Source organism: Pipistrellus kuhlii, unplaced genomic scaffold, assembly GCF_014108245.1.
Source record: "Pipistrellus kuhlii isolate mPipKuh1 unplaced genomic scaffold, mPipKuh1.p scaffold_m20_p_5, whole genome shotgun sequence".
NCBI lineage: Eukaryota > Metazoa > Chordata > Mammalia > Chiroptera > Vespertilionidae > Pipistrellus > Pipistrellus kuhlii.
The window spans coordinates 10607850-10733149 of NW_023425551.1; the positions used below are offsets into that span (position 1 = coordinate 10607850).

The window sequence follows — 125300 nt, forward strand, 5'->3', positions numbered from 1 at the left end:
TTGCCTGGTGTGCCGTAGGTGCAGACAAGACAAGAATTTTATAATTTTTCACTATTTTGTTTACTTAATATTTCATAATAAAGTAATTATAAAATACTTTCTTTGTGTTTATTTGATTCCTATTCAAGAGAATTACTTTATATATAGTCAATATAGGCACAGAGTTAAATTTTTTAACATTTTCTAATGGTGGTGTGCCTCGTGATTTTTTTCATGAAACAAGTGTGCCTTTGCCCAAAAAAGGTTGAAAAACACTGGTCTAGAGTTTAAAAGATTTCTTTTAGGAACTCCAGGTAAGAGAATAGGAAGTGGAAAAGTTTACAATTATAATAAGGACTTTGTGTTTAAGAAACCCTATAGAAAGTCCCAAACCAAAGAAGGCCAAGTGAAAGTACGAAAGCTACTCCTAGAGGAAGGACCACAGACAGAGAATGATATAGGCTGAGCCTGGGTATGAAAGACATGGATTTTTATTATAATTACACTAGGAATTCAAATAATGTCATTTCGTTACATGAAATTTTGTTTTAATATTGATGGGATGTCATAGGACATTAACTCTTAGTTATATCAATAAGCCAATGGTAAAATTGGTTTTGTTATACATTGTTTCACGCAAAGTGACAGAACCTATCAACAATGTTAAGTCAGGATATATTATATTCCACTTGTAGAACTGTGTTATCTTAGGCAATTTACTTGGTTCCTCTGATCATCTCTGTAAAATGATATAAACCATACTAGCCATCTGGAATTATTCTGAGGGTTAAATGTGATTGTTTAAAAGAAAAGTAGCATACATTTTCCCCATGATCAGAAGCCTCATATGTCTACTTATTTGTCTTATTTTCAAATCCCCAAGCTCCATTCTTCCCCATCCTCCAGCTGACATAATGAGCTTACTGCTCCTCTATTCAATTGTTTTAGCTGCTCTGTGCAATATGTGAGGAGTTATAAGAGATTTAGTTGTATGTATAAGACCCTGCATATGACAATCCTGTATTAAAAATTATATAGAGTTTCACATATACTGATTAATATCATTAATGCAATTACCTTATTACCTTTTATAGGTACAAAGTAAAAACAAAAAATCATAAAAATTAATGGTTTATTATACATAGAGGGGAAATTTTGTGGTAAAAGATGATAATGATAATAACAGTGACTAATGATTGAATGTCTAACTGTGATAGAAAATGTGCCTCCCCTCCCCCTACATCCTATATAATAAAAGCTTAATATACTAAGTATCTGGACATCTGGTTGTCCGTTCACCCAATAAAAGTGTAATATGCTAATGATATGCTAAGGCCACTTAACTGCTTGCCATGACATGGTCGACCAATTTCTATGACATGCACTGACCACCAGGAGGCAGACGCTCCAACCGGTAGGTTAGCTTGCTGCTGGGGTCTGGCTGATTGAAACTGCAATCCCCCCCTGGCTGGCCAAACTTTTGTCCCCCTCCCTGGCTCCTTGTGCACTGGTGGGGTCCCTTGGCCTGGCCTGTGCCCTCTTGCAATCCAGGACTCCTCAGGGGTTATTGGAGAGCCAGTTTTGGCCCAATCCTGTAGGAAGATCAATTTCATTAAAAAATCTCTGACATATATGAGTTTATTTTACCACAAAACAAAGAAAAATATTATATTGGCTGAAAGTTCAATAAAATTTATTGTGTCATACAGTTAATGGAATAAGGACTGGGCCAAATTTCTATTTTATTGTTTTATGCCTTTTGCTTCCCAGGATATATCTCACTGAAGAGCTAAGGTGATAAAGTTTGGGGTTTAATAGAATTGTAAATAAAGCATTACTAGCTCCAGCAAAGCATTGTCCTTAGATGCATGCTATGGTAAGAAATTATCTTATAATAAGTTTCTTATAATGCTCCTTTATCCTCTGAACAAATCTTGCCAACATACTCTTTATGGCCCCATGCAGGGCTTATGATTTTATTGCACAGCCTTGCCTTACTCATATTTCATCTGTCTCTAACTTTTCAGCCTTTATGATCTTACAACTCACTTTTGTACTCCAGTAAATAATGCTTCCTAGTAATACCTACCACAGGGAACATCCTCATTTGCCCCAGGTTTGACATCTCTGGCCATGACAATACACTACACATCTATAGAAGCTATTTAACCACAATGCAAGGCCATGGAGTCTTCAATCTGCTCTTAAGGTAGCTTTTTATCAACCCAGCACCTTGAAAAAATAAGCTTGAAATCTCTGGGTGTGAAAACAGATTGAGACTTAACAACCATTTAAGTTCCGTCCTCTATGATTTACAGCTGAATAAATGAAGGTTCAAGGATTCAATTAATTTTTTTCAGGATTATACAACCAGTTAGTGTCACTGCTGGGATTCTAAGCTGGGTTCTTAGTCTTTTCTCTAGGGTTCTTTGCCTACACTTGTGTGATGGCATTTACAGTATTATTTATAATTGCAGTACTAAGTTAATGCCAGTTGTACATTTATTCAAGATGATAGGAAACACAGTATTTATTTACCTTACTATATTTGAATTTATTCAGGCACATAGTACATTTGTAATGAAATATTAAATAGTTACTAAATAGGTACTAAATTAAATAAATGTAATTTAAGTATACAATATATACTTAATAAGGTATCACTTAATTTATTTCTTTCACATATTTGCCATAATAGACAAGCTGTGGCAACCTATATTAAATGTGAATGGCAGTCTTCAATTCTTCAGAGATCAGTGGCAATACAAATATGATGTTGGGGGTGGAAAAGTTTTTTTGTTTGTTTGTTTGTTTTGTTTTTTGAATAGGGGAAAGACAAAAATCTTGTGGCATTGTTAATTAAATATATGTAATAGGACCATATCTGGTAATTATGCTTATGCAAAGATTTTATAAACCAGTGCTTATTTTTTCTTGGTGTGATTAGGAAATAGATGGAAAATATTGCTCAAAGCTGTCCCACTCAACCACTGAGGATTTTGAGGACAGTAAAAATACAGTTCTGAAAAACATTCAATGATAAAACAGTTCTCATGCTAAGAGTTAAAGCCATCCATTATATATATATATATATATATATATATATATATATATATATATATATATATGTCTAATATGCTAAGTTTCTAACCTTTCAGTTGAACATTTGGTCAACCACTCGACCAGTTGTTATGACACACACTGACCACCAGGAGGCAGACAGTCTAACCAGTAGGTTAGCTCAGTGTTTTTCAACCTTTTTTGGGCAAAGGCACACTTGTTTCATGAAAAAAATCACGAGGCACACCACCATTAGAAAATGTTAAAAAATTTAACTCTGTGCCTATATTGACTATATATAAAGTAATTCTCTTGAATAGGAATCAAATAAACACAAAGAAAGTATTTTATAATTACTTTATTATGAAATATTAAGTAAACAAAATAGTGAAAAATTATAAAATTCTTGTCTTGTCTGCACCTACGGCACACCAGGCAACATCTCTAGTGTGCCGCGGAACAGCGGTTGAAAAACGCTGGGTTAGCTTGCTGCTGAGGTCCAGCTGATCTGGACTAGGTGAGATGGGCCAGGCATGCCCTGAAGCCAACTTTCCACGGTCTCTCCCCAGCCTCTAAAATATTTCTTCTAATTAATTTTCTTTCAATGTGCATAAATTTGTGCACCGGGCCTCTAGTATTAACATAATTAGGTACCATTTGGTGTGGTGGGGGAGGGGAACTCACATGGATCTGCTCTAATTGTGGAATGAATGAATAACTACTTAGCTTTTTGAACCTGAAGGCCTTTCAGCCCTAATAAGAGGTCCCAATAGATGTGGGGATTAGTTCTGTCACAACATTCAATACTTTTTTTTAGCATGAGAATTAATATTATATTGAAGGTCCATATGTTCAAGTTAAGTTAAGCCCACAATGAAATGCAAATAGACAAAAATGACCAAAATGATTGCATGAGGTAGTCATTATATAAAGATCTTTTTAATGTGATGGTAGTATTCTTTCTCTGGCTAAGTATTCTAAAATATTATAGTAGAAGTCAAAGGAAACAACTTATTTAATACACAGTTTGTCCAACGATTCAAAGTGATAATGCTTCATTATGATGCGCAAAGCATGTGATGTGGGAGAGGAGTGAAATCCAAGGAAGGGAGAAACACAACTTCGAGGCGTTGGATAAGTGTCCTGACATAAGAAGGGCCCTGATATTTCACAAAATGAAGTGAGTGCTATTGAAAATGTATTTTATTCAGTTCCATGAAAGCATAAAATGATCTTTTAAAACACTCTACAGATGTGTAAAGTGTTTTCATCCATAACAAGGTCCGTGACATTTTTAGATTTCTACTGATAAATACCTAAATTGTTTCCAATTTCCTGTGAGCAAATTTAATATATAAGCGCTACTTTTAAAACATTAACATGCAAAATATCTTTACACTTCTACATTTTGACCTGTTAGAACTGTATTTCTCAAACCAAATAGCATATTTTAGTGCCACATGGAAGTTCCTTCTCGTGTAATGCCATTTTCTTGCAACTTGGTCCTAAGGAAGTTCCAGACAAAAATAGTGCATCAAGACTGCGCATAATTAGCCTCACTAAAAACAGCTTGATTAATACTAAATATGTCCTAGTTCCTAATCAATTATGTAAATGGAGTCGCAGGCAGAACATCTGCAGGCCCTGACAAAGCCCATGATCTCAGCATTGCCTGATAACAGGGACTCCTTGGAAGGATGCTCAGGGCCAGCATCCTCAGCACAAAGACTCTACCTCTCTACTAAGTAAAAGTGAATTCTAACAAAAGCCCCGTGATCCTGCAGCATTGCTATTTTGCTAACTTACATGTGGTATTGTGTTCCAGAATAAAATATCAAATCAAATTACTCTTTAAATATAACAGTAGGATCTCAATGTCCCACTTAACAACTGACACACCCCCTTTCCAAGTGACAGACTGAGAGGAAAAAGGTGTGCTGCTTTGTCTTTTATGAACTTCTGCTAGGAGATAAACTGGAGTCAAACACTTGAATAATCTGACTTCTAAAATCTGCCTTGGAGAATTGGAGTCCCTTGATTTAAAGACCAGCTCAAAACAACAGAATTAGAATCCAATGAAACTTAAGGTGACATTATTATTTATAGGCTATCTCTTGTCCTGTGAACATTTGGCAGTGAGATAGTCACTTGTCAGTTTTGTGTCACATTTTCCTGAGTCACATAAGCTATTATAGTCTAAACTAGAGGCTCAGTGCATGAAAATTCATGCACTCAGGGGGTCCCTCAGACCATCCTGCACCCTTTCGAAGTCTGGGACCCCTTGAGGGATTTCCACCAGCTAGCTTAAGTCTGTTCCCTGGAGATCAGGTCTAAGCTGGCAGTCAGACATCCCTCTGGCAGCCCACAAGCCCACAGAGAATGGGCCTAAGCTGCAGTCAGACATCCTTAGTGCTGTGGAGGAGGTGAGAGAGGCTCCTGCCACCACTGCTGTGCTCTCAGCCATCAGCCTGGTCTGTGGGAGTGCACTGATCACGAGGGGGAAGCTCCTGCATTGAGCATCTTCCCATGGTGGTCAGTGTGAGTCAGTGACCTATTTTTCTCAGTTGTTCGCCATTAGGGTCAATTTGCATATTACTGTTTTATTATATCTAGAAAATATAACTCTTCTCTCTCTTTCTCTCTCTCTCTCTCTTTCCCCCCCTCTCTCTCCTCTCTCTGACTGTTTAACATTTTTAATAAATAATTTGCTTATTAGCTAGATAAATGATATACAATAGTAGCCAACGATAAACTTACTCAAAGGTTTGTTGTTTTATTACCTTCAGTATAAACTGAGTTATATTTGATTCCAGTTAAGAATATTTTTTAAATGGTTAAGTTCTATCAATTGTAAGCATGTACAGAAGTTTATGCAAGGTCAGAAATTACGCTGTCAGAAAGAAAAAAGGCACAATCACTGATTACTCAAAAAATATTTAAGCAACTCTAATTGTATGAGGAAACATTTCAGCAGCTTTACTTATATATTAATTAAGCTTAAAGTTTATCAAGTGCTATTGACTGAATTGGGTTGTCCTCCAAATTCATATCTTGAAGGACTAACCTCCATGTGACTGTGTGAGAGACAGAACCTTTTGGAGCTGATTAAGATCAAATGAGATCCTAAAGGTGGAGCCTTGATCCTATAGAATTGGTATCCTCTAGCAAGAGAAGACAGCAGAGCTCTTTCTCTAACACGTGAGAACACAGCAAGGGCATCTGCCAGCCGGGAAGTAGGTTCACTCTAGAGCCCACCATGATGGCTCCCTGACTGCACTCCCATCCTCTAGAACTTCATGAAAACAAATTTCTGCTGTTTAAGCCACCCAGCCCATGGTATTTTGTTATGGTACCCATACTTACTAGGACACCAAGGTTGACCAGAAATTTTTAGAAATTATTATATCAAGAGAAAATTGTCTTTACACACACAAAATCTGGAGCCATGTGAGTAAATGAATGAAGGAGGTGTGGAAGCTGATGGAGACAGGAGGATAAACAATAAGTATGAGACCTGAGGGGACCTAATAAATTGTGCCTGTAGCCAAATTGAATGGGAGAGAAAAGTTTAAAACCCTGGACTAGATATGGATGGTTTTCTAAATATTCAAGAAGCATTGTTAATTTGGGGTCTTGGAATGAACCATTACACAAACTGTACATTACATTAAGCTCTTTAATTATCAAATTATTTTTTTTCATATTGGAATTTATATAGTACTGATTTAGAAATTGTATGGGCTTTTATTTAAAATTTATAAATGCTAATTTATTCAATTCATGTAGATGGCCAAATCAAAATATTTTACATACTATTTAATAGGTTGCTATAATTTACAAGTATAATGTAACCTTTCCCCCACTCCCAATGGTATTTCTCTTGCTATCTAGTGAGCCTTTCTAGAATGACTAGATACTTGGCCTGAAAACTTTGTTTTTCCCTAGACAACTAAGCAGTTAAAATTCATTCACGTATGGCATTCCAGTAAGTCTAAAAAATATTTGGCCAACCATAGGCTATTCAAATAACTAATACTAAGTTAAAAGCATTTTTAGAAATATTAAATTGCTCTCCACCTCTCTCTTAAATACTCTAGGAGTTTGCTACTCAGATGTGGTCCAGAGCCAGTAGCACCAGCAATACTTGGGAGGTTGTTATGAAGAGTCTCAGTCCCCAGCCCAGACCTTCCAAAGCAGAATCTGCATTCTTACAAGACCCCCAGGTATTTATGTGCACATGAAATTTTGTGTATTACTAGGGTACTCTTGATTAGCATCAGAACATGATCTTTCTATCACAAAACCACATGAAGTTTAAAGCACAAAACTTTGTCTCCATTTTCCAAACTTGTTGATGACTCAGAAGACATGAACATCTAATCCTCAAGCTTCAATGCCTGCATAGTAATATAATAGAAAGTTTTCTGGGCATAAGGCTTGAATCTCATTCCTGTTGTTTATTTATTAATATAGCATAGATAAATAAACAAATCCCATGGCTACATTTGTTCATTTTTGATAATAATGTTTATTTCATAGCATTTCAGAATATCAAATGTAAAATGCATATGGGTATAGCAAACATAATATTCTGAATAAATGTGAGCTGAAGAGAACATGCCCATGAGTTAGGCAAGTCTTCATCAGGATCTGGCCAAATGCATAGAACATGCTGGCATCAGAACATAACCCTAGGAAAACTTTACCTGCCCAACTACTCAAATCCTTCCCTGGCTATTGAATGTGTGAAATGTAAGTGTGCAACCAAAAGAAATTCTATTTCAATGGAACCCATCACCTTCCTGCTCCTTATCACAGACTATTTTATTTCAACAGCTTTCCGTCTTAGTTAATGGCACTATTGTCCACCCGTATACATAATTTAGAAAGCCTGGAATCATTCTAATTCTTTCTTCTACCTCAGCACCTGTATCCAATCTGACACTTAGATCAATCGATATTATTTCCAGATCTCTTGCTGATCCATCTCATTTCTCCACCCACTATACCACTGTTTAGTTTAGGATTTACAATTTATTTGGACTACTCTTTCCCCAGGCACCTACAATCAATCTTATGCCACCAATCTACCTTGTAAGGTGACAGTGGAATTGATCTTTCAAAACAAACATATCTATTACATCCATGAGAAATTTCCAATTGTTTAGAGACAAAAATAAAAATCTCTTAGCTGAGGAGACAATATATGTGCTTATATATGCACAAACTGTCTCGGGAAGGAACTAACATTGGTTGACTGATGAATAGGGTCAGGAAGAAAACTTTTCACCCTACATTGTTTTTGAAACTTTTACATTTGGTACCATGTAAATGTATCAAAATTTTAAAAGAAAAAAAAATTCTTCATCTAGGTAAAACAGCATGATGTTCAAGGATTTGCAAAATAAAGTACAATCAGAGTTTTAAAAACAAAAGAAAATAAAAAAAAGAAAAGAGTCAGTATAAGAAATGTTGGTAAATGTACCTGCAGGATGAGTATATTTGAGATTTGTTTTACTATTTATGTTTTTATAATAAAAAATAAATTCCATTCTTGCCTATATAAGGTAGTTCATGATCTGCCCTCTGCATATCTTTCTAGAAGCTTTCACAAACTCTATACATGGCTTTTTTTTTTTCTCTCCATGATGAACTACTTCTATTTCTCGGGACCAAACTCTGTTCTTACTCATCTCCATGCCTTTATTTATACCAGTATTTTTAATGGTAATGCTCTTACCTTCCTTACCTACTGATGAACACCTCTTCTTGGGACTTCGATTTCTCAGTCATCTCTACAGAGAAACCTTTCCTGGGGCCCTCCTCACTGCTTCCTCACAGAGCTATATCCTCCCTTATCTAATCCTCCATGGTACCTTTTACTCTCTTACTTTTTGGTTCCTATCACATTGTGGGAATCAGCACCCCTCTTAGAACCAACAACCAGGCCCCTCTTGGAGTCTCTGTGCTTTACAGGGCTCTCCGGGCCCCTCCAGCGATTCTCTGCACTGGTCTAAGAATCTGGGGGACAACAGGCTGTAGCCACCTGGAGTCTCTTCTCTCTTACACTCCAGATCCTGGGACCCTGAATTTTCCCCTCAAAAGCTCCTACTCTGATGCCAGTGGCTTCATGGGGCTTCCTCCTGAATGAATACTTATAAGTTTGGTCACCCTAGTTTCAAGGGGTGATTAAAGCCAAAAGGAATCTGTTGGGCAGAGTGGACAGAATTTGGACAAGCAGGTTAGTATCCGGGTGTGTACACGGGTCCCTTTTAATACGTGACAGAGCTCGGGCAGAAAGAACACTTTGGTGATGGGGGAGACTCCATTTTTCTCTTGCAAAAAGTTAGTGGTGCACTTGTTTTTAATTACTTGTGATTTATATTGACTCCTCTTTAACTACTTTTAATTTTATATTTGTAAACTAAGTCTTGGTAGGACAAGGACTATTTTCTATTAATGCCTGAATCCCTAGTATTTTGGACAATATCTGACATTACCCCATTGATTGGAATTTATTAAAGAATAGTCGAATGAGTAAATGAAGACTTAAATAAATTATATTAAATTTCTAGCATGTTTGTTTCTGATGTAATATTCCCATACTCTAATTTTGCTTGATTTCATCACATTTCAAAGAATAAATTATTAGTGGTAGTTTGCTAATTTCATAAAGCTCATACACACACACACACACACACACACACACACACACATACACACCACACACAATTTCATTCTCATAATAACTCTATTAGATTAGGGTTATTCTTGTTCCATTTTAGGAATGACAAATCTCCTGAACAGTGAATTTAATTAACTTTCCAAAGTTGCATGTCTAGTAAGGGGTAGAATTCAGATTCATATCCAGAAACTCTGGCACCAAAGTTGTAAGATACTGAACTAATTGAGTTGTGATAAAACTGCAAACAATGAAAGGCATATACCTATCCATTTGTCCCTACACTTTCTGGTTGATTTTTAGGGTAAAAGTTGGTCACCTTTCTAGAAGTTGGGGTTGCAGGATAGAATCTTAAGAGGAAAATTTAGGTTCTCTAGAAAGGAAGAAACTGTAATTTAAGGAAAAATAAACTGTAGCTATGTAGTATATAAACAAAAGAAAAATTACTTGAGAAAACATGGATTTAGTTATTGCTGGTATTATTTTTTTGTTTTGTTTCTCTACATTCTACTTTATCTACAATATAGAAGATGTTTGGAAAAACTAAATAGAATACTTGCCTTCAGGAGCAGGCGAAGCTGGAGTGGTTCTGGAAGCTTGTTCTGTGGGTAGCAGAGGTGGTATGGCTGGGCTTTGTCCTGTGCACACAATCAGAAGTGGGTATTGAAAAAAAGTATTAACAGATTTAATATCCACAACTAAAATAGCCTGATCTTCCCCCAGCATGCATAATTCATAAACGGAAATATAAATCCATATGATTATGCAATAGGCAAATTGTTATTAGCTGAGATCTTTAAGTAGATACAGACACAGATGCAGTTATCTTCAGAGCCATTTCTGAATATATTACTTTTCATAAAAGTATACACAATGTTAAATATATTTACTGGACTTCATTAATGAAAAACCTACATGAAATAAAATAAAGTAATTTATTTTCAAAATGCACTTAAATTATAAAACCTAAAATCACAGAAGCTGAGAGGAATCACCATGTTTTCATTTAAGTAAATTTTTTCAAATGATATAAAAGAAGCTTAAAATTCATAGGCCTTTTGATGTTAAACAGGTACATTTTCTCCTGCTAAAATAAATGACCTGAAACAAAGTAAATGATGGGCCAGAGGAAAAATATATTCAGTTTTGTGGAGGCTTGAAATGCTCCCTCAAGTCTCTCGGCTTATTATGAACTGTATAAAAATCTACAATCATTCCTGAATGCTTCCTTATCCCACGCGATTTCTTTAATTAACCAAAACCACCCGGCCCATGAACTGTAAACATTAACTAACATATGACTCCATATGAAATGCTTGCAAGATGTTTTATCATTAATTTTCATTTTATGAACTCCTGCTGTGTGGTACGTTTTCATCCGGGAATCGATGTGGGCATACGCACCTTCTAAAATCTCACTGACAACTAGATATTATCAAATGTCAGCAGACCTGCCTGCTTACTGGAAGTTTTCCTTTTTTAGAATTCATCAAAATGACTTCGCTCTGGTGAATTGTAGATGAGCAAGCGGAGCAATCCAAGTTGCACACACCACACTCTGTTGTGATGAGAAGGGCAGAATTCCAGGCCTATACCCTCAAGCCAAGGAGAGGTTAGTCTGCTTTCATTACAGGGGCTTCTTCTAGTTATTAGAGCGAACTGGTAGATTCTTGAGCATGTGCAAGCATGTATAAAATCAAAACATATTGCTTCATAACATGTAGGCTGTATACCTAAAAATATTAACCCGTATTATTATTAAATTTACTAGTGCTCCAGTGCACAAAATTCATGCATAGGGGCGGGGGGAGAAACCCAGCCTGCATCCTCTCCAATCTGGGACCCCTTGGGATGTCCAATTGCTCCTTGCAATCTGGGACCGCAGGCTCCTAACTGCTCACTTTCCTGATTGCCTGTTTGGCCCTAACCACCTGCCTGCCAGCCTGATTGCCTCCAACTACCCCACCCTGCTGGCCTTCTCCCTGCACTGGCTTGCTTGCCCCCAACTACTCCCTGCCACCCGCTGGGCTGCTCACTTTCAACTGCTCCCCCACCTGCCTGCTCATCCCGCCTTGCCCGCCCCTCTGCTGGCCTGTTCGCCCCTAACCGCCTTTGCCTTGGCCCCACCACCATGGCTTTGTCTGGAAGAACGTCTGGAAGGTCTCCAGAAGGTCTCCCGGTCTAATTAGCATATTACCCTTTTATTAGTATAGATTCACTCACCAGCACCAAGATTTGATAGAAACATAATGCAACTAGGAAGTTCTTTTGTTATCAAGCAAAGAAAAGGTAAGGCAGAGCACTGTAAAAAAAAGTTTGCTCCACCTTTTCCTCCCCAGCTAACATTTACAGTCCTTGTTGTGTGCCTGAGACAGCCTCAAATAGTTGTGGCTTGTCAATCTTCACAAAATTCTTAGGGCATAATTTTCATTTTACAGTTTGAAAATTGAGGCAAACAGGGGTTTAGGACATTCAACTCTTAAAAAGTGGGCCTAGATTTTCATATGCTCTGGATCTGAGGTGTTTAAAGTTGCTTTCTGACTAAGGCGAGCAAAGCATCATCCCATGTTGGGAATCCATGACTGCCTTGGGAAAGGACAGAAGAGTGAGGCTTCTTCCCTTCTGCTCACACCTTTTTTGTAAGTCACAGAAAATATCTGGTCTAAAATCTTGCTTGAGAGATGTTTTTGAAAAAATATTACCAAGATAGAATATCTTTTGTAATTGTTAAAATCTAGGGGAGTCTCGATTTGGGAAAGAGTCAATTACATGACTAAAGCTTAAAATACAAGTGGCCATGAGTATAATTCCATTGTTTCTAAATACTCGGGCTTTCAAAAATACTTCCATAAAGTGGTGCTTGTTCAACCTAAGCTGTTTTACCTCTATCAGAAGCTTCCATAAGTAGCAGTGAGTATATAATCATAATCTTTTATACTCGCTACAGTCTTTAGAAATTAATTCAAAATATATAAAATTCTTTCTCTGGAAAAGTATTCATATGTATTATAAAATATCCTTAGATTTTCCTGGGGGAAATCTACGTCATTATTTTTGCTTTTTAATTAGCACTTATCACGCATCAGCACTGAAGAATCATTAAACACCAATCCTGCCTTAAAGAAGTTCCCAATCTACTGGCCAAAACACTCACAGACACATCCTTATAATGCAGTGTGGTGGTGGGAAATAATATATACAGAGAAGACATTGTGGACAGATTCCTGAGGTTCATTGGAATGTGGATTTAATGGCAGCCTAAATGGAGTTTGCCAGTTAAAGAAGTTGGGGGGCGGGGGAGGGCAGGAGAGGAATGGGCTCCAGACAGTGAGAATCTGGTGATAAAAAACCCAAAATATGTAGAATTATTAAAACAAACAAAATGGCGTTTGTTTTTTTTGCACATAAACTACAATATCCTGTTTCTATCAGAACTTCTCTCCAACAGTAACAAACTATATTACGCTCTCCATATTATTGTGAGGCAGTGGATGCGGCGGGGAAAGAGGGGTCGCCACGGAAAGAGAAAGGAAAAGGCAGATGACAGTGACAGGCAGCTCTTTAGGGGAATGATTAGCTCTGGACAAGTTCTTGTTGTGCTGCGAGGCACCAAAACAAATCGGACGTGCCCTATTTGAGCAAGATGCATGACTTTAGTACAGACTTATAGAAAAGTATTTATCTACATTCAAATAATGTCAGAAAATACTATTGGAATTAGAGATCATTTTGCTCTATTAATGAATATATTACATATAATATACAATAATGTGTAAAATTATATAAATAGAACATTATATTGTTAGAATTTTATAATAAAAGCAATATTTAGTATAAAATCTTTATGTTTGGAACCAAATCGCTATAAGTGAGCATTTCAGCTCCATCACTTGTAATCTGTGTGAGCTTGAAAATCTCCTAAGGATTCCAAACATCAATTTATGAAATGAGGATCTTTTAGGGCCATTACTGGGATTAAGTGATAAAACAGCCAACACATACTAAATACTCAAAGTACTGTGTTTCCCCAAAAATAAGACATCCTCCGAAAATAAGACCTACTTACAGGTTTCCTTCTGAGTGAAATATAAGGCATCCCCCCGAAAATAAGGACCCCCTAGGCTAAACATGAGAGATTTGGTCCACTGATTCTGAAAGAAATAGAGTCACAAGAAATTCACCAGGAAATTCAGGAATTGGATTGTTATGATGATGTTTCAGAAGATAATAACATGATTATCATTGAATAAATGAGTAAATTCTTGATACTGTAGGATTCACAGTTTGTCTGGTTTGTGTTGACAACTACTGTACTACCGTACTGTATACAGGTAATAAATTTCCTTTATTTTCATTTAACAATAAATGTGTACCATATTCTTCTTCATGGAAAAATAAGACATCCCCTGAAAATAAGACCTAGTGCATCTTTGGGAGCAAAAATTAATATAAGACACTGTCTTATTTTCGGGGAAACAGGGTATTAGTTCTTTTCCCAATGATGTATTTACGGTTTATAGCCCATCTATTTTCACAAGAGGACTCGAAATAAACTGCTGAAGAAAACAAAGACATAACAGAAAAAATTTAAAATGACAAAACAGCACAACTCATTTACAGGAAAGATGATTATAATTTTATCAGGGGTGTGTTCCTTTGGAAATCCTGAGGATTGTTACTCTCTGAAGGAAATATTTACATTGGGACTCTAAAGGAGTCCTTCATTTTACAAGCTATTACCTGGCAATCCCTCTGACATTCAAGCACAGTGATTTGGCTTTATTTTTGTCCCTTGAATGATTTTTTTGCTGGATTATTTCCATAAACTTGAATGACATGTTTATAAGTAGCCAATATTTTATTGTTCTGAATTCTTTCTGATAGAAGTGAATTTGATTGCTTTGGGTTTAGTCAAATTTCCTGGTGGATAGTTTACAGTATGCATTCCTTCTAATGATCTAAACTACTTGCTATTTCTTTATTTTGCTAGAAATAATGAATGGGATTACTCAGCATCTCAATTCATGTGGGCAGCTGTGAGCTGAATTCAGATTGCATGAGGTAAAAAGAAATGCTATACTAAAGTTTAATTTCTCTAGTTTCTTCAGTAAAGGAGATTCCCAGATTAAATATCATTTCTAGATAACTGAATCAACCCCTTAAATCTTGAAACAAATGTTGAGGATACTTTTTCCTCTATTGCTCCATATTTCATCCCATAGGTCATCATTGCATTTTTAGAGGTATTGAGTATGTCAGAAGATATAAACTCTTTGAAAGGCCTTCGAACTGCAAGCAATGAATGGAGATGGATCCTGTGATGGACAAGGTGTCTCTCTAGTAAGTGATCATAGAGTTAAAATCCATTTAAATTTAAAAATATATGCAAAGTGTGAAATCACTATAAATTCTTATCTCAATTTTTTCTTTCAGTTTCATAGAAGGCATTTGTAAATCTGTGATTAAAGGTAAAATGGGAAGATGTGAATTTAGTAAGAAGATGATATTGCATTATTTTTATGCATTGGAACAGAATGACTATTTTTATAACATATGGAAAATATTTTTAATATTTAAAATCTAATACCAAAATTAAATGAAAATATGGCTTTATATATTAGGCTGAGACAGGTGATTGTGTTACAATAAGAACACCTTGACTTTTAAGTTACCTTACCAAGAGTCTTTTTCTCTTGCTTTGTATATTTGGACCAAGTAGAAAATGGAGGGAGGGAATTGAGGTATCAACCACTCCTCCCTATCTTATGCCATCTATCCCAGGTTCGCAAATTTCCATATAAAAGATAATCTTACCTATAAGGAAATATTTGAGGAAGTTCAGGCATTTGTATTAGGTGGCTGTATCAAGGAGGTTTTCTCTGTAAGCATCTTCATCTCTCCCCTTTGTGTGTTGCTAAATTCTACACATGCACTTTGCATTCCTTACACTCAGACAGTAAACAGGAAATTATTACTAAAGTCTCAGCTGTTTCAAGGCAAACTAAGAACAACAGTGTCTGATCCAGCCTCGTGATGGTAAGTACTATGAACATAACATTACAAATAAAACCACTGACGGACCACAGTGAAGATAGAGAAATACATTGTTACAGAGCTTACAATAGAGATGGAGGAGACAGGTGATGAGTAAGACAGACCATTTTAGACCTCGTGCAGGTAGAAACATGAAAGCAGAGTGGAGAGGCAGAGGAGGCTGGGAAGGAAGATCATGCTCTGGATAGAGAAGAGCAGGGCTTCCACAAAGCAGGATAGGACTAAATGCAGGGTGTCCCCAAAGTGTATACACACACTGAATAATTATAAAGGCAGTATTTATACAAACAGACTTCATTTTCAAAATTGAGCTGCCAGCTGTTAAAGTGGGTATACATTTTTGGTGGGACATTGCTTTGTGAGAATTAGGAAAACACGCCCTCTCTGGGTGTGTGCAGTTCAAGGAGGCAATTTCTGACCAGGAGGACTTGCTTGGTGCAAAGCTAAGAGGCAACTCTTTGCCTGGACAGTTGCTGCCCCAGCCCGCGCAAGCAGACTCCAGGAAAGGAATGGAGTGTGTACCTTTTGTGTAAGCAAGCAAAACTGCACAAGAGTGCATAATGTATTAAGGGCCCAGAGCAAACCACAGTTCAATCTCTAATAGAAGGACTGCTGACAGGGAAAAGCAAGTCAAAAAGCCTAAACTAGGAACCAGCCCAGCTTGCTTGAAGGTAAGAGGGGCTAGAGACCAGAGACAAGGTCCTATCACAGCATTCCAGGTGGTTCCACTATGTCTGGAACAGCCTTTGGAACAGTGTTCCAAGGCCAACGGTAAGCTTGTAAAGGGTTTAGTATGATCCATGGGCTTTTTAGAAAGATGACTGGCTATTGTGTGAACAAAAATAATGCTTGTAAAAAAAAGGGTATGAGAGCCGAAACCGGTTTGGCTCAATGAGGGTCGGCTTGGGGACTGAAAAGTCCTGGGTTCGATTCGGGTCAAGGTCATGTACCTTGGTTGTGGGCATATCCCCAGTAGGGGGTGTGCAAGAGGCAGCTGATCGATGACTCTCTCTCATCGATGCTTCTAACTCTCTATATCTCTCCCTTCTTCTCTGTACAAAATCAATAAAATATATTTTTTAAAAAAGGGTATGAGAGACAGTAGGATATCAGTTGGAGATTATGGAAATAAACCAGATGAGAGATGATGTGGGCTTTGACTGGATGAGTTTCAGTGGGGATTTAGTCATTCGTGCAATAAATATTTGTAGAGGGCCTGCTAGCACTCGACACTTCCCTAGGACATGGCGTTATTGCTGTGAATGGTACAGACAAAATCATCTTGTTCATGGAGCTGAGATCCTATTAAAAGGGACAAAACATATCAACTAAATAAGTAAAATGGGAATAAGTATCTTATTTTAAAATGTACCAAGAAAGAGTAATAAGAAATGCTATCCAGAATAATAGGTGGCAATTTTAAGTATATGGTCCATGAAAAACATAGAAATCTTAGATAGTTGGATTAATTCAAAGTACATTTTTGACTTAAACCCATTAGGACTTTTAAATGAATTTGATGTGGGAAGAGAGAGAAAGAAATCAAGGATGCACAATTTAACTTGAACATCTAGAAGCAAATGAGAAGTCTATACCCAGATAAGGGCAGAACATTTTTCATTTACCCATCTAGATACTGGGTATGGACTAATAGCTTCATTGTTTTGTCACTTGAATTATGAGTTTTCAGGTTAGCCAGAAGAAGTATATAGAACATACTTAAGAAGACGACATAATTACTTCATTGCATTATTCTAGTCATATATTTTAATAGTAATTAATTCTCATATTTTTGACGATTTTAGAAAGTTTTAAGCAAATGGATTATTTAGTGTAAACTGCTATGTGACCCTACTAAAACACCAAAACTTCAACTTCTTAGATCAAAGACCATCCTCCAGGCCAAAGTGTTTCTACTAGAAAGGTTTCTTTGCTTCCTGTAAAAAGCTTCCCTGATATTTCCATGTGTTATTATATATTTGCATATTCACTTTGATGGAAAGCAAGGACAAGTAGCCAAATACATATTTCATACCTCCTTTTGATTAAAAATGATAAAGGTAACATTTCTGTTTTTTCCCCCTTCATCTTCAATTTATAAACTAGAAAAAATTTCATGGAATAGTCAACTCAAAAAAGAAAATAAGATTCATTCAAGATCATACCATTGTTCCATTTATTCTTGCACCTCGATTATGACAGAATATCTGATGTTTGGAATTTAACATAAAATAGATGCATCAAATCTTAATTATAGAGTTTGGGGATGTAGAAGAAACCTTTGAAATCAGTTATTTCAAAGTCCTAATGTTTTAGATGAAAAAGAAAAAAAGGTCTCTAGAAAGATAAGTGGCTAACCAATTTTCTGCTTGGAGAACAGAACCAGTTTTGGACTTCATTTTGTTTTTCTATCTATTGAATACCTATTTAGAAAGTTAATGTAAATGACACTTATGTTACCTATTATGACAAATGACTCATAATCATTGGAAGATCTGTAAATATTCATTTCCTAATGTACAAAGTTTTATACCTTTCTTCAGTAGTCATGTTTTATTTAACATTAATTAGATGCTGAATTAACTTCAAGCAACCCATCAAAGAGGCTCAGTACACTAAGAAAAATTTCCTTATGACCTGACCTCATTGTCACAATTCTAAATACACTGTCAACTGGTATGTTTTCAAAACTTTCAGAATTACTAAGTTGTCTTTCCTCAAATATATTTTTTCTAGTTTATCTGAACAATATCTCTTTCAACTCCACACCAAATCATATTTGTATACAGGATGAGGCCTGGAGGAGACAGTGAAGATGGACTATGCAGACAAATAGGTAATATTAATTCTACAATATATTTTTTTTTAGTACAAAGGTCAAAGTTGGTAGGAAAAAAAGATTTATAATACAAATTAGATGGATTAACTTTTCCATTTAAATGTATTTTATTGATTTTTTACAGAGAGGAAGGAAGAGAGAGGGATAGAGAGCTAGAAACATCGACCAGCTGCCTCTTGCACACCCCCTACTGGGGATGTGCCTGCAACCAATGTACATGCCCTTGACCGGAATTGAACCTAGGACCTTTCAGTCCGCAGACCGACGATCTACCCCTGAGCCAAACCGGTTTCGGCTAACTTTTCCATTTAAAAAAGAGAAAACTAAAAACTATCTCACATTCTTAAAATGCAGATGTCCTATTTGCCATGGAATCAACCAGTGAAATGTTAAATATCTGCAGGATTTCAAATTCTCATCCTTTGAAAAACAGTGTTGCTTCTTTTTTATACGAGTATCTCATTCATATAAAATAAAATCAATTAGACACTTTTCAGCCACCCATTTAGCTATTTCCACACACCACTCCGGATTGGGCAAAGGAAGGGATTTTGCAACTGCCCTACCCTTTGTTTCCACTGTGGGAAAATTTATTTCCTTTTCCTTTTCTTTTTTTAAAGTTGTCTCTGGTACATGAAAATATTCTGTGTTCATAAGCTACTCAAAAAGACACAAAAAGCCTAAGGAAGAAGCATAGAGCCAATTAATAGGGGACCTTCTGTTTTTTGAAATATACCTCAGGAAGAAAAGAAAAACATGACTTGATGTTTTGTTTTAGAGGGACTTTTATTCTACTGGGTTCTTTAATAAACATAACAAAACTCCTCACCTTTTAAATTACAGGCATAGGACATAAATTTAATATTTCAATGCTTGCACTTAATAGATAAAGGATAAAATGGGAACATGATAATAATTACTATTTAATAGGCTTAAAGCCACAATTACATTTACAAATATATTCTCACTTGAATGACACATTTGAAAGTCATCCAACTCTGCTTCCTGTCTTAAATTGTATGTAATTAATATTAGTTTGGCATTTCAAACAATACACACTGCTTATCCAGTGCCTGCCAGGAGGCTATTTATAATTATACAAAAAATAATCCTTGGGGAGGAATCATTACTAATGTAATTATTGTCACATGTCACAGAAAATAGAAAAGGTTTACATCTTATGAAACTGGCATATAGAGAAAATTTTAAATCATCGGTTTTTTTTCATAGGATGTTTTAATATGACAATTTTGTCCTTTTCCTATCTATTTTCCCTCACTTTCTATGTGAGATTACAATTGTGAGAATGACTCATGTCACTAAACACATGCTTATTACCTAAACACTGTGGACAGTTTCAATAGAAAGTGGTTTGTAAGTGGCAATTTTTCCTTCAGGAAAGATGCATATCAATCATAAAGCAGAGATATTGACTAGTGAGGATGTGAGAGATATAGAAATAATTAAGCATAAATGACAAAGAACAGACATGCAGTATAATGAGGTCCAATTTGAAAGGACACACAGTGGGCTAGATGACATATATGTTGTGAGATGTTACTTTGTTCAGTTTTTACCATATATTGATTTCTCACTTGGTATTATTATTTAAAATATATTTTTATTGATTTCTGAGAGGAAAGGAGAGGGAGAGAGAGAGAGAGAGAAACATCACTGATGAGAGACAATTATTGATTGGCTGCCTCCTGCACATCCCCCACTGGGGATTGAGCCCATAACCTGGGCATGTGCCCTGACTGGGAATCGAATCATGACCTCCTGGTTCATAGGTTGATGCTCAACCACTGAACAACACCGGCCGGGCTCACTTGGTATTATTCATTTTAAAAAAGTGCATCAAATTATATCACTATATACTTTTCTCTGTAGGGGTGAAAAATGGACCACCTAAATAGGAAAAAATGCTGAACTCATTGTAAACGGTGAATAATAACAATCATAAGAAAGCTGACGATAAGCATTGAGAAAATACTAGCACTACACTTTTATGAAGCCTGCCTTGACCTCTGTTCCCCTCTCCTCTCTAGACATATGTCTAGAGTAGAAGTAAAATCTGCATCATATGATTTAGTACTTAATTAGTAACTTCTCCCATTTTTCTCCCCTAGTTTCTTTATAATGTTCATTGTTTTATTGTAATCATCTTTGCCTAGATTGTTACCTCATTCTGCTCTGAAACTCATATTATAACCACTAGCATTTGGTACATACTAGGGATTCAGTGACTGTTAGGAATTAATTAAATGACCTTGAGTATATCAACCTGATGTTGATGAAGATATAAATAACAAAAATGTATTGTCTTCGAATGTAATAGAGTTATTATATTATTGCTGCAACATAAAAAGTTTTGGAAAACCAAAATGTGAAATAGATTGGGCTAGAACAGCAGTCATAAAACTGATCAAATTACTGAGCAACTTGTTGAACAGTTTGCAGACGGTAACATTAATGTTAATGCAAAATTTATTATTGCCATCTTGCACAAATATCCTATACAGGAAAAAAGCTATGGATAAGAAATATTTGTTTATCAAAGAGGTGTCTTTAAAAGCAGTTATGCCACACTATTTAGTTTACAATTGGTTATATAAAATAGGCATGAACAGTATTTATTTCCATGTTTATAATAAGGCATTTATTTGAATGGTTAGAAAGTCCTAGAATCTCTGTCCTTTATCTACGAGTTTCAACCAAATGAACCTTAGAATAGCACTCAGGGAATACATTCACATAATTACTAGAATGCTTTTTAAATCTGCACTCTTGCATACAAAGTGACAGATAAGATTATTATAAGACATAACGCATTAATAAATAACACCTTATTATAAGACATAACGCATTAATAAATAACACCTAATTAGTTTGATAATTCTTTGATTGACTTAATTTTCCTTGCTTCTCATAAAGTAATGCAAATTACCCTGTATTATTTGTTCCTTTTCAGACTATTTCAGAATGTGCTTTGAATAGTCCCAGTAGGTTACCTGAGAAGAAATTTATTCTTGTCGGACAGCAGGCCCATGCCATTAATAGTGACAAGGCTGGACCAAAACAACACGTTAATGAAAGCCCCCTTCCAGCAAAGGTATCACTTTAGAATCTGGCACCTCTTTCAAAAGGGTAGGGGACAAAATCCTGAGAATGCGAGTAAACAAATGAAACATTGGGTCTTCATTTTGTTTCCTTTAATGGGCTCAGAGAAAGTAAAATCATATCAACCTTCTATTACGGGAAGAGAAGTCTTATTTACTAGTTTTCTCCCCAGGCCCCAAACCCTTTATTACATGAAGCATACACAGGGTGGTATCAACATGGGAGGAATCACAGCCACTCAGAAGTGATGGATCTATTTCTGTGTATGTTTGAGCTATTGATAGTAACCAGAATGTTTAATGGATTGATTGAGACAAATATGAAAATCAGCTACATTTATCTTGAGCAGCTTTCACAGACTTCCAATAATCAGAAGGCAACTTTCATGGGGGCATGCCAAACCCAGGAACTAGGCCCGCCTGTAACTAAGGGTAGGGTCTCTCTCCTTTTTGCTGTCACTCTGTCTAATTCTGAATGCTGCCTGCAGTGTGTGATGCACACAGCAACCCCAGCTCTGTTAATTCTGAGCCTCTGTCTCTAGAGATAGTGCCAATAACTCCTTTAAGAATCGTTATAAAGGGTCTATTTACAATGCTTAGAAACATGTCAGCTTTTTAAATAACAAGATTATTTCTCGGAATGAATAAAGAGGGATGCTCTGGGATGATCATCAATACATTGTTTTCTGTGAGATAAATATTATACATCATGAGTTCAATTTAATAAACACGTCATGTATCTGGCAAAGTATGAGTCAGCAGGGATTTAAAGGCAAGTGCTTCTGGAGAGTATGTATAAGGCAGAAAGGCAAAACTTGTTAGGAAGAGAACAATAATGCTAAACAGTAATTAAGTCAGAAAGATATAGAGCTGTGGGTAGGAAAATGACAATTTTGCTATATCTGGGCACCTCACTACCCCATCACCACTATAAACTTAAATAGGACTTAATATGTTTGCCCTAGTCAGGTAGTGTTTTGTGTGTGTGTGTGTGTGTGTGTGTGTGTGTGTGTGTGTGTGCACATGCACATAAATTAACCCATACATTAACCCTATAAATTAATATCGATTTTCCCATTTTAGAGAAGTCAGCATCATCCCTATTTGCTAATTGCTGTAGCTGTAGAATCTAGCATAGTTCTTAGAACTCACCCAGAATACACATAAACCAAAGTGATTACATGTATGCAATGCAGGATGTTTTTATAAGATCTTCAACATAACATTATAAATAATTTAATTATTATCCACTACTAGTAGATGCTAGAACCAAGGCTAAAGGACTTCAGGTGGCTAGAATGGGCAAAATTGGCCTGATACATTATTTTTTTTGAGGTGGTTCTAAAAAAATGTTTTCCTCTCCCTAGCAAAGTTCTACTTGCAACAACTCTTGGGTGTTCAATTACTGCTCAGAGAGCTGTTGATGCTTAAGAGCACTCTGACCACTGGTTTATGGATACTGCAACCTTATTGCCCTCATTCCACAGAGGAGGACATGGCCGCCTAAAGAGACTGATTCTCTTGACTAAGTCCTGTTCAATCAAGGGCTGGGAGCTTCCTCTGAAGCCATGCAGCCCCGATCTGAAGTCTGCGTGCCTCAGCACCCGCTCTCACGGCCTGAAATGCCCACGCATTAGGTGGAAATGAAACAACAGAAGCCAGCTAGAGATGGAAAGGCAGCTCTTGCTCTAATTTAAGTTACAAACAGGTCCGATTCTGGCACTTTCCATGTTACACTGTGGTTTTACCAAATTGTCACACATATTTCAGTTTTCATTTAAGTTAGACCTCTTCTAAACTTCTACTATGTGTGTGAACTTAAAGTGTCAAAGCAGTTTGTAGCATTTTGAGTTGCAACACTAATTTCTTAAGTCATTATAGACTGGTCCCATCACCGCCTACGTGAACAATGGCTTTGGGAGCCTGCCCTTCCTTCCCCCACCATGTCTCAGGCTCATCTGCTTTAGCGATATTTCACAAGGGATATATCCCTTTTCCAATCACCTAAGCAGAATGTTGCCTGATCATGCTCTCAAATGTTGGTGTTGTGTCTTTGTTCTATTTAAAATCCTTCAGAAACTCTTCCACGCCAAATGCCAGCTTTGCCTGATTGAGCAAGTGTCTGTAATCTGTCACCACTAACTTGTCATGTCTCATTTCCCAATGTTTTCTAATCGTAATGCATCCTCTTGCCAGTCTGACATCTTCCCTGTCATGTAAACACATCAGTTTTATATGCACTGCCGTGTCATGTCCCATTCATTTTCTCTTTCACTCATATACAAAGCGAGCCCTATACAGTATACTCTTTACCACACAGGCAAATATTATCCTTCTTTCAAGTTCTAGATGCATGTTATCTCCCCTAATGTCAGGAATCACAGGTGTCTCTCCCATGAAACTTGTAACAGTTAGTGTGTGTATTATGCATTCTAACTCAAGTTTAAATGTTTTCTATTATTTACTAGTTTCTTTTTTCTGCTAAAAAAATCATCCACTCAATATGTTAAATCATCTTTCAGCATTCTTATTACAATATTTTACTACACTGAGCCGAGCCTGCGGCCTGTGGCTGCTGAGTGTGAAGATATTTAGTATTTGTACACTGACTTATTTCACTCACTCCTCTGGCCACCCCATCTCCACCACTGACCTCTCCCTGAAACTCGATGATCTAATCATCTGCTTCAGAGTTTTCTGTGAGAATTAAATGAGTAAGGTGCATGAAAATACCTGGTATCAACCTTGGTATTTAGTTGGTGCTTAAGAAATAATGTTTACATGGGAATCTTCAAAAATTCCCCTTTGTGAAAAAAAGCCACTATCTGTGGCTTTAAGAATAGGTGAGTTCAAAATCTCCTACTTTTCCAGCCCTACCTACACTATTGAGTTTGGCCCACTCCTTTCTTCACTCCCTATTTAGGCCATCAATTTGATTTTTCAGGCAAACAATGTCTGAATAATATTTTACTTTCCTTTGGTATTTGTAATAATAAATTTTATGATTCTACCTCTGTAACATATTTGAACGAATCATAATCCTCTCCATTCCACCTCACAAGATCAATTCTGTTTCTCTTTCCAGATCCTCCGAATACCAACCAGAGCGAACCACTTGTGGTTTCCCATCTATGGCTGGGAAGCAGGGAGATTTGATCGTATTCTTGAAGACTAGAATTGGGCAGGCCTGGGTTTGAATGTCCAGGATATGAGGAAACAAACTCTCTATATCTCAATTATCTCCTCTATAAGACAGACATGGTAATATAACTCTCCCAACATTTTATAAGAATAAAATAAAATTATTTAAGAACCTAGCAGAGTAAACACTCAACAACTGGTAGTCGCAAAAATAACACTTTAAGAGACTGTGATTCTTTGCCTTATTAATATCTCTTCAGCCTTTATGTTTCTATTTTTAATTTCACATAAGCATATCTTACTGATGTCACAAGACTCATTTTAATTTTACTTTTCCCTCTGATACTCCACACTAGAAAAACTATAGTTTTCTAGTTATATGATCTCCTCTGATACTCCACACTAGAAAAACTAGTTTTGATGCCATTATAATTAGCTGGTTATTAATAACAGAAGAGGAGCAAAGAGAAGGACATATATTATAGGCATGTCATTTGGGCAGCTTCACCATGAAGTCACAACTTTATATTCCAGAAGGATCTAAGAAAGGGAAAATAGATAAATAAGGTTAGAGGGGACTAGGAAGGTGCTTGCTGTCAATCACACCTGAGACAGAGATGGTTGCCTAGAATGGGCATGGTCACTGTATGGGTGCGAAGATTTGTGGTGCATAACCCTGCACAAAGAAGTGGGCTCTCTTGTGCTCTTGGCTCTCTTGGGACTTGTGTGACTCTGGGCTTGTGGGGGGTTTTTTTGTTCCTGCTTCCCTGCATTTGCCCACATGGTCCACAGCCATGGGGACCCCAGATGCAATGGACTAATGGACTGCAACTAGCCTAATGCTGTACTTGACCCTGCTCCAACATGGAATGGAAACTCTGGCCACTGGCTTTGCCTTTAGCTTTACTGAAATCCAAGCTATACTTCTTCTATGACTGGACTAAGGGAAATGGGACTTGGGATGTAATTCCACAGAAATAAAGCTTTCTACCATATCTCATCCTCTCCTGGGGGCTCTGGAAATTTTTATTCCAGCGGTACCCCAAGAACCCCAATCTCACTAGCAATGGCTTTTCTCTGATAACAGTTTTGTAGCAAACTTCCATAGTAAAAGAGAAAGCAAAGAATTGTGGGAGGAGGAATTGTACATATATTATTTTAATTTATAATTTTAAAAACTTTAAGAATTAATCTTTATGAGGAAACTCAGACTCAATGGTTAAAACTAAAAATACACAGACAGAGAATTTAAATCCTGGCCTGTATGACCCTACAGTATGCTATCTTGGTTTTCAGTATGCTATCAGGGTCCATAGGAACCAATTAGTTTTTTAGTTTCTTTTTTCAAGTAATTGTAATTATTTGTAGAGACTGACATGTCTTATCTTTTTTTTTTTCTTTTCTTATAGGTCTTCCAAGGAACAAAGAAAAACATTACTTATTTTTTAAACATAATAAAATGCATTCTCTCTTGTAATCACCATGCGGCACCATTAAGCAATTTAAAAACTCCAGGACTCATTATGAAATTTTCATGATCTACTTTACCTATACCTTGAAATCTTTCTATTTTATAAACTTGGGAATTATTTTATTATTACATTATTACTCATCAATTCTTCCCAACAATGCCAAAAAAGACTAAAATAATAAAAAAAAGAAATAATGATGAATTGTTAAGAAGGATGATGCAATTGTAAAATAGTTATATAAATCAGTATTATCTTATTTGTTGTCCCACATGTTAAGTATTGCATCATCATTGAAAAAGGCATAACAGAAGCTTAAAGGCATTTATACTTTTAGTTTCATTGAACACAGTTTAGAATTTAGAATTTTTCCCCATCCATAACCACAAAAAAATTGACAGAGGAAGATGTTTCAGTTATTAGATGAATTAGAAAATGAATGCAAAAAAGACTAATAACAGGATGCTAAACTTTAATGATTAGGGAAATTGAAAATGCTCACTCAAGTGAAATCTCATTTCATGAATCTTCAAATGACGATGTATTTTCTCAAATTCAAGAATCAAGTGAGCAATACATTTCAAAGAACAAAACATGAAATATGGCATCTTCATTTGATTAGTCTTTTAATCGGACTTTATCATGCAATATTTTGTGACAAGGATATGAACCATCTAATTTTGTTAAAAGGGTATGTACAGTGCTCTTTCATCTCTTATAAATTCAGTGTGCCAAAATTTACAATTTTTAAATATACAAATGCTGTAGAAATGTGAAGACAGGTAACAGAAGGCACTTGCTAATGTATAAATAAAAAATTATTGGATTTATCATTCTAATTAATGTTTACAAATTGAAATATGAAACGTTTGCACATATGAAATAAAAATGACATATTTTTCCAACAAAATAATGAGCCATCAAAGATTTTAAAAATCAACTGTTGCATTTTGATGATGTAATTAATAATATACTAGAACCTAGTAAATATGAGTTTGAAATCTGGAAGTAGTATCTATAAATAAATACAGTGAAATTTTATTCATGATAGCTGATGAGCAGTTTTTTTTGAAAATGTTTCTAGTTTGGAGTTTATGAACCTTCAATATTAGGAAATTAATGAAATAAACATTTAGCTTTGCTATGCTTAAGTTCTTATGAAAATTTTGCTATTCTTTTATTATTACTTCTGTAACCATTTTCAAATGCTTTAAAATATTTGAAAAACAACAACATTAAGAAGTCCAAGTAGTATTTGAAGATCATTATTTATTCCTATTATACTGAGATTAATATGTAAATTTTCTGAGCCTCTATTGCATACTTATCGAGTTACCTATAGTTATAAAATTATTTATGACATCATATCTTATTTCTAGACTATCAACTTGCTGAAGAAATTCAACAAGTACCAGTGAGTATACTACATAAAAACTACCAACTCTTTTGTTTAGTGAAAATAAATGGATGTTTGAAACTAAATTGAGTATACATTTATGAGGCAGTCTTTTTTTTGGAGGAGAGGAAAGTATGGCTGAATTGTATTTAATCTTCTCCACTACAGCCAATTTAGTTTTGAAATTCATTGAATTACACCATTAAATAACAGTTAATATAATGCAATTACATTTGTCCTCTTATCAACAGGATCAAGCCAGAAATTCAGTTATATACCACTGAATTTTAAGAAAAGGATCTTAATAAAATGAGAGCACTAGCATTCCTTGAGGCTCTTTCTAGCTATGGAATTGGAATACAGGCTGCCAACGAATACCTTACTATAGTCAGAGAAAATTTTGAAAAGTGAATACCTTCAACTTTAAGAGACATAGAAAATGGAATAAATTATCTTGACATGAATTCTTGGCTCAAGTCAAACTGAGATAGTAGTTAGAATTTCAATGGTGGGGTAACTTCTAAGGAATAAACATTAACTTGTATTGAACTTTAATAATGGTGGTTACAGAGATTAAAAGCTGAATAAAGTGTTAAAATCACTAAGCCAAAGCACACTAACCTTGGATCTTGTATTCACCATTTAAATTGATTCATTTATCTAGAGTTAATATGAAGAGTTCTGTGAGCCATGTGATTTCTTACTTATAGAAATTTGTTGACTTGGTTGACTCTGTCCAGTGATGCATGCAATTCATTTGAGCCATGTGGAAGTTGATGAATAGGAAATATGAAAATGCCTAGCAACATCGTGATTTAAAAAAAAATAACCTACCTAAATAAAAATGAATTAAAATTAAACAAAAACAAAGGGAAAAAAAGACTGTTGATATGGTTGCAACTGTTGTTATAGCTTTCACTTAAGGAAAAAATGTACATAGTGTCAAAAAGAAAATTAGAGTTACTGGAATGTTCTAAAGAAAAATCAACTTTGAAAATCTAAAATAATTTATCTTGACCATCTGAACTATCAATTTCTAAAAACTAAAAAAAAATTAAACACACACACACACAAAAACAAACAAACAAACAAAAAACACACTTATGAACTGAGTCTCAGTATTGTAACTAATGTTTGTCTTGACCAATTTTAATACTTATCTTATAAGATAATGACAACTAGAGTACATTAGGCCTTAGGTAAAAAGTAGGAGTTACCAGCTTCAAAACAGCCACAATATGATGACCGGATCTCTCTCTCTTTCTTCCTCTCGCTCACTCTTTCTCTCTCTCTGGCTCTTGTTCTCTCTCACTCTTGTTCTCTCTAGCTTTCCTTTCCTCTCTCCTCCCTAAGATAGACTATGGACAATTAAAAATAACTCATCATATAACATTGACCAATAGAGAGATTGTTAGGTCATTAAAAGACAGCAAAAAGAGAGTATTTCTGGAGTGGGGATGTCTTCAAGTGTCCACAATATCCCTAAAGTATACATTTAACATATATCTACTCCAATTGCCATATGATCCCACCTGAGTAGCATATGCTCACTTTCAAGATTTAAGGCTTCTTTTTCTTATTTTTTTTTCAACTTAATATAGAGTGAGTCAGTACAGGATAATTTTAGATACAATAAAATGATATGATCCTTATACATTATGCTAGTTTATTAAAATAATCCCTGTAATTGAGATGGGGATTGTTATGATAGAGAATCAGAAAGAACAATTCAGTTCATCTTCAGGTATATAGACAAAAATCTTCGCTAAAAAATAAAATTAACTCTATCATAGAAATATTTTATTTAATAGGATAAAAAGGGTGAAACTTGGGACTTAACATCATGGTGTCAACATACTTCATTAATAAGATTTTGGGTTTTTTTAATCCTCACCTAGGGCTATATTTTTTTAGAGAGATGGAGAGAGAGAGGGAAAGAGAGAGAGAGAGAGAGAGAGAGAGAGAGAGAGAGAGAGAGAGAGAGAGGGAGGGAGAAAGAGAGAGAGAGAGAGAGAGAGGAAAGATTAAAATTGATTGGTTGCCTCCTGACCGAGGAATCAAATCCGTAAGGGAGGATGCTCCAACCAACTGAACCAGCTGGTCAGAGCTTAATAAGGTTTTTCAAATTTGAACTGTAACTTGGACTATTTTTGAGGGTGTGACAATATTATGCAAAGGAAATACTGTATCCCGGAGGGAAAAATCAAATTATAGTTTTAAAAACTCATTACCAGTCATTAATAATGAACTCTAGCTAAACAATAACAGGTGTTCCACTAATCCCCAACAGAAGCAGATGGGAGCACAAATGTTTTCTAAAGAGTGGATACGTGCAGAGCAATAAACTTGGCAGGAATTGTTTTATTCTCCAATTGTCAGTCAAAGTCAAAGTCTTATCACTTGCATTTTCTCAAATTAATAAGTCCAGATTAAATCTTACTTCTCATTTCTTACTTTTCAAAATACAAGCCATATTTTGTGCTTGCTAACTCTATCTTGTGAATTATCTCACCAACAAAGACAATATTATTCATCTTCCTCCTGTACATTTATGAAGATCTATATTATTTGTTACATGAAAAAATGGGCGTGCTATACCATACTGGTTTTCCTTCTCCAGATTCTTTCATTCCATGCCTCGCCTCACAAGAAATACTGATCTACATATTCTTTAATTTTGTATACATTACAGCAACAAACCTTCAAAAGTATCAATGTACGTGGATGAAATAAATTAAGAAGGCAATTGGAAAGTCAATGAATGGTTTTTGGAAATCTATAACAATTCAGAATTATTTTTAGGAGTTAGGATATTACATAGTAGTACTACAGATCTGAACTCATGGCTGTTCAGAGAATGTTCACATGTGACTTTAGAAGGACTATCCCTATATTGTCCATAACTAAATTCTTCTTAACTTTTGCAGAGATGGTTTTACTGTTCCTTCTAACCCTAATCTGTTGTTAAATTTTCAGAAAGAAATGATTGGCAGCATGACTATTAAGCTGTTAGTATCTCTCACTGAAGTGGGCAGCAAACCTGTCATCTAAAAGTGAATTAATGGTGTTTATAGACCTATATTTGTCAATGTTGAGAAACAGCCTTTATTAGGAGCCTCACCCCAATAGGCAGAGATAAAATGAATGAATTAAAAGGATACCGTCATAGTAGCATTTTGTTGTACATCTACTAGATGCTTTGTCAACAATTCTGCAAGGTTGTTATTGTGATCACAATTTAAAATGTATGAACATTAAAGATCATGTGGAATTCAATGATTTGTTCAAGGTCCAATGTTAGAAAAGGAGGGTGTCAAGAATTATGTCTATATTTGTGTCTAAAAGCCTCTGTTTTCACTACATTAAACTATCTTCCTAAATGTTACCATTTACATTTATTGTAATACAATACACAAATGTTAACATTAATCTTTCTACTGAGTCAACATATTTTTCAGTATTTTCCCTCTCATTTCAGTTTCTAATTTATTAAGAAAGTAAAGAAAAATAAGAAGATGAAGAGGGAGAGGAGGAGGAAGAGGAAATCTACTTGAATATGTTATTAAAATTAACTAACTTTTCCTGAGAGCCAAAGTATATTTGTTTTAGATATGATACATCTTTTTGCCAATATATGGATAAATTATGATACATTTTAGAAAGTTTTCCACAAAAATTCTTGAGAAACCAAGATATAGTTGTGTTTTTTTTGTGTGTTTTTTTTAAAATATATTTTATAGATTTTTTACAGAGAGGGAGAGAGATAGAGAGCTAGAAACGTCAAGGAGAGAGAAACATTGACCAGCTGCCTCTTGCACCCCCCCCACTGGGGATGTGCCCACAACCAAGGTACATGCCCTTGACCGGAATTGAACCTGGGACCTTTCAGTCCGCAGACCAACGCTCTACCACTGAGCCAAACCGGTTTCGGCAAGATATAGTTTTTTTTTCTTAAGTAGTCTGCTTCCATTATGCTAAGGTATATTAGCGCCTTCCTTAATAATACCAACTTCAGAGAAATGTTTCCCCAAACATTAATATGGTACCCTAGTACCATCAATTTTTAAATCTGCAGAAGGCATAGCACAAGGCAAGTCTCCTTTGACTTGGGGTGGTGAAAACACAATACAATTTACAGATGATGTATTATAGAATTGCACACCTGAAACATACACATTTTTAAACCAATGTCACAGCAATATATTGAATAAATAAGTTTTAAAAAGACATAGCACAAGCAATCAAGTTATCCCTTCTTAATTAAGATGTTAATAAAGAACCCCTTGTTACATTCTGGGTAACAAGGATAGAAGAGATGATAGGTAAATTTTCTTAAGTAAAAAATGTACTTCCTCATCGCATTGACTAATAACTCCAAGGTTGACTTTCTCCTTCAGTAGTTCTCTGGAGCAACTAAGCCAAGTTCACATGTGAGTGAGAAAATCAGTTTTGAAAACAAAGATTAAATATTTAAAATGTGATTGATTTTAATATGACTTTTGTGCACTACTAAATAAAAATAAATAGTTTCATTGTTGGAGGTCCTTTATTCTAAATTTACCACAAATAAAACAAGATGATTCACCTCTTCCCTCCAAGATATTATTAAAGATATTAGCATTTTTATATGAAGATATTAGTAAATTTTTAGTTTTCAGCTAACTTTATTTATGATAGGCAATGCAGTAATACAAAGTAAAATTAAAGGTCCTAATGCAAGTTATTATTTCTTTTTATAGTTTTAGTCTAGATCTACACACGCATTATGCAATATAAAAAATACACTTTAGTACATAAAAAAGCAGACTAGAAACAAAGGCTATTAAAACAGACAAGTATAAGATTTGTTTGGAATACCTGGTTTTAAATCCCCATGGACAAACATGTCAATCATATATCGACAGAATGCATACTGATCTGACAAGAGTAAAAAGAAAAAAGAACAATGAAAAAATGTCATCAACACCTTTCTTTTTTCTAGGAAGACATGGTTTAACAAAACAAACAAAATAGCTCAATTCTATTTTAGTTACTACAATTCTGTGAAGGAATAATTTGCACATATATGAACACACTGGGGGATAAAAAGACATAATAAACATACTGTTCCATTTATTCTATACAATAAGAATAACTTAAAAAAAATTGAAACAGACTAGTTTAGGGTATCATTATAGTGTTGTTTTTAAAAATCAAAACCTCTTTGATCAATTTTATTACAGAAACCATCATATTAAAGCAATCTTTCTCATTGTCTATGTTCTCAAAAATGAAACAGAAGTTTTACAAGAGGAAATTGTTTTCAATTTGGAATGTTTTACCAAATATTCACTCCCAGACAATTCACTTCTGCTAATTATCTAAATGGAGCAGCAGAGAATTGTCTGGAAAAGGCAAGCAGGAGAACTAACCCCTTTGCAATCTGTGAGGGGTCCTCTGCATTGAAATGCTCTTCATTTAGGAGCAAATCAGTAAGGGCAGACTTACAGAACCAAATAATATCACTGTTAAGCTAATTAATTCAGTAATTTTTATTACAAGGGCATTTTATAATCTTGAATGGTCTAATAGCCTATGGAAGAAGTAATAAAGAGAAAAGCATAGGATTTGAGAATTTGGAGCAGGCTTTGTTTAAATGATTTTAGAAGTTTGTTTTCTATTCCTTCTAAATCAAATACATTGCACTGAACTTTAAATTCTCAGGAAAGTTTAGATTCTGATGAGGTCATTCCCACCCAAATCTCAGTTGATGAATCATTCTACAAGTTTTACCATATCTTCTTTCAAGTTTGCATATTGTGAAATGAATCTTGTTCAAGATGATTTACATTTCATGTTTCTAAACAGGCATCTTATCCAACAAATCCAAAGGCAGCTTTAGGACCAAGAGAGTTTATTGAATATATACAACATGATACATCTTTAAGTGCTCCAAATTATGTTTAGCAAGCATGAAATAATAAAACTTGTTACTACAAAAATACACATAGAAGGACTTCTGTAAACCTCATTCTTTTTTAAAGTATTATCAGTATTGAGTATTTCATTTTATTATGAATCTAACAAATCTTTGAAAAAATAATAAATGTAATTATTGCAGCTATAGAAATACAAATTTTTTGTTAATATCTAAATATGACTAGGCCAAAATTATTAGTTTTCAGAAATTTGCACGTATTTTGACTGTTGTATTGGAGCACACACTTTCACACAGGTGAGGTGTGGAGGGGGAGGGAGGCTAGTTGTCAGATCAGTTCAGGAATCTGTTTGCTCCTGGACTCACTGAGAGTAATAGCTAAGCTTTGAGAGCCCGAGACCTGGAAACCCTCTGGTACAGAAGGGAAGTAAGATTAAGGTAGAGAGCATTTCTCTTTTCTGGACGTAACTTCTTCCTGAGAAAAATTTCACCATGGGCAGTTTGGCTCTAAGATACAGCTAAAGCTTATTTCCTTTAAAGAGTAAATCTGAGGTTGGGCAAGTGTGGGCTTCCTGAAATGATTGCTTTGCCCTTTGTTGCAGTAGCTGAAGTGACTGGAATCTTTTTAGATGTGTCCTTCCTGCAACTCAGAAGTAGTTCTCTAAGGGCAATATCTATATTGAAAAGATGGAAAATTTGTTCCAATCAGAGTTCTGGGTCCCATCACCCCAAACATTATAATTCCATGGGTTTAGATGCAAGGAACATACATTTTTATTTTAGCAAACCACTCAGAAGAGTTTTATTAGACCACACTTCAAGAATCACTGATCTAAAATCTCTCTTTTCCACAATGATTTCTAGTGACATTACATCTTTTGCAACACAATGGAGAATGCATGTCCTACATTTAGAGTGGAGGAGCTACTTGGGATGTGAAGGATTCAACAGCCCTCATAAATGAAATACTGCTCTCTGTTCCGAGCTGTGGTGGGATATAGAAGAGTGTACTGAAATAAGTCTTTATGCTTCAAAGTTTTCCTTTTGGTGACAGTGTAATGTGAAAAGCCAATGTTAAATTATTATCCAAGTAAAGTGCTTATATAGTATTTATTACACCACATATTTAATGGATCCAAAAGTCATTCATTTAATTAATGCACCAATAGTCCTAGGAGCTTCGAATTTGAAAAAGAAAATCACTTATACATTCTAAGAATGTTTATTTTTTAATAAAGAAAATTATTTGAGTTACAAAACATAGGCGGTTTCTGTTATATTTAAAATTTGTTATGATCCTGCCTTCTAATGGCACCAACGTATCAATAGGGGCATGAGAAATATATTTTTAGGATACTTTAAATTAGACATTTTCAATATGTTAAATTCGGATGCCTATTTCCGCCGGTCCTCGGTGTTGAACTTTTTAACAATGAGAATTCTAGGCAATTATATTTGGGGCAGTCCCCAGTGTATCTCCTTCACCTGTCTCAGGATAGAGCAAAACCAAGATCTTTCAACTCTGAAAGATTTATTTTATACAAATGTTTTTAAACACAACTCAAATTTTAAATAGAAAAAATTTTTCCTATAGAAAATCTGAACTGTCTATCATTCAAAGTTAGTTATTAATAAGTCACATAAGTTAATTTCACATTTGGTCATTACTTCCCCCCCCCCCCTCAAATGAATATCCTTCTAGGGATAACACACACTGCCCATTTGTTTCTCTCCTTGATTTTCAGGGTGCAATGATGAGTGTCACTCAGCTGGTGCCTTGTCAAGTTCCCTGCAGAGTGGCAACTGAGAGAAAATGCATTCTGGGTGCAGAATGTCAGCAGAAAGGAAAATTTAAAAAACTCTAATGAGGATGGGCACCTGTGCTTTGTGCTCTATAGCAGATTCACATTAGCTATACTTTGTCTTCCTGTCACAAATATTTAGATAGTTATTAAAAAAGAAAAGAAGGAAGGAAAGAAGGGAGAGAGGAAGGGAGGGAGGGAGGGAGGGAGGGAGGGAGGGAGGGAGAGAGGGAGGGAGGGAGAGAGGGAGGGAGGGAGGGAGGGAAAGTGAGCAAACTGTGGGGAGGTTTGGTCTTTCCTTCCCAGCGGATTTGCCACAGACTATCAGAAAATCAGGGAGCAATGCCTGCTCATCTCAACCCTTCTTACGCCACTTTAAATAGGTTAAGATTGGTACATAAAGAGTAGATTATACCACAGTAGTTTGTGGTAGGTATGTACATACTTATGAATCTTATTCCCAATGCTTTAAGTAGGAATATATTGCTTATATATTTAATAATAAGAATAACTACAAATGAATATGCAGGTATATGCATGTATATTATACAGGGGTAGGCAAAGTTAGGTTTATAGTCATGAGTACGCAAAACACAGAGTTTATTCTTGTATTATTTATTATTGTTTTGTTCATTTGTATTGCAACTATAAATCTACTTTTGCCCACCCTGTATAATTAAATAATTGTCAGTAAGTATGTGTACTCCATGTAAAAATATCTTTCCATGAGTAAAAGACATGTGGGCCTTATTTAATAAGAAAGAATTATTTAGAAGTTTGTATGAAAAGAATAACTCAAATTAATTAGGCCTAATTTAAGCTAAGGAAATAAATATCCCCTTGCCCAAAAGAGAATTATCTCAATAATTTCACTAAATCAGCAGGACCAGAGTCTCAAAATCAAAGCCACATCACAGATTATTTAAAAAAACACTGTCTTTGTTATGTTTACCTGAAACGATTATGTGATTAGTTTTTATAAATAAATACTCTCAAAATTTTGCTTACTTAAAAAACACACATTTATGTGTTTTTTACCTGTCTCACCAGGTATTAGAAGTTAAAGTTTTGATGACTTACCTAATGAAACATTTATTTAATTGATGGAAGCAGGTCTCAATAAGGGGCTTTACTTTAGCAAATGCACTTGTTTAGCTTATAAAATAATATTTGTGGTTTTGCTTCTAATATTAAGTAAAATTTGAATGTCCTTTTAATAGATAAGTAGCTCTTCAATAAAAACAGTAGAATGAGCTCTAACCAGTTTGGCTCAGTGGATCGAGTGTCAGCCTGCAGACTCAAGGGTCCCAGGTTCAATTCCAGTCAAGGGCATGTGCGTTGGTTGCAGGCAAATCTCCAGTGGGGGGTGTGCAGGAGGCACCTGATTGATGTTTCTTCTCATTGATGTTTCTAACTCTCTCTCCCTCTCCCTCTCTGTGAAAAATCAATAAAAATATTTTTTAAAATAAAAAAACAACAACAGTAGAATGAAAGTGAAAATGGTAATATAATGTTATATTTAATAATCCTTTTTATTGATAGAAATAAAATACAAGTGACCAGGAAAATATATATTATTTGAAAATGTCCTAGGGATATGTCTCCATCAGTAATATAACCCCTGCCCTGTTGGCATGGCTCAATGGTTGAGCGTTGACCAGGAGATCACAGTTCAATTCCTGGTCAGGGCACATGCCTGGGTTGCGGGCTTGATCCCCAGTAGTGGGGCATGCAGGAGGTAGCCAATCAGTGATTCTCTCTCATCATTGATGTTCCTTTATCTTTTCCCCTCTCCCTTCCTCTCTGAAATCAATAATAATAAATAATAATTTTATATAATAAAAGAATAATATGCAATCAGAGACCCAATCAGAGCAGGCTGGCTCTGTACACAAGGCCTCTAGTAATAATATATGTTTCATCCCAAAACCAAATATGCTAAACATGAACATTAAAAGTGTATTCATGTTTCTAGTTAAGTTCTTAGCTAGATACTTGGTAAGTTTCAGCAGATTATTTTCTTTTTTTAAAGGGAAATTTAAAATTTAAAGTATTTTAGGGGATTGATCATCATTGTAAATAAATGTATAATGAATCAGAAGATTAATTTTCCTGTTTTCTATCACAATAAAATAATCTATGCAAAATATTTTATCTGTATTTACTACAAATTTGATTCTGGTCAAGGGCACATGCCCAGGTTGGGAGCTTGGTCCCCAGTAGGGAGAGTGCAGGAGGCAGCCAATCAATGATTTGCTCTCATCCTCGATGTTTCTATCTACCTCCTTCTCTCCTTTCCTCTCTGAAGTCAATAAAAATATACATATTTTAAAAATTATGTGGCTAACTAAAAAATAAATTATTTTTTTAACTTTTACCTTTTATTACTTTCCTTCATTTTCCCTTTAATTTTTTAATATAAATCAAAGTTTATAAATATTGCTTATAAATTCATGGGAAATGTGGTTTAATGTAAGAATAGATTGCAAAAACAAATATCATATATCTCACTTACATGTGGAATCTACAAAAAAAAGTGTGGAATGCAAATTTTATATCTTACACCTTATAATGGAAAAAATATTTTTAATCTCACCATTCAAATTACAGCGGGGAAAGTAGGGAAGTATGGGGGAGATAAGAGATCAACCTAAGGACTTATAGCATGCATATAAGCATAACCAATGGATGTAAAACTCTAGGGAGGGAGGGCATGAATGGTAGTGGGGGGGGCGCAATGGTAAGATATGTACACATATAATACCTTAATAAAAAAATGAAAAAAAAGTTGTAAAATATTTTAATGAAAATATTCTAGAAGCCACTTCTTAACTTTAGTCCTCAAATAAAATTATTCAAAACTACAGAGCACAGAGAAATGTTATTTTGCAATAATCCTGAGAAACCTGTGAAGGAATAGTCCCTACAGAGCAGATCCCACATGCTGGATGGGGAATCTCGGTTGTGTAGTAGATGGAGCCAGGAATGGACTTAGGAAAGGACAGATTCAACAAGGGACAGAAATGTGAGTCAATGGGCCCTCAGCTGCCCTCTTAAAACTCCATCATTTTACCTTTACGTAGCACCTTTCCATAAAGAATTCCAGGTGTATATTTCACCTCCATTTAAATGCTTTACTAGCATTTCTATCAGTAGGGATGTAAGTTTAACTTCAATCTCGCTGAAGAACCATACAATATGCCAGATAAAGAGCTTTTCAAAGTCATACACTTAATCATAGAAGTTGGCAAAGAACCCTGAGAGTTCTCCCAAACCTTTCTGCCTATAAAATTAAATTATTTTAATAACTTAATGTATATTCTAAATTATATGCTCTTACAGAGGCAAAAGAAATGTATGAATAGTTTTTCTATATAATTGAACATACACCCCTTAAATTACTCCTTAAGAATTATTATTTTTCTTGGGCTGTTTTTCTTCAAAGAGTAGAGCACCTACAATGTTTGCTCCACATCTTAATAGAACTCTCTTATCTTCAGAATTCAACATATATCACCAACCTATAAAGCACTTCACATACTAACTCAAATTCTCTTTTAAAAACAATTCAAAGTGCATCTTTAGATATGTAGACACATTTGAGTATTTCTAGAAATAAATTTTAATCTCCAATTTATTATATTTCTTTACAGGTGTATTTACTTATACAAATCTTTTTCCGTATTTGATATCTGATCTCAGTCTTTTTCGATTTTAATTTCACTGTATCTGCTTCTTGCCCAATACTCTCTTACAACCTCCAGCCACCATGTCTGAATGTTTACCTTTCTGTTCATGCTTGGGCACAGCTACAGCCTCTTTCTCATCCTTCCCTTTGGGTTTAGGTGATGTTTTCTGTGCTTCTTTTCCTTTCGCAGCTGATTGCTTCGCTTTCTCCTGCTTCCCACCTTTCGGTTCCTTTTTAGTCTTTACTTCAGTCTTTTCTTTAGTCTTAGTTTTCTTCTCTTCTGTATAGGTTTTTAAAAAGTTGGTTTATTTTTGTTCACTTGCCAACACAGCATTTCATATTTCACTGGTTGTTAACAACAATTTAAAAAGAAAAAGAAAAAAAAAACAATAGAAAAATAGTATCTCTGAGATAAATACTTGACACAAATGCCATTATCTGACTTTTACAGCACTTTGGGAGTGCCAAGTTAGAGTAGTAAAACAAAGGACTCTTTCTTAATTTGCACACGAACACATTCTTTTTTAAGTAGTTAGGAACTTAGTATATCAAGGAGGTATTGCAAATATGCAGGGGATGTGTATACAGGTATGTTCAATGAAAGACAATGTTCAAACCAAAAAGCCCAAAAAAAGAGATCATACACAAAAATAACCTCAAAATGGATAAAGGGCTTAAATGTAAGACAGGAAACCATAAAAATACTAGAGGAATCCACAAGCAGCAAAATCTCAAATATATGCCGAAGCAATATCTTCACTGATACAGCTTCTAGGGCAACGAAAACTAAAGAGAAAATAAGCAAATAGGACTACATCAAAATAAAAAGTTTCTCTATAGCAACAGAAACCATGAACAAAACAACAAGAAAGCCCACTGCATGGGAGAACATATTTGCCAATGTTATAATCAATAAGGGTTTAATCTCCAACATTTACAGGGAACTCATACAACTTGACAAAAGGAAGATAAACAACCCAATCAAAAAATGGGCAAAGGACCTTAATAGACACTTTTCAAAATAAGAAGGAAGGAAGGCCAAGAGGTATATGAAAACATGCTCAAAGTCACTAATCATCTAAGAGATGCAAATCATCTCATAACCCTCAAAATGGCTATCATCAACAAATGACAAGTGCTAGGGAGGATGAGAATAAAAAGGAACCCTTGTGCACTGCTGGTGGGAATGCAGACTGTTGCAGCCACTGTGGAGAACAGTATGGAGTTTCCTCAAAAAACTAAAGATGGGACTCCCTTTTAACCCAGTGATCCCACTTCTAGGAATATATTCCAAGAAACTAGAAACTACCAATCAGAAAGGATACATGCACCCCTATGTTCATAGCAGCACAATTTACAAGAGCTAGGATTTGGAATCAGCCTAAGTGCCCATTGGCAGATGAGTAGATTAAAAAACTTTGGTACATGTACACAATGGAATACTATGCTGCTGTAAAAAGGAAGGAACTCCTACCATTTGCAACAGCATGGATGGAGCTGGAGAGCATTATGGTAAGTGAAATAAGTCAGTCAGAGAAAGGTAAATATCACATGATCTCACTCATTTGTAGATTATAATGAACAACATAAACTGATGAACAAAAACAGATCCAGAGACAGAGAAGCATCTATCAGATGCTCAAACCTCAGAGGGAAGGTAGGGGAGGATGCGGGTAAGAAGGAAAGATCAACCAAAGGAATTCTATGCATGCATATAAGCATAACCAATGGACACAGACAACAGGGGTTGAGGGTGAGGGCAGGATTGAGGGGGCAATGGAGGGATAAGGACACATTTGTAATACCTTAACCAATAAAGGGGAAAAAAGAGAGATCAGATAATTTTGTTTCACAACTGATGATCTTAACAGTGTTCAAGAGACTGAACTATCCACATAGCATTTTTTAAATGTAATTTTACTTGCAATGATGATGGCTAAAAGGGATAAAACAATAAAATTCATTAAAGGATGACTAAGATATTCAGTTTTTAGTACCTTGACTTTAAAGAGCCATAAAGAGTGCAGAAATTAATATATTGGCTCCTGTAAATCTTAAGTCAGAAATAATAATTATATTGACTTTTAAGCACTTAAATGTATCTCAATAGACAGAAAAGGCTACAAATTAGAATATGTATGAATATGTATTAATTATAATATATACACATATTTTATATACAAACATATTTTTAATGTGCTATTATGTGTGTCTGGAGGAAGAAAACTGGGAATGTGAAATAATCATTCTGTGAATCTTTCAATTGTTTTTTAAAGAGCAGTAATAATATAGCACACATTTATAAAAAATTGTTTATAATAGATACAGCATATTGGACATAATTTATTGTAAGAGATCATACATAATCATTAGACATCAAAATAAGTCTACTGCAATGTAATTTATCAATGTAATGGCTAGCTTTTATTGTCACTCACGTTGAAGAATTTGATGAAAATATAATAATCAAGTTTCTTGACTTTAGTACACTAAACAATGATTTGAAATTAAGACAAGATAATATTGTAAAGTCCAGTGAAGAATAAAGAGAAGAATGAAAATGATAATGCCTGATATTTACAAAACCAGAATGGTTTGGGGTATTTCATTTTCTTAAATGGACCAGCATCTCTCAGAGCTCCATTCCTCAGAAACTTTACAGGGAGATGCTGATACTGTGTTAGGAACAGGGGATATTCCTATGATCAAATAAATTTGCAATCACAAAGTTAAACGGTTTCTTTAAAACTTCTCAATGCTGAAGTGTCTTAAGCATCTTCAAGGAAGGGAGTTACACCAAGCTCTCTTTTCCAAGTTACCTGACCTTTAAAAATCTCATTGAAAATCATTCAACTGCCCCACAAACTTCTAATGTCTTTGTGGCTCCTGTGACTATTCAATTGTAGATTTTCTTTTACTCCTTTAAACCATTTCTAAATCTCCTTTGTTAGTTTCTGCTCTTTCCTACCACAGACTCATTTCAATGACTGAAACCATCAGCTCTCTGCAAATCACTTTAAATCAAAATCATTCCAGAAGCCCACAACAAACATTCAGTAGTTTCTGCCTGGGGAGAATGTTCCACTCAGATGGCCAATAGCACGCAAGACATACAACTCACATATATTCACCTAACAAATCCCGCCAGAGAGCTCATCGTGACCTGGGCTCAGAGCTAGTTTCTGGAGCTCTGATGATCAGCAGGATAATCTTATCTGAAGCGTGTTTAGAAGAGCATTTAAAACCATGCCATATCGAGCCCGATCCTATCTTTCTTTGCATAGCATTTTCCCAACAGTTTCTTCTTCCACTGGACTGCTTTCTTTTTCTTGAATATCTCGTGTATTTTCCATGGGTCAAACATTGCTACAAAGCATTCTCTATATTTCCCATGTTTCTCCCATATATGAATTCCTTTGTGTTAAATTCATCTACAAGTGGCGTTGCCACTATTTATTAATCCTTAGTTCACTTGAGCTTCAACCAAAATGGCATATGCAATGGAGAACCAAAATGAGAATCAGACTTTCTTTCATCCATCTTAACTTCAATAAAATGATATTTGGTTATCTCATTGAAAAAATTTAGTAAAATATATATCTGTCTCAAATACCTAATTATTGATATTATATAAATAAACACATTAAATTTTGAAAACAGATTACAAATTTCATCTAAATGATTCATTCATCCATTGAAAATGGTGCATTTGAGATTTCTAAACTATGATGATCACATAAAACCTATATTTTAATAGTTCATATTGAACTATCAATTAAATTTTATATTTTCCTAATATCAAACCACTGGTAGACAAATTTGGCATAGTAAAGTTAATACATACATTCCTCCAAAATAGTTTACATTAATCATGTATTTGCTTTTGGGGGGTTTAGTATTAAGAACTTGGGGCTTCAATGGTTAAAATATTAATAAAAATTTATGGTTTACTTTTTCTTCATAAAAAAAAATCCTGAATTAAAATCTTCTAAAAAATCAAACTCAATGTGTGTAATACTAGCCAAAAGCTATAAACCTTATTGTCATAGTAACAAATTACCTAAAACATCTAATTGAAACAACATTCATTTAATATCTCCTGGTTTTCATGGTTCAAAAGTATTGGCACCATGTGGCTCAATTACATTCTCTTTTTAGTGTCCACAAGGCCAAAATCAAGTTATTAACAGAGTGGCATCTCTCACTAGAGGTTCTGGGAGGAATGGGCTTTCCCACTCATTCATTGTGTTGTAGAATTTTTTTCACACTTTCCATGAGGCCTCCTCAATTTTTTTTTAATCTAAAGGATGTTTAGGAGAGCAATAAAGGTCAAGTTCTTCTGACACTTCAAATCTTTCTCTTTTGGCCCTTCTCTAATGTTTTTAAAAGTTCATGAAATTACATTGAGGTCAATGAATAACATAGGAAAATTTCTGTATTTTATATGAATTTTAACTACTTCTGCAAACTCCTTTCTGCTATATATTGTAACATAGCCAATGGGATGACATAAGGGATGAAAGGCATGGGGTCCAAAACTCTGCCTACCACATATGGGGAAGTTCTTTATTCTCCTCTCAAATTTTGAGGTACTCAATTGTTTTATGTATTCAGTTTTATTACTCTTTAAATATTAAATTTAAAGTGTAAGGCCAAATTAATGTTTTATGTAAAGAAAACTCTGAATGTTTTCAATCATCTAGTTGTTACCCAAAATGTAAACTTTAACAGAAAAAGAATTTAGTTATGAAAATAATCAAGAGAAAAGTTACCTTTTGCCATTGTCTTTGTTTCTGGTTTTTCTTTTTTCTCAACTTTTTCCTTGTGAGTTGCTTAAACAGAAAATTTTATATTAGTATATACTTTTAATAGATTTTAGAACTAAGTTTTCTCTTTACCTCAGACTTATAACCAACAAAATAATGAACTATTTCAAAGATTTATGACTTTAATGAGCTAACTCAGAAATAAAGAGCTACCAATGTAATATTTGAATAGACTCCAATTTTAAAGACTTGGAGTTAAGACTGAGATAGCATTTTGAATGCTAGTCTCAAACTCCTTTTTACTACTCCCAACAGGTAAAGTTTTTAAGACAAACCGACTTTATAAGAATTTGTTGAAAGATATATAATTTTACCATGGAGTACTTTTGGATTAACAAAAAGAAATATTTAAATCAGGACTAGAGCTTTGATTAAGCACAGTATTTCTGGACAAGGCCACCACTGAATATTAGGTTTCACTGCATGCGACTGTCTTATGCTTTGGCAAGAAGTTTAGCTGCTCTGGTCGCTGCTTCTCAAATGCTCTCCACTCCAATGACACTTTGATGACCAAAACTTTTACCAAAAACTATCAAGGGACAGCAACTTTGGTAGATTACTATCCATAAAAATTAATCACATAAAACTACTAAGTACAACTTTTTAATTAAATAGTATTAAACATGATACCTGAAACATTCCTTCACATTGTCTAGGTAATAAATTAATAAGACAATATGAATTTATATTATTAACTTAAATTATACTTACACAGACAGGTAAAACCTTGTGTCTCACAAAATTTAAGTAAAGGAGTTTTGAGAAGTCCAACAGAATGTGCAAATTATTTTTGTAGTTCAGATACATTAAACTGTATGGTTTGGTAGTTTCCCAAATCACCATAGATTTCTCAATATATACTATTTATTGAAGAAAATAATGAGAATTAAGTCTATCATAGAAAATTAAATGATAACATAGATTCCTAAATATCATAAAGGATTCTAGCAAAGGAAATTATCAGATAATTCGGCAATCTATGCATGCTGTGGATCTATAAATCTACTGAAATCTAACCCAAATATCCTAGGCATAATTCACTTTGAAACAAGAGCAAAAAAAAAAAAACAAAAAAAAAAACCCTATAATTTTCTTTCACATCATACATTAAAATGAATTTTTGATGAATTAAAGTGAAATGTGAAAGTTTCTAAAACTTGGGTAAAATATTATTAACTATTGATTTAATCTGTGGAAAAAGATTTAAAAGCAGAAATACCAAAAGTAATATTAACCTATCCAGCTGCATGCAAATTTAGAAATATAAACACACATATTCACATATCATATCTATTCCCACAGACACCCTTACATTAACTACAAAACTGGAAAAAAAATGAAAAGTGACAGACCAAGGATATATACCCAAATGACATGCACACATATTATCAGGAGAAATAGGTAATGAGTAGTTGTAGTTACACCAGAAATATAAATTGCTAAAGTTTATACTTACCCCTTGAATCTATAGAAAACAAGCAGTTAACGTGAAAAAAATATCTCTATTTAAATGCAGTTTTTTTTTTAAGAGAATGAGGAAAGTATCTATTTACTGATATTGAAAGTTCTCTAGATAATATTGATAAATTATAAAAGTCAGAAACGAGGACATGGTAAATTTTGTGTGGAAAATATGGAGAAACAATAAATTATATTGTTTTATAAATTCATGATGAAGCTCTGAAAGACACACATAAAACTTATAAAAGTATTTTTACTATGTATATGTATAGATAGGATGGAATAGGAACCTGGAGGGTGGGAATAAGGCAGGAAGCTTTTAACAATGTTTCTTTATACATTAAATAATGAATCTACATTGCATATTCTAAACAAATAAGACAAAAAATAAAAATTTAAAAAGTCTGGTCTAATAGGTAATAGAAGTAGCAATAGAGTTCAAGGATCTTAAGCATTTCATTTTCTTCAACCCAGAAATTATTCTTTTTTGATTCAATTATAATAAAATTATCATAATAGAAATAAATTTATGATAATATAAAATCTGATGTAAAGAAGAGGCCAAACAGGAAGGAACCAATGTCTAAAAATAGCAATAAGAAAAACACTATACCTTTCTTTTCAGGTTTTTCTTTTTCTTTTACTTTGTCTTTTTCTCTATGGGTAACTGGAAAGAAACAGACAATACTTTTTCTTTAAGTAAACAGAATAAATGATGAGATGATTACATGGCAGTCTTTGATGTCAAAAACTTACTTTCTGCCTTTAGAAATCTTTCTTTAATTGGCATGAAGTTTTATAGAGAGGTTAAACCATTAAGATAATTATAGATTTATTTACTTCTATTTTTACTTTATAACAAAACTAGGTCTAATTGCAAAGATAAGAATACCACTCAGCTTTCCCAAATTTTCAAGTTTAATTAAATGAAAAAGTTTTAACATTTCTTATACCATATATCAAAGGAGCCCAGCTCTATACTGGAGAAATGCCAAAAATATGAGCATAAAAATTCAGGAGATAATATTTTGCAACTGAAGCAAAGTATAACCTGCCTAAAGAGTACATGTTAATCTTCTCCAGAAACAATTCACAATGAAAGCTTTTTGAAAATATAGTGAGATAAGACTAGATGACACCGAATCCCTCCAAAGTAAACAAAATGTAATTTAATATGAACTGTGATCCAATTAATTAATATAGTCAGGCTCCAATTTAAGACATAATCTTACCCCACAATGCAATCATACATCTTATTACTGGCACCTCCAATTATTTAAGATAGAAACATGGAACTCTCCTAGGATTTGGCTTTTATTTTCCATTTTGTACATTTACCAAACTCTTTCATAGATGTTTAATATTCCTCTTACCCATCTTCTTTTATCCAATATTACATTTTCTTCCAATCATTTATTTACACAGAAGTATAGAAAGAGCATCTGCCAAGTACTAAAGACCCTGCTAGACAAGACAGACTCCATGATTTCAACAAGCTAGTGGATGATAGATGCTAAACAAATAATTATACAGATAGTTAATTGAAGCTAGTATAGCTGCTATGAAGAATATATATTTTTCTGTTGGCATGTCAATGTGCATAATGAGACCCAATCTAGTCTGTGTATTTGGAGAAGGCCCCTTGTATCTACAGATACAAAAGATGAGAAAAAATTAAGCTAGTAAGGGAGCAGAAGGAAAAAGAAGAGACAATTTCAAAAGTTGAAGTAGGATATCCTTATGCTATATAATAAAAGCCTAATATGCTAAGTGTCCAGTCGTCCATTCAACCAATTAAAGCATAATATGCTAATTATATGCTAAGACTGCTTAACCACTTGCTATGACATGCACTGATCACCAGGGAACAGATGCTTTGACCAGTAGGTTAGCTTGTGGCTGGGATCCAGCTGATCCAGACTGAGCAAGATGGGCCAAATATACCCTGGAGCCCTCCTGTGGTCACTCTCTTGCCCTGATCATGTACTGGTGGGGTCCCTTGGCCTGGCATGCACCCTCTCACAATCTGGGACCCCTCAGAGACTCAGTTTTGGTTTAGTCTTGAAGGCTAGGCTGAGGGACCTCACAGGTGCACAAATTTGTGCACTGGGCCTCTAGTTATTATAATCTCCTGACTAGTTCCTTGAACCTTTAGGTTTAGTTTTTTATGTTCTCAGAGTAACCTTGATAACAGGAATATCTGATTATACCATTGACAAGTTAAAATATTACATCCCTCATTGCTTAGCATGGTATCTGTCACATAGTAGATGCTATATCCCCTTGAACTTTACATCCCATTATAACAAAACAGAGTTCCACAAGCTCACTGCACGCCCTCTTAATGCCTTTGCATCTCTCAACTGCCCATCTTTTATCTTGAATTTCCACATCCCCATGCCTTCACCTCTACAAAATGTTTTTTGACCCCTACTTATTTTATGCACCAACTATACCACGTGCATAATTCTATTTTAGCATGTAAACAATAATACTGCAATTGTTCCTATATCTGACAACCCAGTAGGTGAAGTCTCTTTAGGGACTACTGTGTATTATTTTATTTTTGCATCTGTGCCTCATCATATGGTGTCTGTCACATAGTGAACTCCTAATAGATATTTTTGAATAAGTGAAATTCCAAACTATTACAAGAAGAGTTATTTTCATCTTTTACTACAATTCTATTAATGGATGATGTGGTATAGATATAATAAATACAGTCTGCTTCCATCAGAAACCATTTTACAACATGTTAACATTTTCTGAACTAATTAAAAGCCAATGAGAAACAAAAGAAAAATACATCCTAGAACATTATTTTTTTTTCTTTCCACATTCAATGATTCTTTGAGGTGTTTATGAATTACTAAATGCAATATAACTAGCTGACAAAATAAGGAGAGGACATCAGTATTCACACATGACCACAGATAGCTTAGTTCAGTTTCTTTGGATTACTATTAATTAAGCTGAAATACCAAAATAAAATCTTGGCAAAAACAAAGCCTCTTTTAAAGTTTCTCTAGGGGAAACCTAGTTGGTGTGAGATAAGCTGTGCTTTCGGAACCCTGATTGGCATGGCCCCCAGGAGAACACCTAATCTGCCTCTCTGCCTCTGCAAAGGACCAGACCTCTCCCACCCCAGACAGCTGGCTGTCCACAGCACTAAAGGATTTTCTGGTTGACGTGTGCCCTGGTGCAAATGGGAGCATTCACACCAAATCAGAAGAGCGAGAGAGCTGCATTCAGACTCCAAGCAGCATCTGAATGTCTCTTTTCCCTCTCCCTGGGGGAGAATCTGGTTCCTTGCGGTCTAAGTTTTGATTTGCAGACACATTCCTGCATGCTGGCATTTCGTGAGCCCCTCAGAAATGGCACCGGAAGAGTGTTCTGAAGCAGCTGGATCCTGTGCTCAAGGGGAGCTGTTCAAAATGGCAGACAGCCACTAAATCTTCTTGGACAGAAACTTCACGCTTTGGCAAGACTGAGCTCAAATACCAAGTTTTAAAATGTCTTTCATCGAAACAATGCAATCATCAATGAAACTGCCTTCATGGTGGCTCCAAAATAAACATCATTTGCTCTGGTGATTGCATTTTCTTGTGCATCTCTTTACTTGCAACCCCCAACTAGAAGTCTGCATGGGGAAGGAGAAAAAGGTACCCTCTTTTTCTGTCACCAGATCCGTTTGGCAGGTGAAATCTTAGCGAGGCCAGTTTTAGCTCAGGGTAAAATAAGCTGGTTGCACCTGCTGGAGCTTAATTTGTTTGTCATCCTTATTTACAAGAAACAAAAGTCCCTTCAGTAGGCTGATAATTAAAAACAAATGGAGTCCACCAGTTGGAATGGCCCTGATGTTTGGCACCCGAGTTGGCATGGACCTGCTGCTCCTGCGCTTGCCCAGATTCTGACCTTTCCCTGACCAGAACATTCGGCTCAACTCAACTCTGAAGTGTGTCTCTCAAACTTCCCCATATGGTCCCTCTCCAGCACTCTGCAAGCTGTGCTCTGTGCTCTCACAGAGCTCGGCTCGGGCAACCTGCCAGGCAGCCTCTGTGTCCTTTTCTGAAGTGTATCCGAGCTCACAGTGCCCCTGACCTTGAGGCTCTTATCCAGCAAAGCCTTCTTAAGGGGCCCAGCCGTAGGCACTTAGGGCCAGATCGTCAGAGCCCTCTGCTGATCTCTCTGCTCTTTTCAAAAATCAAAAGTTTTTGTGTCAAATTTTTTTAAATTTTATCTTGTATAGACTACTATATTCTTCAGTGGACAGTTAACAAATAAATTTAATGAACCAAAATTGGAATTCATACTTTACTTCAGAGCTACTGTATGGGATGAGTTTTGAGTGCTCAAATCAAAACAAATCAGATGGAAAAGCAAGTGATCATTACATCTTCATGTTATAAAATACTTCGGGGAACGCGGTTAGCTGTAACAGATTTTGCTGATTTTTCTTTTAATTAATTTCACTGCTTCTCAGCTTTCTGGTGTTTATCTTGTGGAAGCTATTAGCACTGAAGTGGTCTACAAATTTTAAGTATGTCAAATTTTCAAATAGCTTCATAACTTTCATATATATCCATGCTTGCATCCATCTTTTATTTTAATGAAAGAAGAGCGGGATACAAATTCACTTTAAACCCCTTTAAAAATTCTGCTTTAGCACCATTAAACAAAAATGCCAGATATACCTTCGGTTAGTGTATATGTCTCTGCGTGTGTTTCACTTTTTTTTTTGTAACTAATTATTACAATTTCCATTCTGTGCTCAGGCAAAATGATCTACACACTTTGAGCAATATGTAATGATGTCTTCCTGAGTATGGAAACTTCTCAAAGATTGCATTATTCATTCCTGCTACGGGAAGGATTTATCATTTTAAATTTAATATAAGCACCCCGCTTTAGAGCTGGTTGGAATGAGGAAGGTCAATTAGCCTGAATCTCTTTGTCCCTGGAGAAGAAAACACAGGCTCATAAGAGTCCCTTGAAGAATAGACTAGAAATATAGATATCAGAGAGCTAAACCAGTATTCTCCCAAAACTTGGCTGCCTTGTATATTCCAGAATTATAAACTATGTACCAAGTGTGGTGATTGGATTCTCGAAGCATGTAATCTACAGTGTAGCCTATAATATATACCATACACACATCTTTTCCATAATAAAATAGCATTCATTTATGTATTATTAAAGTGAAGATTAGGCAAATTACCCCAAATTAAAAAGCTCATCTGATACATGTACATTAAATCACAAAACATAAATTTAAATTCCAAAATATGAGATTTACTCTGAAATCTGGTTTAATCGTATGGGTAGCTTCCCCTTCACCCAGGGCTACGGAGCCAGTGAGCACCTAATCACTTCCTCCTAAGGGGAACAGTCACCATGGAGGTGACACACAGCTTTGTGTAGTCTTCTGTTCTCATTCCCCAGGCTTATTTTGCACCGTTGCCAGAGAGGAAAAGAAAATATAATTTGTACTTTGATGAGTCAATTATACACAGCTGAGAGAAGGCAAAAGGCAAAGTTTATACAAGCTGACTAAACTAATCTGTGGGCTTTGAAAGCATTTTTATAAACGGCTATATGATATTTAGGTGTATTTTAATGTCCTGTCTTTTTTGCTTTTGAACCACAATCTTCAGCAAAATCCTATGCCAGCTTATGATTCCTGCCCTATAATTGATTCCCAGGAACCATCCTAATCCAAGCAGCATTATTTTTACATAAACAACCATTTTTAAAAATGGAACCAGCCTAGCTGATGTGTCTCGGTGGTTGAGTGTCCACCTGTGAACCAGGAGGTGACAGTTCAATTCCTGGTCCACGCACATGCCCAGGTTGTTGGTTTGATCCCTGGTAGGGGGTGTGCAGGAGGCAGCTGATCAATGATTCTCTCTCATAATTGATGGTTTTTTTCTCTCTCTCTTTCTCTCTCTCTCTCTCTCCATGTTGCCTCTCTAAAATCAATAAAAATATATACTTTTTAAAAATGGAACCATTCTGTAAAGTACATGATTTTCTAATCACCATGCTACACATCTGAAACTAACACAGAATGTTATTGAGTACAAACTACAATTGAAAAATAAATATGTATATGTAAATAAAAATATATAAAATGTTCCTTTGACTTTGTGCATATGGTACCTGCTATGGGTTGAATGTGTCACCTCAAACAGATGTGACCTTAGTCTGTCTTCACAGAGGTAATTAGCTTGAGATGCAGTCACTAGGGTGGGACCTAAGGCATGACTGATGTTCTTATGAAAATGGCAAATATGGACAGAAACAGATATCCACAGGGAAGGAGAGACAGATACATGAGGAGACCAGCATTTGGAGATAAAAGCAGAGATCAGAGTGACCCATTTACAAGCCAAAGATTGCCAGCCAACCACCAGAAATCTGGGAGGAGTGTGAAGATATTCTCCCTTACAGTGCCCTGAGAAAATCAGTCCTGCTGAGTCCTCGACTTTGGCTATTGATTGATGGTTTGCAAATTAATTTCATTAATCTCTGTCACTGACAATAAAGTTATTTTAAGCCACTCAGTTTTTTAAAAATATATTTTTTATTTATTTCAGGAAGGGAGAGAGAGAGAGAGAGAGAAACATCAATGATGAGAGGGAATCATTGATTGGCCTCCTGCATGCCCAGTACTGGGGACTGAGCCTGCAACTCCAGCATGTGCCCTTGACTTGAATCAAAACTGAGACCCTATAGTCTGCAGGCTGATGCTCTATCCATTGAGCCATACCAGCTGGGGCTAGCCACTCAGCTTTTGATGCTTTGTTACAACAGCCCTACAAAAGGCCTAAATCTCAACCTACCCATGCCTCAAAGGCCCTACCAGAAAACTACAATCAAACCTATTCTGCAATCAAGGTAGCCAGTTACCTCCTCAACCACAATCTCTCCTCCAGGACATCTCTTTGTGGAATTATACCACCTGCTGGTGTAACTCTGTATTTGCTTTTCTGGATTTCTTATTGAACTGAGTCTGATTACTCTGACTTTTTAGTGCTCGGTGTAATGTCTGGCACAAAGTTAGTGCTGTAAATAAATGAATGTGTATTATCATGTGATGGCTAAAGCCAGTTTTTCCTTGTACAATATGTGCCTTCTTTCCCTTGACTGGCTCAGTCTGATGCTGACCACATGTCATCGGTCAGCACACACTTCTGCCATGTGAACTTTCTCACCATTTCTAAGGTCAGTGTGGCACCTGAACATGGGACAATCCAGGTGGTAGAGCAGACACATACTGTTCTGAGTCCTAAAAGGCCCTCCTTTTGTCTAGGAGACATCATGGACAAGGTTCTCTTATCTCGGTATGTGTTTTCCACGAGGTTCTAGTCTTTTTTGGTTTGTTGTGTCCTATGAGTAAGCTGAAATGCCTAATAGTTAAATAGAAGCCTAAATGCTATCTGAAAACAACAAGAAAATTTGCAATTGCAAAGAAACAAAACAATATGCAATTAAAAACACACACAACTAAATGGAGAAAAATAATGTTAGTATTTATCTCTGGATAATTACATTGTGGTTCCTTTTCTTTGTTTTTTTGTTTTGTTTTCAAAATTGTCCAAATTAATCTGTATTACTTTAATCTATATCATTATATTATAACTTTTATTGTGGGTGTTTCCTAATTATATCTTATAGACTGTTTTGTTCTAATATGAAACTCACTATCAAATACTTCAATTGCTGTTGACCACATAAATTTGACATTAGAGTGGTCCAATTAAAGCTGAATAAAAACAGAAATCTCAAAGGAAAATTTGCTCATAGGAATTAAATACAGCTTAACAAAATAGAGAAAATGAATACTTAATTAATTCATTATTTCAACACTAGAGGCCCAGTGCATGACATTTGTGCAGGGGGTGTGGGGGGGGGGTCCAATTTGTATAGTACTCTTTATTAGATAGGATTACAGAGTGTGTTTCATGTTTTGAGTAGATTGCCATGTGTTAAAAAATTAATTTGATATTAATACACATTCAGAGCTGGTAGGAATCTGAGAGACCACTGAGTCTGAAGTTCTTTGTTCATAGACAAGTAAACAGAATAATAGGAGTAAATGCCAGGGTTGACCTTGAACATATATGAAGACAAACATAGTTTTGCCTTCAGTCAGTTAGGTCAATATACCCACAATTAAAATTTATGTCAAGCCCTAGCTGGTTTGGCTCAATGGATAAAGCATTGGCCTGGAGACTAAAGGATCCTGGGATTTGATTCTGGTCAAGGGCACATGCCCCTGTTGCAGGCTTTATTCCCAGTACAGGGCATGCAGGAGGCAGTTGATCAATGATTTTTCTCTCATCATTGTTGTTTCTATCTCTTTCTTCCTCTCCCTTCTCTCTGAAATCAATTTAAAAAAACATTTAAAATTTTGTGTCAAAATGCTTAAAGGATAAAGGCAGGGGTGTAACAGTAGAAAGGGTCTCTGCCCAATATGAAGGAACAGCAAAGAAGCCTATTAAAGAAACTTACATTCTATCTGAGAACCAAAGAAATGAGCAGAAGCCTGCCAAGTGACTACACAGGAATGGCCAGATGGCCAGAGAGAACTGTGTACAAAAACCCAGAGTTATGAGACAGCTTAGAGACTGCCCAGCAATTCTTCCTTTCTAAGGCAGAGAGGACGCCAGTGGTCTGGAGTGGCATGGGGAAGCAAGAGGAGATCTGAGCGTGAAGGGGAGTTGATGAGTAGGTTGCAGAGGAGGGAGGGTATGTGTTTAAGTGCACAAAGCTGGGAATGTGTGAGGCTACCAGTGATCATATGAGAAGGGCTTTATTTGTGCCAACAGAATATGTGGCTTTATCTCTAAGTCTCTGTGATGGCAACAGATAGAGTTAAGTCTGTGAGTAGCATGAATTGCCTGGATTTTAGGGGTTAATGCAGGGAAATCAGTGAAGAAGTGACTGTAATAATCTGAAAGATTGATTGTTGAGGAGATAGCAGTGGAAGATGAGAAGTAAAAATAGACCATGTTATTAGTTCAACACAAGGTCAAAAGTATATACACTATTCTGATCATAAAGTAAGTTACCACCTCCTTTATGTGGGCAAAAAAAGCCAAGATATGAACATTAATTAACATCTTAGAGCTTATACCTTAAAGCCAAAAGAGGTACTCATTGCCAGGTTAAAAATTAAAAGGCTTTTTCTTGAGCTTCATAAAACTGTTCCTTTTGTTCCCTAACAAAACAAAACAAAAAATATATCAAACAAAATAAATAGATGGACAAAATAGGAATAAAAGTTACCTTGGCCTTATGAATTAAAATCATTTACATAATGTAAATGACTATAAAAATTACCTAATTTTACATGAAAAAGGGTAAGAATTTAAACATTAATTTTTTGATATTTTAAAAGTAAATGAATTAACATATAACATGAAATTATTTTGGAAATGTATGTTCTCTGGGATTCATATTCTTTTGTTTTTCTGCTTTCCAGTAGATGAGTAAATCTCCTAAGTGTAGGATTCATGGTTTTCCCAATAACTTCACACTCTTAAAACCTTTACAATTCTATATAAGTCCCTTGAAGGAGGAAAAAATAGAGACAATAGGATGTCATGTAGCTTCTATCACCAACATTTTTATCTCCCTCCAAAATATACCAGCTTCGGCATAATGAATCTTTATAGACCCAGATATTTGCTGGTTTGTCTATACTCATTGCAGGCTACTAACTACTTGAACATACTGTATCTTTTCTTTCAATCGTTCAAAATGCCTTGATAACAATTAAATTTCTAATGATCTATCACATCTAGCCGTAACTGATATGGAATGTGGCATATATAAAAACATATATTTATCTACATATGGGAACAGTTATAAAACAACATTTACTTTCTCACTGACAGCTTGGGAATAATAATAATATAAAAAAGCAGGCATTATTCTACGTGGATGAGGAAACTAAGCAGTAAAACAAACTATTGTGTTACTACTCACAAAGAAAATCTGTGGAGGAAAAGAAACTACCTGTGAAGCCCATTTCAGTGTTGAACAGCTGAAGTTTCAGAATATATATTCAGGTATTAATCTCTAGCCAAGCCTTTGAGAAAGTTATTTTAAACCTCAGCCAAATCCACTGTTTTAATTATGCAAAACTCTCTCGTTTAATAAACCCACTCTCCAGCCCACTGCTCAAAGTCTTTAACAGCAGGATTCTAATAGAGCCAGGTCCAAAATGGAAATGGTGCCATCTGCATCCCCCCATCCGCTCCGGCAGCACTGCTACTAAATTAATCGTACAGTCTGCAGGATACAACAGTGGAAACCCCACTGGTATGGAACCAGTGGAGTTTCTGTTTAACCCCCAGCAGATAGAAATGCAGAGCCAGCTCAGTCACGGCTAGTCAATCTGTACCTAAGAGCTGTGTCCAATTTCCCTGACCAATGGAATTAAGAACCAAAAAAGGAAAGGGAAAAGTAAGAAGACATTAGTTCCCTGGCTACAAATATAAATAGGTTTCAACTGAGTAAGCTTCAATGTCCCCGACTGTATAAGAATTGGCTGGCCAATATGAAATGAATTCAAACAATAGGATTACAGATAGACTGTCTGGCAGAATGATTCCAGATCTTCACAAAAGGACGTACATGAAGCATAATTTTTTAAAATGACATTTTATGTATAGATTCACATATTGGTATAATTTTTGGGTTAGATATTACTTCTATTATTTGAAACTGTACTCTTTTACAACTTTAATATTTTTCTACAGGTAATTTTGCATTATCTAGTTTTGACATAATATATGTTAGACAACATTCCATTTTTATCCCTCCAAACTTCTTTTACTTTCTGTCTGTATCACACCATAATAGTAATTAGGTTTTCTTTCTGCCCTGGCAAAAATTAAAATGGTCAGTTTCACCCAAAACTCATGTGAAACTGACTGTTGAAGAGACCTGGACATATTAAAAACTATGTTTTTAGCTTTCCATGTTTCTTTAAAGTTATATGACTTCATGGGCCACCTCCCCCAAACACACACACACACACACACACACACACACACACACACACAAATTAGGCTTGTAAAATGAGTAAGACAATACTGGTCATGCAACACTGTAGTTACTGGGTTCAGTTCTCTAGAAAGGAATATTAATCATCATGCCTCACCTTCCATCTAGCACTTAAAGCTTTGTAAGAAAGTTGTAAGGCCTTGCAGTACACATTGACGTAATGTAATGACTGCATTTCTACACCAACTATTTTAAAGGTATTTCATGGAATAAAAAACTCAAGGTTAAGATAAATTGAACCCTCACTTATAGTATACTAGAGGCCCAGTGCATGAATTCATGCACTGGTAAGGTCCAGATGGCCTATACCGATGGCCTACAATAGCAGGCCAACTGGGGGTGAGGCCAGCTGGGGAGAGGGGCTGTGGGCTTTCTGGTCATTCCACCGTTCAGCTTGCATATTACCCTTTTATTATATAGGATTATTAAAAATGTTGCTAATAAGTCAAAAATATGATATGGTACTATCTTAGTAAATATCAGATGTAAATAATTTAAATATTATTATACATTTTGAAGTTACTTCTATTTCAGTCATTAAATATTATTTCTATATGTGTGCCTGAAGTTAAATGAGAAGTAAAGGTACTTATTTAAACACTATCAAAAATTAGGACAAAGAACACTAAATATGAAAACTTCCCTTTCTCATATAAATGTGTATTATAGACCAAATAAAAATTAGAATAAACACAAAATTAAACATTTACCTTTAGTCTGAAGTTTCCTTTCAGGTTTCTCCTCTTTTTCAGTTTTTTCTTTGCGTATTTCTAGGGGGAAATAGAATTTCTAATTTAAAAAGTCTTTTTTGAAAATGTGCAAAATATGTACCATAGTTATGACTACATAGCTATTCACCATGATGCCTAAATCATTATATCTAATTATAACAAGTTATAGATGCCTAAAAGGATTTTATAACATATTGCTACAAAAAATTACTCATTTATTGAAATAAAGAAAAAAATGCAAATTACCTCAAATGAGAGTTATTTGAAAAAGTTTAAAAACTTACATCAATGGAAATATATTGTCACTGTTTTCAGTGTGAAAATTGATCCCAAAGTATAATTATGTTTCATATCAATTATTCTTTTTCAAAAATATGTTTTTATTGATTTCAGAAAGGACTGGAGAGGGACCAAGAGTTAGAAACATCAATGAGAGAGAATCACAGATTGGCTGCCTCATGAAACCCTCTCACTGGGGATCAAACCTGCAACCTGGGCATGTGCCCTGACTGGGAATTAAACTGTGACCTTCTGGTTCATAGGTCGATGTTCAACCACTGTGCTACTCCAGACGGGCTGTTTTATATCAGTTACTCTCCATACAAATTAAGAATACTTAGTAAGAATGTCATTTAGATTTAGGAAAATTTAGTTTTTACATGTTAAATTAAGAATTTGTGAAATGAACTATAACAACTATCTCATAAAATATGTATATATCAGAAGCAGTGACTCTAAGCTATATTTATAATCAGAATTTGGTATTTAATTTATCCAATAATCACTGTAAGCAGATATAACCCATTTCATAAAATGAGTTAGTTGTTACATTTTCTAAACATCAGGTTTTAAGAAATATATATAATTTGCTGCTAACTTCAGTATCTATGCATTGCAAGGTTTAGAAAATGAAGTTAATTCTGAATTTGCAATTAATTTGGATAGATATAATTTGAGATTAGCGTTTGCAAATATGATTACTACCTCTGAAAAGTGACTTAATCTTAAATTCCATGATTTTTCTTAGGAGAATGTTAATGAGTTTTATTTATTTAATTATCACAACTTTATCCCACAGATGCTCTGACATGGTGTTAATTACTGTATATATTGTAAACTCTCCATTTGTAAATTAGATTTTAAATATTAGTAAATTTTCTTTAAGTTTAAAATCAAGACTAACCATAAGGAAATCCTACATATCTTCAGAAAAGACAGTTACTGACTCCTGCACTGTGAAAATTTCCTTTCCTCATTAATTCATCATCAGACTCTGCAGGGCCACTGCTCTACCCTCATTCCATCCCTGACTTTGAATATGGCAATAGAGATACAAAGGAGTTAAGATACTCACATGTCTTTAAAAATACAATTCACCAAGGTGCCAGGAAAGATCTCCACAGGGCACAAGAAACTTTTATCTTCCTTGATTTCTCATGGTTGTTTGTTTGTTTGTTTGTTTGTTTTGTTTTGTAATTTCTTCCTTATATGTCTACAGAACCTACTTCAAAGAAGGGTTTGTCATCTTAGCATCATTGACTTCTTGGGTTGAGTGGATCATTACTGGAGTGCAGTGGGTCTATTCTGTGCACCCATGGCATTTAGCAGCACCTCTGGCCTCTATGAACTAGATGGCTATAGTTTTACCCCTAGTCATAACCAGGAAAAATGTCTTTAGACATTGCCAAGTGCCCCTGTAGGGCAAAATGATCCCCAAGAATATGTTGAGATGGCTCAGAAATATATTTCTTTTGCTTATCCTTTTGCGTTTGGATTCTATAGCATTTTCATAATAATGTAACAAAAATAGTGTTGGACTGTAATATGTCATATAGTGCTACATGTGTGGAAACTTTTGATCATTGTTTTAAGAAATGTATTGTGTTTACAAAGGCATAATAAAATTTCATCTTACAGATGATAGGCAAAAAAAGCTAACAGTAAACACACACACACACACACACACACACAGAACTTGTATCTTCAAACAGTTCTAAAGACACAAGATAACCTGCCTCATTATTGTTTATCACCATCCAGACTTACCTTGTCAATGCAGTAACCACTAGACACATGTGCATATTAAGGACATGATACATGGTTAGTCAAAATTGAGATATGATATAAGGATAAGTACACAGTGGATTATGAAGACTTACTGTAAAGAAGAATGTAAAATATCTCAGTAAGTTTAGATTGTAATGTTATAATTAAGTTAGTAAGTTACAGATTGTAATGATATAATGTTGGTTATAATGAGGTGATGGTTTTAAATTAATGTGTCATCTTGGCTAAACTACTATGCCATGTAATTTAAATTAACATTATTTTAAGAGTTACTGTGAAGGTGTTTTGCAGATGTAATCAAAATCCCTAATCCATTGATGTTAACTAAGAAAATTTTTCTAGAATATCTGGGTGGGCTTGTCTGAAACAGACCCGAGGTCTCTGAGGAAGAGGGAAGAAATTATCTCTGTGGCTATGGTTTTGGTCCCTGCACGTGGGCTCAAATTTACCTTCCTAACTTACATGGCCAGTCCCCACAATCACATAGGACAACTCCTTGTAACGAATGTCTCATTATAAAATATATTAGCAACATTTCCTACTGGTTCCACTTCTGTGAGCAAGCCCCAATATCCTGATTTGAGTAAATATGTTATTAAAATTAATTTTATAATTATTTTTACTTTTTTCAATGTGGCTCCTTAAAATTTTTAAATTACATATGTGCTCACAATTTATTGCTATTGGATGGCATTGGTCTAGTCCTATGAGTAGGCAAATGATCTTTTTAAAAATCTAAAGTCATCTACAGGGTTACATATTTTACAAGTGAATTGAAAAACTAAACTTGAATGCCCCCCTGCCAATACTACCCTGCTTCCACCCTCCTGTTCTAACCAACAAGGGCTGTGGAGAAGATTGGCCTCTTAGAGGCAAAAAAAACACACAAAAAAACAAAAAACAAAAAGCAATATATTGTCAAAGACAAGAGCCAGTGGTCTTTGGACATGCTAAGGGAGTCACCTTAAGAGTTGATTTCTTATTTCCTGTAGTGATTAATTTGAACACAGAAAAGGGATGAAATATTGTAAATTAAAATGTTACATGAAATCTTACATTCATTGTGAAATGAGAGGCCTTGAAGCTTGAGTTGCATGAGAAAACCCTATAGTTAATAGAGTAAACACAACCCAGACCAATTTCAAAGATAAAGCCCCATTATTTTTTTTATGTTGCACTTTAGCCTAATCCAAACCAGGGCAACCCAATGATCTGAGCATATCCATTCAAAGTTTTTGCAAGTATGGGTTATAGATTAACACACACACACACATACACACACACACACACACACACACACACACACACACATCTCTACAGCTGAGAAGGAGCAGAAATATGTTGACTTATATGAGCATTTTTTTTTTTTTGGCAAGAACATCAAAAACTGATTTTTTAACTGATGTTTCTTTGTAAACCCTTAGTAATTCTATGGAGGTAAGTGTAGACAAGCACAGCTAACCTTGTAAAGGCATACACACACCTACATTCTTTCCTCATAAAATATGAAATAAATTCATTTCTGATGATTCAAACTTAAGGATAAATTAAATGTCTCTGCATCTTGCATTGCCACACTGCATTTTCTTTGCAGGCTGGATTCCATCACTACTGTCACCGTCTGTGGCTCTCAGATGTCTGAGGAATCCAGTAAAGCCTCTACGCAGTGTGCCAGTTCTCTTTCCACACACTTCAGCCAGGAAGTGATGACCATCCAGGCACCTGTCCAAATGAGTACAACCTGCTACCAATTTAGACTTCACAGGGTATTTTCCTCACAAAGCAGCTGATGCCTGCTTTTTTACTCTCAATTGATCTTGTCAACTAAGAGCCATTTGTATAAGAGCACAAAATTAAATATCAAAGACTTAAACTGGTAAGATAGAAATTATGGCTCTATGGTTTTCAGCAAACTTCAAAGAAAAATAAAATTCCTTATGTTATATTAATACTAGCGTTTAGTTACTGAATAGTATCCATAGACAGATGACTGCTTCCTCTGTGTATAAAATGACAGCAATGTATGACAGCAAAAAAAACCTGCATTTAACATCATGACAGTCTTTAAGAACGGGTCACTTGGACATGAACCAATCCTGGACACAGGGACAAAGAAGAAAGTCAAAGCAGTCTCTACTGATCTCCAGATATGTGCGCTTTGCAATTAGGTTAGAGACCTGTAAGTCTCAGCATTCGGTCCTGGTTAGAATCATAAGCCATTTTGGTACCAGTAAAGCTTCAAGATTGGCCAAAACCAGTTTGGCTCAATGGATAGAGCGTCAGCTTGGGGACTGAAAGGTTCCGGGTTCGATTCCAGTCAAGGGCATATACATTGGTTGCGGGCACATCCCCAGTAGGGAGTGTGCAAGAGGCAGCTGATCGATGAATCTCTCTCATCGATGTTTCTAGCTCTCTATCCCTCTCCCTTCCTCTCTGTAGAAATCAATAAAATGTATTTAAAAAAAAAAAAAAAAGCTTCAAGATTGTTTTGTGGCTTACAAGGTCCAAGATTCCTTTGGTGGCCCAAATGAGAATGCTTAGGTATAATGCAGAATTTTCTGGTCTCCTAGTGAATGCTGCACATTCCACGGGGAACACACAATTACTCCATAGACCGCAAGAATTTTTAAAACATGCAATATCTAACTATTGAATCAGGGGCACTGACCTCTTTTACCTTAGACTGTCAAATAAAAAAAGTGACAACAGCCCACACAACAATGATGGTCTGGTATGATGTATCAAAATTATACCTTTTTTTTTTTTGTCAGATCGGCAAAAAATATATTTTTCAGTGTGCAGCAGAATTTTTGTAATTAGTTTATGGGTGCCACGAGATGAGAAAGATTGAAAATTGCTGCAATAGACAAAATCTTTAAAATGTCTCCAAATTAGAAGGAACAATTTGTTTTAGGAGCTTGGTTCTCCTTCATCTTCTTCAGGCATTTAATTCTATCAAAATGTGTTCATCTAAGCTCTCTGTCTCCCCTGATGCCAATAGCAATCAGGGACCAACAGATTTTCCCAAGACTCTCTGAGATCAACTTTTTCACTTGTAACTTGGGAAAACAGGCCATGGGTACTAAAAACAAAAAGAATGCCAGCGATAGCAAACAATGGGACCAAAATTAGTGAAACTAGGTTGCTCTAATGATTCTGAAGAATAATTTTATTTTGTAGTGAAGTCTTTCTGAGTTCTTTTGATATACTACATGCATTTTGCTTGTGATAAGTAGTTTCTACCTACTTATAATCATAACGAAGCTTATTGTTGAGTAGGTAGTTTATAATTTTGTTTTAAGATTTACGTGGCCAATTTAAAGCAATTTTTCCCTATCTGGATGATACATTGTTAATAAATAAAAAAAATATTATGAATCAAGAGTTTTATATGACAGACTCAAGAAGTTGAAGGGGTATTCTCTGTCACCAAGGCAACCATCCTGATTCTTTTAGATGACAACCAAGTTTATTAAATTATTATGAGGGTTGTGAATTTCAAAGAAAGCCTTTTATCATAATGGTTTCTATATATATATCTTGCAAGCACCAGACAATATAAAATGCTCAATTACATTTTTTCTAATTTTAATATTAAAAATTCAAATTATTTCTTCATTTAAACATATCTCTATTTGCAAGATTCTGCCAAGTGTGATTAGCATACGAAAGTTAATTATGACAAAGAATCAACCAAACCTTTTCATCTTTTTAGTAACTAATTAGAAAATATTATGGGGATCTTTTTTTGTTAAATTCTCACTATTTTAGATAAATATAACAAATGATGTATAAGTCTTTGTATTTTCCATGATTTTCTAATGATTTTTTGTTGGTAAACAAAAATTCTGAGGGAAGTATAATTATTATTGAAGGAAATAAAGAGAAATATTTCTCCCCCTCAAAGCACCTTGTGCTTATAATTCAGTGGACATACACGTCAGATACAGTGATAGAGAAATATTGAGGACAGTTTTCTTCAGTAATGTTGAATGCCATAAACATAAAAATACTTTATATCTTTATTGTGTTAGGTTTGATTCTTTGGAAAAATGTCATAAAATAAAATAAAAATTTAAGATGAAGATAACACCTATTCCATTTCATTTTTACCATTAATTTAGTCATCTCACACTAATCCATCTTTTCCTTTGAATTTTGTTTTCTCAATTATAAAATGAGGTGCTATTTCCCACATGACCATAAACCAGACAGAGGTGAAAATGATTACATATGATACCTTTTAGGAGATAATCACTAGTGGAGTTTACAGATTTGGAAAAGGTTTTGAGAGCTTCATACTGGATGATATACTAGACAGGATCCATGTGGCTGCACATCAGAATCATCTGGGGAGATTTTAAAATCTATTCCTGAGCTGTAGTCCAAACTTAATCAATTATTGTAGTCTCTCATGGTGAGGAACCTTTTAGAGCTCTCCAATTTCAGTCAGCTCTCAGGTGGTTTTAGAACCATAGTCAGAATACTGTCTAGACTGATGTTTCTCAAATTTTAATGTGCATATGAGTCGCCTGGGGAGTCTTCTTAACATGCAGATTCTGATTCGGTTGGTCTAGAAGAAGCCTGGTTCTGCATTTCTAACTCACTCTCAGAAGATGCTAATGCGGCTATTCCATGGAGCACATTTGAGTTGTGATATAAATCAGGGAGAGTCAAATACACTGGTTTTGCTAAAATACTTGGGGAAAAGCATACTCTTCTCTCCTGAGTTGCTAAAGAAAAGAATATATATATATATATATATATATATATTTTTTTTTTTTTCTTTTCTTTTCTTTATATATATATATGCCTCAAACTTCTGTTGATTATAATTGCCATGGAGAGGATATCCTGACCGAGCATTAAACAAATAAAACACATGAACAAAGCAAGGTCAGGAGCAAAATGGGGGGGGGGGGTACCAATGATGTTAAAAAGCCTATATCTAGATATCTTCTAGCCAGTTTTTTCTTGTATTTTTCACTTATTTGAAGTAATCCTATATAATAATAAAGAGATAATATGCAAATTGACCATCACAGCCTCACAAGATGGTTGCCTATGACCAGGCCAGTAAGGCAGTAAGTGAGGGACGACCAAACAACTAAACAAGCAGGCTGTGTGGGGCGACCAGACTAGCAGGGAGGTTAGTGAGGGATGACCAAACAACTGAACAAGCAGGCTGCATGGGGTAACCAGTCTGGCGTGGGGGGTCAAGGGGGAGACAGGAGACCAGGCCTGCAGGGGAGTTGTGCACTTGGGAATGACCAGGCTGGCAAGGGGGGCGGTTGGGGGCAACAGGATGGCATGGGAGGAGTTGGGAATGATTAGGCTGGCAGGGGGGGGGGGGCAGTGACGGGTGACTAGGCTGGTCGGGAAGGGGAGTTAGGAAAGACAAGGCTAGCAAGAAGGGGGCAGTTGGGAGCAACCTGGCCAGCATGGGGGGGCGGGCAGTTAGGGGTTACCAGGCAGACAGGCAGGTGAGTGATTAGGAGTCAGTGGTCCAGGATTGTGAGAGGGATGTCCAAATGCCAGTTTAGGCCTGATCAGACCTAAACCAGCAGTTGGACACCCCCAAGGGTTCCTGGATTGGAGAGAGTGCAGGCTGGGCGGAAGGGACTCCCCCCCTCCCCCATGCACAAATTTCATGTACCAGGCCTCTAATAAAGTATATTTACCACCAAGCCAGTTTGAAATGGATTTTGATTTTTTGTGGACAAAATAATTCTAATTAAGACATCACTTGAATTTGATACACAAGTTGAGAACCACTGATAACTTTTCTGTTTTGATTTTAAAAAATATATTTTTGTTGATTTCAGAGAGAGGAAAGGAAAGGGAGAGAGAAATAGAAATAATGCTGAGAGAGAACCATTGATTGCTTTCTCCTGCATACCTTATACTGTGGATAAGAGGCCAAAACCCAAGCATGTGTCCTGACTGAAAATCAAACCATGATCTCTGGTTCATAGGCCTAAGCTCAACCACTGAGCCACATGGACTGGGCTCTGTTTTGATTTTTTTTTAAAAACTTATTTTTCAGCCAGTTTTTCTAAATTAAAATACATACTCTGGAACAGGAATCACATTAAGCCATCTGGATTTAACCTGCACCTTAGTTTATCATGATTTGGGAAAAAAGAAACATACAGAGCTAGAGGGAAAAAGAGTCTGGAATACAGTAAACTTGACAGCTTTCCATTCATACACACCTCAATTACGTGTCCAGTTTTACTTACAGGTAATCTTAGCAGCACTGAGATCATTCTTGTTCTAACAAGAACGACTTAGAATGGTTGGGCCTGTGTGGAGTTGTCTCAGACAGCCTTTTCATTCCCCATGAGGCTGATGCCAAAATCTGATCTCTTGCTATCTTTGGCCTGTTCCTTTGGGCTATGGTCTTATCCACTGTTCTTTTCCTCATCCTGGTTCTAGTTTCCTTGCCTTGATGGAGACAAGTAGCAAATGGTACTCAAATTGCCTGCCACGGTGGGTCCAGAACTACAACACAACACCTGCAACTACTTGAGAAGTGGATTTCTGGGTCATTCACCATATTTCCATTGACTTCTGCTACCTCAGCCTTTTTCATCCTAATGCACACCTCCAAGCCTACTGTCTGTTCTCCTGGGCTTGGTTACCCGGTCACCACTGATCTGATCAATACTGAGAAAGACAGAATTTAAAGCACAGAATTCCGCCTGAGCTGGAGGGCAGTATACAACCGTGCAGCTATGCAATGAGCTCTGATGGAGACTTATTTAAAGAGGTCCAAAAATAAATGTACCTTCTTAACAATGTTACTGTGACCTACCTAGTAACCAATATTCTGAGGCTATGAATTTTAACAAGTTTAGTTACCTTTCCATTCCCCCTCCTTTTCTCCCCATATTTTCTCGGGCACTTAATGTCCAGCCTGGTCTAAGTTGCTGAAGCTGCCAGCAAAGATGGATGCAATGAAATCTGTGGCACGGGAACTTGTCCATCTATCTTACTCACGGTGACTCGATGCAATCTTCTCAATGGCCTAATCCTAAAGTCTTGAATATTTATGATGCTCAAATTTCCTGGCTCTTCTTTATTCAACCTGACTGCAAAGAGCTATTGTGGATTTCAATAAAGTGAGAAAAATACACAATGAAGGAACTGAGTTTAAATTTACTGGGCTCTTTTTGACCTGAGAAGCTTTAGGGCAATTTAAAAACACAACTATAAGGAGGATGTAATTTGTTTTGCTCTAAGCAGAGAAGAGACTCTTCCTGTGCCGTTGACATGCATCAGGTACAATCTTACAGAAATATCAGTCATCATATGTGGTCCTGTTCAAACTTAATGGCAGCCCCTTATTTCAAAGAGCAATTACAAATTTAACACTTTAAGTGCATTTAAATAAAATGCTTCATGTAGACACCAGCAATTGAATGAACAACAAAAGCCTGGTCATTATAAATATTATAATATTTAGCTAAGTTATATTAACTAAATATATATAATATAATATTTAGCTAAATATATATAATATAACTTAGCTAAATACATCTGAATGGAAAAGAATATTAATGAAGATGTTAATAAATAATAATTTAGATGAATAAAGATTAAATGTTTCTGAGACTATCATTCAGATTATAAAATAAAACTGTTAAAGCACAACATTTAAAGCAAGTGTTTCAATCTGCCATTGTTGAGCATGAATTTGGTTGACACTTCTATCATAGAGAAAGGGCGAATAACGATATTGAAATATTTCTCCTAATTAATTTCCTTTCACTGTGCACCAATCCATGCACCAGGACACTAGTAATGGAATAAGAATACGGATTTAGAATCAATAAATCTGGCCATGTGGAGAATAAAGAGCACGGATATCTTCTTGGGGCATTTCCAAGACTACAGAATGCAGCCCTCATTCCCACAATCCCGGTTCGCATCGGCCTGGGAGTAAGAGGGACTCACACGCCTGTTGAAGAAGGCATCAGTTAACTACTCAGCTGAAAAAGAATGGGTTCAGTTTTACCGGGAAGAACTATTTCTTTATCTGACTATAAATCTTGATCTACTCATTAAATACTCTATATTAAAAATAAATTAAGCCTAAAACTCAAGTAAAATATAGTTAGGGATTGCTGAAGATCAATATTACCACAGAGAAAGATTTTAGCTTCAAAAGTGACACAAACAAACAAACAAACAAAAAAACACCAACCTTTTTTTTTCAAGGGAGGCTCTTCTGTTTCTCCTAAACCAAGACAGAAAACAATAAATTAGAAAATCTTTGAACATAGAACAACATTGCTGCTCTATTTTCCCATTTTTTTTTTAAAACATCTATTTGTTTTGACAACAAAAATCCTTATATTATTTTGTTTTCAAAATTCCAGTTTTTAAACATGAACTTTGTTTAGGTACATTTATTAGACATGGTTCTACTTTTATGAGTTCAATAAAATTGTGGCAGTGATCCATATTATACATCATAGTTTGTATATCATGTTAATTTCAGTTCTCTATTGTTCTTCTCCACCTCTCACTGGGGCCAAATACAAATTCAGACAAAGTCATATAAAGGGCTAAAATAATAGGAGCTTTCCTGGTAATCAAGGCTGAATACATGATGACTAAGGTTGTCCTTAAAATTTTACTAAAATGCAGAATCAAAATGCTTTGTCTTTTCACATCTATTCAATAGTAATTTATGTGTAATTTGAGTTTATTTATTTTTATTTATTAGTATATGAGTACATATATTTGTTGCATGATTGTCGTAAAATTTAGAATGTGTCCCTCTATTCTATGCCTTCATTTAATTCAATAAATTTACTTTTGATTATGATTTTAATAGGATTTGACTAAGATCATAATTTATGTGCATAAAACATCTATATGTATATTTAGTTTTATAGTTATTTCAGCTTTTCTAAGAATACACTTGCGAAACAGCTATTACTTTCTTCCGAGAAACATGTAAATGTTACTATTGTGGGTTTAAAGTAGCACAAAATAAGAACTTCTACTATAATGCTACTTTGATGGTAGCATTTACTATTGACATATTTGCCATAATTGCATATAAACTATAAGGTGAAAACCAAATGAGACACATTTACTGTATTCGGCATTCTGTTGATTCTCTATAAGCACTCAGAAGTACTAGTATACGGTATTCATTTTGGTTTAGATAGATTGACCCAAATTCTTATTTTTGCTTAAATGTAAGCAAACCCCTGGGATGGGTATCTAAAATTGGTCCCAGCAGTTAAATATGTCTCTTTGCTCTTTGTACCTGTATCAGTATCCTCGTCCCCTTCATCTTCTTCTTCTTCATCACCCTCAGACGAGATGATGTCAGACAACAAAGAAAAGAAGCCATAGACCCAGTCAGTAGTTTCCTCCACTGCATGATGTACGAATTTTAGAGGATCTGAGCCAATCTTGGAAATAGAGCTTGCTAAAAGTAATTTTAAAAGAAGAAAATTTTACAGTAATTAAAAAAAATAAATAAGGAAAACTTCCAGATTTGTTCTTTTAACTAAATGAATACATCAATTTTATGAATTTAAACAATATCTTGGCTACATTTTTTTTCTCAGAAATATAAATCACTTTTTTTTTTAGTAAGCACATGTATTCAATTAAAAAGAAACATTATTGGGTAACTGTGGTTCAAATACTATGGGGTAACCAAGAATGCAGCTGCCCTTGAGAAATTTTAATCTAAATAAAAGCTTAACATGTGAAAAATTAGAAATATATTTAAATAATGTATAGTTATGTTGTCCAAATTGCAATATATATTCTAAGATATGGATGGTCAGGAACAGATGAAATCATGGTTGGCCCATATTGTACTGGAAACATCATGGTAAAGGAGACTTTAAATTTTCAGATAAGCTCTAAATTTCAAGTTGACTTAAGTAGCTGTGACTAAAATAAAACTGATAGGTCCATTTATTATCATTTGTGATACAGTAAGAAAAATATGAAATTGTCAAGGTAGTGATCATATTGAGCTCTGGTTAGATTCAATTTGTTTACCCTTGTTAGATATCCCAATACCAAAAAATAAAAAGTCTTTAAACTTCTAATAACTTTAGTGGATAAAATTAGAAAACAAATGAAGTCCACAAATGTGTCCTTTTCTTTTATCCTAGGAGATATAAAGCATTTTCAGAATGAGAGATTAAATAATAAAAATGTAAGCAATTAGCCATTTTTGAGATTTTCAAAATATTGTTCTTCTCATTCAAATTATAAGAAAATTTCTCTGAAGGGGTAAGAACAGTGTTTAAGATCTATTGAAGAGGTGGTCTACCCAGAAACACAGTATACATTACACCTGGTTTTTCATCAACCTGTAGTTAAATTTTAGACTTATATTTTCCTTAATTTAAAAAACTGCTTTAGTTTTTCAGACATTATTTTTTTCCTCTTTGATATTTTAAGAGACCAGAATTATACCAACATATTATATTATCTGTAGGTTAAATACTTAAACCTTAGTATTTAACTCTGATTGTGATAGGAAGTCACGGAAAGAGGAATGAAGTGATTTTACTCATGCAATGTCTTTTGCTATGTTGAGTATTGGAAGAATTCCAGATGGGAAATAGGAAGATCAGAAAGGAGCCAAATGAAGTAATCTAGCAGAAAAATTACCATAATTTCTATCAGGGTCTTAACAGTGTGTGGGATGAGATGTGATCAGATTCTGAATGAATTTGAAAGATATTAATAGAATTAATAGTATAGACTGACAGTTTGCCTGTAGGGTGTGAAAGAGAAGGGTACAGGATAACTCATTTACTAAAATGGGAAGAACTTGAGAGGAGCAGCAGGGATTTTAGGGGGAACTATAAGTAGTTGAGTTTCAGACTTGTCACACTTAAGTTGCCTTTTACACATCTATATGTCATATTGTATACCTCACTATGATCTACAAAAGGGAAGTCCTCACTTGGTAGAAACTTGGGAGTTTGACAGAGAACAGAAGACATGGAAAGACATGACATTGATTGTGATCAACAAGAGAGTATATCCAGGAACACTCCAATGTTTAGAATATAGGAATAAGTCAGAGAAGGAGAGATGAACAGGGAAGGAGGGAGGAAGGAAGAAAGAGGGGGGGAGGAGAGAAAGAGAGAGAAAGAGAGAGAGAGAGAGAGAGAGAGAGAGAGAGAGAGAGAGAGAGAGAGAGAGAGAGAGAGAGAGAGAGAAGAGGGGGAATTGAAACATAGACAAAAAAAGAGCATAATGTACTAGCTGTACTAGATATAATAGATATGAAGTGAAGAATTGTTTTAAGGATGAATGATCACTGACAAATGTAGCTGATAGGTCAAGTGAGAGTGACTTTTATAATGCTTTACTGATGATGTCACTGGCAATCCCAAAAGACAGTTTCAGTGGGATGCATTCAAGACCAAATGGGAAGTGTCTAGAGGCAGTAAGTACATTTTACTGTAAAGTAAATGGCAGAAATTTGGAAATGATTGAAGAAGGACTGGAATCATAATGGGTTTTCTGTTGTTGGTACTGTTAAAGAAGGAAGAAATCTTCTATTTTTATGCTGATGGGTAAGATCCCAAGAGAGGGGGAAAATGATAGGAGAGAGAAGATTTCTGGGGAAATTTTAAATTTTATGTTCTATTTGAGGAGATTCACAACCCATTCAAGGATGACAAGTTATAAAATACTGGCCACAGAGAAACCTATCTCCAGGATTCAATGTCACTGTAGCTTTACTCTCTGGTCTTTATTTTGCTACATTCTGGACAGTTTTGTGTGAGCAAGGTATAGTAATCTGAATGGATAGATTAAATCTCAGAGAAAGGGAATGAATGGATTTTATCATTGCAATTGAGAATTTTAAAAGAATTATATATATGGAATTGGATTGTACTGACATCATTAAAGACATTTTAGCCCTGGTATATTTTATATCTAATGGAAGAATACTGCAAATGGGGTTTTTATGATCTGAATAGATTAAGACCATTTATCCATTGCTGTTCTAAGTGTTCACTGAGGAACATAACAATAAAATCCAACAAAACAGACATCTGTTTAATTATCCCTATGCTTAAATGTATTATACAAACTCTGCACACACACACACACACACACACACACACACACACACACACACACATTATATATATTGCATGGATTTAAAATAGTCAAATTAAGCTACTTTTATGAAGTCAATGTTGCTGGCTTGAGATCAGCTTCTGATTTTTAGCTACTGAGACAACAACTTTAAAAAATGATAGATATGGCCAGAACTGGTTTGGCTCAGTGGATAGAGCCTGTGGACTGAAAGGTGCCAGGTTCAATTCTGGTCAAGAGCATGTACCTTGGTTGCAGGCACATCCCTAGTGGGGTGTGTGCAGGGGACAGCTGATTGATGTTTCTCTCTCATCAGTGTTTCTAATTTTCTATCCCTATCCCTTCTTCTCTGTAAAAAATCAATAAAATATATTTTAAAAATGATAGATATGGACTAGAAATAGATATGGACATAGACATAGATATAGATATTGAATAAGGTAGCAGTCCTCAAGTAAATCTTTATTCCCTCCCTCAGACACCCAAATCATTTCAAAGGGAATAATATACAATGCAACTAAACCTTTTATTAATGTCTTCCTTTTTAAGAGTACTCAGATAACTTTACTTTCTTACCTCTCCTGTTCCCATGAGTTAAATTACATATATCACAGTGAGGATCCTCAAATAACAACAGTGGGTAACACCTATAAAGTGCATATTACCTGCAAGATATTATTCTGAAAACTTTACAAATATTAACTCACTTTTTCCTTCCAGTAATGCAATTTGGTAGCTATATTATTTTGTCTCTATATTAAATATAGAAATACTGAGACACAAAGTATTTAAATAATATGGCTAAGGTTTTACAGCTAATAAATGATGGAGTCCAATTTTGTACCATCCAGAGCATGATTTTTAGCTATTACACTGCTGTCAAATACGCAACAACATGAATTCACAATTGTTTATGGAATAAGATGTTGGATGGGAGATTCCTGGAGTGGTTTTCTTGCTATTAAAAGCAGGCAAAATTGTGGCATGGAGTCAGAGAACCTGGAGCTGCTGTATCCACCTTATACCCACACGAGCTGTGGTCACTAAGAAAGGCAAAGGTTAAAAATGAAAGAACTTGAGTGCATGACATTGCTGAGGCATTGAATTGTCCAATGTTGGAATAATCACCTGCTTCCAGCACTCCTATTATATGCGATAAGATATGTTCCTCAGTGTTCAAGTACTCTTAATAGTATCTTCTATTTCTTACAGAAATGTATACCACCAGATGCAGGAGAAACTGCTTTAGGCTCCTTAAGATCAGTAATTGGATTCTTGACACTCATAAAAGAGTGCCAAGAGAAGCAAGAAAAAGTTTAAAGTTAAATAAGGTTTTTATTTGTTCTTTGTCCTTGAAGACACACTTTATAGATTCTTAAGTTTCTAAATATACTAGGGAAATTAAATTAGTCATTTTTTTTCTACTTTCCTCCTAAGGAACCAATTCCATGGTTTCACCATTATCTTTGACCATCAGTCTTATGTTCTTTAAGCTATATTTGACTCTTCTTTATCTTTCATATCTGGAGAAACATCAGCAAATGATGATTACAAGAATGGGCTCTAAACTCAAATTGATAGCATTCAAGCTTAAGTGTCTCCCCGCCGCGCCCCCCCAACCCCCCCTTGGACAGTGCCAAACCATATTGGAACCAGAAACAAAAGGAAAAATTGGTAAAAATGATCCTGTTTTCATTTAAAATTTTTGATATTTTATAGTCATAGTTGTTTGAATTAATTTTGAATTGTTAAATATGGCATTAAAATATCATTTATTTTAATTGATAAATTTTCTAGAACTCTTAAATTTTACATGCAAGATAAGTCCTTTACCCACCTCAGTCTAGTCCTGGTGCTTCTCCAACTAATAGCTGTGTGATGATCAGAAAATCAGCTTTTGCCATGTTTATACAATTCATGGAGACTTCTGCTTTTTCCAAAGTCACTAAGCTAAATCAAGACCACAAGGCCTCATGCCAATTATTTCTATCAATATATTCTGCCTGCTCATAATCCAATTTATAATATGCTGAGTTCTGACAATCAGTGTTATATAGTGGGGAGGAGGGGGAATCTCAAAGCATGCTGTGCTTCAATAAGAGTAATAATATCTCACAAGGCATTATGAGTATTATATGAAATAATACATATAAATCACATACCACAGTGCCTGGGAATTAATTAATGTCAATGTGAAGAAATAAGCAAGACTGTCTTTGAATCTAGAATAATCCAGAGGCTCTTCCAACTTTGCTAGTCGGGGCTGACAGCTTCCCCTCCCCTCAGCATCAGGCTCCATGTATGATCTCACCTTCTCTCAGTCTCCAAATACTATAGGACTGTATCCTCTTGGGTGTTTGGCACTTTAATTCTGACTGTATAGTATCCATTCTCAAATAAGTTATTCTCCCCCACTCTCCCGTAGCTATAAGGCTGCCCTCCTGCTTTCCTTATCAAACTAAAAAGCAACTAAGAGAAGGGTCTCTAGATTTGCCCATCTGCATCTGTCTAAGCCACTACATGGAATGGCAGAACAGGGGTCTCGGTCATCTGATTCTGCTCAGGAGTCTCTGCCTGCACCGGAAGATACTGAGCACAGAGAAGTAAATTCCCACAAGACAACACAGCTACTAAATGGTGGATCCAGTAATCTAACCCACTGTTCTAGCCCCCAGAGCCTGTATTCAACTACTTTGGTTCTTGTCTTGAAAGTCATGTATTTGGTTTTTTTTGTTTGTTTGTTTTGTGTTTTGCTCACTTGTTTGTTTGTTTTTGATTGCTATATATGCTTAGCAACTACTTTTTGTTTAGATCATACAAATTCTACTGAATGACATGTGTCAGGCAGTGAGCAGGGAGATAGATATATTGAGATGAATAAGACTATTTTTACCTTTGTGATACTTGTGGCCTAATCAGGGAGACAGAAGTTTAAAAGGTATTATAAATGTAAAGCCTATCACTATCAATGTCATCATAAACTGATATTTTATGAAGAAATGCTTTGCACATTACTCAGCATTCAGAGTGTAAAACGATTCTACCACCCTTCCCTTTATTTAATCGTTTATGCATCATTATTTTATGTTAATATTGATTCAAATGTTTATTGAGCTCATATGTATAAGCACTAGAAAAAAATCAAGTGAATGAAATATATAAAGCTATTCACTATATATATATATATATAAAGCTATTCACTATATAAAATATATAAAGCTATTCACTATATATATTTTTTTTATTAATTTTTTTTTTTTTACAAACCTAGCAGGTCAGTTAAGAAAGATATTAAATAAATAATCTGACCCAATTAAATATATACAATTTAAAATAAATGCTAAGAGTAAAGAGTAAAAAATATGAGGAATTATTATAGAATGACGTGGTTTTTATTGAAAGTTCAGGAATGATTCTTTTTAAGGAAATGAATTTAAGCATAGCACTGAAAGATGTATAACAGCTGGTCTATCAAGAAGTGAGTATTCACATATGCTATGATTTATAATTGTGGATATAGATGGATATAATTATAAATCCCAATGTAAGCTCTCATTTGCTAAGGTTTATGCAAGTGATCTAGAGCATTGGTATCATACCTTTAGACTTTTTGACTTCAAATTGACAACCAGTAAAAACCTGGGGTCCAACACAGAATTATTGGCTTTTGATTTTATAAATGAACAAACAAACAAACAAATAAATAAATAATATTAAAAAACAGTGACAAAAACAATATTTTTAATTTTATCATAATTTCAAAAGAGACTTTTAAGACCAGAATGCAGGGGCAATAGAATTAATAACATTCCTTTAAGATGAAAAAATTATTTTCTTTTCCTCCTCTCTTGTTTCATGAAGAATCAACCAATTTTGATTAAGGTCTGGGAATCATTGGACTACAGAGCCTCCTGCTTCCCTGAGATATTTATAAACAGATTGGAATTGTGTATGAAGTGCATTTCCTTAAGTTTAGTGACCAAAAGGACCAAACAGTCCTGGAACAGTGAACAGAAAATGTGGAATATGAGATAAGACTTAAATCAGAATGAGTAGTACACTAAACGTTAAATATTCTTGAAAACTCAGTATACATGAGAACTGATAAAGTCTAAAATGGTGCATGTGGTGTCTCAGTATTCCAAGTCTCCTGAAATGTTACAATATATTCATACATATACAGTCACACAGACATCTCTATAAACACAAAGACACACAGATACCTATAAAAATACATATATGCATACCTGTTAAATGTTCAATTTACACATTGTGATTGACTTTGGGTCTTACCTGAATTATTTTGCCCCTCTAAACTTAGTCTGACAAGCAGTGCACCTGCTTAACTGGGCTAAGTGCCAGGGGGAAAGAATCAGGAAAATTAATTTCCAAGAGCAGTAGATAAATGGCACACCTCATTAGAAAATCTATTTAAAAGGCACATCAGGAGCTGTCTGCTAGGGTTTCATAAGAAATTGATGCTTCCTACCATCATGTCCTTGCTGGCTCTCTTCTCAAATTACTGATCTTACTTCCTGGTAATAAGATTCAAATTCCAGTTACATTTAATGAGTGCCTCCTATGTGCCAGGCACATATGTTTTACATAGATTAGCTTATATAATTCCTACGGAATTGTTTGAAATAAGTATGTTTTGTGGAATGCATGCAAAAATTATCAAATGTTGTTTGAGACCACCTGGTATTGCCATATAATTATTTTCCCCCTTCTTATGAATGAGGATGCTAATAAATTATGAGCCTCATTCTTAGGCAAAAAGAGCCAAGAGTTACTACTTATTTTTCTTGCACATTCTGACCTAGAGGGAAATCAGAACATCTACCAATGCCTACATTTATGATCATCTCTCTTGAAATCCTATTTGTTTGTATGTGTTTCTTAGAGAGAAAGTTGTCTCTGTATAAATGATGCAAAGAAATTATAAGGAATTTCAACCAAATCCCACAAATTTTGGTCCTGAAAAAGTTATTGAATTATTGTGATTTCTGGAAGGGCTGCAGAATTGGGGGCCAACACCTCTGGCAACCTTTGTGACCCCCTAGCCCCAATTACTAAAAAGTAAGGTTGTCCTTTCTCTTCCCTCCACACCTCCAATCACCCTTAACTTGGAGTTTCTGAAAGACATTCATCTTCCAGGAGAGAACAAAAATGCAGGGTGGATAATATCTGGGCAATCAGGCATCTTGCTTTGTGCCTGTGGTCCTAAAGTAAATATTAATAGCTATTCATTTCACTTTCATGGGCATCCCTGTTTTAGATGATAAATTATAGTATCCTGCATGGTAGCTTTGCATGCTGTCAAATCACTAAGCTGGAACTACATGTCCCAGAATTCCTTTACAAGTACTTTCCAGGTAAGTAGGGCACAAGAAAAAATTGTATGAGTTTTGGGAGGTAAAAAGGAAGTGCTAAGCCACTGTTTATTCTCTGAAGGTTGATGTAGGGCAGGTGCTGTTGCAGCTCAAGCGCATTATCTCCCATATGCTGGCTGACCCTGACATGTGGCAATAGACCTCAGTGTGTCTGCCAGTTGTTACTGGACCGCCTCCTTTGGCATTTCCAAATCCTGGCCAGGTGTTTGTGCAGATTCCTTGGTGAAGGCACCAATTTATCCTGCAGCTCACCCACACCATCATGATTTGAGGTGACGTGAGTCAAACAAGGGTTCCACTTTGTCCTTGTCGGTTCCAGTTTGTTCATAGCTGCCCGTAATCTATTTCTATCTTTGCCCTTCCCAATGACGGGGTTCAGCACACCATATCCTAAAATTTGGCACCTTAGCATACTGAATTTATTCAACTGAAGGAATTTGAGGAATGGCAGATATTAGAAGGACTTTCTGATCTTCCCCTAAAGCAAATCATAAACCTGCTTTATGGAAAGGAGCATCCTTACTTCCCAAAACTAGAGGAATCAAATGAGCAGGCCTTGGTATTTGCCCCAATTCACAACACGTAGCTCGTAACTCTTATGTCCTATCACGTTTTCCCACCACTTTTCACTCTTCATCAAACTTAGGATATAAATGTTTAGGTTCAACTGCTTCTTAAGTCCTTTGTTTCCTTATGAAGGCCCCAGCATCACATAAAATATATGTTAAATAAATTGGAATGTGTTTTCTCTTTTGTTATCGGGACCCCAGCCCAAAATTTAGAAGGATAGAAGAAAAAGATATTCTTTCTTCCTATACCAATTTGCTCCTTGCTGAGTTCTGACCCAGCCCGGACACATTGCAAAGGCCTTCAAAAGTCATATAACAAGTCCCTTACTCTGTATTACACATAGTGATTCTATTTAGAGCAAACTCTGACAGATATACCACATATTTGTGGCCTCATGAGTCATCTTACCACATCACCTGTCTGTTTGAACCTATCATAATTACATTCCCAAATTGCTGACCCACAGAATCATTCATTCTGGATGAAGCAGCTGCCATATTGTGAGGACACACGAGCATTAATGGGCAGCCATGGGGGGGCATCTTGCCAATGGCTGTAAAACCCCAGAAATCATTCAGCCCCAGCAAATACCTTACTGAAACTTCAAGGCATACCCTAAGCTAGAACCACCTTGCTAAGCCATTCCCAAATCCATAACCCACAGAAAGAATGTAAAATAAATAGCAGTTATTGTTTTATTCCACTTACTTTTGAGGTAATTTATCATGTCACTATAGATAACATTACAAAACATAACCAACAGCATTTCATCTAATAAGCATTTTATTATTTTTACAATCTAATTTCATTAAACTTACTAATTTTTAAAGTTGTTCAAAACTGTCTGGCTGAAATGAAGTTTTTATGGCATAATGTTTCTTATAATATAAAAAGTTGTTTCAAAATCCAAATGTCAATATCATTCATTCCTTTAAGCAACTGTAGCAGACCACCTACTATGTGACAGGCGCTCATATACAGAGATATATAAGACCATATCTTCCTTGGGTAGGTTTACGTTTCTGTGAGACAGGTAAGTGAATAGATCCCTATAATACAATGTGTTAACTGATTTAATACAAATGCCATAAGGTATGAAGAAATGAAAGCGTGGTACGGAGGTTTTTCTTAGGATGTCTGAGAATTTTTTACACAAAAAAGGTTGAATAGAATTTTTCTAGATAGAAGATTGAGGAATGAGTTTTTACTAGTGATATTCATATTTATACAGTGTTTGTGATAAACTAAGTTTTGTTCTAAGTACTTTAAATATATTCACTTATATGCTTTTCTTAATCTTTTTACACAGGTACCATTATAATCCCTGCTTTATAGGTGATGAAACTGAGTCAGAGCAAGGCTGAGAGACTTTTCCAATATCCCACAGCTAGAAAAGTGGTAAGGTCCGGATTTAATACCAGGGAAATCCAACACCAGGGTTCACATTCTTAACTATTTTAATACACTTTCGGCTGTCTCAGCGGGCCTGGGAGAGAGGAACAGTATAAACAGAGACACTGAACAGTGAGAGAACATTTTTCTAGAAAAAGTAGTGATATAATTGGAAAATAAGATGCATGAGCTGAATGAAGTACAGAAAGAAAATGAAGAACTAAGCCAAGGACTTAGTCAATATCATGTCAAGGAACTTGCACGTAGGCAATAGGAAATTGTTGATGAAACTTCTGTGTTATGTAGATACCTTTAGAGCAATGTTAAAGGGGAGAGACTGGATGAGGGAGACAAGAAGAAACTGCATTAACACCCCGAAAAGAGAACCGAAGTCTGAAGCGTAGAAAAGGAGAAGGGAGAAAATGGGCATGGAGGAGCTGCCATGGAGCATGCTGACTAATTGGATGCCATGCAGATTTAAGAGATGACGTGCAGGTTTCTTTTTACAGGGAATGGATAGTGGGTTAGGTCATTAATAAATATAGAAAGCTGGAGGGGGAGACCTCAGATAGGAGGTGTGCTTAACAAACACTTCTTTAAAGAAGAAATGAAGTCGTAGTAATACAGAGGCTGTTCTTTCTCTATCACATGAAATGCCAATCACATAGGCATTACCCATAGCACCTAATTGCAGTGGTCCAAGGGACTTCTACTGTGGATTAAAGTGTGTTTTTTCAATTAAATAATGTAACCTGGAAGAATAATAAGTAGCTGTTCATTCTATGTAATTAAGAACAAATTGCATTCAACAGAAATTTCTGTAATAACACTTTTAAATTATTAACTTTACAAATATTAGATTCACACACAGTTCTTAACGTGTATTGTAAGTATTAAAGAACTATATTTTATTATCATATTTGGTTCTAAAATTTAAATGAATGAAAGCTTAAGAAAGGAAAGAAAAGATGAAATGTTGCAGTCAATATAGGCTCAAGGGACGTAAAATCTTCTAGAGTAATGTAATTAATTGTTTTTCATTTAAAATTCTAGGCCAGAATTTTATATTATGGGCAGTTTCAGTGTGTATTTTTTCAAGAGTTTACATTCCACAATATAACAAAATTACAGCCCACTTAGAGCAGAGGTTCATGGCTCTGGGTGAATAGTCTTTTTGCTCAGGTTGACCGCAGGGACATATCTCTAGCTGTTAGCTGATGCTCACTTTAGCCCAGCTACCAATATTGCAGGTGGGCAGGGTCATCTCAATCACACCTCCACACCAATAAACCCAAATGACAGAATTTTACAACTTTGCAAATGTATATTTGTATTTCTTTTAACAGCCATTTTCTGGCACATATAGTAAATTCTTAATAAGTAATTGTTTAATGCATAAAAGACTGTAACGAAAAATAGAGGGTCTTTGAAGATATAGAATGCAACTTACAGAGATTATAGCTTCTGAGTCCTACTGATTCATCTACTACTGAGGAAGGGAAAATGGGGATGAGGATGGACAGTACAAATATGAAGAAGTACTCTAATAGATTAATGAAATGTTTTTCCTTGTAGTAAAAAGTGAGAAGCAAAAACTCATTCACTTATTTATTCATTATTTATCAAATGCCTGAGTCATTCCTTCATCAAGGAATGCACTGTCAATATAGTGTATCGATGAGAAAATAAATATAATTTAAAATATATAAAAAGACTTTTAACAAAGAGATGAATGATATACTCAGAGATTGAATTGTCATAATGAAAATTTATCTTTACTTGTGTTTTTTCTATTTTACTGCAAAACACATGGACATTCAAGATATAACATCTCATTATAAGCCATTCTGGGAAAACCCTTTTAACGCTTTATTTTTAAGAACTCAAAATAGGATGGCAGGAGCAAAGAGTATGTCTGAAAAGGAAGCTTGAAGCCCCATGGTGGAAGGGGAGGCTTAAAAATACTTTACACTCTTTTCCATTTCTCCAAAAGCTTTTCATTTTTGCCCAGCTGTTGTTCAGTGGTCAACCCATGAGCTAAGAGGTTCGTGGTTTGATTCCTGGTCAGTGTATATGCCCAGGTTGTGGGCTCTATCCCCAGTGAGGGGGGTAGTGCAGGAGGCACCAATTGATATTTCTCTCCCATAGGTGTTACTATCTCTCTATTCCTCTCCCTTCTTCTCTCTCTAAAATCAACAAAAGCTCTTCATTTTGTTTTATATTACCTACTGTAAAACCCATTAGCTATCTTTTATTAATGGTTGATAAAGTTCTAGTTCCAAAACTAAGCACACCCAACCTTTTTAATCATTATATTAATGAGATTGTAATATTCAGCCTTTGTTCAGCTCTACAAATAAGAAAATTTATTTAATTTGAAATCAATGAGTACACCAAGTCAAAGGAAAATAGAAGGAAAAAATAAATAAATTATACTTTGGTGACCTAAAAGCACATTTTTGTGCGGTGCTTTATTTATCACATTAAGATGGGGTGAAGAGAAACAAAGCCAGAACTGGTGAGGACATTGTTTCCATTCGTTAAAAAGCAAAATTTTATGATCTTACCTGAAAAGTTTTTGTAATCCACTAAATCAAACATCACAATGGCCACAGCTGACCAGGTGACGATCAGAGCAATGACCAGCAGCCAGGCTGCTGGGGAGCTGAAGGTGGTCACTATGTCTTCCGTGACTGTCCTCTTCAGTACTTTTCCAGGGGACTTGGGCACAGATCCATTCTTGTTGTCGATGACAGTTGTAGTGGTGGATGCATTTCCTAAGCAAACATTCAGAAAGGAGAATTATAATTTAAAAATTCACATAAAATGTTAATAACCAAAAATAACAACATAGGCTATTCAATTACAGTATATGTAAGTGGTTTATACCATTTTCTCTAGTAGAACACACCTCTTTTGTGGCAGGACCATACCTCATTGCCCACTGCCACTTCACCTCTTCCTCGGCATTCACCTTCCTGCCTGAAACCCATATGCCCTTAGAATTAGTATGCCTTGTCTCCCAAGTTCCATAAATCCTGCCACTAAGGTCACAGACCTTACCATCACCTTGAATTCATTTTTGCTTTTTTCCTCATCACCTCCAAAACCACTACATTGTGAGCAATGGGCTTTTTTTAGTCAAGCTGCTTTTTAAAACCCTTTTTCATTATTTAGGCTTCTATGCCATTTCTGAATCCAAGCAAAAGCATCTCCTCTGGGAGAGAAACAAAATCAGTAATAAAATAGCTTAAATGGATGAAATTCCTTCTAGATATCCTGGTTTAACTGCCTACCTGACCCTTTTATTGAGGCCATTCATTTTTATTTGCAAAGGGGCACAGGAAATCTAAGAGAACAATGTGGGAAAATCTTAAATATAGTAACCTTTTTATTCCTGCTTTCAAGAGTCTATATGTTTGTGAGAAAATTTTTAAAAAATATAAAAAATAGATAAGTAGGTAAATAAGTAGGCAATTTTTTATAATCTCCCCACCCAGGAACAAGCAATACAACTATCCTATCTAATAAAAAAGCAATATGCAAATTAACCATCAGTCCATAGCCATAAGTTGATGGTGCCCAGTCTTCTCAGCCCCACCAGAGTCCCCTAGTCCTGGGGGTTAGAGGGGAGTGGCCACTGAGAGCAGGCAGCATTCCACCTCTGGCTGTGGATGGGCCTCTGGGCAGCAGGTGCAGAATCGCCAGGCCTCCAGAGAGCTATTGGCACACGGATTCATGTACAGGACTACTAGTTTTTAGATAAAATGATAAATCTAAGTCCATGTTTTTAAAATATTAAAAGGCTGATGTGGAACATCAGTATTAAAATTATTTAAGATTTTATAATGACTTTAGGTGAAAATTTGCAATCGTGACAATGAAACTCCTTTCTTTCTTGAAAAACTATGTGAACATATATCCCAAGTTCATGAACTCAATTTGGTTGAAGTGACAGCAGGATGGAAAAATACCTTTGAAAACAGATTTCACAGACCATACTGGAGATGGTGCTCCAAGAAGGAAAAACTAGAAAGAACTCATATCATATCCTCTCATTGATTTTTGTGCCAAATTCCCATCACTTCTAATGGCAGTTCTGAAAATGGATGAATGATAGGAGTGCTTTGAAATGTGATTTAAGACCCAAGTGGGGCTGCAAGTGAATCAAACCTTTGCAATAGTGATTTGCAAGAGAATAAGTGAATTATAAGTGTTTAAGAGAGGCCCACCTGAAAGTTGATATGTTGCTAACTAATCTCAGTTTTTTAACTTCTGGAAGGCCTCCTACTTCCTCTGTATGGAGAACACTGGGAGAACTGATTTTGCACTTCAGATTCACTTCAGTGCACTGTGTATTTGAGAATCTTTCTGCACACAGTTTGATACATTCTTGGTATCTTGAAACTGAAAGAATAAATTTTACAGAGATTTGATAGAAATGAGCTGAATCTTTGTCACATTTTTAAAAATCAGAAAAAATTTACATATATATTTATTCATATGTATATGAATTTCAAATTTTAATTTACCTTATAATCCTGCCAAAACAACTGTTACAATTTTTTGAATAAATAAAAATAATATGGTAAATTAATTTTTTATTTTTTATATCTTCTTTGTCTTCACATCCTCATAATTTCTATTTAGGAATGAATGAATGCTCAAAGGTGACAAAAGTATATTTTGAGTATCAAATGCAATACCACAAGCACTGTGAAAGTTGTCTTGCTTAAAGAAAATACGTGTTGCCTTTGTTATGAAAACACACGAAGTTGTGCTTTTCATGTTCCATTCAAATTTTCTACAGAAGCCACAGAGCCAAGAGGAATAAAATCGAGGAGACATACACTGTCTTCTCTGACAGCTGGTCAAGATAAATGCAAAGAACAGTGTGCAATCTGAGATTACTTAATGTTTGAGAAGCCCTTTGAAGATGACAAGAACTAGTTATAGATTTGGCGGGAAATACACAGGAGGTAAATACTACTACTGAGCAATTTGACATGGACCTCGCTTCTTGAAAGTTGGTGTCTCCGAACAGGAGTAGAGCAGCTAGGCTATGTAACGGTACTTTCCATCCTTGCTTTTTAATCCCATTGCTTTGCATTTTATACAAATAATTTTGATTGCCAGGAAGCCAGAATCAGCTTCAAAAGAAGTGGGGATCTACCTGCAAGGCCTGGTGACTCCATCCATAAAGGAAAGTGGACGGCTTGTGCAGTGGTTCCAAAGACCAGCTTCACAGTCACCTCATGCCGGGAAGAATAAATCATATGCCTCCTGGAAGAAGCCACTTAACCTCATCATGCCTTGTTAATCAGGGGAGGAAACACCAAGTGCATTTGCCCATTATCATTCCTATGGGATACTGGCAACACAATGTCTTCCAGGATGTTCAAGGAGAACACTTATGTTCTGGAATGGTATAAATAAAGTACTCTACCCTCACTGCATAAAAGCATTAATTCTGAAGTGTGTGTTTCACTAGGTGATGTGGTTTCTGGAACACTTAACCAGTATATTTTTTCCCCCCAACAATTAGAGAACAAAGGAGAGATTATAAAATTATATTGTACTTCAAAATTGTGTTAAGTATCTAATTCCCAATTATAAGTGAGAATAATATTTGATATTTTTTTAAAGTATGCCAAAAATGTGTGTGTAAAATAAAAATGTTGGAGAAACTATTTCAAAGATCTTTTGGCAAATGTAGTTGAAAAGTAAAAGAAAATCTATCTTTTAACTTACGTATATTATCATCCTAGTTCTTGCAGAATGTGTACATATCATGTACATATATCTGTTACAATTAAATTGTTTTTTTCTACAAGTGTATATAAAATCTGAATGAAAACAGATTTTGAGGAGCAAGGAATACCATAGTAATTTATAAAAATAAATAATCCTACATATTCTATAGATAGATGATAGATAGATAGATAGATAGAATGTGAAAATAATCTAGAGTAATTTTTAGAAAAATACTGATTTGAGGCACATAAAAGCAAAACAAAACAACCAAAACACTACTCACTTTCAAGGTAAAAAGTGCTTTGTCTCAAAGCAGAAACTGGTCTCTTGCCAATTTTAATAAAAGCTCTAAATTGTCATCTTTTCTTCCCGATTCTGTGGGATGTGATCATTGTAAAATTTCATAGAATGATTTGGACACTTACCCCACCTGCTGAGGTGAAGAGTTATACAGTGGTTTTGTGCACTAAAGGCCCAGTGCATAAATTCATAAATGGGTGGGGTCTGGCCGGCTTGCCCCAATTGGGGCCCATCGAGCTGGGCCAGCAGGGGGGAAGGAGGAACTGTGGTCAGTTGGCCATTTGGCCCTGCCCGCAATCAAGGTGTTGGGGCCAATCAGGAGCTTGGCTAGCTAGGAGGTGGGCGTGGGGAGGTAGGAGGGTGTGGGGAAAATGATCAGGGCTCAGATCAGGCCAGTTGGCTGCTACAGTGCATGTCATAGCCACTAGTCATTCTGGTCATTCTGGTCATTCCACCATTCTGGTCACTGGGCTTTTAAATATATAGATTATTTAGCACTTCTTTCTCTGTCCACCCACTCCCTGCACTCTTCCAGTATGTGTTTTATTTTGTTTTCTAGTAGTGAGACTAGAAAATGAAAATACTGCCCTAACCCCCAGCCACAGGAATGAGTGTTTATACCAAATCACTCACATCACTCCCTCTTGTCTATGACAGTGAAGTGCAGGGAAATCCGAGACCACCACGTTTTTTGCGGAAGTATTGGAGGACACTCTCTATCTATAAGGGTTGCTAAGCTGGTGGGGTCCTCCAGGGCCCCTCTAGCCCACCAGCTGGATAATGTGCTGCAGCACAGAAAGCGGCAGGGTCCAGATACCGCTGGATAGGTCCATGGAACCAGCTGTGTTTAGTCAAGTTTATTTCTGGACTTTCCAATTATATGAGAGTACATCAACTGCTTTGATTTGGCTGTACTTGCATTACCAGCCATCAAAAGTTCTGAGTGACCCTCTTGCTCCTGCACAGAAGGAAAATAATTATTTTACTTCATCTGTTGTATCATAAGGAGTAATCGGGCAGAATGATTAAAATATACAGCTTCTTTTGAAAATTATTTTCATTTTAGAAAGAAAATATCAAATCTCACTCTTGTTTCTTTAGTGGCTGCATTGACGTGGTTCTACATGAAAGCTGTTTGGGGTAGGCAAGGTGAGTTGCCGACATTGAGGTGCTGTTACGAGGAAGAACTTGCTCTTGCTGGGGTGAATGAGAGGCAGGGTCTCCCTCCCTGGGCAGTGGTCTCTCTGACTGCTAGCTCACTCTCCAATAGTCCTCACTGCAAAGCAATGGATGTCCTTTCTTGTATTTGTTCCTGTAAGCTCAGTTTCCCAGACATTTTGAACTCATTCTCCACTAAGTAGCTATTCCCCATTCAGATTCCAGTTTTCCAACAAATAGCAAATGCATTTAACGCTCAAAAGCAATTATGAGTGCATAATCGAGGACAGTAGAATTAATTTTTGAAAGAAAATGTATTGAATTTCTAACATATTACAAGTAAGATGTATTGCTTTATCAATCTAAACTGGGCACGTATTTCTGATGATTTTTTTCTCTATAAAAAGATAGTTTTATTAAAACTTCATTGTTACAAGCCAACTTCTCTTTCAAAAATCACTTCAAATGTCAACTTCATAATGCTATTTACTTGATATTTTAATTTTAATTTTGATAATTCTTTATTGTTTAAAGTATTACATACGTCTTCTTTTTCCCCCCTATTGACTCCCTCCCTCCTCACCCCAGGCCTTCAGCACCCTATTGTCTGTGTCCATGGGCTATACATATATGAATACAATGTCTTTGGTTATTATCTCCCAACCCACCTTCCTCCCACCTTCCCTGTGATTCTTTTTTAAATGAACACTATTGTTCTTACCTGTAACATTTTTTGGTAATACAATGGTACTGATAAAATAATTCTGACTTTCATGCAGCCCTTTGTTTGGTTTCAATAATGTTCCATGTTGGAAGCAAGTCATCTATTCTTTGATAGCACTTAGCAAAATAAACACTTATTTTACACGCTGAAGCCAAAGAAACACATATTATAATGTGAAAAACTCCTAAGTTTTATTAAAAGAAATCAATTTTTTTTTTTACAAAGTGTTGTGCTGAATGACCTAAATATTTCTGCATATAGAAGGGTCTACCTAGTAACATTTAACCAGAGAGAAAAATGAAATATAAGACAAAGTATATTTTTCTGACATGAGAAAATGTTGAGATGAGAGCTATGTTACTGATGTAAAAGTATATCTGTTCAAGTACAACTCATAAGTAGTGGGAAGTTTAACTGGTCACAACAGAGTAGGGAAGAGAAAAAGATATGCAATCTCTTGACTGAAAAAAAAAAAAAGCATTTATTTGCTAAATAATGTCAATAATTTAGCTGAGACATTTATTTCTAATGAAACAATTAGAACTAGCATCTCAGATGTTATTTAGGTTGTTTAATCTCTAAACGTTTAAAAAAAATCTCTGACTAGGAGAGGTTTCTACAACCAGATTAGACTGAGTAAATGTATAGATGGATAGAAGTGCTGACAATAAACTTACAAATGCGTGATGGTGCACTGTCTTAGTCCGCTGGACCTGCCATAACAATATGCCACAGGCCAGCGGTCTCCAATGACAGACATTTATTTCTTCATAAATCTGGAGGCTGGAAGTCTCACGTCAGAGTGCCAGCATGCTGGATTCTGGTAAGGACTCTCTCAATTGCAGATGGTTACCTTCTCATTGTGTCCACACATGGCAAAGAGACAGAAAACCAGCAAGCTTCCTGCAACTCAGTTTATCTTCATGACCTCATTTAAACTTAATTATCTCCCAAAGTTCCTATTTCACAAATACTATCACAATTGGAATTAGGGTTTTAACATATGAAATTGGGAGGGCATAGTTCTATTCATAGAATGCATATTTATATTGGATTATTTTAAAAGGGTTCAAAATAACATTAATGTATTAAACTGAAAAATCACAACTGTTAATAGAGGTAAATCTTTCATGTTAAAAAAAAATTCATGTAAACCATGACCATGGTCCCTTTTTAGTACATATAGTTTATGGATGGACATTAATCAACAAGACCCATGAGATGACTCTTCTGTGACACTGATTTTGACAGATTCAATTTTTTTTTTTTTAAGGAAAATTATCCATGCTCATGGCATGAACCCAGGAAGACTCATGCAAGAAAATAAGCCACTTTAGGGTCTGTCTGATTTTTATCACATTGAAGTTTGGAGATGGAATCTACAGAAAACCTCTTAACGTCTATGAAGATTCAGATTCAGGCAAATAGAAGTTAGATTCTGCTTCCTAGCAAATATAATACATATAGGACAGACATAAGATTCGTGAACTATTTTTAGTATCTTTGAAAATTAGTTTTCTAATATTTTTGTATGGGTTGATACATTTTTGTCTTGGACTAAATATGCCGGCATGAAATCTTTCACCTAGCCCCAGTAGTTCTCCTACTAAATTTCCCATTGACACTGATTCACAAACCACTGAAATAGAAAAGACTTGAGTAATAACATGTTATTTCTTTTGGGGAAATAATACTACACTGATTACTTCAATATCATTAGATTGCCATGATTTGTTGATTCTAATGTGTGTTTTTTTTCACTTTCTTCCTTAAGAATTAATCATCTCCTGCTTCTTTACCCCACATGGAGTCATAATCCTATTATTGTGGTATCAATATAGTTTCTACTTTATTTTCATTAAGAAAGCATGAGAGTCCACCCCCCAAAAACACACACAACATATACCTATATTTTCATGTAAATGGATTCAGCAATAATAAGGACTTCATGTAAAGCATCTGATTAAAATTCTACTTATAAAATGATGTCTTTCTCACATTGCCATTGGCAACTTCTAGGAAATTTAAGAAAATGCAGGAACTAAAACCTAATTTTTTTTTAATTTTAATTTGCTCTCTGGATAACTTTTTGGGTAAATGTTCTACAAATCAACCTAGTTTTAAAATATGTTTTACTATAGAGAAAACTAGCTCTGCATTTTCTTTTTATAAGGAAATTTCCACTCATTTGTTGAAAAAACTGTGGTGATTCAAATATTTAATATTTTTCAAATGGACATGGACATGAACAAGGAAGTTTGAAAGTGCCTAACTGTAAAGAAGTAACAGAGGACTAATTTTATTGAATACTCCAGGGATGTTTAAAATAAAATTACAATGAAATATTCTATTTTTGTGCTCCTTTAATTACTAGCGATATGAATTGACACTTTATATAGTTACTCCAGAATTAATGTTATTGTCATCACTGGATTGAAACAGATCCATTAATGTTTTATATCTAATAAAGTAAAATATTTAAGCATTTTAGTAAGGAAAAAATAAGTATTCAGAATTGGAAACCATTGCAATAGGACATTGTTATATTTTGTTTAACTTGAACCAACCAAAATCTTCATTAGGCTATTTGTTTGAAACAGATCAGAATAGTATAGAACAAAGCTTCATCTTTCTAAATTGAGTTCACATATCCCAGGAAGAGAATACACATATTGCATGAAGAAAATGCAGCCAGAAATGCAGGGAGAGAGATAAGATTTCCTGTGGGGTTTATAAAAATCATTTATCCTATACAGAAAAGGACAGCTTCCTGTACCTTTTAAAGGACTTTTAAATGAGCATGAAGCTCTTTTAGCATTTCTGAAAAGAACATTAAGGAATCCATGCCCATATTTTAAAAATGCAAGCAATTAGGTAAACACAAATAATACTTTATACAAATCTTTCTTTCGAAGGAGCTCAGAGAGTTTTAGAAACAGCTGAGAAAGCAGCACACATCAACAGAGCCAGGGAGTATTCTATTCCTCTTTGATATCAAATGAGGAGTTGAAGAGAACAGTTTTCTGTAGTCTACTCATTATGAGAATTTTCAAAGTATCATGTATTGCTTAGTTGCTAACATTTTCATTCTCTGAATTGTTTATCTAACTAGACCTACAGGTGGCCTTACATTTTATGTGAGAAAGATGCCACTCATTGGCAACTAATAAAAGGAACTGATTTTCCACTTATTCCTCACTCCTTGAGGTGCTGAGGATATTCTTTCATCTCCAGAATACTCAATAAAATGACTGCTCTTCTGCCCAGTAAAAATTGCCTAGTGAAGGGGCTAGATGAGAAAAGCTTGCTCATCATATCTTTTTTGTTTATATCTTTGCTTTTTTATTTTTTATTTTTTTTAATGTTCAGTATCAGAACTGTAATTGCCCAGAGAAAAAGCCTTTTACTACTTGGTATTTATTGGGAGGTGAACTCAACTTTGATGTTCCTGCTACAGACAGGGAGATAGGAGCCAAGTCCCTCAGAGGTGGCACAGGGTCGTCTCTAGGAGTTGGGATGGTCAATATTACAAGGAACAGTGAAATCCCCTATCATTTCAAAGAGCGTCTATGAATAGGATCTTACCATTGATGGGCCCACGTTTCTGACATTTAGATTGCTCAGAACAGCTATTTCTATGGAGTGAGCATTTCCATAAGCTTTATTTGATTAAGCTTATTCAAGCATTACAACTGCATTAGCATCACCAAGCCACAGCAGATTCTGTAAAAAAGCTTTATAAAATCATGGTTGTCCTAAAGCATGTGTTTTTAGAGACTACTAAGCAGCCTACCCTTGAGTAACATAGCTCTATGGTTACACTCTGTAAGATGTTCGCCACCCAATATCTATTCCTGTCTTAGAAGAGAAATGAGAAACGTTTTAGGAATCATTTTTCTTGCATTAAAAATCACTTTCCTTTTTCATTTGAAACAAAAGGGGAATACATTAAATATTCAAATTTGTATGTTAAACTCTTTGGTTCGATATTAGAGGAGGTTCTTTAAAGATATCATCAATTCTTTTCCACATCTGAGTTCTGATTAAATATGCCTCTTGTAAAAGATTCCACATATCAGAAGAAGAATCAGATCATCAAAAAAAAGTTGAAGGCAGTTTTCAAAAGAAAACTGTAATTGTTACTATCCTAGACTCCAAAATGATCATGATTATATTGCTTTAGGCTTACATGGTATCTCTGCTCCAGGGTAACTAAAAATTATCACATGAGCCATAAATATGCTTATAAAGGAATATGTCTTGTAGCAAAAGTCTAGGTGTAAATTTTATATTAATATATATATATATATATATATATATATATATATGGATGTGTGTGCATTTTAAAGTACATATGTGCACATAAGCACACAAACAGTAGGTTGGTGAGGCACATGTCACAACCTATTTTCATGAAATAATAGAATACCAACATTTAAAGTAACTGCAATTAGGTCAGATATTTAACACAGCTACTGGTCCAAATTATTCATTCTTTCACTAAATTGGATTATCATATTCTTTTAACCAGGAATTCAACATTTAAATAATCCTATTTTGTGGCCTTATTAATTTATAAACTATAATGTAAAGACTACATTTTTTTTTGCCAAAGGTATCAACATTTATGAATGTTTGTTTTCAGAGAAAATTTTATTACAGGTTGTAGCTTTTGTATGATTTAATTACATGTCATAAAAAACTGAAGATTGCTAAATTTAAATATTTACAATAATCACCAGTTTCTAAAAGAAATCTGCTTCCTTCACTTATCCCAGAAACACAAAATTTTCCTGTGAAAGTTAAGAAATGCCTAAAATATGAATGTAATTAAGCAGAATGAAATCCTGGCTGTAGTATTTGTTGACTGACCCTAATAAAACATATACAACAAAATCTTCTATCCTCAGCACTTATAATGCAGGGATCATTTTACAGCTAATGTGAAATATCAAGATTTGAATATATATTTTAATATTTAGATAATATATATTTAGTATTAAAATAATCAAGCATTTGACTTTTTTAATCAAACCTAGAGAATTCTCAGTTACCAAATGATCAAATCTTATTCTCTAGCAAGAAGGCCTGATAGATGAAATAAAAATAAACAAAATGAAGCCTAGAAGATGGTTCAAGCCAAAAATATGCCTCTGTGATATAGAAACATTAGGGTAGACCAGTGGTCGGCAAGCTCGTTAGTCAACAGAGCCAAATATCAACGTACGATTGACATTTCTTTTGAAAGCCAAATTTTTTAAACTTAAACTTCTTCTAAAGCCACTTCTTCAAAACTGACTTGCCCAGACTGTGGTATTTTGTGTAAGAGCCACACTCAAGGGGCCAAAGAGCTGCATGTTTGCCAACCATGGGGGTAGACTACCTGTATCAACTGCAATTTCTTATTCATAAAATAATAACCATGTTTGAATTTGTGGACTCCATAGTACCAATGTATGGTGTAGCAACACACCAACTTTTCTTGGTGTCTTACAAATTGTTTCATGTGAAACTGAGAGTAATTTATGAAATCTAAGTCTTAATTATGAACATATTTTAAAAATATATTTTATTAATATTTTACAGAGAGGAAGAAAGAGGGATAGAGAGTTAGAAACATCGATGAGGGAGAATCATTGATCAGCTGCCTCTTGCACACCCCCTACCGGGGATGTGCCCGCAACCAAAGTACATGCCCTTGACTGGAATCAAACCTGGGACATTTCAGTCAGCAGGCCAACACTCTATCCACTGAGCCAAACCGGTTTCAGCAACTATGAACATTTTTAAAAATCACATTAATTCATCCCATTGTTTATTTGTACTTCCATAGATCTTCTTAATAAAAGCTTCTTTAAAAAACTCATTATTCTTGTAGTGTCCCCTACTAAGACGTATTTTATTATTTTTCATATGGTACTTTCCAGACTCACATCCTCCTCAGATTCTGTGACCTAGAGCAAGCTATTAGTGAATGCGACAAAACTAATTTACCCTGCAATGGATCTTGATGAAAGCCTGAATAACTTCTAACTGAACTTTCCATAAATAGATTTGCAAACCTAAATGAGAAACTAAAAAGTAGTCAAGTATTCTTTTTATCTTCTCTTGGCTTTGGTTCTTCTGAAGGAAAGAGTAATCAGAAAAGGTCTTGCCAGATCATTTTAAAGACATTAAGAATATGTCACAGGTTAATAGCAAAAATTGGGGAGTAGAGAGGTATACTGGGAGCTGGAGGAGGGCTGGTTGACAGACTTCATGGGTATCACTTGATCTGTTTTTAAGCCAATCCATCTCTGGAAATGTAAATCAGTATTGCCCAACCCTCCTACAAAGACCAAGAGCTAGTGAATGTGAAAGCATGTGATATTCTTCATGGAAAACTAGTTTTCCAGTAAGCACCAGTAAGGGACTCAATCCACCTGCCAGCACAGACCTGGGTGCGGGAATGCAGGTGACACAAAACCAACTAGTCTTTAACTGTTACCTCCACCTTTGAGGCTCTGTTATCTACCAAGACTCAGCTGTAACAGCGACAACCACCACCAGCATAAAGTTTGCCAAGTCTTAGGCAGCTCCGACTTCCCTCACTCATTCCTCCAAATGAGATAATCCAGTAACCCCCAACTCTGTTAGACCCGGGACCCATTGTGTCCTCTTATTCCTCTGTGAGTTGTCCACAGCCTAATTCTGAAACAACTTCAACACACTGTCCATCTAGCTCCTTACTCCCTCTTAAGGATTCAGTTTTACTGAAACATAACCAGATCCTTGCGTTTATGTATTGCCTTTTGTCTGCTGTCTATGTTTTCCTGCCACAGTAGCAGAGTGGAGCAGTTGCAACCTAGACCATGGGCCCCACTACATCAACAGTATTTATTCTCTCTGGTCCTTTACAGAAAATGTTTGCCAATGCTGCTCTTTGAATCTAGGAGAATAACCAACAAAGCAGGAATTTATTTATTTATATATATATTATTTATTAAATGTTTAATGTTTATTAAAATGCATGTCATTTTCAAAATTAAGCTATCAGCTATTAAAAAGTATACACATTTATTTGAGACACTATATATATATATGTTATGAAAGTAGCATAAGCTAGCATTTTATAAATATTAATTAGGCATAGGGGTGCCATATGGCATAGTGACATAAAACCTTCCATGCTTTCATAATCAATTGGTCTAGATGGGTTTAGAAGGGATAGTCCTGGGAATTAATCCTGGCTTTGTTTCTAATTAGCAACTGCACCTCAATATTCATCTATAAAATCAAAATCATTAAAACTATATTTAGGGTTATTTTGAGGATTGAAGTATTTAGCACAGTTTCAGGCATAACTAATGCCTTTCTCTCTATTGCCAACCTTCCCAGTTTATTGTTAACAGTGATAATATTTTTCTATATGAACACTGCTTATTAAAATGCCTTTCTTAGGTGTGTGTGTGGGGGGGGGGGGTTACTTCAGCTCCATTCATTCAATTCTTTTTGTTCTGAACATGGAATTCTGAAGTGATGAACTTACATCACTTTTTCATGTATATGATAATTGTCTTCATTTCTTTGAAGATGTTTTACATGGCAAAGTACACAGCTGGTATTCAACATAACCACCATTACAAAAAAAACCAGAGATGTAAACAATTCAGAAATGTATTTTTCCAACCAATGTTCAGAATTCCTAGTGGGAAAATCATGCATTTTCATTCATATGAAGAACTCATGGTGTTTTTAATGCATTCGCCATTAATTACAAAAAGTGTAGTAATGCTATTTTGTTCATCTCTTGTACAATTTAATGCTATTCTTTATTTTAAGCAGGTATTAGGCCCAAAATATTTTTTTTTTTCATAAGGTGGTTATTTGGAGTACAGATGTATTTCTCCATTTTAATTTAAAAATGTTAAGAAGGTTGGTTATGGTCTCAGTATGCCCATCAAAACTTTTTCATATCATGCAGCTGAATTGTTATACAAATAAAACTGTAGAGTTCTCATGCTTTATGTGTTTTTATATTATCTCTGCAAGGAACAGGAGCAAGTCCTAGTCAGCTCAAGCCTTAGCCAGCTCTTTCAGGAATCCTTCGATATAAACCACCAGGGTGTTTTAATGTCCCTGCTGGACACTTCCAGATCACCCTCTTTGCATATTTATCTTGGACCTACCATAGTGTATTACAATTGTTTGTTTATTTCTCTGGGTTTTCCACTAGAATGTAAGCTCTTTGAAACTTCTCATCCTTATTTGTATGTTTCTAGTGCCCAGCACAATGACTCATCCTAAATAAATGTTGTAGAATTGGTGTACTGACCAGAATTTGGTGCTTTTGATGAAGCAGTTATCCCAAATATGTGTGCTGTGCTACACAAAGCACAGAATGAACCTTCCATGCTCTGTGTAGTCTCGGGGAGTTGTTACAAGGACACATTTTTAAAAATAACTTTAAATTTTTTTTTTTCAGAGAGGGAGAGAGTGAAAAAAACCCCCACAAACATCAATGATGAAAGAGAATCATTGATAGGCTGCCTCCTGCACACCCCCTAATAGGGATCAAGCCCAAAATCAAACTGTGACCTCCTGGTTCATAGACCGATGCTCAGCCAATGGGCCACACTGACCAGGCAAAAGGACACATTTTACATCTTCCATTTTATCAGATTATCACAGCATGAGGAGCCTTGCTAGCATGTGAAGCAATAGTGCTCTCCCTCCCTCTCACTCCCTGAGGGTCTGCATGTAGGACACCACTGAATCTCAGCCACTGCCTTCAGCTCCCCTGGAGGAGGGAAGTGGGAATGCTGGTGTGTTCTTCCGGGAATGGCACCTGGATTGAGTATGCAAAGGGAAGGGATTTAGGATGGACAATGAATGGCTGAAAGATCCTGGCAGCAGAGGCTACAGAAAGGGGTAGAAGGCTTTACTGTGGGAACATGGGAGAGAGATAGAGACAAAGTTTGGGGTAGCAGGAGTTATGGGAGCTGATTTCAGTTTTTCTGGGTCCTAAGTCTTATTCCAGTAGACATATAGAGGGATGGGGGAGAAAATGAGAGCTCTATGTTAAAAATATTATGCAGCCCTAGCCGTTTTGGCTCAGAGGACAGAGCATTGATCTATAGACTGAAGGGTCCCAGGTTCAACTCCAGTCAAGGGCACGTGACTCAGTTGAAGGCTGGATCCATGGCCCTGGTTGAGGCTCTTGTGGGAAGCAACCAGTCACTTGGTCTCTCTCACATCGATATTTCTCTTTCTCTGTCTCTACCACTCCCTTCCACTCTCTCTAAAAATCAATGGAAAAATGTATTTGGTCAGGAATAACTATATATATCTATTAATATATCTATATGTCTATCTATCTATATCTATATCTATATCTATATCTATATCTATATCTATATCTATATCTATATCTATCTGTATCTATATATTGCTCTGTTATAGGTGATGGAAGAAGAGAGCTAAGGAAGGAAACAACCACCATCATATTTACAGATAACTGTAAGTATTGTTGGGAGGTGTTCCTGGCTACAGGACTAACTTTTTGTCTCTCTTTGCTTTCTAATTTCAACTCTGGAGAACAGGATTCACAGTTCAGCACACTTGTATCCATTGCATACTACTGTATGTATTTATGGCTCTTTATAAAATTTTTAAAGACTAAAATAATTTATTATTCATCATGTACTTACCAGTTGAATAACTGAACACAAGTGAAAATATTTTTAAATTAAAAAAAGTGCTGTATCAAACTGACTTCTTCACCTTTCCTTACTCCCTCTGCCAACATATTTGACCATATTTGAATTAGTATACAAAATTGGCTGAAAAGGATTATGTGAAGTATAGCATGATCAAATTTGAGATGATGAACATTAAATATTTGTAAAGACTGAATACTAAATTGATCAACTCCCATGAAAAACATAATGTTTTACCTTAAAACCGGTTACCACAACCCATAGTGATATGCCATCATCAACCCTTTTGCTCATCTTGGCTTCATGTCTAGCCACATAGACTCAAGAATAAAGTTGCAACCTTTATTGTCACTTGAAAAAGCAGGTTTCATGTTTCATGGCAGGAACTATATTTCTTCAACACTGAATCAAGTGTAACCAAGAATCAAAGCATGGGTGATCTTGGCTAAAGCCCCAGCTACTCTAAATGCCTGATCTGTGCTCATCAGTAGAAGGCGTCTCTTCTAAGCAATCACAGCAACACCAGAGATCAGGCTTCTTTAACTAAAAAACACCCCAGATTCTGTCTTGTCTCCTTGACCAGGCCTCTCTCTTCAGGGCACAATATTTGCCGCCAACCCCATCTTGATCTATGTGGACTGGAGAATGTTAAGTTTGCAGGAAACAATTAATTCAAACATTTTTGTTTTTTCACTCAGCTAACGAACAAACAAAATCACGCATTTGTGTAATATTTCAGTGTTTATAAAACTGAAGCTGAAGTTCACATATATTGTATCAAATGACCTTTTGAGGTAGGAGAGGCAGCTAATCCCATTTTCACGTTAGAGAAAACTGATGTTTAAAGAGATTATGGGATAAGTGCTGGGAAATAATCCTGCCAAGACTAAAACCCACAGTGGTAGACTTATCAATTCAATCAGCTGGAACTAGAGCATCAAGAAAAAGGCAAATACCTACTGAGCTATTTACCCTATCTCTATCCAAATACAGAAGAAGGAATAAAGGCTCTGCTGACAACATAGAGAAACTGAGCTCCATACAAATCACAATGCTTACCATAAATCCCCTCTTCCCTGCATTTACAAAGTTAAATTTTGGAAAAGCAGTTTTCAAAACAAGACTCTCTGTTCCATATGCCCTATGGATTAGCTACCACAGCCCAGAACAAAATTTCAATAGAGCAACAGAGGCAAAATATAATCATTACTTTATTACTCCATAACAATGACTTCATTTTATTACATTAGCTAAGGGACAGTGGCTATATTTAAAATAAATATGCAATTTAGATTTATAAAATTATACAGCATTATGAAATTTAAATTTTGACTTTAGGGTATATTATTGAATTTACCATCAGTTCTTATTTAAATTTCAGATATTTAGATCTCAGATTTTTGTTATTCCAAAGGATAATGTATACAATGGATAGATCATGGGTCTATTGAAATCCAATCATGATTATAATGCTATTCATTTTGACTTTTTCTTTTTCTTTATGGTGGATTTTGAACAGACTCAGCACAAAAGAAATATGAACGGCATTATTATAAAGAAGCATGCTGTGTTTCTGGCCAAGTTTGGTTTTTCATGAATTGTAAACATATTCTAAACTAATGAGCAGCCTGATTTAGTCTTGTCTGAGATGCCATTAGGACAAATGTAAGCACTTGCTTTTGTCCTTTCAACCAAATTCAATCCACATCTTATTTTTAAAATATTTTTATTGATTTCAGAGAGAAAAGGAGAAATAGAAATATCAATGATGAGAGAAAATCATTGATCAGCTGCCTCCTACATTCCCATACTGGGGATTGAACCCTTAACCTAGGCATGTGTCCTGCTCAGGAATGGAACCATGGCCTCCTGGTTTATATGGTGATGCACAACAACTGAGCCATGCCACATCTTTTTTTTTTCTTTTTTTTTTTAACTTGGACTTCAGTATAATAAAATTTTAGAGTTATTTTCATTCCTTTCAGGATTTATTTATCTCTTTATGACTGCTTTCTTTCTGTATTGAGGTTTGCCATAATTTATCAAGCTATCTTACTTTGATATTATATTGGGCTTATTTTACCCCACAGCTGAACATTGTAATATGAGCTCTATTTACTCACTCATATATTCAATTATTTTCCCAATATTTATTAAGTTATTCATCAAATATTTACTGACTATTTATCTTGTTCCAGGCATTGTTCTATGTTATGAGAATGAAAATGATGGAACTAGATTTTGCTCCTCCTAATTTTTAAAGATTTGAGATTCTTTATACTTTTCCTATTACTATTGTCCATTTTCTACAGATCCTGAACCTTTTGTGAGATGGTAACTGGAAATTCTCTTGTATATTTACTTTGTAACATTTTTTAAAAATATATGGATATTTTCAGAAATCTCTACCATAAAGCATGCATTTTTCAAAGTATCATTTTGTTGAACTGAAGTTATCGGCTCAAATGCACTACTTGTCTCAAGTGCATCAACTGCAATAATGTACATACTCCTACTGACATTCTTCTATATATATTGTTAGAAAAACCAGTCTAGAATTGATATTGTTATCAAAAGAAGTAACCCTGCATCTATCTGAAATAAATTGCCGAGTTCTCAGAAGATTGATAAAGCAAAATTCACCATTGAGTGGTTATCAGAATTTTGTCTTTTTTTAATTCATTTCATAAATGTATATTGAACATTTATTGTGACAGTCAAGTGTTAGAGATAAAATCAGATAAGATATGTTTCTAACCTCCAGGAGCTTAGAGACTCTTGAGGAAGACAGACATGGAAACCATAATCGCAGCATTGTTTGTTAATAGTGTGAAGATGTCCTGCACCTGCCACTGTGAGAACTCAGTGGGAGCAGGACCCCTAAGCCAGGCAGAAGGACAGTAGGTGTAAAAGCTTAGAGCATGAAAGGAGACTATAGTCCTTTGCACCAAAGGCAAAGGCACCTGCAGCAAAATGATAGAGATAGCTAGGCAGGAAACACATCTATAATGTCCTTGGCAGCTGAAATGAGAAGTTGGGAATTATAACAAACAACATGGCAAGGCAGAGCTCAATTTTACACAGAAGGAGCTTGATCGTATTTGCATGTTTTAAAGTTTGTTTAAATAGAATGGCACAGGAGATGAGAAACTAAATTTAAGAATTCTGTAGGAATCCAAGTTTTTTATAACAAGGCTGAACCCTGGGAATGGCATGAAAAATGAAGAAAGGGATAACATGAAGAAATAGTATCTGCAGGTTTTCAATGATCCTATATAATAAAAGGTACTATGCAAATTGACCCTAACAACAAAACAACCAGAACGACTGCTTGACCAGTCACTATGAGGTGCACGGACCAGCTCTTGGTCCCTTTCCCCAGCCAGCAGGCTCCAATTGCCAGATGGTGAATGGGGAACTGGGAGTGGGTGGTGGGTGGTGGGAACAGTGGGGCTGGCTGCCAGCAGCTGGGGAAGATGGCCCTGATTGCAGGCCAGACAAAGGGACTGTACCTATGCATGAGTTTCATGTGCCAGGCCTCTAGTTTGATGATACTATGGGTGAAATCATGATTAGTTGGTGGGGAAAGTCAATGATTTGATAGAGTTTTAGCTACAAAAAGTAAATAGATGGTACCATTTACCAAGATAGAACATTAAGAAAAAGAAGCAGGTTTGCTGGGGGAAATAATGCATTTATAGTCACTAAAATGGTTGGATATTTATTTGGTTTGTTAATTTTTAACATTTACACCACACACACTTAACCGCAGACATATATTTACACTGCATGGATAAGGAATGTGACTTGGATATCATAGTTGACTAGATACATTAAGATGAAGATTTATTAGCTTACCAAATAAATATTTAATCTGAGCAATTAGATGTCATCACAGTGACTCTCATAACAAAGTAACTAGATAGTAAGTAGCTTTCTATTCCAGTTTCATTGGAAATCTGTATTTATCAAAATATAGATTTTAATAATGAAATATATTAAAGCTACATATATACTTGGATAAAACTCAGAATATATTATAGAAGAATAAGGTTATATTTTAGAAAATGGCATAAAGTTATTGATATAATACATTAGACATATAAGACTGTTAATACAATTCAAGACCATTTCACCATTGTTTGAGACTTCATCTTGGTTAACACCTTTTTTGCATATTTGAAAGACCCTAAAGTACAAGGTCCAACTGAGTCATATCCAGACTCCAGACACATAGAAACTGAGATAATAAATATGTGTTATTTTAAGTGACTTAGTTTGTGGTCATAATGTTGCCTAGCAATAGAAAAGTGATACAAGGGTTCCGCTAAGATGAATTAACCCTGGAAAGACCCTATTTACCTTTGCTATTTATATAAGTTCTTTGAGCTGGAAAGAATAATTAAATTGTTTAAGATTTTAGAATTCTTAATAAATATACAAATGAGATTAGTATGTGAAAAAAAATTGAAAAATAAAAACTCAATGAGTAATAAGGTTTTACTGTAAATTCTAAATCTGAAAAATGCAAATACCAATAATTTTAAAATAGCCAAGAGAATCAGACTGGGTAGAACAAAAGTTACATTCTAGTCACAAAATATAAGAGGGGGGAAAAACAATTGACGCCACTTACTCTGTGAAAGATAGGAGGACATTGCAATCTTCACTATCTGAGTAAATAAAAATAAATATTTTATGTATTATTGATTGTATGAATGCATGATTCACACAGGAACCCCATAGCAATGTATGATTTTTCAGAGCTCCCATAATGTTATTTGATCAACATAAGAGAAAATAAATAAATGAATATTTATGTTGTCCTAGTATTTGTCAGGCAATTTGGGGCACTTTCAGACATACATACTATGAATTGTGATTATAACCTTTCTATTATAAATAAGGCAACCATGTTTAAGAAAGTTAATGTGAAAAAGTCACATTTTGATTTCAGGGGAGGGCAGGAGTTCAAATCTCTGACTATCTGACCATATATAGTTTTTTCATCAAACGTTCTCAATACACAGAGCTGGCGGTTAGCTAGTAATCACAGGCACAGAATCAAAGCTGATATTTTTTCTGATTGGTTTGGGTGGGTTTTTTTGTTTGTTTCTTTCTGATCAGTCAGTGCCTTCACTTTACTTGTTAATAAATGTTCTAAGTATCACATCTACTTCTCAAAATGCACTATTATTTAAAATATCCAGGTTAGAAATTAATACAGTCAAAAGTTTGGAAAAAATAATGTACAGCATAGGGAAAAACATTTTGTTTCTATGCGTCTTTCAACCTGTTAAGTAAAAAGACAGAAACGAGCTAAGATTAGCATTCTAGAAGACAAGTGGTAAAGAGAATGGTGAGTCCTATTTCAAGTTTGAAAATAAAAGTGGAAATTGTGTTAAATATTGATAGGAAAGACTTAAGTAACGACAGCTTGACATAAGTATTGTTAGACACATAGTTTTCTAAGGAAAACATTGAGTATATTTGCATGAAAATATTTAACCAAGCATTGTGAGTCTTTCACTTTAAAAAGGCTCATATATACTCTTTCAAATATGTCAACTACAAATAATGAAAATTTCTTTCTCCTGGTCCTCTCTCAGATATCTTTGTTGATGAATATTAAAGGGAAATTCTTTTAGAAAAAAAAAGCATACAACAGCAGAGCAAAATTATGTGGTGAGAAACCATAAATCTATAATATTTGTATAGCATTTATACAGTATAAATTCATATAAAGTGCACATAACATAAAATATGAATGTAAAGTTTTTTATCTTAATAAATATTGAGTTCATAAAACATCTTTATAAAGCAAAAAAATATTATTAGGTACCTGTATCACAAAAAGTTGTAATATTATTAGAGATATTTTTTGATAAATGCAGTTAAAATTATTTTTAAGTATTTTAAATATAACTGTAGCTTAAGGTCAACAGCTAGTAATGGTATTTTATTCTAGAACAATTTTGCAAGTTGTCTTATTTTTTCTAAATTTATACTTCAGATATCTTTGAATTAATATTACAAAGGTCAATATATGTTATCTAAAACATAGCTAACTGTGGTTTCATTGTAACATTCCAATGTTCTTTGAATGGTGGGAAGCTTCAAGCAAGAAGTGACTCATACATACTTAGACCAATGCCTCCCACACTTTGATGTGCATATGAATCACTTGGAAATTTTGTTAAAAGACATAGATTCTGATTCAGTGTGTTTGGGGTGATGCCTGAGAATGTGCAGTTGTAACAAGTTCCCAGATGATGAGGATGCTGCTAGTACATGGACCATACTTTGAGCGTAAAGGTCCTAGAGCATTTCAAGAGGTGCTTAGAGGAAAAATTTGCTTTTGCTTTTAGTTTCTAATTTTTAGCAACTCTTGAAATGAATAAACCTCAAACAGATCATGTTTAGCTGACACAACTGTGGCTTTCATGAAATTAATCTCTGACCTGATTTTTTTTTTTTTTTAACTGCAGTGGTGTCAACTTTTTATTAATAGGCTCTTATCCAGCAGAAAATGTCCATAGCTTCCTGGTGTGTACAAACCTAGGAAGGTGGACACCCAATTTAATAAGGGGCAGGTGTCCTGGTAAAAGAATCCTTTTAAGGATGTACATTTTGCTCAAGCCGGTTTAGCTCAGTGGACTGAAGGGTCTCAGGTTCCAGTCTGATCAAGGGCACATACTTAGGTTGCAGGCTCCTCCCCAGCCTCACCCTGGTTGGAGCACATGCAGGAAGCAACCAATTGATGTGTTTCTCTCACATTGATATTTCTGTCTGTCTTTCCCTTTCTCTTCCACTGTCTCTAAAAATCAATAGAAAAATATCTTCTGGTGAAGATTTTAAAAAATAAAAAAAGACATACACTTTATAATCATCTAGACAGTGTGGACAATATGCATTTGATATTATGTGTAGATAACAAAGTATATAATGCAACTGTTATTGATTATAGAACAATTCACAATTTGTGTTTCAGAAATGCTCATAGACATATGAAAATAGATTAATCATACTGATAGAGATATTAAGAAGGACTAAGTACTGCACAAACTACAGCCTCCCTTTTTAAGATTTGCAATTATCTTTTGGTGGAAATACAAACCAAAATGAAGTGTCTCTCTAAATTTTCTAGTTATCAGGGGTACATGTTACTAGAAAACTCCCTTTATTGGAGGGAAATTCAGCATATAGTTTTACATAGAGAATAACCTTGTCATTAACCCATTACTAATTGTCCCAATAATCAGCTCTATGACCTTGAAAAAGGAACTCCTTTTTACCCTCAGTTTTCTTATATAGAAGGGAGGCATACTCATTTTATTTAAAGAGTGATTTATGTAAAAATATTTTGTGGAAAATAAATTTGCAATTCTATGTCAATTTTATATGAGCCTTCTGAAAATTTGTCTCTGGGTTCATAAGAGAGATTTATAGTAACCAGACAGGCCCTGGTATATTAGTTTTCTAATGCTGCCATGACAAATTACCACAAACCCAGTGGTTTACAATATCACAAATTTATTTACTATCTTACAGCTCTGTGATTCAGAAATCCAGTATGGGTTTCAAGGAGCTCTAGGGAAGAACTGGTCTCCTTGCTCTTTCCAGCTTCCCGAGGGTACTGTATTATTTAATTCGGGGCCTTTTCTCTGTCATATATATTATTGATTTCAGAAAGGAAGGGAGAAGGAAAGTTAGAAACATCCGTGATGAGAGGGAATAATTAATTGGCTGCCTATTACACGCCCCCTGGGCCTGGGGATGGAGCCAGCAACCTGGGGCATGTCCCAACTGGGAATGGAACCTTGACCTCCTGGTTCATAAGCTGATGATCAACCACTGAGCAATATCGGACAGCCCTTTTCTCCATCTTTAAAGCCAGTAATGGCTGATCAAGTGATATCACATCTTCCTCTAACCACAGTGAGGAAGGTTCTCCACTTTTAAGGACTTCTTTGATTAGAATAGGCCCACTCATATAATACAGGGTAATCTCTCTATCTCCAGGTCCTTAATTTAATCACATCCAAAAATTCCCTTTTGCATTATAAAATATCATATTTATAGGTTCTGGGGATTGATATATGGATATCTTTGGGGGGCCATTATTATGCAAACCAAAACAAATATTTTCTCTACTCTTTATCAATAGACACTGTGTGAACACATCTCTAGGCAAAATATTGTCTAGGCCTATTCAGCAGAACAAAGTACTGTGTGGGCACTTACATATTGAAAGTTGCTTCAATTCGCTGGCCCACAGCCAGGGCATCTTTTAAGAATAGTAATCAAATATAATGTCCACTCACACTTGGAAAATGTCCAAATGGGGTGGTAATTGAGAATCTCTAATGCCAGGTGTAAACATTATTTTTTGAGCTACTGCCTATACAGTCTCAGATAAGGGTCACTATATTTTGGGAATTACTTCTTTATCTCTAAGTAGTCCTTATTAGTCATCTTACCCTGTTCCCTATAATATCCAGTTTATGTACCTCATGGGGGTAGGTGGGTTTTTTCTGAAAAAGAAGCTGGGGTATTTCAGTAGATAGCCACTTTTGTCCATGTACAGTTTGTTCATGCTATCCAATTTGATTGATGCATGTTCTCCATGCTGAATGTACCTTTTTAGCACAGAGCATAGTATCAAAATACACATTGATGATAGAACCATAGAATATTAAATTAAAAGAGGAGGGATGATCATTGCCAATTTTAAAAAACGCAATGAAATAAATGAATTTTGACATTCTTACAATGAAATACTGTACAGAAAGAAAAATAACAAACTACTTCTACATAAAATGAAATAGGTGAGCCTTATAGAGTATTGAATCAATGCATCAAGGTATAAAATAATTCATACTCTGTGATTTCAGAGAGAGAGAAAGAGAGAGAACAAACTTGGAATAACTAAGCTATATGGTTTATAGATGTGGAAGTCATGAAACTCTAATGCAAAGAAAGAAGACTGTTATCCAAAATGTCAGAATAATTATTCCCTGTGGGGAAGGTTTTGAGAAGGGGAGTCTGATTAGGAAGCAAAACTGAAGTGAGAGTCAGTTGGTGGGTGGGCAGATGGAAATAGGCTCAAAGGTGATGGAAATATTGTTTCCTGATTTGGGTGTGGGTTATATTTAGTAAATTATATATAAATGTGTGTGATGTATGCAACTTTCATTGCTTTTATTTTATGAAAATAACTTACAGAAAAATTTAAAACATTTTAAAAACTATTATGACTTGCTCTGGCTGGGTAGCTCAGTTGGTTGGAGTGTCATCCTAACACACCAAGGTTGTAGGTTCAATTCCCAGTCAGGGCACATATAAGACTCAGCCAGTGAATGCATAAATAAGTGGAATAACAAATATCTCTCTCTCTCTCTCTCTCTCTCTCTCTCTCTCTCTCTCTCTCTCTCTCTCTCTCTCTCTTTCTCTCTTTCGTCTTTCCCCTTCTTTCTCTCTCTCTCAAAACTAATAAAACAAAAAACTGTGATGACCCATTATACATTTCTTTTAACACTGAACTGTCAAGATGGCTGGTCTCCTGAAAATCAAAAATTGCCATGGTTATCTAATTCATTTTTCATGTGTAAATAGAGCACTTGTGGATTTTGGCCTCATAGGTAGGTCGGTGTTATCTAACAACTTAATTTTAAGTGAGCCCCTACATGATTAGCAAACACACTTGTCATTTTGGTAGTGACTCAGAGGATTAAAAGAAAACAAACATTGGAGATGCTCTAAGTGGACATGTAGAGTTCAACATGTCCCAATAAAGGGGGAGTATCAAGTAAAGACATGTAATCCACACTCCAGTTTGTTACTTAGCTTCTATAAAACGAGGTGAGGCAATTTTGCAAAGTCCTGCCTTTCAGTTTACCCATCAGAGCTGCTTCCACCTGTGCCTCTCCTCAAATTATGCTGTCGCGTCAACTTATTAGTGCAAGTACACAAAAATAAGCCATCACCTTTCACTGGTTTTCCTCAAGGGGGAATCACGTCATTTCATTTACTTGTAAATCGCTTTGCCCCAAATTTCCTTAAGATTATTGTCTTTTTTTTTCTTTCAACTATAGAATTATAAATAGAAAATCAAAGTAGCCAAACATAATCACATTTCAGTAAAGATTATATTCGATTCCAGAAAACTCTAATCACTGGATTAGATGGCTATAATTAATATACTGATTCTTAGTTGGTAACTGACAGGAGGGTTTTAAAAACACATTCTCACTTATAGAAATCCCTTATTTTTACTTAAAAAGAATCTTCTGTGTGAGATTAGAAGATAACTAAGGTAGGAGTTTCTCAGAGTTGAGCATAGTTGGTCACTAACTGGGATGTAGATTAGCATTCCTTTAGGAAAATGTGTGGGATTGAGGAGTCAGCATTGAGGTGATAGGTGTGCTGCATGTGAATTAGCCTGCAATGTCTAGAAAGACCTTTCTGACAAATTCTCCTGCCCCAAATGCCAATAAAATGTGTCCCCTCTGTCTTTGATTCCTCAACATAGAGCAAGAGGCCAAAATACAAATTTAGTGAAAACATATCAAATAACTACTTGTTAAATTAACCTAGAACTTCCCAAGTCTCGGGGTGTTGATGAAATTGAATTATCTGCATTTCCTTTCTGTTCCTGTCCTTTTACTTAGAAATATCCTTCAAGTTCTAACCTAAGTTTTTCTTTTTTATGAGAATCACTCATCAACCAAGTTCATCTATTTTCCTCTTCCTATATTTCTCTGATAATACCTCATAGCAGTTTATTTATTTGTTACATATCAGCCCATTCTTTAGTTGTTTCATGTGTGTACATGTCTACTTTGCTTGAGTGGTGAGAAACCAAGGATTCTATCTCACAATTTTTATATATAACTAGAGGCCCAATGCATGAAAATTCATGCAACAATAGGCCTTCCTTCCCCTGGCTGCCAGCACCCAGCACCGGCTTCCTTCCTCAGGCCCTGCCAGCAGGCACCCAGGACCCCGGGCTGCTTCCCTCCAGCCCAGGCTTCATCCGGAATGACTTCTGGAAGGACATCCAGAACAATGTATTGTCAAATTAGCATCTTACCCTTTTATTATTATAGATTTTAACTGTTACTTCTTTTAAAAAACTTGGAACTTCTTAGGAAACAACCTTGTATCATCTAGTTATTCATGCAATTATTTCATCTCTCCTGAAGATTACATTTGTATGTATTTCACATTTCAAGGACATCTTGACAAGACCACTTAGTCTGTTACACTGGTTCTCATAGTAAGAACTTAGAACAACACTGACCATAGAGTTAGTTTTTATTTAAAAACCAATTTCTCATTATTAATGTGAATAAGCTTATTTAATGAGTATCTATCTGACTATTATTTTATCATTTCTTATTTTTTGATATTTTTATTGATTTCAGAGAAGGAGGGAGAGGAAAGAGAGATAGAAATATCAGTGATGAGAAAGAATCATTGATTGGCTGCCTCCTGCCTACCCCACACAGGGGATCAGCCCACAACCAAGGCATATGCCCTGATCTGGAATGGAACTGTGACCTCCTGCTTCATAGATTGACACTCAACCACTGAGCCATGCCAGCTGGGCTCGTTTCTTTATGCATTAGAAGTGGTGCTCCATAAATACAAATTAAGCTTAAAATAGAGTATTTGGGAATAAAAAGCAGCAATGGAAATAAAGATAATGGGAAAACTATACAGGTGGGAGAGGGAAAAAGCTAAAGGTCACAATAAACAACCAATTCAAAATAAATGAAGACTGTAAGACATCCAAACTTTTCGATATTATAGCAATAGGATGCCTTAAAAAGAGTATTTAAACCAGGATTTTTACCCAATTTCATAGCCAGGGAACTCTGTACACTGGTCATTTGAGGGCTTCATCTAACAGACCTATCCCCTACAACCTATCTCTTTTTTCTTCATTTCTACATTGATCCAACCTACCCTTAATCTCCTCATTCTTTGTCCAGTCATTTACCTCCCCAACAATGGCACGTGCAATGCAGATTAACAGAGTCAACGATAGGGCATGCTTTATCATTCTAAAGCTAGTTCCAGTGAGTTTCAATGTGCTCACTAATTATAAAATTTATGAACGATAGCATGACTTTATTCAACTAAATTAAAGACCCATCATTCATAAATCCAACTGTAGTCATATGTTTTAAAATCTGTGCAGTCTTAATTTTCCTGGTCTTTTTTCCCCTTGTTTTTCAATCTACTACATTAGAGTCAGAGACCTTGTGTTATTCATCTTCATGTCCCCATTGTCTGGCACTCAGCCGAGTACATAATAGGTGCTAAAATATTGATTACAACTGAAATTCTGACGTGACCTCCTGCTTTATGTCTGTTTATAGGTTGGCAAGTAATACCTTAGAGAGAATCTAAAATTTTGTTATATTTCAAATTGACTTATTTTGTTTATTTGCTTTTCCCTGAACGGCAGCATCTAATACTTCTGCAGACTTATATTCACAAACGTGTCTTTCTTTACCATACTAAGATAACTGAAAGATTCTATAGTACACTCTTTTTTCTCCCAGGCCATTGTACGCAGGTCAAACAGGAATAACCAGGGACAAAAATAATAGCTCCAGCACTGAAGGTCAAAGACGCAACACTTGGTATTTACCATTTCTGCCTTGACATTGTATCAAATGTCTACCACAGAAATTCTTTTGATCACATGATGATTTTATTTTAAAAGGTCACAATAATTTTTTTTCCCAGGGAAACCTTGCTAAAAATGTATTTTCAAAGTTTAAATAAGTGGGAGCTGATTTTCTCACATTCAATGTGCTAAGACCTTTTTTAAAACTATGTTCTAAATATTAAGTGCTTTTCCTTTCTTTCGTGTGTCTCAACATTTCAGTAAACCATGGTGGAGAGAACAATGCAGCAAAGGAGTTTAGAAGGTAAAAACCAGTGCATTGCAATGAGCTATATAGCCTCCTGCTTTCTGAATAAAACCAGATTCCCCTTATCAAAAGCAGGCTGCTGAATAGAAATGAAGTTTGTTCTTGTAGGTTACAACATTGTATCTTTACCTTTTAAGTGAAGACCACATGCCCCAGCCTCTGTCATAGCTACCAAATTAGAAAATACTTAAGCCATATATATTTAAATGTGATGTTTAAGTACATTGTGAGGTGGGCTCTGTGGTTTATCAGTAAACAGCTCATTTACATACCAAAGGATCTCTCAAAATCCTAAATACTGGGTGCCTTTGACAGCTAGTTTCAGCAAAGAGGTGGGGAAGGTTTGATGTTTAGAGAGCATGATTTGTACAGCGAGAAGGAGAACTTGACTCATTACACATATGCCAACAATATTCTTTTTAACTTCCTTTGAAGATGGAAAAATACTATATTTTTGTGTTTGAAAGTTCAGCTATCTCTGAATAACCCTCGCTTGGGGCAATACATGTTTATGTGACACTCAAGTAAACATTTCCTAAAAGGAATTGTGCACTTCACTCAGATTATGCACAGAAAATCTGAATTGAGGATAGCAAAGAACTTAGCTTTCACAAATCTCCCTAGAACTCAAAGATGAACACAACCTAAACTCTATAAACTTATGATCATTGTAAGATATTAATGCATAGTTTCCAAATAAAGGTTTTCGCCTCACAGGTTTTAAATTGCGTTTCTAAATATATTTTTTATTTGAAGAAAGAAAAGAAAATACTGTTTAAACTCCATGACTATAAAACCAAAAGCTTAACAGAAAAATCTTAGCCATCTATGCATTCTCTTTTCAAATTGATATATTCAACCCAAAGGTCAATGTAGACGATTTAAAACTTGCTTAGTTGCACCATTTTATGTTTCTCTCATATTAAATATTGTTAACCGATTAAAAATTAATGCAAACAGTATTGGAGGCTTTAAATTTCTAAGTATTCCTATGCCCTTGGAATAACTGAATAGGCTCAATTCATTTTACATTGTAAAAGTAGCATGATTTTTAAATTATAGTCACTACGATGACCAAAAATAAATAAGACAAAACAAAAAGCACTTAAGGTGGCAAACAGAACATTTTCCTTAGGTAGTGGGGGGAGGGGACGAGGGGGGGGCTACAAGTGGGGGGAGGGGGGCAGGGGAGGGGAGAGTCACTATTACAAATAAAAAAAAAAAAGCTACAACAAAAAATTCTTAATGGAACCCAGCTAGGACTAACACTAGAAATATATATTTTCTGTTCACTTTCACTGCAGATTTTGCAGCATAGACGCTTTGCACAATTAAAACAATGTAAACTTAATTTTACCAACTAGCAAGATCTAATAAAAAGTTGAAAAAAAATTATCTGGCCATGTGACACACAATTAACCACGATTCACCCACTAGATTCCAGCCTGGCCCCATGAGGCTCCCCCATCCTCCCCAGACCACATATGGTTAAGTAGTAGGCTAAATGCTTGAACCCAGATTTTTTACTTGAAACCCTTCTGTCACACTGCCTTTAATTATTTTATTGCTGCCTTCTTTCAGCTCTGCATTACTTTTTCTCTCTGGTTTCCAATGAACTCTATCGCCCACTGATTTTCACAATCTGCTTTCTTCACTTTTTCTAAATTCAACTTGAACAGTACGGAAGGTCAAGTAGTTTTAAGTCAGACAGATCAGGTTTATGTGATGTCTGCCTTGTAGATTTTCAGAGTTTCTGTGATATTTAAAAGAGACATTGATGTAAGACCTTGGCCCTTAATGCCCTGTCAATAAAGAGATGTTTCGGACCGTAGGGTTTCTGAGAATTATTTTACTTGCATCATAGTGGCTCCTTAGGTTTTTAAGCCCTTAGATTTTCACATGGACTCTCTCAAAATAATCTGTTACTAATTAATGTCTCTAATTAATGTCACTGATAATTTGGAAAAAAAATTATATGAAACTAACCTCCACATTCCCATATTATAATGACTATACTTAAAAGTCAGCATTTCCTTGTCTGCCATTATAAATGTAATGTACATTTCTGGACTCCTCTAATATTAGTATATTTGGTTTTTATTTCAATAACAACAGACTGTTCACTTTAGAGAGTAATTTGTACTTATTAATAAACTAGAGGCCTGGTGCAGGAATTTGTGCACATGAGGGCCCTCAGCCTGGCCTGCAGGATTGGGCTGACAGCAGCTCTCTGACATCCCCTAGGGGGTCCCAGAATTTGAGAGGGCGCAGGCCAGGCCAAGGACCCCACCTGTGCATGATCACAGCCAGGGAGAGATGCGGGAGGTTGGCCAGCTAGGGAGGGACCACAGGAGGTTTCTAGGGCATGTTCAGCCCATCTCACGCAGTCCCCATTGGCCAGACTCCAAAAGCAAGCTAACCTACCAGTCAGAGCATCATCCCCCTAGTGGTCAGTGCATGTCATAGTGAGTGGTTGAGCTGCCTTAGCATATCATTAGCATATTATGCTTTGATTGGTTGAATGGATGACCGGATGACTGGACACTTAGCATATTAGGCTTTTATTATATAGGATTTGGTGGTCAGTGAATTCACTTACCAATGTGTGTGTGGTGTGTGTGTGTGTGTGTGTGTGTGTGTGTATGTATTACAAAAATGTATTCCTATTAATTTACTTTACTAAAAGCATTAGCTCTGTTTTTTCTTTCTAATTCTTTATTATGCGAGGCTTGAATATTCATAAAAGTAGACAGAATATTGTAATGAAACCCCAAATACCCATCACCAGTCAAAATATAATCAACTCCTGGCTAATTCTATACCCACAATTCTACCTGTATTTCTCTCTTGCATATTATATAGAAGTACATTTCAAACATTATATCAGCTTATCAGTATATATTTTAATATGATCTTTAAATATGTATTAAAACACAACCAGGATATGTTTATTACACTAAAATATAATATATTTACTAATATCTAATATCCAAAGTGTGTCAAATTTCCAACTATTTCATTATAATTTTTAAGGTTTTTGAATCCTGACCCAATAAGCATACACATTTTGATCGGTTGCTCTATTTTTAAATCTTTTATGCTATAAGCTTTTTTGGCATCTCTTTTTTGTTCCTAATAACTTATTTGAAGGAACTGGGTGGTTTGTACTGTAGGGGTTCCCATACTCAGATTTTTTTGACTTTATGTTATGGTATGGTTTATAGCATATTCTGCATCTCTCTGTTTCTTGAACATTGAAGGCTATATTTTTTTATTGTTCTTTTCTTTTTCTCTCCTTTTTTGATTTTGTTAGTCCTCACTATCATTTTAATGGTTGGTTAGGTTTTGTCCTATATTTTGCTAACAGCTTGCCTTATTGTAGTTTTCAGACTTTTATCCAAGAGCATTTTCCTCTACTAGTACACAACAGTAAAAAAATTCTAACCTTGCATTTAAATGGCCTATACACACATCTTTTCCTTTAACTGTGCTTCTTACCATCATGATTCTCCTCCAACTATACTGACTTATTAATTTTGACTTTAAAACGTGTTCCTGCATCTAAAAATGATATCCTGTGGTCTATTGCTTTTCATGGAAAGGAGAACATACCGAGAAATAATTAAACTTGAACCTAGTGCTTGATTCTCTTTCTCCTCCTCCCACCCACAAATCATCTCCACTTAGGCCAGAGTAGCTGCTCTTGGTGTTGGTCAGGTAAATACAGATATGTAAGTTGGATCTCTTCCTTCTTTTAATTTTACTATCTGTTGCTGTAAATGATATAACTTCTATACATAGTTGTTAAGTAGTTTAGCTATGAATTATTTATCTTTTCCTTGAGAGCAACAGTGGGTCCTCCTGTGCTACAGGTTCTGTCAAAGCAGTGCATTGTGTAACATAAAAACCCTCTCATAGGTTTGTGCAGTGAAATATGCAGTGAAATACACTTGAACTAATAGTAAGAAAAGAATTGTATACATAGTATAATAGCCCTTCTCCTGAATCCTGAAATTATATAGTTTAGAAGTTGAATGATATAACTTATAACTTTATAAAAAATAATTTTTCTCAACCAAGTGTTCTAGTAATGTTGTTAATTATATATATAGGATTTCTACCAACAGAAATCCATTCTCTAAATATTTTATTTCTTGCTATTTTGGAGGTCTTTAGACCAAATGAACACAATTATCTAAATATTACTGTAAATAATAATTTGTTTATGTATTACTTAACTGGCAATTTGAAAACATTACATATTTTTTCAACTTTTTTTTAAATCTCCATCTTTTTAATTTATTAATAATTAAATGTCGTTTTATTAACAAAACACTCAAAATATATTTTGCATAGTGATGCATACTGTCAAATAGATGCTGACATTGGTAGTTGAAAATTCATATGGACCTCAGAAGGGAAACTAACCTTGGCACTTGTCTAGGAATAAGTGAGCCTCTGCAAACAAGACAGGTTATTTATAGAGTTAAAACTTAGTGTTGTTTGACTCTGATCCAGTTTGTGGCTGGCTCTAACCTACCCAAAGTAGCATTGGCCAAACCAGAACAGGGACCTAGTGTAGGCCCCTATCAACCTCCAAATTAATACCAGGCTAATTATTAGTATCACACAGCAAGAGGAAGCATTCAACATGACTTTGGGATCAGAGATGTGGTTGTGAATTCTAGCTTCATCATATCTTGCTGTATGAATTTAGGCAAATTTCTAACCTCTATAAACCTCAGGTTCCTATTCTATAAATAGCAATAATTAAGTCTCTGTCTCATTTGGTTGTCCTGAGGATTAATTGATCATAAAGTAAGCTTAACACTGTGCTTGACATATCCCTTCAGAATAAATGTGTAGTGTTATCATTGTAATTATAATTATCTTTATTAATTTATCAAGGCCAGAATCAAAAGATGTTGTTTGCCTAAAGTCCTTTGGTGTTCAACTTGGTCCTAGCTCTGATCACTCTATTGTTCTGTTCCTGAAAGACAATTCCATACCTTGCATTACTTCCTTTCGTTTGTCAGATGAAGTCATCCAGCTTGGAACATGCAGTGGAAATCTATGGGAAGAACTGGGTAATGTTTAGAGACATGCCCTGCATTATGGTTGAATAAGCTCTGGGCTATGCCAAAGGAGAGAAGTATATTTTCAGACCTCCTGTAGTTATTAATGACCATGGAGAGTCATATAGCTGTAGGAACCTCAGTTTTTCAAAATTTGAGGTGAGGACAGTGAACTAGAACTCTGTAAGGGCCTACTGAGCTCTGACCTTCTTAAGTACTATGATGTGCTTGCTTGCTCTGTGATAAACGGATCAGAAGAGTAATCAGTAGATGTCATAGGCTACTAATGTGTGTTTACATTTTAGTAATGTGTCCAAAGTGGTGCAAAAGAAATATAGCAGGTGAGAGGAGAGAATATCTCAGGTTGTACCAAGGCCCTGTAGAAAAGCACACCTCCAAAAGAAGGCTAGATGAGACGCAAAAGGCGAGAATCATGAAGACAAGAAGAAAAGTGTCTGGTATTAATAGAAACAGTATGCAAGAAACTTTAGATCACCACTGAGAACGACCAAAATGCTAACCTTAAAAGTGAAGCCCTGATTTGGCAGTCTAATTATTATTTGAGAAATATGACTAATAAATCATTCCAGAAAACGATAAGAGCACATAATGGATGTTCAGATGACATAGGTCCTATGAACTGCTAAAGCCGGGGAGTAGGCAATGACCTATCACCCAGGAACTAGGTGGCATTTTTGCATTTTTAATTTATTTCTAATTCAATGATTTTTTAATGGGTGACTCCAGGAGGTCTTCCAAAAACACTTTAAACTCTCCCACAGGGAGAACATAGAAAAGTTCTATTTCATCTTGAAGAATTCTCCTGTAAAATGTCTTATCAATTAAGTGCAAAGGTCTACAGAGCATAATCTGCAGACAAGCCAAAAATGTTTTGGCCAAGTGACCTCCTGATTTAGCTGGCAGTCCTGTGCAGAGGTAGAGAAATATATTCATAGGTATCTTAGCAACGTGTGCAGGGCTAAGCAAGAAGTTTTTATAGACAGCACTCTTTAAGACAAACCAAAGGCTTTGTGACTCAGAATATCTAAGGAAGAGGAAAAAATGCTGTTTATATATAGTTAGCAAATTCTCAACTAAAATGGGTGAAGAGTAAACCTGATATTCTTTCACAGAAAAGAGAAAACACAAACTAGATTTCAGGGAACGAGCTTCTAATCTTGGCAATTCTGTGGTCTAGAAGTCACCAAACATCTGAGCTACCGTTTCTATTTCTGCCAAATGGAGATAATAATGCTGACTTCATTGAATTGTGTAAGGTTTAAATAAGTTTAAAGCCCTGAGTAATTGTTTTTGTTAATCTGGGATATCAGACTAAATGTCTCAATGGAAAGTACAGGTAAGATATTTCTCCGTATCAATACAGAAAAATCTCCAACTCTGAAGTCACTGTGTGTCCATCGAACTGTCTATCCACAGAGCCAAAACTTCAAGTTCTATTTTTTAGTTGTCTGATTAAAAACAAACCAACACAGTATTAAACTTGGAAGCTTTGAGAGCACCACCTGTCTGAATTTCTTACAGCTGTCAGAAGCAAATTTTAGATCCACCTCCCAAATTTTTACACCAACTAGAACCGGATTGTGTCTGTGTGTTCAACATGCTTTAGTTGTTTTAAAGGGACTTTTTATCTTAAGATATAAAAAGACATTTGTATATTTACATCTAAACATACATTTTACATATAATACATATGTAAAACAATTATTAGCATGGTAAAATAATTAAACATTATATGCCTTACTTGTAGTATGCACTTTTTCAGAATAAGTATTGAAATAAAATATTTGTTTTAATATAAAGATAAAATTAATCATTCAGGGGGGAAGAAACATAAGTGACTAAAAAGAACCAGAATACAGCCAGTTTTTAAATTGCTTTATTTTGGAAATCACATTGATCTGTAGTGATTTTCTGTAATTCCAAACCTTGTCTCTAGTAAAATATAAAAAAAATTTTGAAGGAAAACGTATGTCTTAAGTAGTATACAAATCTGTATGTATGTGCATTTACTCCAGTTAGAAATGAAAAATAAATTAAGATCTCTATTTTAAAATAGCTGTAAGCAAAATGCTCAAATTAATTTTTCTAAGTTGAAACACAAAATACAATGTTTTAAGTTCATTGTGGTCTCCATGCTTGCAAGCCTTGTATTTTTGCTAGGTGACATATCAGCTATGTTACATGGCCACGGCTATTTATAGAGGTGTGGGTGACACTAGTAACTAGTAGGGCCTTTGGCACAGCAGAAAAGTTTCCACACGCAAAATTCCCGAGAAACCTCTTCCCAGTCCCCCAACACACAGATCTGCCTGCCTCTCAGCTCCCAAATCCACTTCTCTGATCCCGTGTGGTGTCACCTGATCAAAACAATAAACTAAAAACAACATTTTAAGTCGGCACATTGACTGTCAATTTCTATTTGGTATTCTAGTTGATACTATTGGAAAATGGTAGCGGTACCTTCGGCAGTGATCTCAGTCATGGTGGTTCCAGAGAGGAGAAGGCAGGCCAAAAGTCCTGGGCTAGTGGCACTTTGCAGAATACTTTCGGATTCGAGAACTCTGCTGGGGGCGTTCTGGGTGAAGTGTGAGGGCTCTTGGTTTTCCTGGCTGTTCCTGCTGCTCCTTTGTTGTCTTCTTGAACTTGTCTCTTCTCTGCAGAGTTCTCCCCCTGGAAACAACCTGAGCCCTTTCCAAGCAGCACTTGTGGCTCAGGCAGGAGTATCAGCTTCGAATAAAAATAGCCTCATCTCCCTAGGACTAGTCAGTCCTTTTTTTTTTTTTTTTTTTTTTTGGCACTGGGAAACACACACACACACACACACACACACACACACACACACACAAACACACACACACATCAGCTCCCCAGCCCCAAATAGAGATAGGCAATAAAAAAAATAATAATAAAGAAATAATGGAAGAAGAAAAAGGGGACTAAAAAGTGTTGCGTAATCCCTCACGGTTTTCCTAAGATAATTACAGTTCTTGGGGTCTACATCTGAAAACATGAAATAAAGAGTTGAACGTAATCTTATCCATGATAACCCAGATTTATTCTTAGTGCCTTTAATGCTCAAAACATTCCTCTTCCCCTTATTTGGTGTGGGAAGGGTCCTGCAATGTCTAGCAGAGGCAAAGGGGAGGGTAGTCTTAAGTCATTTTCTCCACCTGGATTCCCTATTAGCTTAAATCCACTGAGCAAGTGCAGTTATTTATATAGGGCTACACTTAAGTTGCAGCTATTAAATCCTGAAGCTTCCTTGTAGGAGACTAAGACTATCCAAACACTAGTCAATAAGGAATACGTAATATGAACTTATATTAACATTTGAGAACAGGTGAATTACTCAATTTTTTGGTCACTTTAATATTTATTAAAACAAAGTATCTGAACTTATGTATGTAATAAAAGAAAGGGAAGATGACACAAAATTTAGAAATCTATTTAGTAAAATATTTCAGCTTTTCCCTACCTCAACTTCAAGAAAAATAAAATAAATTCATGATCATAGTTGCTAACAATTAGCCAGGCTGGCTGATTAATATTTCATCTTTCTACTCCTAGTCCAGTGTTAATGAGCAGAGAAATATTAAATGGTTGGTGGTTGGTAGGAGGAGAATCAAAAGGCATTGATAATCACAAATTCTAGGCAATTTGTGAATAATCAAGGCCTGACTATCCTTATCTTTTATTTTAGTCTTATATTCAACCTAAGAAATGTCTGTAGCTTAAACTTTTAACCTTAACTTTCTGCCTTAGGTTGTCAGAATCTCTTGAATTTATATGGTATTTTAAGAGATCATAAGGAAAAGTCACGGGTGTTGTTTTAATATTTGAGATTCCGAAAAGCGCTGCACAAGGTATTTCCATAGACAATGACCTTCTCCATCCATGTCAGCAGATCTGTATTTGCTGCCCACTTCCTTGCACACTGGGGAGTGTTCCTATACCAGCCCAAGAAAAACATAACTAAGTACACATGCTCAGCTCACAAAAGGGGAAGTAATTCCAGTTAAATTCATGATTTTATGTAAGATCCTCCACTCACAACCGGGCTTGGAGGCTTTTGACGAAAAGTCTGACACGTTGCCCACGAGGAAAGACTTCATTGCGGACACTGCCATTTGCAGGGGAGAGGGATCTTTACTAATTAGGCCCACCAGGAGCTGAGAAGACACAAGCTCCTTCCAGCACCCTCAGGGAAACATGGGTTGGTGTCCACTTTCTATGGCGGGGAGGATGTAGCCTAAAAGCAGAACTCGACTCACTTGGCCCCCAAGGCCATCTCTATTCATCTCCACAGTGCTTCCATTTTAAGAAAGATGGTGCTTCCATATCCATTTGTCAGAAACTTTCATAGTCTTTCACTGCATTCACTGAAGAGCTAGTAATAAATTCTATGTAACTCATTATGAATTTACATGGGTCAGAGTCTAAATAGAATTAGCTAACTCAGAGGGGAAAACACACACACACACACACACACACACACACACACACTCAAATTCTTATTTAATCAAAGTTGAAATAAGACTATAGAGCAAGATAACTAAATCCCCAGTATTTAATGGTACTCTTAAATTCCCAATCACTAATTTTATGTTATACATACTAGGGAAAAAAAGAAGAGTAAAAAAGTGTTCTAACCAATTAACATGTTTGCAGGGAAATAAGTTTTTTAAAACACACCTGTTGGATGGGTTGAAAATCTTATTAGATGTTAAAAAATCGGTATGTTTCTCATCTTGGAAAGTTATTGGAACTCTTTCAAGTTCTTTTAAACTCAATTCATAAGACATACCTTTGAGTTTCAAATGGAACTCTGTGAAGTTTTTCAAAACCAAGCAATTGACATTCTTCTAAGGATATATACCGCGCTCTTCCACACTCAAAGAATAACACATTAGGAAAAAATACATTTGCCTTTCTTCATTTTTTGTCTATATTTTTAAGAGGTAGTCATTTTGAAGAGACTTTTCCAGTTCATTGCGCTCTTTCAACATGACCTGAAAGTAATGCTTATCTCTTTTCAGCTATGATGTACTCTCTTATGTTCCATTTCTGTAAGATTGGCACTGGTAGATTTATATTGGTTTTGCATACAGGAATAACTGTTTGTGAAATTGAGGGTCCTTATGACTAGGATTAAATTTACCATTGAATCCTAGCTCTAGAAATCAGTATAGGTAGGTAGGTAGGTAGGTAGGTAGATAGATAGATAGATAGATAGATAGATAGATATTCCTAAGAGATTTAGCCTTTCCCCTAGATAACCAGCAAACTCAGAGGCAGCAGACAATAGCCCGGACCTGACTAATAATCACAAGGTCTGAACCTCTGGCAGGCTAAAGATAGCATCTTGACCTAAGTTCTGTTTCAGGTCCTCAGATCTAAGGTGAAGCAGCCCCTGGCTACCTCGTCCTGAGACCACACAAAGGGTTGTAGGACAAGCTATCCTCAAGATCTGAAGAAATGAATTACCGTAACCTCCCCAATCAGCTTGCAACAGCACCCTGAAACCCTAACCCATGGTGTCCTGCAATTTTGCCCTATATAATCCGTTACCTACTCACCAGCCATCAGGATCTTCCAGCATTGCACATTAGCTTACCATTCATAAGAAAATAGCCAATATCTCTCCACTGCGATTCTCATTGTCTAGTGCTTGGCTCTGCTAGCGCTCGGTGGACGAACTCTTTCTGCTTCATAATATATGCATACAAACACAACTGTTTCTGCCATTATTAACTGACCGAGTTTGTATAAGCCAATGGTAAATCTTGATTGTTTGTTCTCCTACTAAATGTTTTAAGTCCAGCTCCCTCTCCAACCTGTTTATACTGATCATTACTCCTTGTGAGTTTTACCAGGTGTTCTAAATATTCAAGTTAGTAGACAAAAATATTCATCCTTAGAGCAATTTTGTTTTATTTTTTTATTGATTTTAGAGGGAGAGAGACATTAATGAGAGAGAAAACATTCATCAGTTGCCTTCCTGCTGTACCCCAGTGGGAATCTGCCACCATTTGGTGCTCAGGAAAAGGCCCAAACCAACTGGGCCACCAGACCAGGAAATGTAAAGCAATTTTTAAAAAGCTGGCTACTCTATCAGTTATTACCAGAAACTAACCATTATAAAAAGGTCTATTGCACTTGGCTATGAGCGAGATACTTCACCCACATTGAATTCAAAAATATAAAAGGTTCAGGAGGCAAGCAGAGAAGTTTTGATGGTTTTTGGTTTTCACTAGAAAATCATAAAATAAAACAATATTTTTTAAAACAATTTTAAGATGGAGTAATGAAAAGGACATACTTCAGAGTAAATAGCTACCTACCATGAGTCTCTATTTCTCAAGGACTGGAGGTAGCTGAGAGAAAATAGAATTTTAAGATTACTTCTCAAGATCTTTTGTTTCTCAATGTACAGACACAAACAGCTTACATCTGATTAACTTATACATAAATTGGTGGTAAATAAAGAAATTGAAAAAAAAATTGTATAATATTATACAGTTAGGTTGCAAGTAAATATGTGGGTTATCTAATTGGGATAGAAAGTGCTCCTGCCTTGCTCTGTGTGGCTCAGTTGGTTAAGAATTGTCCCATGAACCATAAAGTCATGAGTTCAATTCCCAGTCAGGCAACCAGTGGGTCTCTCTCTCTCTCTCTCTCTCTCTCTCTCTCTCTCTCTCTCTCTCTCTCTCTCTCTCTCCCCCTCTTCCTCTCTCTCTCCCTCTCCCTCTAGATTAAAAAAAATCAATAAAGACATTTATCAAAAGTGCTCTTTACTTGGACCTTAAAATAATAATCATCAACTCTTGTGAACTTAAGTTTTCAGGTTTATTTTAATGAACACAAAGATAAATAATTAATGGGAATAAACTGGAGAAAAGGTTGGGGACAGAATATTAAAAATATAAGAAAATTTTATATTTGAGCTAACTAAGTATAAGCTACCGTTCCACTGCCTTGGTTGACATAACTACCAGGAAAGATATAGAAAAGAAAAGTGCTTTGCTTTTAGCCCTGTAGGTGAAGAAAAACTTGGCAAAAACAAATGGATAGAGAAAAAATAATATTGGCTTTTTAAACTTTAGAATGAAGATGTTTAGAAGGAAATAGAAACATTGAAAGTGAACCTGGAGGCCATTTGATTGTATTTGCTTTCATCTGACCTGGAAATTTCATCACATGACCTAGAAATTCCTCTGAAGTTTACTTGATAAACTTAGTCTTCAGAATGGCAAGAAAAGCCTCAACTGCCCTAATAGTTCATTAATCTCATTTCATCTTGAGTTCATTTTCAATTGTTTTGTGTTCTACTTGTATCCTGGAAAATCTCATTCTGTCCTCATTACTTTAAGTGGCCAGTGCTCATTTCTTTAGCCAAAGGGTGACAGTCCTTCCATAGGTTTGGCTTACCATCTGATTATTTAGAAATTGTGTAATCCAGCTCGTTTCAAATGACAGAAGGCATTCCAGTGCAATTAAAAACTTTCCTCTCTTTAACTCTGACTCATGAATACCTGAGTCTCCAATATCAGGCTTCTTTGCTCACACACATTTGGCATTGTCAAACGTTCTCTTAGAAATCTGTCTACGTCAATCCAGTCTTCAGTAACAAAGGCAATGACGCCCCTTCCATTTGAGAGATTCCATTCTCTGAGGAGCTGGCTTCCGTCCACTCCCTCTGTCCTCTTTACGAGGATCTGCAAATCCTGCAGTAGGTGGCCCCTGTGGAATCCACAATTTATATCATTGCTTTCTGCTCTGAAGTCTATCAGATACGAACAGCTGTAGTCCTAGTTGCTATTCCAAAGAAACTTATCATTTATACTTTTTAAAATGTTCTTACAAAAGCATGAAGACTTTTCTTATAAAAATACCTGTCGATAAGTTTTTAGATACAAATTTCTTCTCAAAAAATAATTTAAATGGGCATTTCTAATGTCCTAGTTTTGTTCTAACATTTTGATATTTAAACTATCAACCATGTAATCTGCTGTAACTCCTGTATCATTTAATGAATACAACCTAGAGTCACTAACTTTGTGAGCTTACTTAAAAAAAAGAAAATAACTTACAATCACTAATTCCATTGCTCAATAAACATATTAGCTTTTTACTCTGCCCTCACCACCAGGCTACTTTCTAGTGATACCAAAATGAATAAAGATTTTGCCTCCATAGTCTGGTAGGGGAGTAAATACCATATACCAAACACTATAATGCAATAAGATCTGGGGCAGGGTAAACAACATGCACTGGGTGACAGAAAAGGAGATGCAATGCAACAAGAAAAGCTTTAAGAGGAAGAAAATACTGGAGCTTGGTCTTCAAGCATAAGAAATTATTTAAATAAATACCCCATTGAGGGCATACTTCCCAAGTAGAGAAAACAACTCAGAAAAAAAATTATACAGATTTAAACATAATTAACTTGAACTAGTTTAGTGTATTTGGAAGGAAGCCATAGAATAAACAGGAGAATAAATAAGAGCTAGAGATTGAATGAAGCATTATATAAGGCATGCTAAGGTGTTTGGGCTTAACTCTCAGAGATAGTAACATCGAAGTGTTTTAACAAAGAACATAAAATGATCAAATTCACCTTTTAGAAATACTGGACTTAGCAAAGTGATCCTCACACTTTCCTTAAGACAATTCAAGAGAGCCTCAGCAATAGAAGCCAGGTTATAGAATGCAGGGTAAATGAGAGATCACAAAATGAAAAGAGTAGTGAAATACACTTTAAGGGAACTTATATGAAAAGCAAAGGAGAATGGATGGAGGCTCAGAGGGGGGACGCAGAGTAAAGTAGGAGAATTTTTTAAAGATCAAAGAGTCTTGATCATATTTATACTATAAGGGAAGAAATAAGAACTATAGAGAAAGCTTTAAGCAGATTAAAGGGTGAAATTTAAAATCATGTGAAGTGTACTTTTAAAGACAAAATTCTTAATAAAGTGAAAAGAATTAAGATTGAACCCTAGTTGGTTTGGCTCAGTAGATAGAGTGTCAGCCTGCAGAATGTAAGGTCCTGAGTTCAATTTTGGTCAAGGGCATATACCCAGGTTGTGGACTCGATCCCTAGTAGGGGGTGTGCAGGAGGCAGCCAATCAATGATTCTTTCTCATCATTGATGTTTCTATCTCTCTCTCCTTCTTCCTTTCTGAAATCAATAAAAATATACCTTTTTTAAAAACGATTCGAACATAGGAATACTTTTTGAGTTGGAAAGGGGGAAAATTAAAGGAATTCATGCCTGATGGCATCATTTTCTCTCTGAGTCAATGTTATCTGCTGAGAAAGGCAGGATTGGAGTCTAGAATGACATCTTGAAAGTTCTGAAGATTTCAAAAAGCTGCAGAGGCAGAGAGAGTGGCAGCTTCTTACGAATTGCAGAATTCCACTGAGGGCCCAGATGGGTTTGGAAACCATATGTTTATAGCCACAAATCTAGATTTACATTAGCTAGGCTAATAACATTTTTAAAAAGCAAAAACAAAAAGACCTCCAGCAAAATAAAACTTACATCCTTCTCAAGTTTACAACCCACGGAGGTTTCCAGGTTAGTGGGCAGCTAAGCTCCACAGGGTCATTTTGAGCTCCAGGATAATGGCAGTTCTCCCATCTTTATGTGACTTGCAACATTGTTCTTTTACTGCCACTGCAGCCAGCCAATGGGGAAAAGGCTTGCAGGCTGTGTGGCTCAGGCCTGGAACTGACACGGAGCACTGCTGCTTCTATCCCATGATGCAATTTTGGCCATGTTCTACTTAACTGCACGGCTCTAGAATTGGGGGTACAGTGACATCGTATTAAAACACTATCACTAGGGATGAAATCGCCACAGTTCTCCATAGCCATGTTAATAGACTGAGTATTGGAGCAGAGAAGTAGCTAGCTGAGCTGAAATCTCTGGGCATGTGCAAACTTGAAGAAAAGTTTTAGTTAAAGTTTAAGCAAGGCAAGGGTATAGGGAAAGCAGAGCAGAGATGGCAGTTTTGGAGAAAATAGATAATCTAAACACTTTTATTTAAAATACTGACTTTGCCGAAACCGGTTTGGCTCAGTGGATAGAGCGTCGGCCTGAGGACTCAAGGGTCCCTGGTTTGATTCCGATCAAGGGCATGTACCTTGGTTGCGGGCACATCCCTGGTAAGGGGTGTGCAACAGGTAGCTGATCGATAACTTTCTCTCATCCATGTTTCTAGCTCTCTATCTCTCTTCCTTCCTCTCTGTAAAAAATCAATAAAACATATTTTAAAAATAAAATAAAATAAAATATGTCTATGCATTATAGTTTATATTTATAAACCAATCCTTTTGCATTCAGAATATGGATTACCCTTAACCTCTAAGCACACGATGAGTTATGACATACCCTGAGTATTCATGTGAATGAATACCAAAAATATACCTACCAAGAATTAACTTCAAATGATTGGATATCAGAGCATTTGACTTACATTTGTATAAGCACTTTTAAAGCATTTGTTTACCCAAATCTTCTCTCTCTTTTGCTCTCGGATTATTTAGGGAGGGAAGTGTACTACCTCCTGAATGTAACCCTGCAGAGTATTTCATCAATTCAAATTAAAGATGTATTTTACAGGTGTCACTGATATATGGCTTTGAGAATATGAACTGCTGTATAAATGTTAAATGTTCCCATCCTCATGAAAATCACATTTCACCTCAGAGCCGTATCTGGTTTTGTTATTCATTATTCATTTGAAGTCAGGTTTTTCCATTTTCAATATTATAATTAATTTGAATACTATCAAATGTTGTCACAACTGGCAGATTGTCGGCTTTTCCTTAACCTCCTAAGGTATACCCAC

At 35.5% G+C, this 125300-nt stretch overlaps 1 protein-coding gene and 1 long non-coding RNA gene across 3 annotated transcripts in view; one reads left to right on the forward strand and one right to left on the reverse strand.

The window, feature by feature from the left end:
• LOC123651353 overlaps positions 1-15059 on the forward strand; it is a 19434-nt gene extending 4375 nt beyond the window's left edge. The window contains exons 1-3 of one of the 2 annotated variants that reach the window (XR_006740001.1): positions 7136-7190; positions 11205-11333; positions 14944-15059. This is a non-coding gene — a long non-coding RNA (uncharacterized LOC123651353). Of the gene's footprint in view, positions 1-7135; positions 7191-11204; positions 11334-14943 lie in introns of those variants that run through there. The other variant, XR_006740002.1, reaches the window with a different exon arrangement.
• Positions 15060-39062: 24003 nt separating this feature from the next.
• Positions 39063-117200, reverse strand: LOC118705791 (triadin-like). The gene is made up of 8 exons (XM_036414882.2): positions 116908-117200; positions 81338-81547; positions 68594-68758; positions 67517-67549; positions 57220-57279; positions 46047-46100; positions 43919-43978; positions 39063-39426 (listed from the first exon to the last, which is right to left on the reverse strand). The coding sequence occupies exons 1-8, from the start codon at positions 116927-116929 to the stop codon at positions 39179-39181; spliced, it is 852 nt and encodes a 283-aa protein (XP_036270775.1). The 5' UTR covers positions 116930-117200; the 3' UTR covers positions 39063-39178.
• Between the last annotated feature and the right edge of the window lie 8100 nt (positions 117201-125300).

What these genes read in the sequence shown, in the direction of transcription:
- LOC118705791 (XM_036414882.2), bottom strand. Translation starts at nt 116,929, where the DNA reads ATGACTGAGATCACTGCCGAAG. An exon ending in GGATTACAAAAACTTTTCAG is followed by an intron (nt 68,759 to 81,337) that starts GTAAGATCATAA and finishes AATTACTTTTAG; the next exon opens with CAAGCTCTATTTCCAAGATT. An exon ending in AGAAAAACCTGAAAAGAAAG is followed by an intron (nt 43,979 to 46,046) that starts GTATAGTGTTTT and finishes TTTCTGTTTAAG; the next exon opens with CAACTCACAAGGAAAAAGTT.